Here is a 115,229-nt window from a genome sequence, read left to right as displayed (position 1 = left end):
AAGCTGGAGCCTATGCCAACATTAAAAGGTGAGAGGTAGGGTACACCCTGGACAGGTCACCAGTCCATTGCAGTGCCAAAACATAGGGACAAACAACCACTCACACTCCCTCCAAGGCAGAATTTCTTTGGACGGTGGGAGGAAGCCCGAGTACCTAGAGAAAACCCACACATACACAGGGAGAACATGTAAACTCCACACAGAAAAGCCGCTGCCCTCAAGGTTCTAGCCTCCCCCCAGCTGAGATTCGAACCAGCGCCCTTCTTGCTGTGGTGCTAACCACCACACCACCATGAAGCCCAAGAGTACTGACTTTAAAAAAAATAACTCAAAATGCCACTGGTTTGATATTTATAAGCCTTTTTTAATGAGCTCTACTGACGGTGAGCCCCAATTAAGATGCATTTCAGAACTTTTGCAATTTTCCCAGCGATGTGTCCCCACGGCTAATTTGGCATCCATCTTGCATCCTGCTTGTCCTGTGTGCTCTCTCCAGCCAGCAAAAGAAAAGTCTAATCTTGACTCTTGTTCTGTCCCTGTCTCTCTTTCTTTTTCTTTCTTCCTCTAATGATTTCTTTTTGCATTTGTTTGCTGAATCAGTGACTGTGCACATTCAAAACACCATGTTTAAATCCATTTGCTAGTATGTGAAGTAAAACCTGGCTGCAACGTCACACGGCGTCCCTGATTAAAAAGTTGTATTGTGTGTTTCCTCAACGACAGGACGCTGCTGAGCAGCAACAAGTTCAGAAATGCACATTATAGATGTCACTATGCCATCAAACGAGTCCGGAAAGCAGAGTTTTAAAGTCAGAAAGTTACGTAAAGTGTCTTTAAAGAAGTCATACTTGCACTACAACACTGAAACATTAACAGCTAGACTTGTTCGGCTAAAGCTATATAATCTCAGTAATATAAAATAAAGTAAAGAAATGCAAATAAATTTCGAATTTTACTAAAGCAAAGTAAGTGCAGGTAACGATGACGCTAATGGTTACAATCTTCCAATATAACAATTTACATATATATATTCATTATCTTAACCGCTTAGTCCATTCCAGGTCGCGGGTAAGCTGGAGCCTATCCCAGCATTTTAACAGGTGAGAGGCAGGGTACACCCTGGACAGGTCACCAGTCTGTCGCAGGGCCAACATAGATATGAACAAACAACCATTCACACACACAGGGAGAATTTAGAAATTAACAAATTAACCTAACATGCATGTCTTTGGACGGTGAGAGGAAGCCAGAGAACCCAGAGAGAACCCACGCATACACGGGAAGAACATGCAAACTCCACACAGGAAGGCCACCACCCCCCAGGTTCAAACCTCCCCCCCGGCCAATATATATATATATATATATATAGCGAGCGAGATCAATAGATAGATAGATCAATAGATAGATAGATAGATAGATAGATACTGTAAATAATAATATGGTGTATTTTAATGCCCAAATTCATTTCGTTCTTTCTGTTGCTTGACTACAGTAAGCAGTGTTTTAAAATAAAACTAAGATGTAGATGTGGATCTCATGTTCTAAACAGCTCCTCTGCCTTTACTCAGACCTCCTTATACACATTTTTTAACTCTCACATTAACTCTTTAACTGTCTTGTCTACCATTTAGTGGGGAAAGTTTTCAGTGACTAATGAATTTTATTAGAAATTTGTGACCTGCCAGCATAAAGGTTGTCTAAAGGGGTTGATTACTGGCTAAACATTTGCTTGAACTAGATGAGGAAGAGGCCTCATTAGAGGTAATCCAAGATGCACAAAAATATAAGAAAGAAGAAAGATAAGCAGGAGAATGTTTACAGCTTTGTTCAAATGGGCTGTTTTGAGAGGCAGCTTCTCAAACAAGTTCAGTTTGTACATAATGTTGTGTTTCTACACAGTATCTAATAATAAGTTCACTCCCGCATCAAGCCAAAACCAACAACATAGAAAACAGTATAAAGAGGAGATCTACATTTCAAATTGATTTTGCACTGTATTTTCAACACTGCCGCCATCTGGCAGTGGAATGCAATAACCTCTCATGTCAGTCCAAGCCTTTAAAAGGACCTTTCAAGTTAATTAGTGCAAAGTTGAAACACACCAACATTTTTCATTACGTGAAACTATCATAAATATGATATTTTGCAACTATTATTCTTTATTATACCTTGTTCATAAGCACGTGTAAAGAGGAAGGGTGGCTGGATGCTGTTACGCTACTGACTGTCAAGCACTAGAACTAAGTTAAAGTCTTAATAATTATTCAAATTTCTTTTACTTTGACTTTTTTTATGTTTGCACATTGTGCTCATCAGCACATCAGCCCAGAATATAGCCCAAAAAAATCTCACAATTTTTAGTAATGGATTGCAATACTTTAAATGTGGACAAGCACACAGTTCCTGGTTGAAGTTTGAGCTGCACGTTACAGACCTGGTAAGATGAAGCTGTGGATCAGTTCCCTGTGTGCATGTAAAATTATGCTAAGAAGGCACCCACTGCGTTGCAAACTGACAGCATGGTCTCCTGACAAAGTGACAGAATGTGATGAGTTTAGAGTGACAATCTGTTGTTCACTAAGTGTAGCCCACACAAATGTAACTGCAGCTTTTGAAAGCTGTTTACATTTTGTAATATCTCTAAGCAACATTTAGTTTTCTGGAGCTCCCTGTGGGACAAGTTAACTAAGAAGAAGGTCAGTATACCGTTGCCCATCGTTGCCCAACTCTATTGCAGGAATAATGTTGATAAGCTTATCAGATGCATCCCTCCAGCACAGAGCAGCAAAGCAACAAAAACATGCTATTTCATGCAGAAAAAAATACTTTGATTAAACTTTATCTATAAATATTGCTGAAGCCTCTACTTAGAATTGGCTGAACATCAGATTTTCACAGACTGAGGGCTTCCATTTCCTCTTCCGAAGCTTAACAATAAAGTTGGTCTATGAGGAACCAGGAGTAATTAATACAGTACACAAGTCTTCTCATGCATGCGAGAAAAGTCTGTTACAAATCTAATAAGAGGCCTTTAAGTGGATCTGTAATTTTGCCTGAAGGGGAAAAGAAGACAAGCAGATGCAGAAAATTCTAAAGTTGGTTAACTGGTCTGATCTGCAGTCTGTCCTCTCCAGCTCAAATTGATTAAGCTTTTCTCCCCTCCCTGCTGAGTCTCTCTACTGCTATATAGAAATCATTTTCCAGTGGAAATTCTGGTCACTTGCCATCATTCTCCATTTTAGCCTCTTTTTTTTTCTTTGTTTTTTGTTTTGTTTTTTCAGAGTGACCACTGACAGCTCAAACCACATGAAAGCCATTCATCACTGCTTCTTTAACATCAGTGTAAGGTGGGGAAACAAGGCGGCACACACATGCAGGCACAAATACCACGCAGCCATCCAGCTCTGTATAAGCTATCAATCATGGATATTGTCATTATTCTGTGTCATCGACAAGACCCTTTTCTTCTCTCTCTCTATAGTCTGTCTTTCTCTTTATCCCTTTTTCTTTCTCTCAATTCTCTCACTCTTACGCACACACACAGACAGAGAGAATCATGAATCATAAATCTTATGAATGCCATCTAAAGACTGCTCAGTGCTATGAGATAGAGCGATGATTGATAGATGAGTGTGACTGTGGCGAAAGCAAAGAAGATGGACAGAAGGTTGTAACCAGAAACACTGAGGTCGGAAGCTCCAGTTCAGGGGTCAAATGCATCAGAGCATCAGCGAACAATATGGTGGAGAGAGGAGAAAATCTAAAGGTGGGGGGGGTGGGGTGGGGTGGGGGGGAGTAAATGCTGAAAACGAAGGAAGCAAAAAGGGAGGAGGAGGGGATGGTGGATGCTGCCACAGTGAGGCTAAAGCCATAACTCATCTTTTATTAAAAATAATGAAAAAAACTTAATGAGTTAATAATATCTGGAGAAAGAGATGGGGAGTGAGCAGAGATGGAGGAAGGGACATGAGGATGGAGGAGAGGAAAAGAAGAAAGGCAATGAGTAGGGAAAAACACCACATAGAAAAGAGGGCAGGGTCAGAGTATATCTTCTTCCTCTCTTTGGTCATTTGTTCCACTTTTCAAAGTTCACTCAAGAGTCATTAGCCATGCAGGGACCATCACAGCAAACCCTCTCTTTCTGCCGACCCAAATCCCATAGCCTGCTTGGTAATTAAAGGCACTTAACAACCAATTAACAGTGATGAGCTAAATTAGCAGGATATTGTCTCCTTTGATTCAGCTACTGCATTATCAGTGCATTGAAACAACAATGAACAAACCTCAGTGGTCCATGTTCTCATGTAGGCAAATGACGGATTAATTACTATTAAAACAGCAGCATCTTAATGAGCTTGGAAACAATTAGAGGGGGTCGTTAGCATGTGTAGAACGGCTGAGATCAGAAGTAGGGAGGGTGTAAACGAAACAAGAGAGAAATCTTCATTGGGAAGCAATACTGATTAAATGGACGTACGGTCGCACTCATCGCCCAATATCCACGGACTTATTAAATACATGACATCACCATTTGTCTTTTCTACCATCAAGCTACTTTTCTCCTGCCATTATCTTCCCCCCTTCTTCTAAGGCTTCCCCAACTCTGTCTTCGTTTCATCTCTCATAAAAAGCCTTTTTCTTGCTCTTCCATTCCTTTCTCCACTTTCTGCTTTTTTAACTCGCATTTCTTCCATCCCTCCTTCATGCTTGGGGGGCACAGTCCTGTGAAGGAATTTAATATGCAACTTTTATATGAGAAACCAATCGCATACGTCTGGGTCTATTGGGCTCGCAATCTATCGGCCCGGACGGCTAATGCAATAGAGAGAGCTGGGGCTATTTATCACGCAGGGAGCTATCTTTTCCTCTATCTCTCCCACTCTGCCCTCGCTCTCTCTGTCTTTATTCAAGCCCAGATTCCTGGCTGCCACTAAATCAGGCCAACTATGAGCTATGGCTGCCCAGAGGGCATCTCCTCCTTTATGGGAGGATTTGGATTTTGTATCTACTGGTTCCTCAGTGGTCGTTGAGCCTGTGCTAACGGAAGCTATAAACATTCAACAAACAAAGGCAACAACTTAACTGTCCCTCCATCCCCACAGTAATGATTGTGAATGGGGAGAGAAATATGGAAGTATAAGGATAAATAAAGCTGATGAATAAGATATTAGGGGCATTTACAACGATGCTGCAAGGATTTGTTTACATGCATATCTTCAGACAGAGAGCGAGGAAAGATTATACATGTACAGACATGGAGGTTTACACACAGTCATGAATGTCTCAGCAACAAAGGGCTCCATTTAACATGATCTTTTGCTGGGGCAAAATGATTCTATAACATACAAATTTAATGGTTGATTACCAAAAACTTGATGTTTTTTAATTTATGTTTTCACTGCAAAAACTTCGACACATGGCCGGCATTTCTAGGTTTCCATAGCAGCCTGACTTTTAGCCGTCTCCAGTTATTAGTAATCCACAACGAGAAATCTTCCGGTTCCACTGACAATAAAACTGTCCAAAAGCATGATGCCACCATCACCAAGCTTAACAGTTGGTACAATGTTCTTGGATTGAATGCTTCAGCTTTACATTTAGAACATTTACAACATTTAGGTCTTTCATTGCCTTTATTCATATAGTCAGATACAAATGTTTATCAAACTTGAAGATGTTGACTTTGGAGCTGGAGTTTGATGGCAGCCTGACTTGTTGACTGTAGAAACTGACTCTGGCATTCAAACAGCTCCTATAGGTCATGGCAGACTTAATCATTGAGTTGATCTTGATCAGCTGGAATATTTCTTCACAGCTAAAGTTGCCAATTTGGGTTATCTTCAAGACACTGTCGAGGTAGCTACACTTGAAAGGGGTTGTGCACTTATTCTATGCCATGGGATTGTTTGTTTACAATGTTTAAATCTAACTTGGATCTTCATCAGGTCAGAGTACATAATCATATTTGCACCTCACATTGTGCTAACATTTTTCAGGATAGGATGCAACTAATACAAAGTTAAGAAGTTTTTCTTTTTTAAAGGTGCATGATATAAAATCATCAAGTTAAAAACAAGATTGAAAGCCTATTTTTGTTTTTATGTGTTAGTAGTGAGCAGTACCTATACTATCCATGATGTCCTACACATTTCTACACCAAAGCCCAGCTTTGCTAGGCTAATCACATCTATGATGAGCACATTTTTGTGTGAAAATGTACATACACATGTTTAGATAATATGCTTAAAATGTGCACTTATCAGTAATATTATTTATTCAGCAGCTGCACAACTTCAAAAGTTTCCTCCCTGAAAAATAAAAGTGCCACTATGCGGAAGACGCTGCCCACCTGCAGCAATTAAAATGCCTCAGAAAACCAAATTCATTTCAACAAATTAGCCGCATTACTGGCCACTGTGTAATCGCTGATGGCAATTAATAAGAAATTAGTCACAATCAGCCCTTTATTAACATCTCACCCAGGGGCCGCGGCTGGAAATTAATAACCAGAGATTCATCTCTCTCGCTGTCTTTCTGGCTCTCTCACACACACACATACACCTACACACACACCTTCACCCACCTATATTGTTCATGAATCACCTCTAAGACACTGATTTTTTCTGTGTGGATCGTCTCATATGATCCACAATCTGCTCATGTAAGCTAGCCAGCTTCCTCTTTACAAGGGTGTGAAAACCCCCTGAAAGATGAGAGTGTGCGTGCATATGTGTGTTTTCTCATTAGTACAATCAACACATGTGGTCTAACCAGTGTGTGGACATACATATACTGTATATATTTAGAGATAAATCAGATTACACATCAGTGTGATGTGTGCTTCAGAGTGCATGTGTGTATCTTAGGTGCTACAGAAATGGGGAGGGGGCACTGGTGGAGACTGAACCAGCCTCTAGGGGTCCTCACACCAATCAGCAAAGCGCACCAAGAATCAATTAACACCAGTGGGAGGGGGCAGAGGCTACGGCGGTCCACAAACTTAGACACACACACACATACACACCCTGTCTGCATGCACACTGCCCACACACATGGCACTGTCTGAGGAGATATCCATCAGATCACACACAGCACAGTATGCCAGAGTGTGTATGTGTGTGTCTTTGAGACCTGTCCCAGTGTGGACCGGTCGCTCATGGTGTGAGGTTGGGGAACAGATTGGGGGTCAGCAGGGGGGTCAGGCCAGGGTCACCCCCATCTGAGCTGTGTGTGAGTGTGTTAGTCTGGCTGTGTGTGTCTGTGGAGCCTGACCACCACTTCCAGGGCTCACTGGCAGGCAGAAGTGAATAAGATTGATGGTGTTGATTCATACTACGAATTCATTGTTCTCGTGAAATCCACAGAGGATAAATACATCCACAGAAATTATGAAGGAAGGGAAGCGAAATGAGTATTTCACATTTCATATTCTTCTTGCTCTCCTTCTATTTGTGTGTGTGTGTGTGTCTGGTTTGGGGACAGCTGCTGACTACATGAAAACCATTCATCATTGCATCTTTACTGTAAAATTATTGACAGAAAGGAGAAGGTGTACTGGCAACAATGGACTAAAAGAAAAGTCCCAGATTTGAAAAAGAGGACAAGTTGGGCAAAACTTTCAATTAAAGGCAACCCAAATAATTTTGGAAACCTAACCAAAATAAAAAGCAGAGATAATTCACCTTACAGGACAGTTAAATAAAGTGATCTCAGTATCTCCTCTTTAAGTTAAGACCCCACCTCTTTCCTCTTCCTCTCTACACATTGCCATCTCCATCTGTTAGTCCATTGCGTTCGTCCATCCACTACCCCCTCCCTTACTCGTTTCCTCTCCTCCTCTGCTCCTCTCTGGCCTTCCTACCCTGAGGGAAGTAAGGTGATCTCCTTGTACTGGTGTAAGTGACTGGTATTAGTCTCCTTCTCTGTCTGTCTGTTTGATCCCAGCACTAATGACTCCACAGGGACTAAGGGTCTGATAATGGGAAATCAATATAGAGAATAGTGCTCTGGAGTGGCCTCACTTAGCTCTCGCTCTTTCACGCCTCTCAGCAAAGTGCTCCTGTGTGTGTAAGTGTGTGTGTGGTTACTGAAGAAGGCGTTATTGTAGTATGTGGTTTACAGGTCTGCTGAAAGGTGCACACATTTTGTTGCATGTCTGCACAACTGTAGCTTTTCAAACAGTTTCAAGGCTGATTCACAACAAAGCTGCTGACATATTTAACAGTCAGGTGGTTTTTAAATGCATATGTGGTTGTGTATATCTCTGTGTGTAATCAGTCACACTATGCCTGGGGCAAGACAGGTGGAGCTGGTGGCATGAGGCTGGTGGCCCCCCTCCACCCTGAGGGGCCAGAAGGCCCTGCAAAGCAGGGGGCTGGAGTATTTCTCTCTGCCAGAAACCAGAGCACTGGCTGGTGGCAGCTGGTCCTCCTTCCCTCCCTCCCTTGCTCCCCTGCATGAGCACCCTACGGGCAGGCAACAGGAGGGGTGAGGAGGTCAAGAGGCAGGAGAGAATGGGCGACATGCACCATAATCGGCTTTTATGAAGTGAAGGGAACGCAGACAGAGGGAGATGGGAAACACAGCTCTGACACAATGCAGCTGACTACAAGCAGTAATGAATTAACACATTAGCGCCACAACCAGGGGCATCCAGGAGCACTCAGCTGCTCCTAAACGCAAACCCTCCCTGGCACGCTCACTCAAATATGCACACATAAATCAGTCAAAAGTCATTAAAGCCACAAGAAACTAATTAATTACATCAGTCACTGTGTCAGTGGGATCTCTTTGAAAGCTGCTCATGATCAGTAACTGAAAAGAAGAAACTTTTAAGCACTCAGAACAGATTAAACAGAGGTTAAATCTCACTCACAAAGAAAAGACAATCCAGTTGTCCAAACTCAAGCCATGTGCTCAATTATCATTATCATCCCCAAACGATCCCCATTAATGCTTTAACTCTTTCCCTTACATCTCCGTCTCAGCCATCCATCCATCCTGTTTCTGCTCTCGTCCACCCCTATAATTCATGTCTGTGTGGTTGCTTACTTCCCGTTCTCACTCTCTTCCTCCTCTCCCTCCCTCCCCAACTTTTAACCAGCGTGAAGAAGCAGCCATGCATTCAACCATCAGACAGGCTGACATGGTCTACCCTCACACACTCAGAGCCAAAAGCATACTTCCTCATGTTCACTGAAACAAATGCCTAACAGGGAATCTTTAAATGTTAATATTTGCACAAAAAAAGAAGATTTCAGCTTACTGGTAGACAAGAAGACCACACCAGAAATAAATCTTCCTAGTTTGTTTAACAAAACTGTTGCTTCTACAACATTTGGACAGCCAAACTTCTGCTGTCATCCATCTTGTAGAGAAAAATTAAATATATTTTCTCCAATAAAGAGAATCTTAAGGGATTATAAACTTCATAACTGGTAATTAAAATCCTTTAATATCTACTAGGACATAAAAGTAACATTTACAGTGACATTTTACATGGTTTATCTTCTTTTTAACTATCAGTTGAGCTGTGTCCATACAAAGCTGCAGAGCAGGGATGATGATGGTCCTGTCCGGGTCCCTGATGGGGGATCCCATTGCTCTCTTCTCATCCAACAATCCCACTGAGCATGTCAATATGAAACACTATCCCCCCACACTGGGGCCATCTAGGGCAATCCCTCATATTAAAGACGGGTTTATATTGATAGGAGAGGCCTTGAAACTGCTGCATCCTTGTGAGAAAAGATGCATGGAGAAAAGTGTAAATTAGACCAAATCAAGTCTCCCAACAGTACAAACAAGTTTTCTCTATATTGCGCTGGATGTAAGCATGATTTACTACACGGCTTTTGTTGTATGTGGGTTGAGGGGAGAGCGGGCTGTAAAGCTTTGTTTACCGAACTTTAAAAAAGTGCCTTGTAAATGCTGTCAGATGGCCAATGCAAGTGTCTTTCAGCTTAATACCACCTATATTAAATAGTTTAAATATTTTATAAGAGCAGGGTTTTTAGAGCGAGGGAGGGGAAATCGTTAGCTGCGGTAAAGTTTCATTAACTGGTCCCCATTTCGCTGCGAGGCAAACTCATCTCCTCTTATTGTAATAAAACAATCTCTGTCTTTCTCTGGGTACCGCTCTCCACTCATCTCCCTCTCCCTTCTTCTCTTTTACATCATAATAATACACTACATCCCCTTTAAATGCACTATTACTTACCGCTGCCTTTTCATATTGTAACATCACGGGCACTTTAGCGACAATATAAAAGCGTGTCATTCATTATTCAGAGGCAGCCGGCCTCGTCCCCCCTTTTAAAAAGTCAGGCGCGCTGCTGAAATTGATAACGGCGAAGAGACGCGCAATAAAAACGCAGCCCCCGGGTACCGAGCTGCAGCCCAGAACCCCCCGATTATGCAGATCAAGTGGTAATTTCTCAAACAAATCGCACTCTTTCACTCTTTTGTTGTCGTTTCTTTTTGGACTTTTGAAATCAGAGTGTCAGCTTTTATATTGCCTGTGGAAAAAAACGAGGATTGATGTATCCTCAGTAATTCTTTGGGGGCTGCAGGTTTTTTCCAGAAACTAAATATTTTCCTCTAAACGAGATGACCTCAAGGCTACTTTTTTCTTTTTTGTGCACATACGCTTGGAATCGATATTCTTTTTGGTTTCTACTTTTTTCTTGAGTATCAAAAATATACACAAAAGTGTTTGTGTGTGTGCGTGTTTGTGTGGGTGTGTGTTGGGGTGTGTGTTGGGGGGGGGGGGGGGGGGTCCTTCTCCTTGGATAAACCGGTGTACAGTAGGTCAAAACTAATGTGTCATAATCGCTCATAATCATTGGATTACACCACATTAGTACCACCCTACATCTGCAACGAGTGGGACCCCTCTCTGCTCTCACTCTGTGGTGGAGTCATGCAAAACCCAAAATTAGTGATCCAACTGATATTCTGGTCAAGACGCGTCATACACAGCGGATTAAACTAAGATGAAGATGTTTTTTGTTAGTTAGTTTGTTTGTTTGTTTGTTTGTTTGTTTGTTTGTTTGTTTGTTTGTTTTTTACAGCAAAGTCCATCAAGAGAGTTTTTTTTTTTGTTGTTTTGTTTTGTCTTTTTTGCAAGTGTCATAAGGGAAACATAAAAATGTCCGAAATGATGACAGCTATAACAGACCAATTCTCCCCCATCAAAAGCCACTGGTGAGCTCACATATGGCAGGGTGAGCCAGCCAACACTCCGAGTCTGTCCATATTGCCAAACAAACACCTCGGGCCTTGTCCCATCTCATATTGCTTCATAACACTTTATTGTCAAGGGCAAGATGTTGATCTTTTATAAAATATATATTAACTTCTACCTCAGTATCTTTGCATTTTCATTTGAATTTGTACAGTATCATCTCACACTTTCAAGCTCAACAATTAAGGTGTCTTCGGGCTTCATTTTTTGAATAAAAGTGGCAATCATAATGTGATGATAGACAACAAATAGGATGGCAATAAGCGCAAAAAAAGTAACTTACATACATTAACAAATTAAGAGCAAATATCATCATGTAATGAAATAGCTTGGCCCCCAATTAAAAAATGGAGAAAAAAGCCACCAAACATAAACTTGGTTGTCATTAAGTGAATGTGTCTGCTACTAGTTTGTTAAAGTCCTGTAATGTGATAGCCTAAAAAGCCACCTGCCGCATCCCAGGCCGACGCGCATTTGTCTGTCCATGAGACAAGTTAGTGGAAATAAGATTACATGGTCACTTTGGGCGCCTGTTACATTGAATCTGAGGGGTTAGCAGTTTCCAGAGCCCGGACACTTTATCTGAAGTAGCCCGTGGCTTTCCCTTGTCAGGTCATTTAATGTGGCACTGGCCACCATGAACAAATAAGGCCATAAGACTTTGCCAAGCTCAATAGGTGCTCGTGTTACTGCCAGTGCTCAGTACGGCTACTGTCCTCTTATTTTAAATAGTGAGGATGTGGTGGATGTTAAAGATTATCTGTGCGTAATTACGCACATCTTTGCTGCTATTGCTATCATTGTAATTTTGCATTCAAAAACTCACACATATTTTATCTAGACTAATAAAATAACGGCAATATTAACATTTTTTAAGAAAAACCGTGCCTTTATTTTTTTATATGTCAAGCTGAGACTATATATAAATGTACAATTAAATATATTTTTTTACTTTTCTGATTAATTTTCACAGCTACAGAACTTTAACAGTGCAATCGAAATTAACACAAAAGACAAAAAAGTCTTCACATTTGATCTTGAAGCTCAGGCAGAGTAAGCGCTCTACATTTAAAGGCACATAAACCAAGTGTGACATTTGCATCCACCATAAACAATCATCGTGTTATAGCGCGCTTAATAATATCACTCCACTTTTTTTAAGGTTATTATTCCCGCGTATTCCATATGTCATAATTCAGAGTGAAGAGGTGTCAGAGACAAATGAAACGCACTTTGTGTCTTGCTTGAAAAGTAGGAATGGGAGAGGCATCGATTCAGACTTGAATTTTCACAGGAGATGTAAAGTTTTTCCATCTGATGTCATTTTATGACTAAACTTATAAATCCACAGACAGAGCTGACAAAGCGTCATTAGGTTAAAATATTAGAGAAGGCTTTCTCTCCCTTGTTTCATTTTTATATACCATACAAATGTTCATAATAGAGTTAAAAACTTGCTCTATTAAAATTATAAAACACGATCAACTCACTCACTCAGACGGTCTGGAGATACCAAATCTTACAATATAGCTATATAACACGCTGACACTCGTGGTTATGGGAAATATTGAGCCAAACCAAGGGCCTACCCCCACTGACATTCAATCACTCATTTCGATGCCAGCCAATGAAAGGTGGAGAGCGATGGAGGAGGACGGAGCTGCTAGACTGAGCGTTTTGACGCGCTGAGAGGAGGACAGAGCGTCACATCTCTCCAAACGCCCATCAAACTTTCACCACAGCCTAAGTATACAGTCGTTTAGAAGAGGCCTGTTGGAGACAACGTGGACACGCTGGATTCTGGACATATAGGTGGACAGCGATGGAGACACTTCTGATGATGACTTTTGGTACAGTTTGACCCCCTCCTGTGAATTCCAACTGAAAACATCTCGTTCAGTTTTTCTCATCCTTTTAACGACAAGACGAGGGATGGAGCAAGCACCCAGCGCGCCGAGCCCTCCTCCAAAACCGACCCACCACGAGCCCATCAGCTTCGGCATCGACCAGATTCTGGGTGCTGGTTCAGAGCCAGAGAACGGGCGTACGCCTGGAAGACAAAGTGGATCAGATTTAAGCGGCGGGGACGCATATTACAGCTTAGGAAGCCCGACTGGGACCAACGCGCCCTCGTACACCGCGCTGTCTATCTCGCTCTCCGGTATAATGCCTCCGGTGGAGGCTTCAGGTTCGTACGGAGAGAGCAGAGGTATGGGAAGCCGGGGAGTGATACGAGTCCCGGCTCATAGACCTGTGACAGCCCCGGGACCCCCGACCCCCGTCCAGAGCGCTGTTCCTGGGTTTGGAGGGCTGTGCTTCCCCTGGATAGGAAACAGGTTCGCCAAGGACAGAATATCAGGTAGACCAGCTGGTACAGCAAATGTGTTCCCCTGGGGAATATTTTATCATTTCTAAAACAAAAATGACTATCTAAACATCAATAATACTCACAACTGTTTTATTTTCTCTATTTTTCAACATATATTATTATTTTTCCAAAGCAGAGTAAAATGTTTTTTTAAAATTAAACATGTGAATGTTTAAAACACACATCGGGATACTAATTTGTATTTTAAACAATCTATGCTAATAATACGGGTAACTGATTATGTTTTAACAGTTGATTTTTTTTTCTCATTTGTAGATACGAAAAAAGTTATCAGATTTGTGACATAAAATATATTCTAAAATTAACAGGAATATTAACAGACTAAAATAATTTACTTGTTATTTATTGAGGAAATATGTCGATTTCTCCACAACTTTGTTTTGTAAATGAGATGATTTAAAGTTGAATTAAATTATTCTAGTAAACAAGCCTTTTTTAAAGAAGATTAATTGCTCATTTTATTATAAAATGTCAGTAACATGTAACATACTATGTAAGGGTGCGAGAAATATCCCAAAGATATGCTGTTATCTCCTTAATTAGCTGTGCAGAGATCATCAGTTACAAGTCCAAGCAACTTTTAAGTTTATTTAGTTTGTATAACACTATTGTTTCAAATTTAGTAGGCCTACTTTGTTCAGGCTCTTCTTCTACAATGAATGTAATATATTTCTCACCTATTTGCAATACAGCCAAATTTAACACTTACAGTTTTGGTATCAGTAGGCCTTGGATTTCCGTACAAAGTGAGCAGTGAATCCCATACCAGACTTACCGGAGTCTCCCCTTTCAGCAGCTGCTTTGGTGCCGTTTGCCGTAACGCGGCGGATAGGACACCCGTACCAGAACCGGACTCCTCCCAAAAGGAAAAAGCCCCGGACCTCCTTTTCCAGAGTTCAGATCTGCGAGCTGGAGAAACGCTTCCACCGTCAGAAGTACCTGGCCAGCGCTGAGCGGGCAGCCCTGGCGAAGAGCCTAAAGATGACAGACGCACAGGTCAAAACCTGGTTTCAGAACCGCAGGACCAAATGGAGGTCAGTATCAAAGGTCACGTTCAGATGTGTACCCGTAGTCCAAAACTATTTTTTAACTAAAGAAAAATGAACAGCAAAGCTTTGGTATAATTAAATCTTTTCAAATATTAAACTTAAGCCTACCTCTCTTCTCTTAATTACGTGCTTGCGTATTCCTTGTTAACTGACCCCTCCATCTATACACACACACACACACACACATATATATATATATATATATATATATATATATATATGCACCCTATTATAAATTCTTTTATTTTCATTGAATTCTTAGCCCGGTCTACTTAAAAACTTAATAATAAAAAAAGCTATTGCCTAAACACTACAAACCGTCAAAATGTTATATTTTATTTGTATACTTAAGAAAGACTTATCTTTGTATCATCTGCTGTATGAAATTGTAGTTTTGTGTTGTCTTTAGAAATGTGTAGAAATGTCTGCACTGCCAGTCTCTTTGTGTGTTTGTTTGGTCTTGTTTAAATGCATATTTTATTGATTTTATCCACGTTTAATTTTCCTCTTGTCGCCTTTTAGGAGACAGACAGCCGAGGAGAGGGAGGCGGAGCGTCAGCAGGCCAATCGCCTCATCCTGCAGCTGCAGCAGTCTGCCCTCCAGAAGTCTCTCGGCGAATCAGCGGCGTCGGATCCTCTGTGCGCCCATAACTCCTCCCTGTACGCGCTGCAGAACCTCCAACCGTGGGCCGAGGAAAGGGAATAAGGACGACGACGAACTTATTGAGGAACATGGGACTTACTTTGAAGGGAAACAAATGTGACTGGATGAACTTAAGTTTGATCACACCCATTTAAGCGGGTGATTTTGGAACTGGTCATGACTGGTGAGTGATGCGGGTCTAAGGGGAAAGACTTTGATGGACTAACTTGGAAGCTCCGAAACTGCAATTTAAAGAAAAAAAAAGTCAGACGAAAGAGACTTGACATTAAAAAAATCTTGTAAACATGTAATTGTCCTCTCATGCCTGTTCTTATTCTGTTTGTTAGAATAAGATGGGGAAGATATGTACCTTATACAGTCGATCTGGGGGTGTAATTAATTCTGCAAAGTAAAACACAAGATTTGTGTGTTCTGAAGGTTGTTTTTTTTTTTCTCTCTTTCTCTATTTGCAACCATTTTCTCACTCTGAAATTGGCTGTGTAACACTCAGCTGCAGGCATCATTTTAAAATGAAAGCAAAGCCTATATCCACGCTGCAGAGAACATGCATCAAAATGTGTTTATGAGATTTCAATTAAAACATCTGCTCTGAAAACTACAAAATGTTTTTCAAAAAGCAAAAATATCTGGATTAAAAAAATTCTGATCCTAAGATCAGTTTTTATTTATAAAAACATTTATTCGTTGGTTGCCCACAGTGTTGCAATATCGGGAGGGGGAATGCTATTTTGGCAGTAATAATAATGAAAAAAAATCAGGCATCGTGATCTGTGAGGTGAAAAAAAAATATGAAAGAGGCTGTAAGTTGGGTAATAAAGGGAGTGATGCATGTTCAAAATTGGTGGTGAGGTCTTTTCATATGCACATTGCTTTATTTGTGGGTTTTTCTTTTTTAAAAAAAAGGCAGAACCTCCTTTTGTACTTTAACTGAACATGTATAAATAACAGTATAAAATGTTGTTGTGGCCCTTTGAGCTCATGCTTTCCGATGCGTCATGAAGGGGATATTAAGGTTTTTAACCCTCTGTTATGAGGTACAAAAAGAACAACATATGTGGTGTAAGATGCTAAAAAAAACTGACATTAACTGATTTTATTTCTTGAAAAGTTTATTGATAAATATAATGATTTTATACAATATTTCAATACACACATAATTTTAATTCTGACTGTTTTAGGTGTCTGTCTGTATGCCTGTCTGTATGTCCATCAGTCTATCTGGATGAATGTCTGGGTACATTTAAGAAGATCTGCAAGTCATTTTTTATGACAATATTGATGGCACAATGAGCAAAACAAATCGTTTATATATTTTAGTCCTCTTCAGAACAATGGCTCTTGTTTGAAACATGGCTTCCATTCCTCCAGAGTCAGTGATAAGGTCTCATCTTATGGTTTATTCTCAAATCTTGAACTTCCTCAATCATCTTTCCTCCCCGCTTCAACCCCTCACAGTGAAACATGGGTCAGTCCAAGTCAGTTAAACAGACAAAGATGAGGACTAAATTCTTCTCTCAAGCATCATAAGCATCCACAAGCTGAAATTCTTTGCAGGACCTTAACACCAGGACATACACACACACACATAAACACATGCAAATTCCTGTATTGCTCCCTATCTTTATCTTCATGGCGGTAAATGGGATTTTTATTTAGCAATTAGCATCAGAGCAATTCCAGAGTTATATCCAATCAGACAGAAGGACAGACAGGTATCAGGATCAGAAACACAGACAGACATTTGTGATCTCAGACAGAGAGAAGAAGCCATAAAACCAACAGCTAAATATCTACATCACACTCGAGTTGTTACAACATTTAAACACTGATGGACGCTACATAAGCTCACACACTGGGAGTCATCAGACTTGTGTCTGAGTTTAGTATTAAAACAGCTGAGATCCTGCACACGGGCTGCATTCTCAAACGTAAGTATTTAGTAAGAGCACGTTTCCACCAAGTTCTTATTGGAAAGATACACAAATGCTGTGGTTCTCTGTCCTGCATGCTTCACAATATCTCTTGTTTGCTGCATTGACAAAGAAATTCATGATGAGAAGTGCTTCTGTCTGAGCAGTGTGCAGTCAGTTGATTTGATCTTTTAGCTGCTTTTTATTCATTTTATCCCTTTCTTTAAAAATACTGTAGTTAACACACCTGACAAAATGAGAGAGGGGCAGTATATTTACAGTGGAATGAAAGACACACAATAACCATCACAACAGCAACAAACAAAGGAGATAAAGACAAGATTGACAGTCACAGAAAGATCAAATGACGTCTGAGGGACATTTTCTGAAATCAGTGATTCGTCTCAATAGATTTGTTACACTAAGACGCCATCTGTCTGGTTCTGTGACAAACTGTCACATCCAAAGTGGCAGCTTAAGCTCCTCATTTTCCTTCTCACACCAGTGAAGCTGTTCTCTTGTATTCTTGCACATTGTTCATCTCTTTTCCTCATCTTTCTTCGATCCTCTTCTCTTATTCTGTGCTTTTGTCTGGTGCTCCATCTCCCTCATGTTTGTCATCTAGATGACATTTTCAAAGAGCTGTAGAGACCTCATGATGTTTTCGTCCTGTGTAAAGAGGAAATTTAGAAGCTGACTGTGAAGAGAAAATCCCCCTTTTATTCATTTCAGTATCCACTAGGGGGCAGTAGAAGGCAATAAAATCTTAATAATCTCTCTAAAGACAAAAACACTGATAAAACAATAGATATCATAATTAATAGCCACTACAATTAGATTAGCAAAGATGGGAGGTCTTTAACAGGTGATAAGTAAAACAGTTTTGATTATTGTAATTCTTTTTGTGCAGGCATACTAAACATAAATAATGACTGTCCTGTTGATTCAGTTATTTAAGTTGAGTTATATGGAACATGCTGTTTAAATAAGTAAGACAAAGTTGTACCTCTTGACAAGAAAGGATGAATTCATCAAGAGTGACCACACCATCTCTATTTTTGTCCATTTTCTGTTGATAGATATACATATGTCCAATATTGAAAGATTGTCATGCAGTTTGTGAATAAATATGTAAAATACACATTAATCTATGAGATCACCGTAAAGTTTATCAATACTCGTGCTGACAGAACATTTCTTTCTGCTGCAGCACTTTCCACAGTTTTTTTAAACTCAAGCATTCTTATTTAGTGAGTTATGAAGAGTAAACAAAGAAATGGGTTGATACCTGGAAAAAGGCATCCACGTGCTGTTTGGGTGCATCCGTTTTCAAGACAGGGTAAGTGTATTTCCCCATCATGTCATATATTGCTCTGACAATGTCAGTCATCTCCTGTGAGACAGAACAGACACAAAGAGAAGCTATGACACCTGAATATAAACCCAGCAAGAGGGGAAAAAAATAACAGGATTAAAACATACCTCTTTGTTGATGTATCCGTCTCCATTGATGTCATAGAGGTTAAAGGTCCACTGGAGCTTCTCTGTGACGGAGCCCCTCAGCAGGATGGACAGAGCTGTCACAAAGTCCTGACGGACAGAGATAGAATAACAAACTAAAAAAAAGGGAGGGCCAATGTCTTTATAAGATGAGAATCAGCGGGCAGAGATGTGGAACAGAGTGAGAATAAACCAAACCTCAAACTTTATGGATCCTGTGTTTCCTGTGTCAAATGCATTGAACAGGTAGTGTGCGTAGGTGCTGGCATCTACAGCAGCAGAGAAAAAGATAAAAAAGTTGATACACTCGGTGGATTTCATTCAGAGAAAAGAAAAGAAAGACCAGACACACACTGTCTTCACCTCCATGTGGAAAGAACTGCGAGTATATTTGCTTGAAGGTATCCTCATTTACAACACCACTAGGACACTCCTGGAAATATATAGACAGAAAAACAGAGAGGGAGTGAAAACTAGATGAGCAGTTCAGCCAGGGGATTAGAGTCCAATGGGGGGTTTAACAGGTCGAGTCTATCAGGGAATCATTTATCAGTCAAAGCTAGTACCAGACTGGGTGATGCCTTCATCTATGAAACAATCCCATTTAAGCTTGTAGTTTGATATATTTGCAATCTCCAGAGTGTGATAATGGAGATTTAACCTAAATTATCTACGTGTTCATGATTCAACTTGATGGGTTTTTCTGTTTGTTTTTTACGTGTAATTTGAAAACTAAGCAGCAAAGGTACAGTCTTAAATGAAAAACAATTACAGCTTATAAAAAAGGTAATATGAATCAGTGTATTGTTGTTCTTTAACCACAAGTGGTCCTCCAGTTGAGATATTAATAGATTATTTGTCATGACACATAAAGCCCTCATTTAACCTGTCGAATAGCAACTCAGTGCAACTTGTCTCCAGTGTAAATATACATATAACTCATTTATATGATTCAATTTAAAAAAAAAAAGTAGAATGCAAATAAAATAATACAAAGTCATCAAACTGAGATTTTATTGTTGATTTGTGATTAATATTTACTCGTTTTTAATTTCATGATTGTTCCCTCTAAAAAAGGAAGACTGTAAAAGTTATATCATGCTAAAAATGACAATAACAACAATAATTATAATAAAAATAATTGCAATGACTCAGTATGATGGTGTATAAAACAGCATCCCTTCCTTTTAGAGGCAAAAAAATTGGGTAATTTATGTGAAAGCAACCTAATAATTAACCTGAATATACAGATTGCATACAGATACAAATGCTGCTATTTACATGACATCTTTGTTTATTGATGAATCCTCTGAGGTCTGTACATATTACAAAGAACTGTTTCTAAATATTAACAAAAAGACTCTGTCTCATGCCCAGACTGATTGTTAAATTTATTTGACACAATCACAGAAGACAGTAAAGTCGCAGCTTAGATCACATATTAAGTAAAAATGGGGCAACATTTTCTCATAGTTACAGCAACCAGCCTCCTCAGCTCCCTAACACACTGTGTGGCAGTGTTAGAGGAAACTCTGCCACACAGTGGTAAACCTGCCTCTGGTTAAACTGTTGGAAACATGATTCAAGCATCAGATTCAAACTAAACACATATTACAATATTCTAAAAATTCTCATTAAATATGGTTTCTTTGCATTCACTAAAATTGTAAACTTTCCATTGCGATGGTTACTTAGCTTTAAATCAGGCTGTGAAACCACCACAAAATATAAAAATGCTGCTAAAATGACCAAATGACTAAATGGCCGGAGCCCACAGCCCTCTACATCTGGATGACCTTTAATACTCACACCAGAGTGGCCGTAATGTGGACTGAATCAAGGTTACTACAGATTTCATAGTACTATAGTACTGCAATTCAGATAGTTGTTTACTTCAATAAGTAAAGAAAAAAATTACCTACTATCAGAACTGTTCCCTATTATTAATCTCAACCCAAAACCTAATTAATGTTTCCATAACTGAGTTAAAATAATAATAATAATAATAATAATAAGACATGCTCTCGTTTAATTTATTATAAAGCCCCTGAGACTGTTTCGTTTTGTTCATGATGGAAATGTGGTGATCATGTGACCTACCTGATCATGTAATGACCTGCAGGTGTACTAATTAAAAGGTGACTAATCTAAACTGAATGATTATTCTCATTTTCAGGGTGCGCTTGGATTCCTTACATTCTTGAAGCCTCTGTAGAGCACCTGGAGCTCTCTTTTACTGAAGTTGGTTTGAGCTTCTAGCTGGTCAAGGCCTTCTGGCCGATGGCACACCATGGTCATCTCCAAATCATCATCAGCTTTGTCTGAAGGGACAAATACAAAAAGAGAGGAGAACAAAAACAGTGTGAAAGGAGACACACTAATTTGCAGAGAAGAGGAGGGATGAGGAGGATGAAAGATGGAGGAGCAGAGAAGTAGAGGTCAGATCAGCAGCTCTATGTTCCTCCTCTCTCCAGCCCTATCATTAATAACTCATTACTCTCCTCGCTGCAGGGGAGGGGAGAAAGAACAAATCGTTGACTTTGACTCAACACACACACACACACACACACACAAATACATACCTATAGGTGAACTTACAGTACAAATTCAAACACCCTCCCTTTTTCTTGTCCTCCCAAAGACACTCATCTACATGACTCTGGTCCTCCCTGAAGCAATCTGCAGTGTAATAATTATGCATACTGTTATAACTGTGCATAATTTAACACAAGGACTAATAAAAATTCAGAATATGATAGTGGTCATAATGTGAAGTAGTAAGAGGCTAAAAAAAATGTTGGTGGCATTTAAATAGTAAGACGCTGTGTTAAATGAACATCTCTTCAAACTTCAAACTTCAAATTTCAGTGTGACTGAGCAGCATAATGAGAAAAATCTCTCAATTTATTTAAAAATTAAACAACACCAGCTTATAAATAAATCTGTGTAATCTCTCATCAGTCACGATGTTGAATTAGACTGCATGATGATCGAATACAATTTCCTCTCTATGTTTAACACGAATGTGAAAATGATAGTTACAGTATTTCACTACAGAGCCATAATTGTGGGATTTATGACACCTTGATTTAAAAATCTGGTCCAGAAAACTAATTATTGAAGCGACCAAACAATTTCAGCAAAGCATGGTTTGAATGTGAAATGTGTCACAGTACACAAAGCTTTCTGAATGTGTCCTATTCAGCTGTAATTGATTGTCAAACAGTGTAAGGTTCACTCTGTCCTTTGCTATCAAGACCTTAAAACACTGGCAATTTTTAAACAGACATTTTTATGTGCATGGCAAAACCATTAGCACCCTGTGAAGCCTCATTACACCAGCGCTTTACCAGTTCTGTGTTCTCAATGATTCATGGGTATGAGGTCAGCATTTTACTATGCAACTTTATCTCACGGTTAAATCAAGCTGAAGTCAGGCCAACTTCTTTCAGATTCAGTACACTGTGTCTCTATGTTATATATCACAGACAGTACACTGGGTTTGAATTTTATTGCTAGATTTGATTGTATACTTACTTGAACACCTGGTCTATGATGAAATGTGGAACTACAGATACTCTGAAATGATTAATACAATAACATGACAAAGCCAACCAACAGCAATAATAATAATTTGCATAAAAACTCCTTCTATAGTGCCAATGCATTTCTTTAATTTTAGAAGCATTTTAAGCTGGCCCAGCTGTTAACCCCTCATTCCTCTCTCTCTTTAACACACACACATCCTCACACAACTACTGAGGATCATGTGCTTCATCACAGTCAGACTTTGTCTGAAATGAGGAGCAACTGCAACACACACACACACACACACAAAAGACAGCTAAACTAACAACAGAAAATTCTAACACAGCCCATGATATGCATGTAAAACATGCACCTATAGTAAAAATATAGTAAAACAGCACCTGTCACCAGCATGTGTCTGCACTGAAAGCCACCACAGTATAGAGTAAAACAGAGTTTATTGAAGTAGTTTAAATTGCAGGAGTAGCAGGGATGCATTAGAAAAACCGTTTGATTAATACAGCACGTGAACCTGTATAAAACAGGTGCAGTGAGGATCTGAAGTCTCATATAGATGAGCTGATTCTAAGTGTGTATTATACAGAATGAAAGTTGACATTATTCCCTTTCTGCTCATTTAATTTGGTCATTTTCCTTTGAGATAAAAGCTCATATGAAGTTTCCTTACTGTCTTTATGGAGAGAATTTTGTCTCAATTCAAACCATGTAGAAAATTACACAAGTAATCAGAATTTTAAAATTCCTGTTTAAGAGTGAAAATCTGACCCTGAAACTGAGGCACCAAATCATATTCAGTCTTTAACTCCACAATGCCGTATGTATTTAATACATACAGTTTCTGAGACCTTTTGCATCATTTTACGGTAAAAACTTGGCTTAAAACTTTGTAATCTATAAAATCTGATACTTGTCATCTGCCCCCTGTTGGATACAGTAATACAATTATGCACAACACTAATTTTGACACACTATTTTTACATATTTTTGGTAAATATACAAAATTATTTGTGTTTATTTTTTTTACACTTTGTTAAAGGGCCAAATAAAGACTTCAGATTCAAAATATTACACTTTCCCCCCATTTTTTCTTGGGTTAAGCTTTAAAGGGTTAATATTTCTTTTGTCCTCCAATCTTTTTCCAGGTTGACTGAAAATCTTGTTGGTTGAATTTATGTTGGATGTTGTTGGATGTTAGTATAAGAACTCACCCTCTACAGTGATGACTCCCAGCAGGTGCAGCATTTTGACAGCCCCACAGCACAGCAGGATGATGGCTACGGTATGCAAGCCATTGTCGCTCTGTCCCTCTTTTTCCATTTAACTATTTTCCTAATCTCAATAATGCACAAGTTTGAAGAAGTAAAACATGGTATACTTAAAGCCTTTACTAAGCACAGCTTTCCACTAACTCCCTTCTCACCCATTCAGCTGTTGTTTCTCTGTACAGCTTTCATGATCATGAACTTTTCTCCTTCCTGCTTCCTCTAACAGTGAGATCTGTCTCTCTTTATCTCTGTCTTTTTATCCCCACTGTCTCTCCCCTCCCTGGGGCATCTCCCTCTCATGTTCCAACCTCCTCTCCATCCCACTAACTTTCCATGTCTACGCCTCTTCACCCCTACGACCCCTCACAATCCCCATTGGAACACAGTCACAGTGTCCTTCACTCTGTAAGACTGGGCTTTAACAGGACGGTCTGCTCTGAGCACACTGTAACAGTGATGATCTCACCTTCACTTGTACCACCATATTTGCATGTGTGTGCTCACAAGCAGATCAACACTTGATTAATTATTCCCATTTACAGAGTCATCCCCAATCAACAGAGGGCTTCAATTACAGCAAAGTGACTTTTCTAACTAAACATTCCCGAGTCCTTTCATGTAACTTTTCCCTCAATAAACATAACTTTTGCTTAATTCAGTGTTTATGAAAATAACTAGTGACATTAATTTGACCTTTAGGCTTTATGAGAACAAAATCCTTTTTAATGAGGGGAGAACCAAACAAGCAGTTATAACCAATGAATGCCAGCAGGGGGCAGCAAAACCCAACACACGAAGCACAATCAGGGTCAAGCAGTGAGTATAGGGGAGCTGCTGATTTCATGTTAACCTGATAATTGAGCCAGGATTTATCTAAATATATCATTTTACATATATATATGTATATATATATATATATATATATATATATATACTTTGGATTGTCCTAAAAATCTATAACTTGCCAGGTAGATTCTCTATTAACTAAAATGTTATTGAACCTCAAACGTGAATCAAAAAGTGTTTCTATTTTTTTTTCCAGAATTTACCTAAAGCATTGAGAGAAAACAAGTAAATTTAACAAAAATGTGACAACAAGAAAGTTATAAAATACCATGTTTCCATCTCTTGTTCCATTAAAGAAAACAGAATTGAATTTCTTGCAATAACTTTTCAGAGACTTTGTTTAACAAAGTTTCCTTTCTTTTTTTTATCTTTTATGATAGAATTGAGCTTAAGTTGCTGCAGCCTTGTGCTGTTGAGAAGGCTGTCTCATCTTCTTTCTTCTAATGTTTGAGAAGGATCCACATGATCTGAGCAGGATTTACATGAGGAGAGTAATAGCAGGCAGTCTTCTTAAACAAGCAGTAGATACAAAAACTGATTAAAGATCATGAAATTTAGCTTTGCTCTGGTGCAACCTTTTGCATCATTCAGAATCTGCCAATTAGCTGATTTTGCTAATTCTATCAGCCCCAACTGTAGTTTGTCCTCATAACATCCCATGCAGGCACACCTTCTCCACTCTGCCATGATACAACTTACCCTGGTAACCTTGAAGTGATCCAGCACACATCCATGCACCTGCTTTAAAAACAGTTACTCTGAACTGATAATAAAACTTCTAAAAATTCTATCTTAAGGATTGTGTTGGTCTAATCTTGCTTTAGCTTGTGAATCTTGCTCAGTGTTAAATGGCTGTGTGTATTTTTTCTTTTAGGAACGTTACAATGTTCACTTTTGGAAACTCCAAGTATGTTGTAGCTCTGGAGGATGACTCCCTCATAGCTTTATTTTAAAAAAATTTCAAGTCCTAAGCTGCTTATTTGCACTTTTCAGCCTTCACTCGTTTTTTTTTTTTTTTTTTTTTTTATGTTTTATTTTATTTATTTTTTTTTGGCTCAATCTCGTTTTATGTCCCTTTAGCCCTACAACTTTTCCTATTTAGCCACGTCCCTTCATTTTGCTGATAAGGTTTCCATTTCCTTTGGAATCAAGCAGCCGTAGTCAGTGAACCATTTAAATGGCCACCAGCAAATCAAAGGGGTAGATGACCGCTTCAGATTTAAAAAAGAGAAAAACAGTACAAAACAATGCTTAAGAGGGGAATTGGGATTGGACTTTTATAACTATTTGCAATAGAATTTTTGATTGTCACACATGAATATATTGGGCTAAAAGTCTGTTTCGGTTTTTTTTTTTATCTGTAAGGAAAAAGTGTCATTATACCCACTTTAATATAAGCTTTTAGTCTCTTCAGGATGTACACTCCCTCATTAGACAAATACAAATCAGAAAGTCCAACAAGCATTCATTTTTATAGAGCTTAGAATAGTGATAAAAAAATAATAAAAAAAAGATAATGTTGACCACAGACCTAACAAGTGATCACCCAATGTGATTTTTTTTTTTTTTCTTTTTGCAGTACATCTGTTGCCATTCAGATGTTATGTTGCCATCTAGACCCCTGTGTCAGTGTTGACTTCAAGACTGCAGGGGGCTCTGATGCCTCACAAGGTTTCCTAGAGAGAAGCCACTTGCAGGTCGGCATTATTTGCTGCTCTGGAATTACAGTAGCCAAGCTGAGGACAATTCAGTTTACTAGCAAAAGTAGCATTTAATGTAATTTCCCTAACATTAAACATTTGCTCATCAGTGACAATATCACTTAATGAATCTGATTTAATTTTATTTCACGTCGTATTTTTCTACGCCATCAAAGCTAATTATTCAGCAGCTTTTCTGTTTTTCTTTTGTTTGTTGCACAAACACAGTTAAAGAAAAAATTACTGGAGTTGCTAATCATGACATGGCAGGGGGCACAGCATCAAATAAACTTGTTAAATTTTGCCACTGGCCCGCAACACATTCCTATACCAAAGCACTTATCACCTAATGGTGCAGAACAAATTAATTTTAGTGGGTGATTAATCAAATAACTCATTCCACTGTTATGTAGTTGTACCTATTTGGCAAGAAAAAAAGAGCACAAATCAGGTTAAATACAAACAAGCAGCAGCAGTCATGGCTGCAGATGAGGAGGAGCTGGAACAAAATAACAGAAGCCAATGTGTACATTGTGAGTTAGGACACTTTGGTTTCTGTAAACACAACACAGAGTGGGATTAAACATAAACAGCACAACAGCTCCGACATGCTGGCTGCAGTTAATTGAATGGCTAACCTGGGGACCTTTCAGACAGAGCATCCCATTACTCAGGTGTTTTCTGTCTCATCTGCTGAAGCCGTTTAATTGGATAATCCCATTTCATTTACTGAAACAGAAGCTAAAGAATTTCCAGGCTGGAAAGTCATAGAAAAAGTGAAGTTAGTGGCAACATCTTCTACATGCTGCTGAAGCTACAGTAGTAGTTCATGTCTAGCCAGGTAACCGGGATTTTTCCTAGACCAGTTCATTAAAAAAAAACATTTCTTAGAGACGCCACAGTGAAGATGATCTATTGATAATTACCTTTACTTCAGTTTTATCAAAGGACAAGAGAGGACTCAGCCAGAATGCATCATTTTTTGCAAGAAGCTAATGAATGGATAAAGCCAAGCAAGGGGGCATGGCTTTTAAGCAGTTGCATGAAGAGGTCTTCAAGGAAAATAGGTTGGGAACCACTTTTCTATAGCATTTGAATTAATTATTTTTACCACAAGATTGGAGATGCAAAAAATGCAGCAATTGCTGCTAACTTTGCAGGCAAGACATGGTCAAATATTGATGTAATTATCAGTGATATTCTCTGTGTGAAGGGTGATTGATTCTATAAATTTTCTACTCTCATTGTGTCTACTCCCTTTGTTCTAATTTTGAACACACAGATGCAGTCAGCCGATTTCAGTGATGACTAATTTCAGGCAAATTTCAGGCATATAAAAAATCGCAAATGGTGATTAATCATGATTAATTTGTAATAATTTGATTAAAAAATTTAATCATTTGACAACCCTAATATGTATCAATTGATTGATATGATATATATATATATGGCTGAGCATCCAGAATTGAACAACAGGCTGAGGAACAGCTTCTTTCTTCTTTCTGGAACCCGACGAGGCCCGTTAGCCCTTATCCCTCCCCCGGAACACTCACTCAGTGTTGCATTATGCACAAACAAGTTTTTAGCGGTGCTAAAATGAACCCTTGTCAGTTTTATTGTTGTTGTATATGTTTAGTTCTTAGTCAGATTTTTTATTTTAATATATGAAAAGCTTTTCTTTGTTTTCCTGTTTTGTTTTGTTTTTTTTATCTTTACACATAGGCCTGTATTAATGTGTATAATTTGTCTGTAATTGGGCTAAAAATGGGACCTTGGGTATCAAATTTCATGCCATCTCATGTGTAAAGATGTGCTGGTATGACAGTAAAGTTCCTTCAAACCTATATGCTGATGTAGGTCATGATAATCCTAAATGCTTCAACAGAAAGTAACTGGACTTATCTTTTAGCTTCCCGAGGAATATTTCAGGCTTTTACTAACAAAGGTGCAGTGTTTTGCACAAACATAATATGCTACGAACACAACAAAAACCCTGCATACATGTTACACTTGGCTCTGATAAATGCATGTTTGGGGCGGCATGGCTCAGTAGATAGAGTGGTCGTCCTGTAGCCCAAGGGTTGCCGGTTCAATCTCGGCCCGGTCGAGCTCATGTCGAGGTCTCCCTGAGCAAGACACCAAACCCCTAATTGCTCCTGATGGGTTGTTGTTTAGCCTTGCATGGCAGCTTCTGCCGTGTGGTTGAATTGGCGAAAGTGAAAGTGTACATGTAAAGTGCTATTTAAGTACAGACCATTTCTTTTTCTTTTTTCTTCTTATACAAGTGTTGACAGGCTTTAATCTAATTTTGTTGGTGGGTTTTTGTTGTTGTTGTTGTTGTTGTGGTTAGGTTTATTTTGTGTTTTTTTTGTTTGTTTGTTTTGTTGTTTTTTTTTCGCATTTTCAATGTTTTTTTTCATGGTTCAGGATGATGGACAGCACACCAGAACGGGAAACTAAAAAGTCATTAAAGCTTTATGTGCTGGATTAAAACAATAAGAAAAACATTTTAAGTTTATTCAACTTTACAGTAGCCAGCTCTCACTACATATACCTACAACATCCCCACATTTCTGTAAAAGGCAGCTTGAAAAATGAAGCAATATAAACTCAAAGGCCTTGTTTAATGCTTTTAGAGCCATCCAGAGTTTATCCGTGTGCTCCATCCATTTGTGACCTCAAAACAAGACAACGCAAATGGTAAAATCCATTAAACAAAATGAGAACAAAACATCAAGGGTTGCCAAAACAAAACAAAGAAAAGTTTGCGAGAAGCAGATGTTGTTACAGTCTTGTGGCATCTGTCTCATCTGGTTTGATTTCATTTTTCAAAGCATACTATAACAGTGTTAAGACAAATACCAAATATATTAAATTTATTCTATCATTACTGTTATTGTTATTATTATATAGAGAGAAAAATCCAACCACTACATCTTTCTAATTTCTTTTGTTTTTTTCCCTGATTCACTAATTGATTCAGTAAAAAACTGATTACCACAAACCTTAGTTGCATATTTTGCTCTTGGAACAAAAGTAAAACTCCAACAAATAATTATAAAACATGAATTGCAACATGGTTTATCTATGTGCCTTCACAAAATCCATCATTAGTATTTTTAAATGACAAAAACAGGTTTGCAGCATGTAGAAACCATGAGATTTATGAAAAGCAGTGTCTTCCCTAACGAGCATGTCATAGATATCGTTTCTAAAGAGGATGGATTACATTTGATTGGATCTCATCTATCTGTCTGCTTTCTCTTCACATTTTTTTCTGTACATTTTTAACTTATGGGGCATAAAACACTAGTTCTCTTTTCCAGCAGAAAAGCTGTAAAAGCACCGTGGCCCAAAAGTTAATGTCCTGTAAGACACTGGAAAAGAAGTACTGCTCTTAAGGATAATAAATTTTCATCCTTTAGATTTTGTGTTTCACCCTCCTGGTAATATAATTTGGTATCATTCACAAGTCAATGGTTCAGAATAAAACAGAAAAAAATGTAATAAGACCTATGGTCTTTAGATCACTCGCTCTCATAAAGGCTGGTGAATATGACTGCAGTTTTTTAAAGTAGCATAAAGGCAGCTGCAGCCAGCTAAAGCCAGAAAATTAAAAGTTCTTTAGCTCTCACTTTCTTTTTTTTTCTTTTTCTCTTTTGTGACATACTTAGTTTTGACTGCACAATTAAATATACAGAATTTTGTGATTACTGCCATTTGTTGTGCTTCAGGAAACTTTGTTTAATAAGTGCAGTGTTACTGTGATGAAGTTCTTGTAGGTCATACTTAGTACTGCAAAGTTTTCAAAGAACAGGTGAGATCTAAAAACCTGCATGATTCATACTCTGAAAAAATCTGCTAACTTAGCAGGTGAAGAAAACTTAAATAAACCCAACCTAGAAAGCCAGTTTGAGAGCTTCGCTTCCATGTGACACACTAGTTATTATAAGCTGTGGAGTGTGAGCTAGAGCAAAGCATGAAACCTTCTCTTGTGAAGCCTGTTTGGAGTATTAAAGGGTGGCCTAAAATGTGCTGCCAAGAGAGACTGCCTGTCACTCTCTGCCTCTAGCGTTCTCTGTCTCACATCAATACTCTCACTCACTTCCTAAAGCCCAAGAACAGGATTTAACTCCTTGCTTTCTCCTCACTATACTACTTCCAGTGTTTAACATTAGCTGTTCCTTCTCCATCTCTTTCTTTCTCCTATTTCCCACTGAATTCTCTTTTCTTCTCCATTTCTTATCTCTCCCTCTGCCAAACTCTCCTCTTATCCTGCCACTCTGTGTTCTCCCTTTCCTTCTCATAATGTGTCCTGTAATCCTTGCCAGAGAGTGTGTCATTTGCATAATCTGAATTAGCCTAATCTACCATCCTGGCAGCAATGAAGAGGGCTCACTCTCACTGCACACTATCCAAGAAAGTGACATCTTCACTGGCCATGAGCTACAGGGAGGTAAGGTCAGTTGCAGCAGCCATATTTGTGACAAACCATGAAAAAAAAGCTGTACACATAATCAGGTTTCACACTGCGAAGCTCATAGTCTGAGATGCACTGTTCTCCACCATCTAAAGCCAAGTTAGTGGATGTGAAGTCAATCCCTGAGTGGCCTTTGGGAGGTTCACTGAACGTCCAATGACTTTCTCTCTCTTAGACACACACAAACACATAAAAACCTGACCACAATATTACGAGAGTCATTAAGAAGGAAAATATAAAAGCACCCATGTGCATAAGATAATTTACACCCCCATGTTTGCACCCACCCATCAGCCTGTGAAGGAGAACTCAAGAGCTGGAGAGAAGTTGCAGGACTGGGTTCTTGTATAAGGCAGAGAAACCCCCACATACACATAGAAAAAAATGACTCAATGTCACATATTAGTGTGGCACTGCTGGTTATGTTTGGAAAGAGTGAGTTAAGTGCAGCTTGTTTAGACACACAGAGCAGAGTGCCAATATTGATTTTTTTTGTGTAAATACATGTCTAGACTCTGAATCTGGACAGAATCTGTAGAAATACACACACTCCAAAGGATGAGGATGAGTTAATAAGCACACCAGTTAATGGGAGCTTGTATGATAGATAAAAGGAGTAGATGAGTAGAATAGGGGCATGAAAGAAAAGAGAAGTACAGATTTGAGGGGGGCTCAAGGAACAGCATGTGAGGAGAAACTAAGAAAGCATGAGAAAGGGAAATGAGTATGAAAAAGGGAGAAAATAGGTATGAAAATCAGGAAATTTTAAAAAGCAACAAGGTAGAACAAACCGAGAGAAGCAGGAGAGAGCAAAAGGAAATAAAAGCGAGAAAAAGAGCAGTTAATGGGTACAGTGAGGATTGGGACAACAGTGCTGCAGAGAGTAAGAGATGAAGGTGGAAAAAGAAACAAAAAATTCATCAGGGAGATGAGAGAAAATGCCTGGTGAATTTTTTATAGAGATAAGGCTGCTACAGCAAACCAAAGAAAACATAAAGCAGATAAGCCAACAGGTAGAGGGAAACTACAACCAAAGTGACAGAAACTAAAACGAATATTAAACAACTTGAGAGAGCAGCGTGTAGATGTGGATGCAAACACAATTCGGTGTTTTCTGTCTGAACACGGCAATGAGCACATACTCGGAGGATCAATCATGTGGGAAACTAATCTCCAAATATCACAGCCGTGCACCGTCTCTCTGTCAGTGCTGTAATACGGGGTAAGTTATCTGCAGCACCACGTAAATACTGCTGAAATTTACCAGTGTGCTAATCCTGCATATAGCTTAAAGCTTTGGGAAAGATGCTGAGGTAAGAACACAACACCAAAGTAAATAACCTCTAACTGGCTTCTGTTCTACATCCCATTCTTTCATGTTGTTGCAAGGCAACTGTAGAGAAAAAAACAGCTTGTTTTCATTTGCAGGAAGAGTTGGATTTCACGTTTCCTCTCCATGAGAGCTTCTACAACCAGCTAATTTTTCAAAATAGAAACAAATTCACCCCTTGCCTACTCAACACCCTTGGGGAAGCTGTTTGGTTGTGTGTGAGTGTGTGTGTGAGTGTGTGTGTGTGTGTGTGTGTGTGTGTGTGTGTGTGTGTGTGTGTGTGTGTGTGTGTGTGTGTGTGTGTGTGTGTGTGTGTGTGTGAGAGTGGGGGGGGGGCTTATTCAAAAGATCAAACCAGCCATATGCGCTCACTTGGAAAATATCCTGGGTGAGCTAATTTGGACTGAAAGCTGATAACAGCCTGCCTCAAGACATAAGTTTAAATGAATGCACACTATTAATAGGAGATATTTTCAGATTGCACTGATGTCTTGTTTACTATGCACATGCATTGGAACAGGTACTTTGGATTTGTCCAATTTTTATAAATGAGGCTATCACATTTCCATCAAAATAAGTAACAAGGAGGTGGAAACATGTCTCACAAGCAACAGGTCTTTGTGACAAAATCCCACCGCTCGCCTCGACTTCGGCACACTTCCATCTTTCACTCTGTCTGTCTCTTTCACATGGCCTTGACTTACTTAGGAACACCCCAATCTCATCAAAAAATCCCCGCCAACCCCTCCCATCCCAAAACCAACATCTTTTGTTGCCATGGCTACCATGCTTCCAAGGAAACAGCAAGACAGAAAAGCAGTGTGTGAGTAGAGTGACAAATACCTTCGACGTGTGCGTGTTTACTAGCGTCGACTCTCGCATCTGCACGCACACACACACATGCATACATTCAAACAGATCCTTGTTTCACCGTCTTTCTGCATTCCTTTAACCATTACACCTGAATACCTGGACTCTGATCCTACAACCATCTCAGGCTTCATTTAAATATTTATCTCTTAGGGGTCCGGTACCACGAATATAGTGAAATACAGCCTCACACACAGAAATGTACCTCCCTGACTTTCATCTATTGGTTTGCTGTGTCAAGAAAAACAACACTAACATGGCTGCAGACACATTGTTGTGCTAAAACTTTGTTGTGGGAGAAACAGATGCACTTTTTCCTCTGGACACACCTGTTGCCCTTTTCATCTCAGCACATCTTGACAGGAACACCAGCAGTTATTAATCTTTGCTCTGCAGCTTACGTCTGTGCACTGTATGTTTGCTCTAGTAAGTGTCTGTTGTAGCTCAAATTAAAGTTTCCCTGCACACACATGTATGTCCATGCATGTGTGTTAATTAAAAAAGAGAAGAATCACAAGGTGTTTACCCCTGGATGGCCTCCTCTGCTTGGTCTGCATGGTAAGCGTGCCCACCACAGCCCCCATGTTGGCCGCTGTCGTCGTGGAAACAAGTACGTCTGGATGCTGAAGTCTGTATCTCTTTGTCACGTGTTAGGACGGCTACAACACACACACAAGCTCTCGCGCCCTCCTTCCTCTTTTCATCCTCTTTTCCTCTCTCTCAATGGCTGCTCTCAGTGGACACCCTCTCTCCGTCATCCCTCCTTTCATGCTTTCTCACTCCATCTCACAGCGCTCCTCCTTGCTTGCTTTCTCTCTCTCTTCCCTCTTTTTTGTCCAACACTCCCCCACTCTCAGTCTCCCTCCCTCCCAGATCTTTGTTTTTCGTCAGGGGTTGTACCCTCCCTCGCTCTACATATCTATCACCCTCCCACCTTCACTAAAACCCCAGCGTCTAAGCAGAGCATCACTGATTCAGTGTGAAATTGGCAGCATGTTGATTCACTAAATTATGAATTAATATGAGTGTACCTTAGATTAAAAAAAAACAACAAATGAGCCCAGTTAGACCCTCATGTCTGACAGCACCTGTTTCCTTCTATCGGAGAGAAAATTTTCAGATGTAACCTATAGCTTAAACATTTATTAGAGGATTAAAAATTACTTATGGGGGTGAAAGGAAAACATGAGTGTGACAGAAATTAGGAAGGACCCTGAGCTGTGCCTTCATTCTTTACAAAAAGGCCATTTCAATCCATCAGCTCCTCCACCTCCTCCATCCATCATTTCTGTTCATCCAGCCACAATGCCGGAACATTCTCCTGCACAGCAGTAAGATGCATAACGTGTATGTGTGCAAGTGGTGGCAGTCGAACTCCCAAGGAAGGAGAAAAAGATTAAAGAGAGATGAGCAGCCAAAAAAAGGAGAACAAGCTTAAAGTCAAGGATGTGTGGAGAGGGATTAAAAGAAGGAAGAGGCTGTTGAGATGTTTAATAGGGCAGAAGTATAGGGGTTGAGAAAAGAACCAGATCATTCTTCAGCAGCATGTGTGTTCTTGCTTGTAAGAGAACACACACCAAGATGGAGTCAAATTTTAATTACAGACCAATCCATACAAAGTAAGATCATTTTTTACAATAAGCATCACAGGAAAGAACTGAAGGGCAGAACCAGCCGCAAATGCCGAACATAAACATTTATCACAGATATGTAACTGTGGATAGGCAATGTTCTTCATATATTAATAGTAATACTGTTTAATGAACAGCCCTGCATTACAGATAATCCTCAGATGAATCTGGCCATGAAAATCACCTAAATGCTTTGTTCAGTCCACGGCTGCATTTTTTATATATATTATATCTGCAGAATATGATGTAATCCAGAACTGCTGCTCTGCCATAAAGTATTCTTGTGTTTTGATTGCACGTATGCAGATGTTTTTATAATGGTGGTGTTGTGTGTTAGCATTAATGTATGTAGAGAAAAATTAGCATATCTCTAATTGTAACAAATTTCAACACAAATCAACGTAAAAATTGAAGATTACCTGATACAAATCAGAAATCAACTTATCATTAAAGTATTAATTGCATTGTTATGTGAACTCCATTTTCAATCAGTCAAAAGCTGGATAATGGACCAATTTTATTATTGTCTATGCCAGTAGGTGGGCAGTCACTGAGTGGGTGTGCAGCAATGTCACTAACCCGTTAGAAGCATCACTCAGATTTAGTGGTGAAAGCGGCATAGATACACAAATCATACCTTGTGAAGTAAACTCAAACTATATCTGACAACCAGCCGTCATGCAGTTCACACATGGCTTTGTCTTTGCATGAAAGAGCATTAACCTGGATTTTTGAATGACACGGCAAACTGTAGTCTAACAAAAGTCTGTAAGAACAGGGCCAAATATACTGTTAAAATTTCAATTAATTTTCTTTTTAACTTTTCACAGTAGTTAAACTAGTTTGTTTTTGTTTTGTTTTGTTTGTTTAGCTTTTTTTGTTTATTTGTTTTGGGTTTTTTTTTTTTTTGTTTGTTTTTTGTTTTTTTGAGTATTGCATCTTGGGAACAAAAACTCACATAAACATATCTGGAGTCCTGTGTTCTAGAGTCATCTGAGATTAGTTTTCTACTCTCAAAGTGCAACAGTTAAGTTTAACATAGCTTTATTATCCTAATGACATACACTTTTCTCCAGATTCACAGATCCACATTAGCAAGTGGTGCAAGGACCACATAGATTCATCAGAAATCCATATTCAGTAGGAATTTAACCCATTGTTACCCTCTAAATTTGAGTTATGTGCTTTACTATGTGTTATGTTAACATTTAGACAACATTGTGAGAATGTTCTGGTCTGTTTGATAATTAAAGTTAGCACCATGACTGCAGTGCACAGCACAGGAAGTGACACCCACCATCACCACCACCTCTAATCTAAGTATTTCACTGGGCTTAAAAATTATGTTAAAGAAGAACTTAATAACTGGATGAACTTAATTCAATCACTTGGAATCAATCCAAGCAAATAATTTAACCTAGTTCGATTATTCTCTCTTTGCTTGGTGTGGTGTCAGTCCATGAATGCAACAGGGCATACGTATACTGTGGAAGTATAGAATTTTCCGTGTTTGGATAAATGGACGTGTCTGTACAGTTAACAGTAAAATGTTCTGGTAATTTCCTGCTAGGATGTTCTTTTTTCACTGACATTTTTCTTAGAGTGTGTTTACGATGATTTCTGGGAGTGTTCCCAAACTCATACAATGACTTTCATGACTGGCTCATGTCTGTTTTTAATGCAGAGCACTAGAGTCTAAAGTTCACAGGCATCCAAGATTTATTTTGTCTGTATCCCTTATGCACAGAGATGTCTTCAAATTCTCAGAATGCATTGATCTCATTAGGTAGATGTAGCTGACTATACAAAGCCTGCACTTTTACATTGAGGAACATTATTTCCAAATTGCTCCATAATTTATAAACAATTTTTGTGCCTCTACTTGTGTTTACTTCTGAGAGACTCTGCATCTCTAAGGTGCTCTTTTTTATACTCAGTTATGATACTGACTTGTCAGTTAAACCAGTTAGTGACATGTTTTGCCAGCTGTTTGTTTAGTAATACTCATTTTTGAACCATTAGTTGCCCCATGCAAACTATATCTTTCATTTCAGTATTGTGCCACTAAAATAGCAAAAAATACCATTTACTAGAATCACAATTACTTCCATAAATTAAGCATATGTCTGTTTTCACAGATGAGTTTTCTGTAATCAATATGGAGAGTAGACACATTGTTTCTTTGTATAAAACCATCTGTCTGTAACGCCTTTGCAAACGTGGCAACTACTCCAAAAAAAAAGTAGTGCTTTTCATCAGCTGATGGTGAATAATGAACGAGGTGTAATTGTGGCGACGGATTAACAGAACGTATTTAGTTTCTGCAATCTGCTTCTCTGAAAATGTACTCAGATATGATTTTTTTTTCTCTCACAACAGCAAGAGAGACAGAATGGACAGCAGTGGGGAGTAATCTTTTCACCAGCCTACACACACATGGTTACACTCACAGAGAATATGGATGCACACACATTTTGCACATTCAGACTGTGGGCAGAAAGGATGGTTGGTCATAGAATGAGGTCTCTGCAGACTCCAAACGACACGCAGCACCATAGAGCATGACACACACACACACACCCATATGCTCTTCCTCTTTGCATGCACTGCCATGTAACGCACCGCATGTATTATGCTTACGAGAATCTAAAGGCTATCAAACTTATTTCTTCCCATCTACACTTCATATTTAGCTTCAAAGCATATCCATTTATCTTTCTCCACTCCCCTATCTCTGAATCTGTCTTAAGGCATACAGTCTGTACCTATACACCTTTATCAAACCATCACTACCTATAAATCTCTGAGCCTTTATCGGGGTATGGTTCTTGTCGTTTCAAACACAGTTCCTTGCTTGTTCCAATCTCAAGTCTCTATCTCCCTGCAGTCTCTGAGAGGCTCGTTTCCACACACTGAGAGAAATGTTTTTCCATCTAGTAATCATTTCAAAATCTGTAGAACATAGAGAAAAGGCGAGAGGTTGGAGTAAGTGTATGCACTTGTTTTGGTGCTTGTGAGTAGAATATTTCAAGTGCTTTGCCTTGTGTTTCCCCACAGGGCTATGAGCGAATGACTGCAGGCTGTTTTACAAGACCTCTGTCGCACTTTTCAAAAGAAAGATGAGACAACACAGATGAAAGGAAGTGGAATATAGGATACACATCTGTTTTCTTATATAAGTCACTGTGTATGTGGTGGAAGGAAATGGCTGTAAAAGTGGAGATGGAGAAATATTTGGCAGTGAATGTTGAAGAAGAAGGAGGTGGAGGAAATGCAGCTTCTAGTAGGAGATTAGAGTTTGATGCAGGGAGAAAATTGAAAGGGGAAGAAATGGGTATGAGCCAGGAGTGTGGGCGAGAAAGCAAGAAAGAAAATGCAGAGGACGCGCAAACGCCACATTTCCTGCGAACAGGGTGGAAGAACAAAGAGAATGAGCAAAATGGGGTAGTAAGCATGAGAGAAAATTAAACGGAAGATTCTGATTAAGATTAAACGGCTGGGTTGAAGCTTTAGAGAATCAGCTCAATAAAGTCAAAGCTGCACATTCACACCAAGATCATCACTAACCTGCAGGTTAGCATTTAAAGTCATTCTTTTCCCCGATAAGATTCATCACCACAGCTATAGATTGTCGATCTATCACACTGCTGTATGACAGCGTTCTGCCAACATACAAGGTGGTAGCGATTACTCATCGGGGGCAGCGTGGCTGACAGGTAACATGTCTATTAGAAAAATCAATACCAATATCTATCGCTGTCCAAATGACACAGCTACTTCACTGTATACAGATTTTAGGACACATGCCAAGTTTTTTACCTGCTCCAAGGTAAAGGGCATAATTAAAAATAAAAGTTCAACAACTGATCTTTTGTTCTTTTACTGTGCAAGAAAATGGGGGGGCTGAGAAGGATAACATTAATACATGAAAGAATGCAGAAAAGAATGATGGGCTTGTAAAGAGAGAAAAAGATATAAAGCACAAAGTAAATCAAATGTTTTTTAATAGAGAGCAGAGGATAAAGTTTAAATAACAGCTAAAGAGTAAAGGGAGAATCAATAAAGAGAGAAGCATAGAGTCATTTCCCTGTTAACAGAGTTTCTGTTCTGCTTTGTTATTCAACCAGGACTGTAAAGATATCCAATATGTTAGTGAAGAGAAATAATGTTGTGTTCTTAACTTTAACAAAATAATGTGGGACTACTGTGTGCTGTTAACCAGAGGTTTTACTGAACAGACGGAATCAAAACCACACATAAAACCAGTAGAAACAATGGTTGTGATGCAGTTACATCAGAGCTGTAAATGGTCAGATACATTACTTTAAAAAGGTTTATACTCTTATGCCAGCTTTAAATGGTTTTTCTTTTTTTTTTTTTTTTTTTTTTTGTTCCTTTGTTGCTTTTTGGACAGTATTACTCATGAAATCTCTGTCTCTGTGGTGGTACTTCTCCTATCTAGACACCCATTCAGCCAGTCCTCTTGTCATGTGTTTTTTTATTACTGTTGTAGAAAATAGGCCTGTCGCGATAAGCAATAAGTCAATTAATTGAACGATAAGAAAATAAGAGCACGATAAGTTTGCCGGCCGCGATCATTTTTTTTCGTCCCCCCTTTACCATAGACTGTGTATGACAATAGGTTTCACTATGGAGTATTTCGACTAAACGCTCTGGTTTCTTCCGGAGTGATCTTTCTAGTGTCACACTTGACTGCAGCATGTTGCAGCACGAGCCGGTAAGCCGCATTTGTTTTGCACGGCTGCCAACACGCAATGGCCGTGAGACTTGCGTATTTAAGTGGCTTCTCACGCTCTCGCGCTAAACCTCCGATTCTCATGCTGAAATATGTAAATAATAGATGCAAGCATCTCCTCTTTTATTGTTTCGCTGCTTCCCACATGTAAGCAGAACACACACATTCTAGCTTACGACGTCAGTACAAAGCCCCCACTTCCTGGTCTACCGTAATAACCCCTGTAATCCGCAGGCACATTACGCAAATAGAATCAGCCTATATACTACCGTATATGACAAAATACACATTAAGAGCAATGCCGGCTAATCGAGAGGTTTGGGAGGATTCCCAGTGGGCCGCATAACTTTTGGGCCGGTGTCCCGGCGTATGTGAATGTGGTATCCCAGCTAACTGCTGGGTTGTAGTTACTTATAAGGCCAACAGAGGGCAGAATGACTTTGTTTCACAAGCAGTAGATTTTGAAGAGCAGAAGAAGAACACGGGTTTTTGTTCGATGTAAAGTGCTGAAGTTTGGTTCGTCATTAAAACCGGCATGCTTGTCTACTTGTCTGGAGTTTATTTGAAGATGCAACAGTGAAAAAGGCGCTTTTATTTATTTAGTTTATTGACCTTTGAAAATGTGTACTTGCATTATTACGGCATATGTCACTATATTAGTTGAGAATGGTCTCAAAATGACACATTAGTGCTCTGCGCAATATTATCGTTTATCGCGATAATTTCTGAGAAAATTTATCGTACAGCTAAATTTGTTATCGTGACAGGCCTAGTAGAAAATAACAATAAGTGAGGTGATAAGTTACCATAAAAAAATAAAATGAAATATACTCTTCAATTTTAACAATGCCAGTTCCCCTAGAAGTGTCTATCCTGTGATTTACTCTAATGTTCCACAGCGGGACACAGTGTGTGTGTGTGTGTGTGTGTGTGTGTGTGTGTGTGTGTGTGTGTGTGTGTGTGTGTGTGGTTGAGTGTGTGTGCACGTGCATGTGTGTGTATATAGGGAGGGGGATTGTTGAGTGAGTCAGCTTTCACTCTATGACTTTATCTTCTCTGAAGCTTTCCTGATTGTATAAAAGGCTGAAAATCCAAGAGCTCCTACACCAGTCTACAGCTAGTAGATAACATGAAATACAGCATGGAATTTTTTTTGTTTGTGGCCAAGAGTGAGGGCAATTCAAAAAGAACAAAAAGCCCATCAGAAAAAGATGCTTACAAGCTACAAAAAATGAGACTCTGTAAACACAGTATATCATGTTCCCAGTAGATTAAAAATATTTTTTAAATTTTTTAACAATGATGTAAAAGAGCAACAGACGACTAAAAATACCATTAATAGGGACCTACTTGGGATCCTGTCATTTTAGGTGCTACATAATTGATTAATAATGAAAACAAAAGAAAGTATTGAATATTACAGCTGAAAGCCTCACTTGAGGCTTAATTACATCAAGTGGTGAGATGTTGCATTGCAACTGAGCGTCTCGTGATGACGGTAAAATGTTTCTTGTGTTGATAAAATAGTTACTACATATAACTACTGGCGGATTCTGCCTCTTCATTTTGATGCTTTTTAACAACATCAGTTGGGCGAAGCATGAACTCAACCTGCAGTGTGAACGTAGCCTTGTGTTAACACCTGCTGGTAGATTTAGCTTACAGGTGTGGCCTACCCACCCACCCCCAGCAGATGGCACCCTAGGTGACCACCTCTGTCATCGACAGGACAGACAGACACTGGTGGCAGGAATAAACTTTGCTAAATTTCTCCATGTTGCTAGGTAACCCCTATAACCTCAAACTGATATCCCTTTCAGATAACAGACTTGTGAAAATTGCTACATGCATTAATCAACCTTATGATCCCCATATAAAACCCCAATAAATTTTCTTTAGCTAAAAGAAACACTGCGTATGCCGACATCTGTACTATATTGTATTTCCTTTATCTCTTACACTTCTTTGCACATCCACAATTTTTTAAATAACACATAACTGAAGCTTGTATTTTCTTCATACTAAGGTAAGAAATAAAAAGAAAGAAAAACAAAAGCTGGATATTAACCTGGTGACAGGTGGGCTTAGCAGGAGCATTTAAGTAATTAAGGAAGAATAGATAAAAAGTTAATGTAAAGTTTCATGTTTGTGAATTTATATGTTTCTGCTGCCCCCACTCAAAATTTAAAAGAAAAAATAGATTTTATGAAAAAAAATAAAACAGTTCTTGTATGTCTTAATTCAGGGCCGGACTGGGACACAAAGTCCAGCCGGAGTCAAACACACACATTTAGGCTATCCCAACTTAAATACTGCATGCACTCATGCAAGCATACATTCAGACACATATGGACTAAGTAATCACCAAAGCTCATTATTCTAGATCAACATTCACACAAAACTGAAAGCCACCCAGTGTTTTTCTTTTCTCTACCCTCATCAAAAGGTTCAACACAACATTCAAAACATGATCTGTATACAGACAAAGCAGCCAAAGTATCTTGTCAGCACATAGTATTAATTAATATTTTATCCATGATATCAGGTAATCCCATATAGGATCTCCTCTCTGGAAAAACCAGTATGTTTGACTGAAGGGAGATTTAACAGTGTTGCAACAATACAATGATATTTTGACAGTAAGTAGTATTAGGATTATTATTATAGCTACATAAAAAGGGTAATGAAGAATCTCAACTAAATCGGCAGCTTTTCACCCGCTGTCTCACCAATATCACACATTTATAAACCAGTCAACTCACTTTCTGTCGCAGCTGACTGCATGCTAGTGTCTGTAGGGACTTTGAAAATATCAGAAAGTTGCCTCATCCTAAAGTGTTTTTTTTTTTTGTTTGTTTGTTTCGTTTTTTTTTTTTTTTTTGCTCCCTTCCAAGTTAATTTGCTCCACTGTGTTCCTGTTCTCAGCTGTTTCACCTCCATGCACTTTGCTCATGTTGATTTAGAAAAAAAAATTACCTTGTTTTGGCTTTCTTGACAGTCAGGCCATTAGGGCCCCCAGGCCACTGGAAATTGTCCCACTCCTCCCGTGGGCCAGTCCAGGCCTGTCTTAATTAGTGCACAGTAAATAGAGATGACTAATTTGTGGTGTGTTAATGCAACTTCAAATCCTTGAGTAATATGAGGATATATCTTACTCAGAAACTGTGAAAGCTGGTGTGAGATTGTTCACCAATCCGAAATTAATCACACTTCTTCAATTTGTGTTTGCAGGAAAAGGCTATGAAACTAAAAACAAAATTGAGTTATCATTACTTCTATTGATAACTCATAAAAACAACACTTTGTCATTTTTGCCACAATTGACCGTTAGACCAAACAGATTCTGGTCACTGAATTGTGTTTTTTGTTTTTGCCAGCTGCTAAAAGGAGAGATATTTTGAGCTGAATATAAAACAGTTTTGTTTTTTTGCAGCATAACATATGCATTTCTCTATATGTGTCATTTCAGCTGTCACATTAATTTAGCTCTGGTGATGTGCTGCTGTCATAATTATGCATACAATATGAGCCTTATAGACAGTGCTAAGTAGCTATCTATATTCATCATCTGCATTTCTCTCATTATCTCCAGTGTTACAAAACCCTGAGGGCAGCACAGGCATGAACCGTCTGCATAGATAAATTGCATAGAAAATGTTGTTTAACTTTGAAGCTCTGAGCAAAGCACATATGCAAATCAAGTATTTTTTTATGGATACAGTACATTGATTCTTTTATTTGATAAAAATGCTTAAACGTGGGTTTAATTTGAGAGATCAAACACTGACAGAGGATGTTAAATGCTGATTTTTAAATGAAGATGATGCCTGGTGTGAATGTTTACATGGTGTGAAGAAATATAAGATTTAAGGTCGCAGTATCCAAATCTCATCAATAAGTGCTCATGCACATCACTCACATGCTTTTTGGCTTGAGATTAACCAGAAGCACATTTCATGTCAGCAATTGCCTCATAAAGCTCTTTTGCTGTCCTAATTGGCCCTTTTGGTGCACTTCTTTTGATGTGTTGGGGTGAAAAAGAGGGGTGGAAATTGCAAAGCCTATTAAATATATAGGGATCCTGTCTTCTTAGCTCTTTAGCCCCACAGCAGATAGAAACACTGAACCAAACACACTTATTCTCAAGAAGACCCACAAGTACTCAATAAAGCACAAAGCCACTTATATTTACATCTATTCAGCTGGCCCCAAGCCAAAACTCTACATGATGAGTGAAACTTCAAATAATTGAGTGATGTTAGAGTTGGTCAAGTCTGTGCCAAGACTTACAAGAGAATGAGATGTGAGGGTTTCAGGGACTGAAAGAGACAGAAACATCAAGATAAACCGCAAAGGCAGCCTAAAAGCAACAGATCAAGAAGGCTCAGAGAACAGAAGGGAAAAGCTTGAAGAGAGCAACACATAAAAGACAAAACAAGGAGGTGAAATGAGGTGAAAACCAGCAATGCAACAAGAAAAAAAGGAAAAATCTACTTAACAGGGCAAGAGGGGGCAGAGAAAAAAAGTAGAGGCAGAAACAAATGGAGCAAGCAAGCAGGGAGATGAATGTGTCTGCAAGGGGCTGGTTTTGTAGTTTATGAACGCTGGGAAATATTTCATAGAAGCAGAATAGTTTGTGCAGAGACAGAAAATAAATATCCTTTTCTTGCCGCAGGTGAAGAGAGACATACAGATTAATGCCTTTAGTGCCAACCTGTGGTGATACAAGCTGGTGGGCCACTGACTAAAAACTATGCATCGTAGCTCCAACAAGGCTTCTGCATCAGTTTGCCTTCATTTAGTAACACACACCAGAAACATAAACACTTTTACTTGTAGTTTAGCAACTCTTTCTATCAGCATCAATTCATCATAGCAAACTGGATGATTCCCTAACTGGACTACATTTATCTGATAAACCAAAGCTCTACAAAGGTCACTTTCGCTCACAATGTAAAGTGCAACTGGGTTTCATGTTTGGCTCAAGGGTACATCAAAACAGAGAAGCTGATTTAAAAGGAGGATAAAAGACTGACAGATACTGCACCGTTGCCTAGCTAGTGGCTACCCGCTGGCTTAGCATCAGAGAAGCTTCTTTTCTCCACTAGTAAGACTTCTTACATTGGCTTCCCCTGTAAGCTGTTTTGAAGCAGCAATTTGTTGAAGGAATTTTGTATTTTCTTTTATGACTGTGATTGTGTTAACTTATTAGCCGAATTCAGTTGGACTACAAGGAATGCTAAATTGCCTGCTGTAGTAGACAATAATCTCTGGTCTGTGCTAAGATAAAGATTTTATGATTTTATAAACAACATTACAGAAAATCACCACTGCAGCATTTAAAGCTCTATATTGTTAAAATGTACATATATATATATATATATATATATATATATATATATATATATATATATATATATATATATATAAAAGAGAAGCCGTGAAAATCTGAAGTTGCCTGCTACTGTCCTTCCTCTCATCTTGTTTCTAGATTTCTGGTCTTCAAAGCAAATGTTTTTTACAGCTCAGCTTTGTCTCTGGCTGATTTGTCTGAGGCCATCCACATAGAAAGAAGAATGTTGCCATGCCACCTCTTCTATAAATGTCTTAACAAAATCACTGTTTACTTCAAGTGAAAGCACAATTCAGCATTGTTTTTGTCCAGTGGGTTGTGTGAGGTACTTTTCAGCTGTCAGTGTTTCCCCTACAGAAAGCTTTTTACACACTCCAGTTTGGAGAAGTAAAGAGGAATACAGCACAGAGTATTAGACTGTACTGCTGAGTACTGCATTCTCACCTAGACATTGTTTAGCCCCCTACAATTGTCAGACCTTAAAAATATCAATATCAGCTAAGAGGCATGCTATATTTTAGATATTCCTACCACTGCTCATGCTGTCAGATGGCATTTTCTCACTTGTAACATTGCAATATATTTTGCACATCACTGGTTCAGTGGAGTCCATGTCATCATACTGTCACCAGGGGGTTTGTGCAAGCTTCTTGTGTAGGCCTACTCATAAATTACTGCTACAAATTCTTGTTATTGTCTGTGTGTCTGTTTGCAGCCAAGTGTAACTGGTTCTTTAGCCGTAATATTGATTTTGTTGCAGCCACCAAACTTGATTGTTGAAAACTGTACTTTCTCAGCGACGTTAAGTAGTGGTTCTATAAGGAGAAATTAGCACAAGCAAGGAGGAAAGGTTGCTTGATGTGTTTTGACTGCAGACTTTGAATGTTCGCTTAATGACTGTAATGGAATAGGATCAGTTTCTGTAGGGCTTCATGTCTCAGAAAAGACGTTAAACTACAACAGAAGCAGATTTGGTTCATTGAGAGACATTGTAGTGTGCCAGTGTGGGCAGCTAATTTGCAAAAACAGCTGAGTTTTTCCTCTTAAGTATTTATAAAGTCTAAACTGTTCCAATAATTTATCTGGGAGACACTCCAAGGTTATTTATTTAACATATTTTCTCTCTGTCCCGTCTTAATTGCAATTGCTGTACTCGAGCAGGCAGTAACATGGCCACTGGCCCAACTGACTGTCTGGGTACTCAGTGAACACATCTTCCTAAAAATGAATTGAGTACAAAAAAAAAAATAAAAAATAAAATTGCTGTGTGGTTGTGAGATCAAGGTTTCACTAGCATTAGCATCATGCTACAGGTTTATATAACAGTATTATTCTTTTCTGTAACTCTTCTAAAATTGATTAAAGCAATAGAAAATTAATGTACACCAGTCTTCAGTTTCAGAATTGCTCTGATTCAAATAATGTAAAAGCAAATCATTCAAATATTAGATACAGCCTCAGCATGGGGTGACAGTAGAAGGAAAGAGGGCAGGCAGTTGGACCATTGATCCTCATTCAGTGAATGAGAACAAGGGGTTTGATTTTATCATTTGCTAAAAGACAAATAACTGCTCAACTGTGATATTCCCTGGAATGACTGTTGGCCAAGAAGAAAGAATAACAGACAGGAATTGTCTCATCCACTGCAAGTAAACAATGGAACAACAATAAATTTATACACTTTTGGAGTTTTGTGTTTTTACTTTGGTCTTCAAACTTAATGTGGTTCTCACAAGAATTTGTCCAGTATAAGCAGCAGGAGAGGCTGAGAGATAGCTGTCATGTTGTGGTACGTCGCGTCATGTGCCACTTTCTCTCCTTGGTCCGCTGAATGGTACATTTGTGTTCCTACTGTCAACACATCAGACCAGAATTTACTTGCAAACTGACCGACACCCATGGTTTTCAAGTGGATCATCAGAGTTTGCATCAGAGTACAAATTTCATACTAGTCCAGTGGTTCTGAAACAGGCTGGTGCGGCAACATGACAGAGGGGCACCTGGGATTGGGAAAATGTAGCAGACAAGTTTTGACAACTTGGGCTCTTGGAAACAGTCTGGTCCACACTCCAAACCACTTGGTGGCAGTAATGCACCAATTTCTATTTGCCAACCACCAAAAAAAAAATAAAAAATAAAGAAGAATGAACTGCAGAACAGAGATCAGGATTTACTGGGAGAACAGAAAGACAGAGATATGGAGAAACAGGTAAGTGGGATGAAAAGAGGGCAGATATCTTGCTCTTGGTTTAACAGTAAATGTGTTTGTTATTACATCTTCCTCACGTCTGTGAAGTTATTAGTATATATTAGTGCTGGGCACATTAACGCGTTACGATTAACGATTAATTAACGCCCTTAATTTTTTTTTCCTACTGGCCGCTGGTTTTGACCACAGAAACATGGCTTCCCTGTCCCTGCTGCAGCGGTGCGTCTGACGTAATGAGGAGAGAGCGGGTTTATTTAAAATGAAGAGACGTTTTCTGTTTGCAACTTAAGAAAGAAGAAGAACCGACGTTTTTCTTTGTCTGTCTAAACCCATGCAGATGGGCAGAACATTGGGATTTTGGGGCGGGAAACCGCTCCCAAAAGACAATGAGAAACTTTTTATTATTATTTTTTTTAATAAATGCGTTTTAATTTTGGCAAGACAGCAAAGGTAAGACAGGCTTTCTGACTTTTACAAACGTAAAGCATAAATCGGGCCTTCTTCTGCCTCTGGTTCGGTGAATCTTGGTCATAACGAGATGAAAGTTCCAGCTGTGGGATCTGTGAGATGTGAGCTTTTAGTAGAGGAGTTGTTTGTCCATGTTCATGGGGAAACATCATCTGTGTTTACATATTTTTCAGACTTTGTGTACCCGCTCTTTGAATTGTTTGTTGTCTTATCTGTGTTTGGTGGTCATAGAAATGGTTTTGCTGAGGTGTTAGCTGAAATTCTGGACTTTCTGTGGATACCACACGTTTACAATTACATTTACACATCTGACGCTACACCCGGAAACGAGATGTTAACCCCTTAACTCCCAGTGGCAGAGGCAGCTGGTGCAGTCAAGCTAAGAATGAAAGGTTAGAGAAATTATAGGCTGGAAATCTGGATAATGAAGCACTAAAGGTGCATGGATGGAAGTTATTGTGCATATTATGAATATTTCTTTCTTTTCACCATCTAGAAGATGTTAGATTCTAATCCTGCTTTCTCTCTGTTCACCTGATGCTGATATTCATCACATATTGTTTTTTCTGTGTTTAGAAGGAAGCAACTTCACAGAATAAATTCATCCAGCTGACTTTTTACCTTTTAGTTAGTAAATCCTGAACATTTCATCCTTCTTTGACATAAATATTTGATTTTATAAATGTATATAAAGAAATATGTTTACTGTTGTTTTTTAAAGAAAAAACTGCTGATAAACCTGTTTATGTGTTTAGTGCAGCCTTTCCAATCCGAAGCGCCATTTTTCCCTCAGCCAGCTAAATAAAACTCTTTTAGAGCTGCAAATGTTACGAGACTTTTCAAAAAGGCAAATTAATATATATATATATATATATATATATATATATATATATATATATATATATATATACATATTTTATTTTTTTCTCTAAATGAAGAGCCACCATAGGATATATGTTATTTTTAAAGAACCACATTTTTATTTCCATTTTTAGGTTTTAAAATAAAGGAAAACATAAAACCTTTATAAAAAGAGGATAGACAGACTTTCTTTCAAGAGATGTAGATATCTGTGGGAAATGATGTAAAGAAAAAAAAGAGACATTTTGTACGTAACGTTGTGATTAATCGCGATTATTTGCAGCATGTCATGCGATAAATCGCTATTAAAAATTTTAATTGTTGCCCAGCACTAGTGTGTATATATATATATATATATATATATATATATATATATATATATATATATATGTGTGTATATATATCTATATACCTGGTCCCATCACTCTGCATGTATAAGGGAAGGGGAGAGGGCCTCTGAATGTTTATTCCTTTTAAAGGGGGGCACGGTAGAAAAAGGTTGAGAACCGCTGCACTAGTCCTAAATTACCAAACAGTGCCAGTGTGAATGTCCCCTAATTTTTATCCATTCATTTTATATCTTGTTGCATTTTGTTTATTTTCCCCACTCCAATGATGTCCTCATGAGTTGTTTATTTATTTATTTTTTTTGTTTGTTTGTTTGTTTGTTTGTTTGGTTGGGGTTTTTTTAAACAGCCATCACGCACATTCAAAACCACTAGTGCGTTGATGTCCAGTTGCTAGCTTTTGACCTGATGTTGTAAAGCAAAACAAAGCTACCATATGCCATGTGCAGTTTCTCAGCCCCAAGAAGCTGCATGGCAACGATGGCCCCAGAAATGGGTATAACGAATGTCAGAGTGCCATCAAAACGAGTCAGAAGCACAGAGTTTTAAAGTCAGAAACATATGTAGTGCTGCTTTAAATCTTCAATCATTGAGAATACACTCTTTTTTTAATGTCCTTATTCCTGTTGATAAAACTACTGTTTTAACAAAAAAAAAGATAATCTGTAATAAATGGCCATAACATCTGATTGTATTGTAAGTACAATCAGGTATGGAATAACGGCATGGTTTGGCAATCTTTCCGAACTGTCTAGATCTAGGCTACAGTGCTGGTACAGACCTCCACGGAGGTGATGGGGAGGACTGAAAAATTCTCCCTTCAGTCCATCTATGAGCATTTTGTACTCCGGCAGGCGTGAAGGGTAATGTCGGATTCATCCGACATACTTCACAGGGAATATGAGCTCCTGCCTTCTGGCAGAAGGTACAGAATCCGAAAATGCAAACTGAATTGTTTCAAACCCTCTTTTGTACCTTCCTCTGTCAAAATTCTAAACAGCTCTTGATCTGCGTACACGGTGTAGTGTGCAATAACTGAGTGTTCTGTCTTTGTGACACTTAATCTTTCAATCTTTTACCGGACGTGTAACGTGTGTCACGTATGTAGTGTTGGTTTTTAATGTATATTGATTTATTTATTCTGTGAACAGGAAGTTACTACAGGAAATGAGTCCACTGCAAATGTCCCCTAGGGGACAATAGAGTCTGTTCTATTCTATTTTATTCTATTTTATTCTATTCTATTGTTTTGCCTAAAAGTGAATTCCTTGTTTAAAAACTATTATAATAATTTATAAAAAAATATATATTTTCTTTATCTGTAACATAATTTGAGTCATTCAGCAATGGCAAACTCCATTACAAACCACAAGTTTCTTATTTTGTCGTGTCACATTTCACACCATTAAATTAAACATGTCAAAAATTGATTTTCCCCTAAGCTCTGCCTAAGTCAACCATAGGTTTTCAGCGGGCTGTTAGCTCACTTTGGGCTGGAATCAAGGGTGGGCCGACACTCCATGCAAAAATTAATCCTGCCCTGCTTTCAGTAGGCCACTTTTTTGACACTGCAGCAGATGGTGAAACATACTCACGTTTACTGGCACGCACACTCCAGCCCCCTGAGAAGTAACCTCGCCTCCTCTCTCAACTTTTCTCAATTTTTCTCCCCAACTTTTACTCATCAGTCACTTCCTCTCAACACCCTAACTGTGCAAACTTCAAAGTGATGGCTATTAGGAAGGAGAAGGTTGCTTGAAATTGGCTAAAAATATATTTGGGTTGCTTTGTGAGCATCATTGCATTCCCTGACTAATAAATGTGTGGTTTTTAAATGAAAGAACACAGCATGGCTGTGTGTTTGACTTGTGTGTCGCTTCAATGGAAATATCTACCTTGGAAATGTGCCTCCAGTATCTGTTCAGTACACATCTGAAGTATCTGCTGAAAGCTACTGCCACACAGGTCAGGAAATAAAATTAACAGCCCACACAAGCTGCTATATATGTTGGCATATCAGGAAACCATTTACAGTGTTTTACGGCTATTTGGTCCGACTGCTGTTTGACTGCTATAATATAAAATACAGACAGCCGAAAGACATTTTTCTGAGAGACTTGCACAACATTTGCAGAACATAATGTGCACCACTGACATCACCTCAGAAGCTTTTGTCACAATATATACAGCCAGGTTTATATGATCTCATTGTGGTTAATAACCCAGTAAAACATTTCTGGATTTGATCCTTTTGTTTCTATAAAAGCTGAAAAGGGATCTGCTTGGTAGTTTCAGTCTCTGCACACTGTGTGTGTGATGCATCTCTGTGTCTGTTGGTGATAAGCATCAGGTTTAAGGTCAACAGATGCAGGACAAACCATGGCCAAAGGCTGACGGATTACACCACCCTGATTTACGATGCAAACACACACAACCACAGGAGCTTCACAGCACACACAGAACACAGAGCTCTTGCATGCGGACACATTTTAGTTGTGAATTATGTGTAGCTGTGCAATCTTAAGTATATGTAAGAACGCACAAACACAGGCATGCAAGTGTCAAGTGTTGGCGCCTGTCAAACAGCAGGGCAGATGGGAGGCAGGCTGGTATGAGAGCAGACCGGAGTAAATACCATCACCTATTATAGACATGCCAAATGCCACCGCTACACACATACAAACAAATATTCCTAAATCCACAGTTCAAACAGAGGGTAGGTGGCCTGAAGACTGCATCACAAACCATCAATGTACTTTACTTTTTGTACCAAATTGTTCAGCTAATGCTCATAATGCACTTTTTGTATAAAATGTATTATCATGAGAGCAAATATGCATGGCTTCACAATCAAGGCTCAAACAAAAGACAAGAAAAAAAACAAAAGACAAGAAAAAAACGCACCCGAGCGAGTCTTGAGAAAACTGATCAATTAAAAAAATTAATCCTTACCTTTGTGATATGTCACTTGCTTGGACTGCATAGAAAAGGTTCCCATCACAAGACCCATGTTGACTTCTGTGAGCAGGAAGCTGTGCTGGTGAGTGTGTGAGCAGTAGTTGTGTGTAATTTGTGATCAACTTAGTCCATCAGCCAACCGTGTGTGTAGAAGTAGAGATATCACTTCTCAAGCTGCCTCACACCCACACAGCTTCGCCGCTTCTCCTCGAGGGTGTGTGAGTGCGAGATTGTGTGTGTGTGTGTGTGAATGAAACGGACGGCGCACATGCACTCTAGAGCTACCTTTGTCTACGCTGTCACTGATGCTGCCTATTTTACATGCCTTCTGTCTCTCTCTCCACTCCGTAAACCCTCCCTCTTCCTCTCAGTGTGTGTCTCCAGCCACCAAGCTGTCATCCCATCAATTCCTCTGTGCCTTTTTATGTATTTGCTTCTCTCCTTTTCTGCTCCCTCTTCCTCTCCTGTTTGTCTCAGTCACTCTGGCTTTGTGTCTGTCTGGTGGGGAACGAGGGGTAGCACACTGTTGCACCGGGAAACAGAGACAAAGAGGAGAGGAGAGGAGAGGAGAGGAGAGGAGAGGAGAGGAGAGGAGAGGAGAGGAGAGGAGCACGCAACTCAGTGGAAAATAAGACAGAGGAGAACTGAGAGAATGACAATAGAGAAGAGGAAAGGGTGAGGAGAATAGATGAGCTGGGTGGGAGGAAAGAAGGTGAAGGAAAGAGATGGACTGAGATGAAGAGAGCAAGAGGTGAATGGAGATAAGGGAGAGCAAGACTAGTCTGTCCCATTTTGCTATTCAGCACACATAAAGTCTGACCGTGGAGTGTATTTACTGCTTTATCTCAACCTCCACAAGTCTGGCAGGTGGCGCATGTATGTGGCTGTGTGTGCGCGATTGTTCTGCCAGAGGGCAGGTCACCAACAAAATCCTGTACACCTGACAATTTGCAAATTAACACATGCTAGTGTTTGGATAGATGAGCTTTATCAGAAATGTTATCATGTCCACTATCACTCCTAGTGTGTCACTTGGCTTTGTCACAGCCTCAATGTCGCACCATGATCCACTGGTACTTCTCGGTGGGGGGTTTTTTGGCTAAAAAAATGCAGGTTTAAAGCTGTGAAAGGGTGAGTTTTTGTCCTAATCTTTAGATTTTTCTTTCCTGAACATAACTCTTCCACCTGTTCATAACCAACTGAGAATCATAGTGAGATGAATAAGTAAAAATAGACAAACAAACAAAAACAATTCCATAACAGAATATGAAATAGCCGCACTGGTCCAAAGTGCAAAATGTTGCACAAAACAACCACTGCTTTCTTTGTACCCTGTTCCCCGGACAGATAAAGATTTTGTTTCATCAGTATGTTGATGCCTTACGCCTCCGATGTGATGACAACCACTAGATAGGAGGTGCAAATCCCCAGGCCTTTGTAACACTGAACGCTGACATGCAAAAGACTGATTTTTTAAATAGTCATTCCACTTTTTCCTTCTTACTCACTTGAAATTCCCTAATTTTCTGCTGCTCTCACATCAAGGGGTTACGTTTTAAAGTATATCCTTTTTCTTTTTTTACAGGTGTGTAAAACCCACTGGCTGATCACGTAAGAAGATAACTGGAAGCGCTGCTATGAGGGTGAAAAAGAAAACACATGTAATGTATGGATTAAAAGTACAGAAACTCTCAAGTTAAACTCTTTATGCAGCACTCCTGCTGAAAATTAAACACACAATTTTTTTTTTCCTTTTGTATCAGAATGAATAGAAAATGAGCTGCCTGCGGAGAAAATACAATCGCTTACAACCCCCCTTGGATGAAATAAGTAAATAAAACATCTGAGGATTATGTATCACAAATCATCTGTATCAGTGGAGTCCTCAGCTAATCATGTCAGAGTGGTGTTATCACAGAGTTGTTTCCCAGCTGGGACAGTCTGCAGAAAACATCTGCAGCCCCTGACCTGTCCTGACTGTGGCCATGTTGCTCCCTCGAGGCTTCAAGTCAGCAAAGATTTCTGACTAGTATGAAACACTGTGCTCATCATACGTCATATGAAGCTGGTGCTCCAAAGTCAAATCGATGCACCTCCAGCAAACAGTGGTGGCCAAGCTAACCAAAATGACTAATATTGCCAAGAAAGATCCAAAAAAGTTGTCACGATGTTTTTGTATAGATGTTCACACTAGAGAAGGTTAAGCAATGTGACGGCATAGATCATCCGATTGTAAACATAAAAGAAGTTATGCGTTGAATTTGGGAAATATCCATCAGTTCATTTCCCTTATCGCTCAAACTATCTGGTGCTTCTGATGAACTTCAACACAGCCAAGCAGAAGAAAGCATGGAAAAGCTTAAAAACCTACAAGTTCCTTATGTGTAGATGGAAGAAAGCAGTTGGGCTTTAGACACTTCATGACAAGTCCAGCATTGTTTTTCTTTGTGTAAATATGCATTTAGATGTGTGACAAAGTGTTTGATTTAACAACTTTAGCTTCATCTGTGCTCAGACACCAACTATCCCGGGTTTGTTTGTATTTGCTTTCTCTTTAGTACAGCTAATATACATTAGCATCTGTTTAAAACAAGGCTCAGACCAGTAATAATGCATTTAGTTCTGTTTATTTGTTTAAAACCGTCCTGCCTTCGCCATAACACCCTGCTGTTGTGATTAGCAAGCTGCACTGATGCTGTTGATGGCAGCTCCGATTGAAATTCCTCACACCACTAGAGTTAAGAAAACAATTTACAGCTGAGCCACTGCTCTGGTCGCGTTGAGACCGTATAGGCCAATGATAAAGTCATTAGGTCGTGGCATTCATTAAAAGCCTCTGGCTGCAGTAGCTTGCATGCTGGGTATGAATGCAGAGTAAAAACAAGAAGGAAGAGAGCATAAACAGATGAAGAAGAAGGGAGGAGACAGATTACAAGAAAAATGAGCACAGGGGGGGAGGAGTTTGTGTCAAAAAATGCCATTTTTGAGGTGTGCAAGATCTTACCACAAAGCACACCTCTTCTAGCGCTGCAGGAAGAAAAATCTAATAGTACTTCTTTAATGCAACTCTCGCACAATCACACATGTATGTACATATGAAAATATATGCAAGCACACACTGGTTACAGCAATCAAGAATGTTAACGCATCAATAAAAGAAAACAGGTCTTTGAATACACACAACAGCAGTGACACAAGGACATGCTGATTAAATACAGAGAGCCAGCCTGAATAGGCGAGATAAGGGAGAGTGATTTGCTGTAACAACAATGTTTAACGTCAGTGAAGGGGTTACATGCAAATCCATCAGTGGAGAGAAAGTCTTGGTCCAATCAAGCAGTCAAAAACCAACTGGATGAACAGAAAAAGCTCAAAGTGTAAAACTGAAAACAGGCTGTTTTGATCTGCCTCTGCAGAGTTGGCATTTTATAAATACCAAGCTGTAAGACAAAGCTGGATGAATTTATCTGAAGAATAGAGTCAGATATGACTGTATATAGGATTCCTAAAGCTAACAGGAGAATCACATTTCTGTATGTTCAGATAGATGTTGCTATTTGATTAAATCTCCAGAAGACTGAGACGACCTCGATGTGACATTGTTTTCAGGACTAAATCACAGTCTAAACTTTAAACTCAGCCTGGATTATAAACTCAGAAGACTTGAGTTAAATGTGTGTGAAAGCTCCAGGATAGCCATATAATTAATCTTTGGTGAGATTGGCTTGTTGGCTGGAATAGAAAAGAACAACTAAGAAATAGAGTGAGTATGTTCTCTGGGGAAAAACAAAAGCATCAGTCATTTCAGGAAGCACACAAAGACCCCCTACGTCTATGCTCAGGTGAAAAATTTCACAGGCATAAGAATTATGACTCCAGTCTGTTTGGAACAAAGAAGACGACAAAAAAATCTGTCTTTCTACAGCGGCAAAGTCTGCAAGAAGAAGATGGATGGGATGACAAAACACTGAATTGAAAGAGACAACAGCCATCACTACAGTGTTTTCCTGTAAACCTCACCTTACCTTTACAGTGTGAAGCAAGAAAACATTCTTTCATCTTTAAAAAAAAAAAAAAGTGATGTGAACTTAAAACAGCTGAATGTGTTTGATGTCATGGTTTCCAGAATACAGAAATTACTGATGGTCAATCAACCTTAGATCATTCACAATGTTAAATTCACAGATTATAATCTGTATGTGTTCACTGTAAACAACATCCTGTACCCATTTAGCTTCACATAAGCTTCTGTGTTGAATCTACAGTTAAAAGCTCAGCTGAAGCATTTCTGTGTGGAGTTTGTATGTTCTCCATGAGTGGGTTCTTTCCAGGTACTCTGGGTTCCTCCCATATCCAAAAACATGCATGTTGGGGTAATTTACATTTCTGAAATCCCCCTTGGAGTGAGTGTGAGTGGTTGTTTGTTTTACTATGTTAGCCCTGTGATGGACTCAGGATGTCCAGGGTGTACCTTGACTCTCACCTAGCAGCTGGGACAGGCTCCAGTCTCCCCAGTGACCTTGCACTGCTATAACCAGTCCTTTTCTCTGTAGCCTAACAAGCACCTTGACAAGAATGTAAAGCTGAATTTGATGCACTTCAGACAGAGAAATCTAGAACTTGAGATTTTAAAATGTAATGTCCACAGTTTCAAAGTGTACAGTTTATTGGCCTAAAGAAACATTTGTGTTTACTGTGCAAGTTGCTCCCAAAATGAACGGTTCTTTGCTTGTGTTGTTTTTCAGTGTTCAGAGTCAGAGCGTTGGCAGCTGAAATGTGAAGATCTGGTTCTAAATGCACCAGCTCCAAACCAATTGCTTTGGAAGAAAAATATCCAGAGGACTTAAATCTGGTATTATAGTCTGGAAAAGACAGAAGCAGCCATGGTACATGTAGTTTAACTTGGTTATGATGTTTTATTCTTATTATTATTAATATTATTATGGACTTTTTTGCATGCATTTCCTAAAAGTGATTTATTTTCAGCCTTGGTAATTAATCATTCAGTGATTTACTGACTTCTTTCTGTTTTTTCCCCTTGTACTTTATATAAAAGCTTTACAGCCTTTACACTTTTCTTTGCATTTAAATGAGATCTACCAATCATCATGATTATCTTATCATTTCAAAGAGATCTAGATCATAACACGCTGAGTTATTGAAGAAATACTTCTCCAAGTCTTTAAACAAGAAACCCAAAACAACTCTGTGCAATAACACTGTTGGCAACAGGTCGACAGAGTCCATCCTCACTGCAAGTCATAAAACGGTTACATAAAATGAATCTATTATTCGTGTTGATGCAAACATAATGAACCAAGAAGTTGTTTCATGTTTGTGCAAATGACTTTTTGGCTCATCGTGTTTGAACCAAAAGGAATAATAGATTCATATTACATAACCGCGGCATGAATGAAACGGGTTCGGGTTCGTCACATTAGACCAAGCACCAAACTCTTCCGAAACATTAAGCCTGACATCATTTGTGCTGCTGCTCTGTGCTGTCCAAACTGCTGTGGATCAATCTGAGCGCCAGCAGCCTCCTCATCATCATTTATTAACCATTACACAACAGACCTTTAACAGGATGGAGATGGCAGTCTGGGTGAATAAATAGAGGGGGGAGTGGGGTAGGGGTTTGGCCGTGGAGTTGAAAGATATGAAGTAGTTTACTACAGAAACAGAAGGTGTTGACAGCACAGAAAGCAGTGAGCAGTCACTGAATAATAAATACTCTGGTTAGCTGCTGTCCAGTTTTATTAGATTAAGGCTGGATGGAATCTGTCATAGTGATGACCACACAGAGGAGAGAAGGAGGTGGCTAAGACAGCAGAGAGCGCATGGGGAAAGAAAGATCGAGTCAGAGAATGAAATGAGACAAGATGGGAATAATTGCAGAAACTGAGAAGAGGAGAGTAGGGCAAACAAGCTAATCAAGATGGATAGACTGTGAAGGGGAAGAAAGCAGAAGCTTGGGAGGGAAATGAAGATGTCAGGGTAAAAGGTGAGGAGAGAAAGAAAGATGCAAAAAAAAGAGAGAGGAGTCAAACTACATCAGGCCTCTGACACACTCTCTGACGTCTGAGTTATCAGGAGCAAAGGAGATGAACTCAACCATCCTGCCAGACATGAGATGACGTGTTATAACACAGAGATCTGCAGGCCAGTTTTCTTCTAAAAAGAAAACCAAACACTTCAGTTGCTCCAACACCAGACTGCAAATGAGCTGTGCGACAAGGCCAGACTACAATCAATCTGCAGTAAACCAGTTTGCCTCTAAACACATTGTTGTTGTATGTAAATAATATAATCCTGCCTTAATGTCTCCTTTCACCCATATTACAAAAAACAGATTGGCTGTCAGGCTCACACACAGGACACAGCAGTCAGTCTCGTTTAGTTTTCACAAAGAAAGACGACATATGATAAAAGTTTTGGGGGTTTTTTCTGAGCTTAAGGGAATATATTCAGATATCAGAGGGTACAACCAACTCAAAAACACAAAAAACAGAAAAGAAAAAGAAAAAATACATGTCATGTTTGACTCCTTAAGTGTGAAAATATCTCATTTAGTAAGCGCATCAAGAGTTGGAGAGGAAACATCTCAGAGGGTAAATATCCAGCCTCATCACCTTGATCTACAACAAACATTAAATTCAAAATATGGTGCATTTGTTGTAGCTTACAAGTGGAAAGTCAAAATTCTTTTGATGTTTTTTTTTTGGTTGTTGTTGTTTTGCATTGATGATAACACTTATTAAATTCAGTAAAGTTTGAATACTACTAGTGTCCTTCTAATATACCTCAGCACATGGAAATTTTCCTATTTGTAATTCACTTTAATAGCATTCTGTCATTTCAAAAACAAACTCCGCACAAGTAAGCAGTTTACTACCCCAATTTCAAAAACATTGGGACACTATGTAAAATGAAAATAAAACAAGAAATAGCAAAATTGAATGATTTGCTAATCTCATAAACCAGGGGTGTCCAGTTCTGGTTTTCAAGGGCCACAATCCTGCAGATTTTTTGTTTCCCTGCTTCAACACACCTGACTTAAATTAATAAGGCATTGTACAGAACTTCATATGCTGTTGGATCTATTTAATTTCAGCAAGAAATTAATTGAAAACCTGCAGGACAGCAGCCCTCAGCCAACTTTGGACACCCCTGTTATAAACCTATACTTAATTGCCAATAAAACATAAACATAGCAGATACTGAAACTGAGACATTTCATGAAAAATATTAGCTCATTTTTAATTTGAGTGAAGCAACACAGTTTTTAAAAAGTACAGCTGAAAAAGTAATTGGCACAAATAAAAAAAAAAATCACTGGAAGCATCTGACAACTGATTAGGTTAATTGGCAAAAGGTCAGTAACAAACAGGAGCATATCAGAGAAATAGAGCCTCTCAAATGTAAAGATGAGCAGAGGTTTACCATTCTGTGACAAAGTGTATCTAAAATTGTGGAACAATGTCAGTAAAATGTTCCTCAATGTAAAATTGTAAAGACTTCAAGATACCACCATCTACAGTGTATGATTTCAAAAGATTCAGAGAATCAGGAGCATGTGAGCATGGGACTAGGCCGGAGGTCAAAACTTGATGCTTGTGATCTTTGGGTTCTCAGGCATCACTGCATGATTCTCTTCTGGAAATCACTGCTTGGACTCAGTAACACTTAAAAAACAACTGTCTGAACACAGCTCACCCTGCAACCCAAAATTTCAGTTAAAGCTCCATTATGCCAAAAAAGCTACATTAAAAAAAGATCCAGAAACACCACTATCTTCTCTTATTGAAACTTTAAAATGGTCTGAGGCAATGAGGGAAAGTGTTCTGTGGTCAGATGGGTCAAAATTTGAATTTTGAAAACCACTGAACACTGTGACCTGTGGACTAAAGAGGAGAGCAACAGTCCAGCTTATCATCGACAAAAATCTGCATTTCTGGTCTTATGGAGATCAGTAGCTACATTTACATGGGCAAAAATATTCTATCTATCTGACAGAAATCATTCTGATCACAGATTCCTGCTGACATGTTTACATGGTCACCAGATAAAGTGATTCAATCAGTTGTACTTACAACTGATCGTAACCTTTTTAACATGTATAGTGCCTACTAGCTCAGAAGAAGAGGGTTTTTTTTTATTTTGAACTTTTTAACCATCAAAATGCTCATTAATCCTTAACTTTGAGTTTCAAACAAAAACGTATCCACCACAGTCAAGTTCTATTTTGCTGCCGCCATTTTTCAAGTCTTCCCTGAAACTCATGACATCACATGACCCCCACGTGGTTCCAGCATGCGCAGACACAACATCCACCACAGAAACGATCGGACTGACTGTATACATGGTTATTTTTTCCTGCTGATCCCGATCATGTGGTTTAAAGGTTTAAACCATCCCTCTCAATCGGATTAAAAATCCTATCCAATCGAGGCTGATTGGATTAGCTGGCATGTACACATGACATAATTTTATTATGTCTGGACGTTCGATCGGATCAGACGTGTTCCATGTAAATGCAGCAAGTGACTATGGTGTGGGCAGATAGTGGGATCTTCAAAGTCTTCACAATTTTATTTTGAGGAACATTTCTATGAAACTGATTCACATATAGACAGTTTTAACAGGAAACCCTGAGGACCTGGAAATTCAGCCACAACACAGGACGTTTAAAAGAAATAGGTTTACTGAACAGAGGTCAAGGATATTACTTTGGTCAAGGAACAACACTCGTAGCTCTGCAGTGGGATGAGACAGGCGGGGTCGCCTGGCAGAGAGAGAATGATAATTGGAAGAGGACTCTGGGGTGATAGCCTGATCACATGGAGAAATGTTGAAACCGAGGATACTTTTCAGCACTCCTGCCTGTAGAGTGATACCCCAGACACTAACAATGATGGCTGTCAGTGATGAAAAACAGGAGGAGTAATCCAGGATCACAGTTTGAAATTAGGGCACTAGACAACTCCATAGTTAAAGCACCAATCCAAAATCCAGATACGTGGTCAAACACAGGAAGGCAGATGTCAAGATACTTAACAAGAGGATCTGTGATCAAGAATCAGTGCATAGGTTGATGTCCAGGTAACTGGAAAGTAGAAGAGGTCCATCGTGGGCAAGGTGAGAACAATCCAGGGACATGAACCTGATCAGCAACTTGAAACAAACAAGAGCAAGGAAAGAATGCTACTGCTACTGGCATAATGCCGTCAATAATCTGGCAAATAGGCAGAGAATGGAGAGAGTTTATGTAGTGCTGCGCACAGGTCAGACAGAGAAACAATTAGGCAAAGCCCAGGTGGGCTTGGCATAAATAATATGGTGAGATAATACGAAGTGCAAACACATATTAAACACAGATATGGCATGGTGGAACTGTGAACCATGACAGCTTGTTGCATAATGGTGAACCTCTGCCCATCATTACATCTGAGAAGCTCTGCCTTCCTGAAATGCTGCTTTTATACCCAGACATGTTATTGACCTGTTGCCAGTTAACCTAATCATTGCATTCTGCTTTTCTTTACAGTTTACATAGCGTCCCAATGTTTTTGGAATTGAGGTTATACTTACATTACAGTCACCTACAAATTGAAACAGCATGTAGAAATGGTAAAGTCCAGTGTTTAATTAATACTGAGTTATTAAACACCCAGCAGTCCATTACCTCTCAGAAAACACTGACCCAGATCAGTGCATGATTCACCTAAAAGAGGGATCAGTAGAGTCCAGTGAATAAAACTCAAAACAAGATCACAGCTGACTTATCTGTCTAGCAGACTGATAGTGGTTACAATGAGTTATTATAAGGACAGGGATGTATTTTGGTGAATCTGTGTAGTTTGTAGTCTGTGGAGCTTTTCTCCATGACAACAGGTTTCCTTCTTCAAGGCCACAGCAGTTCAATTTTTTGTCTATATAAAAAGATTCACTACTACCTGCCTCTCACAAACTTTATGCTGCCTGTCAAGATGTGAAAAAAACAGCTCTTTGCAGCCACCATGTGATCCACACTCTCAAGCTAATACACAGATGACACATTTCACAGAATTCACTAGGCTCTGGTCACCTTGAAGTTAAAACAGAATGTAAAACACTAAGGAAATGCTGTTCATCCAGCTACTCTTCTGCTTGAGTGAAGTATTTACTGCTTCATCTGCTATAACTGCTTTACAGACAGCATCACCTTGCCTGTGGGTGCTACTGAACTCCAGCCCTGTTATCCTCCTCCGGCTACTATTCCTAGGCACAGAGAGTTGGCATATGACACACCAGGGTTTGCTTAGTCACAAGAGGGGGTGAGGGTTCACTTTGCATTTTTGTTAACTGCAGCTACAGTCACGTGAAAAGAAAATACACCCACCTCTTTAAAAGGTCTTAAAGTTTGGTAAAACCACAGATGAACAACAGCACAAGACATATTAGAACATGTTATTTAGAGAGAAAATTAGCACAGAAGTCAATACGGAAGCAGTGTGTGCAAAAACAAAGTATACTCAATGATTCAGTAGCATGTAGAACCTCCTTCATTACCAATAACTTGAAGTGATTGTTTTTTTTTTGTGTGAAGTAATCAGTCTGTCAAATCATTGTGGACATTTAGCCCATTCTACTTTACAATACTGCTTCAGTTCATTAAGATTTCCATTAATTTATATAAAGTAATTCCGAATTTACATGGAAAACACATTTAATCTGGGGTTTGGGAAGGGTTTTGATTGGACAGGGGGCGGACATGATGTATTTACGTTTACCGGAAGAAAACAAAATCCAGTTCCTGCTTCTTTTTGTTTGTAATCTACAACATGGAAGACCACATAATAAGAACCATTTTTGCTTTGATATGGATTATAGTTTTGAAGCAGCAGCTCAACACCAGCATGCTACTTCACTTTGATCAGCTGAGGAGGAGGAAGACAGAGTACAGTACCATGGTCTCAACAGGACATGGGAATGAGCAGAACGACCAGAATTAATTTAAAGCGGAATGAACATATACATGACTGAGGAATTATTCAATTTGGATTTAAAATCAGAATAAATCAGTCACTTAATTTGGATTTATATTTCATTCGGAATGGCCATTTTCATTCAGAATTAGGTGTTTGCAAGGACATTTAAAAGTGGATTTAAGTTTTATTTGGAATTACAGGGGAATCAGAACTATCCCGTAAAAGTGGCCATTGCAGCTGAGTTTCATCTTATGTATCTTGTCACATGCTAGCAAGAGGATATAATCACACCAGCTGTTTTTGAACGTGCACCATGGCTGATTCACCAAAGAAATGCAAGAAGACATTATCAGAGGAAGAGAGAAAAAGAAAGAGAGAAAGAAACGGATCAAGAGATAAGAAAAGAGTCAGGTTGAAGGCCTATTTATGCTCAATGCAAAAAGACGGTTATGCAGATGAGCGGAGAGTTTCATCCATCTCGTGCGTTGGTTACGCGCCTCATTTGGTCTTTTTTCATGGAGCTTAACCATTCATCGCTTAATCCAGAAAATGGAGCAATACCATCAGAAATCACGTGGGCAGTGCTGAGCAGAATAGCTGACATGTGACCAGTGAAAGAAACAAACCAGAGAAGAAGAACAGGATCGGGAAGAGAGGGATAAAGCAGAAGAAAAAAGACAATCACAACTGTTGAAATTGTGCAAGCTTTTGTAGAAATGCAATTCTTTTCTGAACCAGTCTATTGCAGATTTGATGCAGCTGTTGGAATTTTCCTCTAGTAATGGCCTGAGAATCTTGAACTCAAGTACAAAACTTGGTTGAGGGCAGTGGTTCCCAAGCATTTTCTGCAGGGCCCCTTTTCATTTTCAAAAATAATGTCAAGCCCCACTGATCCCACTATCACATGTACCCTGATGCTTACAAAGAAACACACAAAGAAATGTGCCATGAAATAGTCTGCTACTTATAATAACTAAAGGTAAAACCATGACAGTGGCAGAGGGAGTTATCAATTCTTCTGCTATAGTGTGAGGTGTTTAAACCAGGAAACTACAAACTACTTCAGGTGAGTTGAGCATTTGATGAAACAGAAGCTGCTTTAGTAAAACAACTCTGCTATTTATGACAGTTGAGTAAATTATTTCTAAAGTAATCAATAGGCTTTTTTCTGTGTTCAGGATGAGAAGTCCCAAAGTGGTGTTGTAACTTGTTTGGCTTCATACTGTCATATGCTGATATTTTGAGAAACACAACTAACTGGGGTCTCTCTTTATTACCCACCATTTACCATTACCATCACTCGATCATTACCTGGTCAAGACTAGAGCAAGACATGCCTCATCACATTTGCTTCTTTGTTTTTTATTTATTTGTCTGTCTGTTATTAATTCATCATTGTTTGCTCATTGGTACTTGCAAAAATCCGTCTGTTTTGCTAGCAGTGCAAAGACTATAAGTTTTATTTAGCCTAGCTGCTGTGGTTAGCTTAGTTTGGTCATGTGACCACTGACATTTGAAACAACTGAGTGACTTTTGAAGCAGCTGAGTCAACCTTATTGGTTCGGTTTGTAAAGTGAATCATATAGCTGAAATGAACTATTATGTTTTTTTTTTTTTTTTACTTTATAGGAATGAACGAGTGTGTCAAGGGAAGGATGTTTCTGTTTAGCCACATTCGCGTTGCAGGTTTTGTTTTCACAACAGGCTGGATTTAGAAAATAGTCAAGTGAAAGCCTTTATTGTCATTGTATGTAAGCCATACAATGTCATTGGAGTGCTTAAATTGGAGTATAAAATCTAAGAAATCTAATGGAAGTATATTGAAAAAATATTTACAGTAATTATAGTGATAACCAGTCTTTGCACAGATTTAGTTTGTTATTGCACAGATTGAGTTGTTTACATATTTTATTTAGTAAGGGATTGTGTTTAGATCCCTGATGGCTCTAGGGAAAAAACTGCCTCTGAATCTGTTTGTCTGGGTTTTGTGAGATCTGTAGCTCTGGCCAGAAGACAACAGGTTGAAATGGTGGTGACTGGGATGAAATGAGTGCACTGTCCTTAAGAAAGGGCAGAGAGATCTTCTGAGCAGTGTTTATCCCTCTTTGCAGATCTCTCCTGTCTGCTGCTGTGCAACCCGCATACCACACTGTGTTACAGTACACCAGTACGCTCTCAGCGGTGGCTTTATAGGAGAACCCCAGCAGCTTTTCCTTCTTCTCCTGAGTCAGGAAATGGTCACATCTGAGCCTTCTTCACACCGCTGCAGTGTTAACAAACCAGGAGAGGTTTTAGGTGATGTGGATGACCAGGAATTTGAAGGCATGGCCCCTCTAAAAGCAGTCCCCTTTAATGTTTAGAGGTGCTGGGTCCATGCTGTGTTTGCAGAAGTCCAGGAGGAGATCAAACTCTTTGTTTACTCCTTTTAAACTCCAAACATATCTGGCCCATTTTCACCTTCATTACTGCCACAGAAATGGATGAAACGTTCTGTTCTGTGCACCAAAACTATTTTGTGGGCAGCTGTTCAGTGTCATCTCTCTGGTCCTGTGACTTTATTACCAAAATCAGACCCACTAGTGGAAAGAGTTGATTTTTCTTTCTCTGGATCTGTTTGGTCTCTTTCTTCATACATCTGCTTTACCTTCTCTGTCTCTTCATTCCTTCTCTTTATGAACTCTCTAAGTCAGGTTAACATCCTTTTATCGATTTACATTCCTGTAATAAAGCCCCACATTTTTTTAGGTCAGACTTGCTGTTAAATACTTCAGATTCATCTCCTCAGTTGATGTCCCTGTCCTCTCTGTGCTGTCTCAGTCTGTATACAGGTGACTGACATCATGGAATGATAATTACTGAGTTGATTTCTTTTGTATTGATGATTTATTGATATTGAACAGCTAGATAACAAGCTGAGCTCTCTATTTTCAAAGCTAACCAAAGAATAACATAAGTGAACATCATGCTAAGATTTTAACTAAACAGGGGCCAGCAAGTGTTTTATTTATAAAACAAGGAGCACCTACTTTATCAATAAAATCCAAGTTTTTGCTGTTAACTAGTTAGTGACAAAAACTTACTTACAGTATATGTTAAAAAAAACAACTCCCCATTTATCAATTTCATTAACAGACTCACGGTGTTGCATGCAGCTGCAGATGCAGTGAAAGGTGGGGACAAAAATGTGGAGTGGCAATAAACGGACCAGATGCTGAGACTTCAAATGGGAAACTTCACTGCACTGTGTTCTTGACCAGTGGTTCCCAACCTGGGGTCAGGGACCGCCCCAAGGGGGACCCCCAAAGAGCAGGGTGTCCCCAAGGCTTCAACATTTAGATCCATTGTAATTAATGTCCACACATTGTCCCTTTTTAAAGAACAAGAAATAAGACTATTTGTTGTTAATTTAACTTTGGCTTTATCAAAGGACAGAACTCAGCCAAAATACATTAGTTATCATGAGAATCTCGCTTTTGAGCATAAAACCAAGCATGGTTTCAGCGTGGAGTGGGGCAGGGGGTCCATGGCTTTTTAGAATCTGCATGAAGGGGGTCCCCAAGGAAAATAGGTTGTTCTAGACCATAGGTTTTTCCAGTGGGGACCGTGGTAAAGTAAAGGGAGCTACCCTGAAGCTAGCTGAAGCTTTATCCAGGAGGAATCACCTTGTCGCTGCCTCCAGACCTCTGTTCCATTAACACAGTCAGACCAGGGGCCTGTTCCAGAAAACGGGTTATGTTGAAACTCCGAGTGTTTGTAAAGTGCAGATTGATACAGAAATATCGATATTTCCAATACCAGCTTTCCATATTTTAGAATCGATTTCATGTTAGAATAACAGTATGTTAGTAATTTGGGGTAAATATGTAGTAGCAGTCATGTGTGGAGCTGAACAGTAATGGCACATAGAAGCGTTGTAGCAACAACACAAACCTTAAATATCTGAGAGTCAACCATAACACAGAATATAATTAATTTATGATGAGGAAGAGGAGGAGAGGAGAAAGACAGGTGCTGCTAGGGCAAGACAGGCGTCGCTCGTGGAATCCTTTGATGCTGCAGGCAGATACTATCAGGTACTATCAGGTATTATCAGGTACTAATAGGTACTAACCACTATTTAGGTATAGAGGGAGAAAATGTGGAGCTGTGGATCACTGATGCTGAATTTTGGGAAAGTAGTTTTTATCTGTCTGCAAGAATCAGGTTGATGTGTTGATGTTCAAACAACAGGAGTCTCTGTCATTCCTAAGACTAAGGCACCCCGTTTTGTTGTTTTGAGTCACAAAGTATTCTATAAAAACTGAAGTTTCACTTCTTTTCCCTTTTAGGGTAGCCTGATTTGGACGTGATCTTCAAAACATGTTAATCTTTGTACAAAGTGTTGGTATTGAATTGGTATCACTGATACTGGCCTGAATTTTACTTGGTATCAGATAGGAAAGAAACGCAAATGCATTTGAATAGCACCTAGCGGCTACTTCCCTTCTTAATTCATTCAGAATAAGTAAGAGTATGCATATACTTTCACACACTGTTTCTGCATTTTGGATTAGGTTTTTTTTTGTTTGTTTGGTTTTTTTTATCTCACCAGGTATTAGGTGTGTTATGTAGTTCATCTGAGGTTGTGTCTACCTAACTTTCAAACTTAATAAGGACCAGATGATTTTATATTATGTCCCAATACATAAGACATTAGAACTGAAAGAGGATGAAAGAGGATGCACTTTCTTTTTATTATGATACTAAATCTTTAAACAGCACCTTAGTGCTTATTATCAACTGCATATAGGCTCCTCCAGTAGCCCGCCCCCCTCCCTAATATTTTCCTTCTTCCATCCTCTTTAGTACATGGAAGTGATAGAAGCATTAACTGTGTTCAGATTGATGACTGATTGCTTTGCTGGGTGGAGGATGGCATCTCATCCGCAGTGAGTCTTTTCTATATGAATTTTTTTGTGCTATATTATGCATTAAACATCTGCTGTGCCGCTTAAGGAGCATTAAAAGTGACTTGACTTCATTTTGGAGCTGAGCAGCACACATACATACACACACACACACAGATAGACAATAGGAAAAGCAGACACACATAATATACATGCACCTCAACAATATTGTAAGTCTGCTCAGTCACATGATACAAGACAACAATCATGTACACAAACTTTTCAATCACTGTTCATGCTCTGTGTTCACACTTCTCCTCCTTCTTTTCTCTGAATACAAACCATCAAAATCCCCCGACTCAAAGCAGGGAAGAGGAGACCCGAAACGCATATCTGATGTAAAAATGAAGCTACTGAATATTTAATCAAGTGCGTACAGGGACTTCCACAGAAATGAGTCCCTGCGCCTGATGACAATGAACCCTAAAAATCTGCCTCGATGTCTATCATTTATCAACTGTCAGAGAATAAACTGCCTTCTCAACAAGCGCTCCGGCAATGAATATTTAAAGCTTCATTTGGTTAAAACTCCACTTTTGCTGTGATTTGTTCTGGGAATACCTTCTTACCCTGGGAGAAGAAGAAAAGGAATCTGATGCCCTCTGCTGTGCAGTGACAGAAACACAATTTAAAATAAGAAGCTAACATCTGAACGCAGTTCCCAGAGAGATAAAAATGCATCCTATATTAAATAAATTGGTGTTAAAGTCCTTGTATGTTGAGTTTTTAAGAGTTCATGTATTTTGTTTTTTCTTTTCTGTCGGGGTTGTAAACAGTCCAGAAGAAGGTGATGAAATATAAAGATTGCATGTTGTTACTCCTAACACAGAAGCATTTTGATGCCTTTAAGTTTCTTGTTTGGTGTAAAAGTTTTCTTCTAAGGTGGTTTGTTTCTTCTTTTAACTGAGAAAAGAAGCACATTTGAATAGATCAGAGGTGTGACATTTTGCTTTTGTAGTTACTCTGAGGGCAGAAAGAAAAGTTCAAACTAAGAGAAAAAGGGCAGAGCAGATGTCATGAGTAGTGAGAATCTTCCCTGGCAAGGAGAACGAGGGCTGCTGTGGATTACCAGCAGGCTGCCACCAGGTGCCTTTAAATGTGCCCAAATAACTGCAGGTTGGCAGTGGGGAAGCACCAGAGGGCAGGCTGCATGGAGAGGATAAGTTAAGTCATGCAGGCAGTGTACAGCCTGGTGCTGCTTGACAGGATGTTTACAGATTTTTTTCAGAAATGACAGGATGCTGAGGAGAAGTTTAGGCCTTAAATCTGCAAAGAGTGGCAGACAGGCAGAGATGAAGTGAACATAAAACCAGAGCGATGAAAAGGATTTGGTGTAATCAGCCTGTAGCTAAAGGAAGAAAGCAGAGCTAAAGGGAGGTCTAAGATCTCTGTGGAGTAGCTGATTGCTTAAAAAAAAGGTATTTATTGGAATTGTGGGTGTTAATAATACATAGTTGTTAGTGACTGACAGGTAACATGGCGGATTACTGGCTGTGGCTGCAATGAAAAAGAGTAGATAATGAGGCAGGAACCATTAAAGATGTACAGGATTGTAATGGGTCTGTTGCCTGTGCTGCAACCCAAAGCAAACATATCAACATCTGGAGACTAATTTATTTATCTTGGTCTGGAAATAATGAAGTAAAACAGAAATGCACACATACAAACACAACAAAGTTGGGTCCGGCCCTTTTCACTGCATTGACCTACAGGGATTCCCTTAACCTATTATCTAATGATCTATATAATTCAGATCAGTAGTGATTTCAAGCAATGTCCCCATAACATATGTAGTACAAATATACAAACAAGCAGCACCCAGGGCCATATGATCAACATCTCATGTATGTAAGCTTTTTTCCCTTTTTATTGTACACAACCCATCAGATGGTCACATCTCATGCTTTATTATACTGTCATATTGGCTTTGATATAGACTCTTACCATTTAAATGTAAACCTTTATTTATTTTTTCACATATTATATACATCTTTTTCACATTTATTTATTTGATAGGAACAGTGCATATTAATGAAGACCTATAAAAATAGATGTAAAGTTTTAATTTCACATTACACTACACTGTTTTTCTAAACAGCCACTTACTCCAAAACAGAGTCACGTGGGGCTGGAGCCTATCCCAGCAACTGTAAATCGAGAGGCAGGGTACATCCCGGACAGGTTCCCAGTCTAATACAGGGCCAACACAGAGAGACACACAGCCATTCACACATTTAGAGATTAATCTGATATGCATGATGTTTTTGGACTGTGGGGGGAAGCTGGAGCAACCAGAAAGAGCCTTTTCATGCTTGGAGAGAACAGGCAAACTCTATACAGAAAGGCCCCAGCCAGGAACTTTTTGCTGTGATGTGATGGAGCTAAATACCACACCACCACACTGCCTTTTTTTAAACAATCCTTTAATATAGCTTTAAAAATATTAGCATAGTTTGAGGTATTTATAGATATTCTTATATGGTAAGTAAAAAAAGACATGCAAGGTAAGACCAGGATGACAAATCTTTCCACTTTATTTCTTTTCAGTGAACTTGTCTTTGGCCATAGCTACCAGCAGAGGACAGTGTTGCTCTGACAGATGGTACAAAGTAAAACCCCTGGAGGAGATCCATTTAGTTTCTGTACCCTATCTTTCTTTTTAGTACATTGAATACAGCAACCTTCCATATTTTCTGCTTCATCAGCCAGGCTGCTACTAATGTGAGCATCCTCACAAGGACTCTTGGCAACAGGTAGAAATGACCCTGTGTAGCCTCTACTTCAGCATCTTACCCATGGAAATTATTTAGTGACTGTGTGAATGGACCGACAGATATAATGAATGAAATGAGATTGTTAAAGCACCCTGACTTTTATATTTTACTTACTTGTTGATCAAGCATAAACTCTGAAGAGAAGGGTTAAACAAATGGTGTTTTGCACAAGGTGGATACCTTTGCTGCCATTATATAGGTATTCACATTACCTCACACATTCATACCCCGATAAATACATCAGGAGACAATGTGGCATTCAGTGACTTGCCAAAGGACACTTCGGCATGTAGTCTGGAGAAGTGAGGGGAAGCCTGGAATAAATCCTTTCAGGTTGGCAGACGACTGCTCTTCCTTCTGAGCTAAGTTGAGTAATTTAAAGATTTTAAAAAGCTGCTGCAGACACTCAAGTTATGCAGCAGTTTTACCATCTGATCTTCTTCAACTGTCTGGCAAAATAATCTTAAAACAAAATTATATTACTATATTAGACACCATTAAGCTCCATCAAAGAAAACCTAAAACCCAATTAGACCACTTTAGATTAGCCTCGTTTTTCATTTAATCCAAAAGACTTCGTAAACAGCTTGCAGCTATCCGGTTTCTGATGCAGACATAATTTGAAAGTGACAAAAATCCACCCTAGTTCTCATTAAAACTCGCCCAAAGAAAGAAACCACCGAGAACATGCTTGATAATTCATTTTACATATATTAAAAAAAGAAGAAGAAAAAACATGGCCTTCATTCACACTATTTGCTGATTGGAAAAATGGGGCACACAGCAGGAAAAGTTTAACCCAACATCCTACAGTGAGCAGCTGTAAACACAATCCACAAGACTACAAGCTGGAATGACTCTTTAAGGAGCTTCTGTATGTGTGTATGTGTGAGACTTTGGCTTTGTATAATTGGATGCAGCTCCCAACAGAGCTTTGAAAAAGTGCAGATGTGGACTCTGTGTGTGTGTGTGCTAGTCTTATATTTGCAGAACCAGATCTCTTGGTCCTGTAGCTCATTTGCTTATTGTCTGCATGGGCATTTTAATAGTTGTGTGTTCACCTCGTGTGTATTTTTTACATACATGTGCATGCATATATGCATGTGCAGCATTTTCTTGAAAGCTTCTCGACTGTTCATGTTTCATTCTTGATCCTCTAAAGAGTTGTTTGTTATATAACCCAAACCTCAACATCAGTTCCTTCATGACGTTTCGAGAGTGTGAGACCTGGAGGGCAGTTCTACCCACTGTGGCTGCACGCTTGAGCCATCCAGAAACATGTGTGAGCATCCGAGTATGTCTTTGTGTATCTACTGTATGTGTGTGACTGACAGATTTCTTTGATGTTTCCCATGCCTCCGGACAAAATGTCAATTGGTTCAAAGAGCATTATACTGTACATGTGTGTAAGTGTGTGTGTGCCTTCAGGGGAATGCTGTACAGTTTCCAATGCTTCAAAACTTAAATCACCAAAATAGGATTTAAAATGTACCACATTGCACAACAACCACATTTGCTTGCAAAAAAAAATATTAAATAAATAAAAATAAAAAACAGTGGCACACACATACGGGTCGTAACAACCAATGCCTCACAATATTAAAGCCCTCTTCTTCCTCTCAGCATCATGTGTCCCCACTGCCACAGCGACACGTTTTATTACTGACATTCATCACGGGAAAGCAGTCACACACACACACACACACACACAACACTCTACTCTGTATCAATCATGTCTTTCTTCTCTATTAGCTGCTTACTCCCTTCATCTCTGTCTCCTTCACTCCAACCCTCTGGAGAACACAATGAACAGAACGAGGTCGACTGCAGACAAAAGTGAAGATGGAGGGAAGTAAAGAAAAGAGCTGTAGCAGCTGAAGATGAAAGATTTACTTGACTCAACTTTAACTTCTGTTTTTCTTACATATCTGTATTCATTTGTAAGCTTGTCTGTGACACTTTTCTTGTTCACAATACACCTACTTGTTTTTGTAACTTGACACATCAACCTTCCATGAACTCTAAGAAAGAAAGAAAGAAAGAAAGAAAGAAAAAATCCATTGAGTTCATATTTAAGCCCTAACATACCTTTTATAAGTGTCCCAGTGACCAGTTTGTGAAGAGTTGAGGCAAACTTTACAAGTCCCTGTTTGCAGCGTTTGGCACAACCCGTCATCCTGACAGCGACCCAGGACACAGCAGGCTGGGCAGGGTCGGGGCAGGTCAGATGTTTCCCGATCCGATTCAGCAGCAGTTTTAGATCAAACTCTCAGTTGCAGCAACTTCTTCTGATGCAGCGTGTGAATCCAGCACTGATGAGGAAAACAGAGGCTGCTCCGGTCTGCTCACTGTGCTGCCTTTTCGTCCCGCTAAGCTGGAGGGAAGGAAAAGAAACAGTGATCTCCTGCTGCTTTCCCTGCATTCGCTTCCCCCACTCCTCCCTCCCATTCTTCATCCCACCTCTGAATGTGTCCAAATTAGTGACTGCTAGTAACTGAGAGAGAGAGAGAGAGATGTGTATGAAGAGAAAGTGAGGATGAGAGAGGTAGAGAGAGGTGTTAAAGATTTCTGTGTCAGAGGTGCTCTTACTCTCCAAGTTTCCAAGAAACTTCCTCTCAGTCTGCAGCCAGCCTGTGGGAATGAAGTAATGAAGAAATCTTGTAAACTCCTCCTAGTTTTCTTTCTTTTTTTTTTCCTCCTCCTTTTCTTTTCTTCCCTACTGCTTATCAAATTCACCCCCTCGTCGGAGGGAAAGCAGTAATCCACTTTCAGCACCAGTGACAATGGACAGCTCCCACAATGCAGAGAAAGCACACAGAGCGTGCTCCCTGTCTCTGCGCACACACATACTGTACACACTTCTTGTAACCCCCCACAACCCCTTACAGCAGAAAAAGACACTTTGTGTTTATCATTTAATGAAACTAAGCTGTGTGTATACGGACAATCTTTTATAAATTCATTAGGAATACGACACTCTTGTCTGTACAGACCATCTTAAAATAGAAAAATCTTAAGATAAATATCTTTACTGGTAGCCAAGTTATGCAAAAAATGTCAAAGACTAACGTAACAAGTATAGTGATGTTTGCTTCTGTTTCTCTTTATTAATGACATTAAAGAAAAGTAATATAAAGTAACATATAATAAAAGAAGTAGAAAAGTAGACTACAGATACATTAGAAAACACGAGGTCTGTCAGCTCCTCTTGAAAGAAATAAACACAGTCCATGAAACATAAAAACACAGGAAGTTCATCTCCACAGTCGAGGTGTGACTGCTTGAAAGGAACGACCCCCCCCCCTGGTTTTACCTCTGGTGTGAGGAACCACTAATAATCTCTGGTTTGAGGGCCTAATAGTGTGACCTGAAGCTTTCATAAAAGTTATAACAAGAGAAAAGACAATAAAAAAAGAACTGTGTGTGTTCTTCTGTTCCAGATTCACAGCAATGTTTTATACAATCTGAAGACAATCAAGGGCATTTTTGTTAAAACAAGTAAAAGGCAGTAATTTTTCCATTGTTTTTAAACTTTTCCTAATTATTTTCTAGCTGAAAAGCTCTGTAGCAGGGTTAATTTTATTACTAATAGAGTAACTGAAAGACTTAGATGTAGATGAGTTCCTGTGGAAAGTTGCTCATCACCCGCTGGACCCCAAAGGCATGTTTAAATATGCTGAGCCCTCTGCTTCAAATGAGCTAAACCCGATGGAGCTGGTTTTCTCAAATAAACTTGCAGATAAATTAGAGGTAGGTGGCATTTTTTTAAACATAGCAAAATACAGAAAATAAACCAGTCTGGTGAATTACAAACCTGATTATTTCATTAATGGCTGTTAATAACCAGAGATGGTTGTGAATCATTCATATTTAGGTTACAAGCAGTGATGCCAAAAAATTTAAAAACGTCCCGTTGGATAAGAAAATTGTTGTCAAAATGTCCTGAATCATAAAACAATAGGGTTTATTAGTTTTATGCAATGACTTTTAACATTAAATGTTAAAAGTCAAAGGTGTGGACCCACCTACTAATTTAAGTTGTCAGTGTAACACAAACATAAAAGCAGGAAGGCAGGGTTTTCCAACACAACACTGCATTAAAACAAGGTAATCATTGCTATTTATTCCACATATCTGAGGTTTTAATTTTATCTCTGATTCAAGTATTGATCCCCAGCAAGGCAACGTGTTTTAATCAAGCTGTGTGTATAAAAGTCAACTTACAGCTCACAGGCAAATCATAGTCAACTAAACTTTACAGTATTGCCTTCGGAACTGCTTTGATTCCTGATGTGCTTTAATAAATTTTGTTGAAATGTAATATTTAAGTAAATGGGCTTAGTTTTTTTGGCAATTTACTGTGTTCATCGGTTATTTCCACTCTTTGATTCATGTATTGAAACTCATCAAAACCTCAAGACTGACAGGGACACTGCCAGTTGATGCTTTTGACCTTTATCGGGTTTTAGTTCATGTTATCATCATCTTCTGAAACTGGCACATAGCTACAGAGAGAAGGCGAGTTAAACAGAGAAAACATGACAGAGAACAGAGGAGCCCACAGGAGAAAAAAGAAGAGAAAGAGGATGCAAGGAGATAATCTTGTAATGTTTTTTCAGGCTATATTTAGTACTGGATCATATCTGGCTACTGGACAAAAAGCTACAATGAAAAATATTGGCCAAAAAAAAAACAAAATTGCACAATAATGGTGACTTTAAGAAAAGGAGAATTAAATAAACAGATGAAAATAGACAATATGGGAGGGAAGAGAGATGGGCAAGCAGTGAAATAATAAACATGCAAATGGAACGCATAAAAACCGAAGAAATAAAGAGAATTGATGGAGGAGAAGGAAAATGAGATGGGGAATTTGCCAGGAGGAGAAGGAAGAGGAGGAGGAGGAGGTAGGGGTAGATGCATGGAGGTGGGATGTAAAACTTAATGTTCCATGCTATCCCGGGGTTATTAGCCACCAAAACAAAAGTTTCTGCATGGACAGGGATCAATACTTTTCCAGGGGGGCTCCGAGTGTTCTGGTTCACACAGTCTGAAAGCAGCAGAAGGTGAGATGAAGAAAGCAAAAAATTATAGAAGGAGGAACTAAAAGCAAGTGAAATGAAAAGAAGGGTGAGAATTGTCTCCTCACATACCACCACTGCTTTGGCTATTAAGCATGAAGGAGATTACTGTGTGGGGAAATTTACAAAAACATGCTTCTCGATTACCACCCCCATTGTTTATGATTAATGAGATTAGGGTTGCCTTTGCACACGGATTCAAGGATGTAATAGCAGCTAATTGCTTGTCTCTCCCCAAATTAGAAGTTGCTCTGTTTGATGTTTGTTTCATGCTTGATGTGATGAAACCCTCCTTTCTCTGCCTGAGAGGGAGGAGATGGTACCTGATATGCAATATAAAAGTTAAAGATGTAGAGAAAATGGAAAGGTGGAGGAGAGAGAAAACAAAACTGGCTGGGAGAGACATAAATTCATGACACACCACAGCAATAACACAATGAAAAGGAAAGAGAAAAAAATAATAATAATAATTGGGAGAAATGTAGTAATATGCAGCTTGTGTTGGAAAATGAAAAATTACTTGAAAGAGGCGAAGAACAAGAAGAGAAATTAAAGTGTTTAAAGAAACACCATGAATTTTAAAAAAAGGGGAGAAAACAAGGCTGAAAGTGGCCACAATTATGCAAACAAAAACTAAAAGAAGAAGAAGAAAAACGAAGAGCTAGAAGGCATGAAGTATAACAAAAAGGGATGATGGGGAGGAAGATGAGAGAGAAACGGCAACAAAGGGAGGTAAGCAGAAAAATAAGCAGGACAAAAAGAGAGGAGATTGCTTTGAATGCTGTCAGAATTGAATCAGAGGCGGCCAGCTGTGAGCTCTGATAGTGCTTTGCCTCTAAATATAACAAGCACTGAGATGAACTGATAGGACCACAACAACAGGCACACCACACTGAGAATGAGAAGAGATTCACAACCATGACTAAAGGAAGATGAGATGTAAAATGACACATTTACACTCAGACAAAGCAGAATTATCAGTGGGTAATTTTCATGTGATGACAGTTTTAGCATACATGAATGTGTTAGCATAATTTGACAATATCTATGCACGTTTTAGTGCTAAACATGCCTGCAGTGACACACACGCTCAGCACGGATAATATCACAGTCATCGTCCTGCTGCACGACAACTCAACGAAACACCTCAACCTTCCAACATGAAGACCCATCTGCCCAGACAGAGCAGATGGAGAAGGCCACTTATAAAGATCGTCACTCGGTGTGAGCAGGTCTGGAACCAAACTGCAACTACCGCTCAAGGTTTCGAAAGCTCAAGGTGTCAGTGGCAGTGATGGAGTGACAACATCCCCTCTGGGTGAAATTACAACCTCAGCATACTATCCCTCCTCTCTTCTTTCTCATCTGCTGCTCCTTTTCCAGAAGCCCCCCACCTGCGGATGGCAACTGTCTGTCTGCATAACAGTTTATAGACACACTCTCTCCTGCAAGACAGAGATATCCCCTGCAGAGCTGATACTCACATACACACTCCTAGAGTTAGCTGGAAGGCTTTAGGCATCATGACAGAATATTCTTACAACAAACTTGATTTATCGACACACCTGTGACAAGTCATACACACACTTTTATCTCCTCTCCTCCTTCTCCATCTATCTCTAACTCCCAAGTTAACCTACATGGCAACTGAGCTTGGCATTATTATCATCCAGCATGGAAAATTAATTAGCAAAGAGGCCATTCATTCATGTAAACAAGACTTTAAGCACAGAGTGCTGAACTGAGTCTGCACATCATGTGTGGTGTGTGTGTGTTAATAATGAAGGTAAGTCTCCCTGGAAGGGGTAAGGGGAGTAATGTGGATGCAGCTGAGTTTCAGGTACAAAAGCATCTGCTCTGCAGTTTTTAACAAAGCTTCTTCAGGTGCTGCACAGCAGAAATTTGGTTGATTATTCTTTGTTGGAATGAATCTTGTAAATATGATTCAGTTTTTGATGCACAAAAACTAAATACATCAATAATCAAAGTCATAATAATCCTTAAAAGCTACAGTAAAAAGCAACAGGGTTTCTCTTTAGGTCTTGAAAGTATTTCACCAGTAACCCAACAGGCTAGCTCTCTTCTGACGTGAGCTTTACCCACCACTCAGTCAGCTCCTTGGATGGAAACTCTGCATACATACAGTTTGCTGCACATGTGGCCCATTTCTGTGAGAACGTTTTTAAAGGCTTCAAGTATTAATGAAGCTGGTTTGAGTTTCAGTGACTTTGCTAATATACAATTAGCATATCATTGTGGAGCTAAGGGTGTTAAATGGGAAAACTGATTAACAGCACAGTAAAGAGAGCAATAACGTGTGAGTGGTGACACAAGTGCATTTATCTCTGTATCAGTGTAGTTTGTATTAATACTACTTTATAACTCTCCTCCACAACTTTTCAGCTTTGCAACTTTTAACCAAGCTAAAGTTTTCATCCTTCATACAGAGGGCATTATATTAATCCCTTTTTACACAGTACAACACAATAATGTTTTTTAAACAATAGCCGGAGGATTCATGTCATTGATTCAAACTTCCACATTCAGGTTTTTTCACCTGTGAGTTATTCCTCTTCTAGGCCATCACGTGTGATGCTTTGGTGATATGATTCTAGGTGCGAGTAGCTTTGAAGTCTGTGGAGGGAAGTTATGACAGGTGATGCTGAAGGCCTCCAACTCTGTTAACAAGGAGATAAGGTGGTGCATTCCTGTTTCTTTCAGTATGTTCATTAAAGCACAAGTGGAGTCATGTCAAGCTGTGCTTTCTGTTCATCCTCAGACTCATCCAATTCAGAGTTTTTTGTTGATGCCATTAGGATAAACCTTTGACAGGTCACCAGTTCACCATCAGGCCAACACAGAGACAGATAAATATATTTACTACAACCAATAAGCTCAGTCTGTACTGTTGGTGAATTAATAAATGATGCTAATGATTGTAAATACAGGACTTCTAGAGTATTACTACATTATTAAACAACTCTTTCCACTGCTGGTGAAATTGTCAAGAACACTAACAAACGATTTCTTTTTCAAAATAACTCCATGTGTAGTTGATGTACTTAGCAGCTACCTCCTGAATTCATAAGACGCACCCCCTCCTTCCCTCCCTCTGCCCGTGGGCCGACTCTTTCTGCTGAGCATGAGCAACGATGTTCTCAGAGGAGCTCTCAAAGCTGCTGAGCACAGCAAGTGAGTAATAAGCCTCTTTTTGCTGCTTATGCTTCTTGTTCTCTCACCTCAGTTTTTGGTGGTTTATCCAGAGTAGATAAGCAGTCGCCAAGATGTTTCAGGCAACTTTAGCATGCATTTTTATGCACATTAACATCAGCCAATTAAATAAATCTCTGTTAAAAGTCCCTGTCTGGTGTTTTTACTCAGATTACAACACTGCCAATGATGTGTTTTTTTTTTTTTGTTTGTTTTGTCCTTTTTTGCCCTACTGGCTGCCATCTAGCGTTCATTAGTGGAAGGTTTTCATTTTCTAATAAATAAAATTTAAGGAAGCAATTCATTCATAAGTATTTTTGAAGTAGCAATCGAGTAGATTTATGATATCTGAATGTTAAAACAGATGCACAAACACTGGATTCATATTTATTATTATATAAACATTTATTCTCTGTACAGTTAAACAGTGGGAAATCAATAATTTCAATTACTGATAAAAAAATACCTTTTCTGCACCATGATCACGCCACACCTGTACATAGAGTGAAAACATAGGATGTGTTCTGAATATTTAGAAAATAAAAAAAATAAAAAGAATGCGTGCAAACCAGATATCAATTAGGTATGAAAATCAAAGTGTCACTTACAGACTAACAGTGTGTGGTAAACTGGCATCTTTCATAATATTCTCTACAAAAAATATCTGATAATCTCATTTTAAATCTTTTTTCTGTATTAATACTATTAATGATTGTGTGCAAGTTTTACAACTTAACATCTGGCTTCTGTGTTTATGAGAAGAGGGAAAAACAAGTCTTTGGAGTGAATCATCTTTTCACATATTTGGCTTCACGTGTAAAAATCAAGTATAATGACCTTCAGCATGTGTTGCTATCAGAAAGGATTTCATGTTTTGCACATCGTAGACTCCAGAGAGGCGGCGGTGTGCTCTTTGATGAAGTATTATGACACACGATCTCCCAGGTGTTTAACACAGCGTAGAAAGTTGCAGTAGATGCAGACATCACTCCAACATTTTCATGTCTTGCTTGAATATTGTCAGGAAATGTTGGGTTTTAAATGTGACTCATCTTGAAATCATCAAGAAATCCTCTTCAAACCTTTCAGGATTTGTTTGATTGGCAGTCTCGCAAGTCCTTCACCTGGAGTTTAAAACTTCTTCCTCATTCAGTAAAGTGAGATAGGAAGTTCTTCCATCATGGAAAAGGCTGTTTGTACATAAAGACCTACTTTGAGTGCAGAGGCAGAAATCTTAACAAGTAATTTGTTTGACATCTTCAGTTAATTGTTTGGAGGCTGAGTGGCTATCGCAGGTCGTTGCATGTTCATAGGCAGGTGATATCCATGTGAAATGAGTTTTCCTGATTGGCTGACCTGAGCCTCACATGGTGTGGTTCTTCCAGCAGTGTGACTGCGTGTCTCAGCTGAGGTGGAGGTTAGGACGCTTCCACAGGGGGTGGCAGATATAGATGGCTGTGCACAGAAGGGCGAACACACACACACACACACACACACACACACACACACACACACAGGAGACACAGGAGACACAGGACAGAGGAAAAATAGACTGTCACTGTATGGCCTCAAACTTTGAAGTGTTGGATTTCTGTAACAAAAGAAACTAAATCTAATTTAATTTAGCAAAACTAAATACAATTTAATTAATTCAATCTAATTAGATTTAAACAGATTACACTTAAATGTCTGAATTATGTTTCATGCCACAATTTGAAAACTGCATGAACACAACAACCACACAACAAAACAATGGCACAAATTAGGCATAAACATTTATTTGAATGTAAAGAAGTACACAAACAAAAACTAAGTTAAAAACGTATATAGTGTTTGTGACCTATATAGTAACGAACACTGACTTACTATTTAAAGCTTAGCCCTTGGAAGGCTTTCACTGAGACGTCGCTGTATTTCTGCAAACACAAAAGCATAAATTTAAGACCCATTTGATTCATGTTAGACAAAAAAAACAGAAAGTGGTGTCTAATAATACTGAGCCCACCTGCTGATGTAACCTAACTGTGGGTTGTTGTAATCAGAGACTGTCAGTGTCTGTTTTCCTGTACACGGTGTGGACACTGTTTGAGCGGAGACCATTGGAGCCTAGAGTTTGGACACTGATGTGGACTGGGACACTCAGATCAAGGTTCTCTAGAATACACTGTACACAGATAAACATATAAAGCATGTTCAAATTTGTTAGTGGTAATAAAATGCAGTAATATACAGGTGTAAGGTATAAAGGACATCTGGTACCTTGGTGCATGCTGAGCTCATGACAGATTTGTGGAAATCCCCATCTACCAACACCTGAAGGAAATAGGCACAAGAAAAACATTTCAGCACGTAAATAAATACTTAACTTGGACTGCTGCTGTCTTGGCCAGGGGACCCTTGAAAAAGAGATTTCGTAATCTCAGTGGGATTCCCTGGTAAAATAAAGGTTAAATAATATGAAAAATAAGTAAACTTTCCAGAGTTAAAGTCCATGTTAGCGTTGCCTACCCTGTATCCATACACAAAAGTGCCATTACTGCAGCCCAGCTCATCAAGCAGTGGCCTCTCCCAGCCAATCAGCAGGCTGCTCTGGCCAACTGTTTTGATGACATCAACAGAGCGAACCTCAGCTGGAGCTTCTGTAATGAATTAGACAAAGAAATGTGCTCAGCAACAGCAAAATCGTGTATGTCTTTCGTTGTGGAATTACATGTTACTTTCATCATTCATTGTTTCTAAAACACTGCCAACAATAACAAATGATAACATAAAGATCATCAGGGAGTTATCTGGGCAATAAACAGGAAATAACCAAACAGACCAAATCTGCACTGGTATTAAAAAAAGACACAAAGAGCAGCTCATCTACAGATGCAGTGTAATCACATCACAGCAGTACACAACAAAAGATAATATTCTGCAGATTTGACCTGCTACATCATGCACAGAGTGGTGCACAAAACCATGTTTTCTCTCCTCGTGTACAAGGTTGTGCATGTCTTTTTTTCTTTTCTATTTTTACCATTTCCATTCATCTTTTCTCATCCACATCTATGTGCAAACCAAAAATTGGCAATGAAAACTGACACCAGCAATGTTTTTATTAGTGTAGAAATGCATGCCATGTTTTTATTTTCTTCCTGATATGATGCAGGTCCTCCTCCATGTTTTTATATGAATTGCTTTTCTCCATACATCACATTAATGTGAGCATTTATGTGATTTAATTGAAAGCAATAAAAAAAAAAGCTGATGATTCATTTTGTAGTCAGAGGCATAAATATTAATTTTGCATGAAATTAAATGTTTTTTCAAAATTTTATGTCTATCGCTCTTAACTCAACTAACAAATACACCAGAAAAGCTGATTTGAAGCAGCAGAAAGGGTCTATTGACACCTGCAAAGGTGTCCGATCAGAGGAAGCTAACCTTCCTTAGGATGGATCAGTGGAGAGACACATAAATATGCAGAGGCAAATATCATTGTTACCTTTGAATATTATAATGAAACTATGTGAACACTACCTGTTTGGGGTCTTGGACTCTTTTCAAAAGATGCAGTCAACTCTTTGATTGACATGTTGGATCTTCTTGTTGGAGAGGATTGAGCAGACTGACAGGAAGTAATGAATGTAAAGGTATCACTTGTGGGGTCAGCACCATGTGTTTTAGAGGCCATGTTACAAATATTAAACTTGGGGGCAGTTGGTATATTAGAGACAGTCAAAGCCAAGGGAGTGCTGTTTGGACTGGAGACCTTGGAGTTCAAAATTACAGGAGCTGTAGCTGTAGCCTCAGCTATATCAGTTACAGTACTGATTTTCTTTGTCTGGTTTGACGGTATTAAAGTATTAGTGCCACAACTTGAGATGGATTTGTCTTTTCTGTGTTCCACAGTTGCAGAAGGGGGAAAGATAAATGAGCTGGACAGAGCAGATGTTTTAAATACATCTGCTTTAGGGCTCTGGTTTGTAAACATGCTACGGCTCAATGCTGCATTCGCAGATCTACATGCAACTGCATTAAAAAGTGTTGCTGACTTATTAGAGGTGGCAGGCTTGGTTGTTACAACTGGAATATCTTTAGTTGGGCTTGAAGCAGCTGGGAGAGGATGGGTGTGTGTAAAACTGAGACCGAGATTCTGCTTCTTTGCTTTGGGTGACTTCAGGTCTGCAGGAACAGAAAGTGACAGACATCTTCTAGGCTGTTGTCCTCTTCCTCTGCTATCTGCTGCCTTAGAATTAATAAATAAATGAATAAAAAAGGTATATTTAACAAAGTAGCAGAAACTATATAGCAGGAAAGTAGTCCATTCATTGTTTTTAAATAACACTAATACTAATCCTTTGCCAAGAGTAGCTACCTCAAGTTCACAGACAGTGAATGTACCTGAAAGCTGCTCATCAAGGTCTTCTGCAGTTGCTCATGTAGGTTGAGAACCTTTTCGGGACTACTCAGCCTCCTGTTCAGACTGACTCTGGTGCTGGAGGAGGAAGAAATAGAACTCTCTAAGGATTCACTCACACCGGTTGGGTCTAAGGAGGACTTCTCTTTCATTTCCAAATGATGACTTCCAAATTTCTCTGGTCGACCAGTTGATTGGGCTGGTCCACTGGGAGTAGACAACTGCGGTGTGGGTTAGGATAAGACTTTATTAATGATTTCAAATTTGAAATAAAAATGATCAAAGACAATATTATTTGGCAGCTATAAACACTGGCATACCTTTATTAAATCAAGTCTCATACTTTGTTGGTGTTATATAGAAAGGAGTAATGATTTAATTTCACAGACACAGGGGCAAACAGGACATTTGCTTGTTTATTTATAGATTTTTGCTCTATGAAAACTATCCCTCAGTGTCAAAACACATATCACATTTTTTAAAATCAGTCCAGTTAACAAAGGAATGGAAGAACAGAAATAAAATCATATAAGCTAAGGCCCTCATTTATCAGACATACCTAATTTTAGAGAGCTCAGGCAGTTTAAAAATATTCCATAGGATGAAAATTTATAAAAAAAAAAAAAAGTTTTGTAAGTAAAATTGTTTCTTGGTTGTTTTATACAGTATTGTAAGTTCTTTCCAGCTATTTAGCAGTCAGGTTGACTCTGAATACATCACAGATAGACCAATTCTACTCAACATTCAAGAGTCTACCCAGTAGCTTTTCCAGCTTTGAGCTTTTATTTTGATATTTCTTACTTGAACGACTCATCTTCGTTGTTCATTGAACTAATTTCAGCGGTCCCATCAACCAGTTTGGTTAATGTTCGACACCTCTTGCCATGAGAAATGAAAAACTCATTTCACTCTGTTAGAGTAACTAAGTAGTATAGCTGCAAATTATGCATAACCACACGTATTTTTAGGTGTTTGTTTATATCTCACCTGTGAAGTATTGGTGATCATGCTCACTTTCGTTGGAACCACAGGTGACACCAGGACGCTTGCATGATCTTGCACAGGTGAGGTTTTCTTTAGTGTTCCTGCATCTACAAGTGGGAATCCATTGGAGTCTTTCAGATTTGTTGAACTTTTACCAGGGAATATTGAAGGGTTTTTTTCACTTTGACCATGCTGATCTCCAGATTCGGGTGAGATTCCATTTTGATTCTTGCTCACCGAGGTTGCGTAAACTGGACAGGTTTGATCAGGTATGGATCGGCTGGTGTAGTCTTGAAGTCTTGAAATAAATTCTTGTGTAAACTGATGAAAGCAATCTTGGGTCTGTATGTTGCTGCCTGGTGTGAATGCTGCAGCGTAGTCCTGCAGAGCTGCATCACCAAGCAGATGTTCAACCTGCTGTGTGAGCTTGAGATCCATACAGCCTTGTCTGTGCATGGACTTCAACATCTGAGCTAACAAGATGTTCCTCTCCTGACACTTCACCACCAGACAAGACAGCTTGGCCTGTCGTTGGACAAAATGTCTGTCAGTCAAGATCACCCAATAAGAACTGTTCAACAGCACAAACACTCCTCCACAGCAGTGACACAACTGCTTCCTCACCTTTAAAGGAGCAACATCTAGATCTGCCTGGCTTTTCCTTTTAAGGAGTGCATCATACTACAAACAAAAATAAAATACTTAAAGAAGTAAGATAAAAATAAAAGCATACTCAAAACAAACAGCAAACCATAACTGACTATAACAGGCACCCACCTTAGCTCTGATGTCATTGTAGCGTGCTCTGAGTGAGACAAGAACAGTACCGAGATCATCCCTGCAGCCCTGTCCTCGTTTCAGAGCTATATACTCTGAGTTCAGCTCCTCTAGAGCGACAGTCTGTGGGGTTTCACACAAACACACCTTATATAAAATGGCTTCAAGCAGCTGAAGAACAATTATTCTGATTTAAGAGTTACAATGAACAAAGCTTTCTGCTATTTCTGTAAGGCATCATTTCATCAGCTTTATAATAGTTCACTGCTAAAGATTGTTAGATTGAAATATATTGAAACTTAGAATTTTAGAAAAAAAAGGTTGTTATTCTTACTTTTGCTTTGAGCTGAGCATTGAGGATGTTGTATTGCTCCTCTATTTGTGCCTTCAGAGACAGAGCATCAGACTTCTCCCTGAGCAGACCAGTCAGTTTATTCTGCAGCTCCTTCACCTGCAGCAGACACAGATACTCTTTAGGTCTGACAAACAAACTTTACTTGACTTTGAACCTGAAGAGATTCAATCACAAAAGACCTAGACTTAAGAAACACACTTGCATTACCTGATTGACAAACTTAAAAAACTAAAAATGTTTCATGCATTCCTCCATATGGGTATAATCTGGATGGTGAGTCATTCCACCATGATCAGCAGGATCTTGGAAAACCCAAACCACTCAGCACATTCTGCTGCTATATCCAGAAATGTAACCCAAAACTGTATCACACAAGGACAAAGCCATACTTTAACTCTGCACAGATACACTGAGTTCTCAGGGAATGAGCTCATCTCAGATGGACAGGCAGATGGTGGACATGTGTTCTGTGATTAGACAAGTCCAAATTTCAGCTGCTTTTGGTAAAATTGGACATCATATTGCAAATTTTTGAGTGCAGAGGTGTCTGTTGGAATTTTGAACTGTTACATGCTACAATCAAGAAGACATTTTTCCTGAAGGTCTGTGGTTATCTCAGCAGGACAATCTCATTCCACATGACTTAGAGCCGTGTTGTTTATAGATACGGACTAAGTGTACTTCACAGGTCTGCCTGCAGTCTACATCTGTCTCCTATTGAAATCATACAGAGCATCGTGAAGAGGAAATTTTAGTGTGATATTCATGGAGGACTGTTTAGGTGGTAGGTAAGAAGGTTATGATGTTCACCATGGGGTGTCAGTCAGAACACAAAGGTGATGAGGTTAACCTTCTTTATCATCACCCGTAAACACAACACAGTAACGCAACCACAGGCTTACAGGTGTGGAGTTTAATGAATGTGTGTGGAAGTTCAGAAAGTTCAGAAATGCACACAACTCAACATTCGGTTGCCTAGAAGTCCACCTTAGAGTCTGCTCTCCATGTGCTTACTGCTGCTCATAACTTTCATTTTCAGCATCCACATGTCCATGTCGTCAATAGTGCAGTTGCACACTCTTGCCCAAAGGGGGCACTCACACCTCATCGAACTGCCTTTCCATCAGGAAACGTGAACATTAACATCATCAACTGTTGAGCAGCTGAAATCTTGCATTTAACAAGAATGGACAAATATCTCTCTTAAAAACTTCCAACAGAATTTTCCCAGTTTCCAATAAGTGTAATAAAAAGGAAGGATGCTGTAACTCAGTGGTAAACCCAATAGCATCTTTTTCCAATTTTCTAAGTCTATGCATGTCATCAAATTGTAGATTTATGGATATATTTTCTAAAATAGTATAAAGGTGGTCAGTGAAATCAAACACAAATCATTTAATTTGTTTTTGTGCCTATTTAGTAAGGGTTCAAATCAAATAAATAAACATTTAAGTTTGTGTTGCTTTTTAGAAAACTGCTCAAGATGAAAGAACTTTAACACTAAATCAGAAACTTTATGGAGGGTCATTAAGGTTCCTTATTAAATAATAAATAGTGATCTGGGGGGTCTGGGGGTTTTATATAGTCAACAGTATGTGAAAAATCATTCACATCACTAGAATATTTGGAACATTTGGATTGTAACTGTATATATATGGTTTAATACCCAAGTTGTGAGGCTCTCATTTTCCTTCTTGACATCTTCCATCTGATTGGCTGTATCTGTCAGTCTCATCACCTGCTCAGCTGCTTTTTTTTCAGCTTCCTCTCGTCTTGCTTCAGACTGAGACAGTTCACTCTGCAACCTCTTGCTCTGAACACGCACACACAATGAAGTGAGGTTATTGAGGCTTTTAAGTTTATATCGTGGCCCTGTGTATTTAAAATGATGAGAAAATAAAAATGCAGCTTCACATTCCCTAGTGAAAACAAACTTTTTTTTAAAACTTAAGATAAAAGCTGATGAAAACATAAAAACACTTATAAAGAGGAAGTTTTTTTTTTACCCTCACCTCTACATGACTCTTGTCCAGTTCCTCTTGTGACTTCTTTAATTCTGCTGCCAAAGCTTCAATCTTCCTCATTGGTTCACTTTGCTGTTGTTATCCAGTAAAACCAGGAGATGTAAACAGTTATCAGTAGCCATGATAAACCAACATCTAGAACACTGACAGGAAACAAACTGACAACATGCAATGATGTGAAGAACAGGAGTGTAAATCAGATCACTTCATACCTGAAAGAACGTTTCTCTGTGGTTGTCGGTCTCACATCTGGGTGCAGCATCTCCTGTCTCAGCAAGAATCTTCTTCGTCTTACCACCAATGACTTTATTTAACAGCTGGTGCTGTTGATTCCGGTCTTCTGTGTTTGTTTGGATGGGCACAACTTGAAGACTATTTCTTTCCTCTCTCAAACCCAGAACTATCTGCATTATCTGTTTTTCCTCCTGATTCAGGCTTCTAATTGAATGCTCGAGTTTCCCTTTTTCTTCCTTCAAACTGTAAATTGTCTTTATCAAACGGTCATGTTCTTCTTTTGACGTAGAAGCTAATTGCTCCTGGTCTATCTGTTCTGTCAGACACTTCAGGGAATTGGTTAGTTTGTCTCTCTGTTGTTTCATATGAAGCACTGTCTGGCTTAACTGGTCGCTCTCTGTCTGTAAACCTTGCAGCGACTGTATGATCAGATCTCTCTCGTCTTTACCACTTGAGAGAGATTCTATTATAGCCTTTTCATCTCTTTGAAGAGCAGATAAAGACTTAGTTAGCTGCTCATTTTCTTCTTTTAGGCCACTCATGGACTTTATAAACTGATCTCTCTCATCCTTTAGCCTGCAGACAACCCTGCTTAACTGCTCTTTCTCTTGTTTAAGGTCAATCAGAGCCTGAGAGATGCAATCTTTCTGCTCCTTTAGTGTCCAAACTGTGCGAGTTAGCTGCTGCTTCTCTTCAGTCTGTGTTTGGACTGACAGGGTAACTTCTCTTTGTTGCTCTCTGAGTGAATGTATGTTGCCAGTTAGTTCATCCTGCTCTGTTTTGAGGCTATGGATTGAGTTGGTCAGCTGTTGAACTTGGTTTGCCTGTGAAGTGACATGCAGACTGTTCTGTGAGATGTTTTGTGAAGAGTCATTCTGGTTATTATGTTGACAACCAGATGATGAAACTGTGGTCAAACTGCCAGTTTCTTGACTGACCTGTGTTTTGTCATCTTGTACCACATTAGCAACTAAACTGTCCACACATTCCTCTAGGTTGTTGTTTAGAAAGCGTTCTGATTTCCCAGCGGTGTGTTCAATTTGCCACTGAGCCCTATACTGTAGTGTACAACCCTTTGATTCCTCTGTAACTTCTCCAATTGCTATTAACTTTTGCTGAAGGTCCATAATGGTATTTAGATCATCCTCAGTCTTCCTGGTGAGTTCTGAGATTAAACACCCTTGTTCTTGGTTCTCCTGCTCCAGCCTGACTCCCTCCTTCTCCAGCCTGGAAATTCGTTCCCTAAGATGCTTTTCCTCTTTCTTGATTTCTTCCTCTCTGTGCTCAATGTGAGCCAGTAGCTCTTGGATCCGATCTGCCAAGGCACGGTTTTCATGATTCAGGGCTTGGACAAGATCATCCTGAGCAGTGCCAAGAATCATGTCATCTTGGATCGGCGATGATGAGAGATGGTCATCTCCATCATAGATGGATGGGATTGTAATCTGTACAGAGAAGAAGAATTTGTTGATTTACTGGATGCAGAGCAAACTTTCCTCAGGTTTAAAAATATTTGAGATCATACCTGCTCTCCTGATGACTGCTGCTCTGCTTTTGTCTGCTGTTCCTCTACCCGTTTCCTGAGCTGTGATTTCAGTCGAGCATTCTCCTGAGCCATCACCTTCAGCTGTTCCTGTGTGTGTTGCAGGGTGACTTCTAGGTGCTCACGTTGCGCTTTAAGAGCCTCAAGATCTTCCCCTAATCCCAAACTTCTGAAGGCTTCCCTTAAAGCATCAGATTCCTCACTGGGAGTTTCTTCAAGGTTCCCCAGTTTAAACTCACTAAAGGACTCCGTAGTGAAGGAAAGTGACTGGAAATTTGTTTTGGATTTAGAGCCAAAGTGATAAAACTGGTTCACAGAATCATGTGGATGTGTTGGTGGAGTTCTTGTTTTGGCAGATGAGTAGCAATCATCTGTACTGTTTTGTAGGTGTTCTGTTGCGCCCTGGTGGTCCACCGGTGAAACTGCCACTAAAGGAGCCTGAACTCGGCCCTCATCAACAGCTGGCTGGACCTACAGAAAACAATTTGTAACATATAGAGTATTTTTCCCAATTCCATTTCAAATATTTCCCTGTCATTCATGCACATAATAGTACTGTAGTTTCACATGAAAAATTAGCTTAATTAGATGCAACTTATGCATTTCTGAAATCTACTGGTTTAAGTTTTTCTCATGAACAGAGTAAATCAGCTGTGAACTTATTTTGAACTCTTATGTGGCTCATTCTACCTTATATATATTGATAGGATTTCATTTTAAAGTCCATTTTCATTCCAGAACGTAAATATTTAATTCACTATGTACAATATACGAAAATAAGTTGGACCTGTTTGCCCATATGGCAGATGTAAACAACATAGAGTGAATGACTGAACTGTTCTTATTCTCACAATATATTTGGATGTGAACAAAACAACCCGATCAAATACTGATTATGATATTGTTAACCGTGTCTTACCCACCTGTCCTGATTTATTTGGCAAGGAATGTTCTATGGCAGTGGTAGACAGAGAGTTTGAGGATGCAGGACAAACAGCTGGACTCCATCGAGGTGAGCTTGTCCCAGGACTAGTGCATGTGGACTCAGGGTTTGTTGATGGCTGAGGTGGTGTTTGGTTAGCTGCATAACTGAGGATCTGCTGGAGTTTCTCATTCTCCTCTTTAAGCTCTTCAACCTCCTCCAAAAGGGAGCTCTCAGACAGTTTCATCTGATGCAGTTCAGTCTTCATCTCTTCCAATTCACAGCCCAGGAGGTGGCTGTTCTCTTGGGCCTCCTGGATTTGCTCCATCAGTGCCCTCCGCTCAGTCATCCCATCCTCCTCCCGCTCCAGCAACACCCTAAGATCCTCCTGCAGGCTGATAATGAAGCCTTGCAGCCTGACCTCGTTTGAGGCTTGTTTTGTGTCTGTGTTTCTTAGTCCATCTATATCTGTCTTTCCTTCATCACCCTCTCGCCTTTCCTCTCTGTCAGTTTCCATTTTTAGCTGCCATTGCTTCCTCCTCTCTTCCTTTCTCTCCTCTTCTCCTTCACCTTCTCCTCTCATGGAAGGCAGCCTGTTTTGTTCTTCTAAGTGCGCCCCAGTCCCAGCAGTGATTCTGACTGTGCTGATCATTGCCACCCCAGTGGCAGCACTCACAGTAAAGTCAAGTAGCTGCTTTTCTAAAGTGTAGATGCGATTCTGTAGGCTTTGCTCTCTGTCTCGACCCAGGCTGAGCTTGTGTTGTAGTTGGCTTTTAAAGTTCTCAAAGTACTGGGACTGGCGACTCATCTCCTCCTCTTTGTCCTTCAGCTGCCTCTGACAGCGCTGCAGTCGCTCCCTCCAAACTCGTTCCCCTCGCTCCTTCTCCCGAGTCTGAGTAGAACAGAAAAGAGACCGGAATAAAAATTTGTATAGTTTGGAATAAATTGCTCCAAAGATACGCATCATTGAATATTAATGGCAGCTTTTGAAGTGTGTTTTGGTGATTTGGTCTTAATCTTTATTAATAAGAAACAAAACATTTTAATGAAAGTTAGTCTACAGATCTACTGTAATTGAATAACACTGTGTGTGTGTATGTGTGTGAAATTGCTGATAAACCACAAAGTGGATGTGTGGGGACTGTTGCTGGTGAATTTTTTTCTTTGGGCTGGTATGATTAAAAACATCTCTTATAATCAAACAGGCAACAAGCATGCAAACAAACAGAAGCAACAAACTTAACAAAAATATTGTCAGCATCCCAGTGCCCATCAGTAGCTGCAACTGAACCACATACTGGGCCAATGCAAAAACAAACATGTACAGATTCAAAATATTAACATTACTCAAAACACAAGGCGTAATTCACCTTACTTTGTGTGTTTTTCATTTAGATTGGCCAGGCACAATTGACAATATTCCGAGTCATAATTCAGCATAGTTTTAATCAATGTGGTTCTGTTAATGATTTTAAAAACACAATGCAGTCCATTTGCAATCCAGCTTTAGTAGCTCTGCTTTTTTATGTAAATAATTTGTTTGAGGGTTATAATTTTCTATGACTTTCTCCAACCATGTAAAATGCACTTTTTTTTTGTCTATAACTGCAGACAGAGGGATCTTCCATGACTGTTAATATGTTTTACAGTTTTTTTGTAGAGAGCACTCACCATGGTCCTGACCTCCTCCCTGAGCATGTGGAGTCTGTGGTCCAGCCTCTGGGAGTGCTGCATGCTGGGGAGCTGGGATGCAGGGGCTAGCAGATAAAGCTGTCTCGACAGACTCCTCTCGGACTTCTCTAACTCTTTAATCCTAGCACAACAGTGCAACAAAACTAACTCAGTTTACACCATATTACCAACTTTAACAAAATTAGCAAAAAATATTAAGTTTAATAACTTTCTCTGGTCTGAAAACCTATTCAAGATGTTTATATTTTCTCTTGTAAATACTGAGCTCACTTGCTAGTGCGCAGTGCAGTTAGTTGCGCGTGTGATACATGATATCACCTTGGCCAAAAGTGAGTATATAGTAGCAGGTGTGTGTCACTGGATCCCCTCTCCCCAGGTTCTCACCTGTTTCTCAGCTGTCTGAATGGATGGTTGAAACTGCTTCTGGACCTCCACTCTGTCATACAGAATCAAAATGTCCATTTCATTTCCTATGGAGTCTGTTACCATGGTAATTGATCTGCTTCTGGAACTTGCTGTCTGGTGAAGTCATGTGATCCTGCACTGATCAGTCTGTGCCCACTGAGTTAATTCCACCTGTTGCAAAGAAACTGATGAAATTATAGAGTGAATATAGAAAAACTGTTAAATGGTTCCCATTCTCTTGTCCTGACTACAGGTTTCATCAAAATTCTCACGTCTGTCATAATACACAGACAAAAATCAACGCAAAAAGAAAAAGACACATATATTTAAAATACAGTCATCTATTATTCATCATGTCAACAGCTTGGTAGCAAGTTGTTGGGCATAGGTATCTCTCAGGTTACCCACCTCCTAATCATCCAACTCCCTCCTGAACCTACTACCATGTTAATCTGGATGAAACATCCCATCCCAAAATCTCAAAGGACGGTTTTACATGTTTCAGGTCTGCCTTCAAAGTCTTGTCACATGCATATAAGGGAAAGCTATCATTACCCCTGTGCAAAGAGGGCTGCAGACGTGATTGTTTGTTTGGCAAAAATATGGAAGCAACTTTGGATAATACATTGTGAAGAAGTCAGTATGAACACAAAAGTAAAAAAAAAAAAAAAAAAAGTTTACAGTTGAATAATACAAAAAGTGTTCTTTCATAGTTTATCTCATCCTGAAGCTGAGAAGTCAAAAGGCCTTAGCTTTTATGAGTAACAGATGTTTAAAGGTGAAAATTCTTTAAAAGGAAATTTCAACACTAACCTGGTTTTTCGTTTCCTCTGTAGTTTCACCACCTCAGTGCAATGACAAGCCTCCTTTAGGTTAAATGTCTGATCTGTGGACTTAGTTGCACTTTTGTTTCCTTAGAAACACAGACACAGACTTTGCCAGAATCCTCCATGTCCAGCTGGCACGCAGCTTGTTCACCCCCTCACTCAGCCTTTAACTTTCTCTTTTATCCAACATCCATCTCTGCTTTTCCACTGGACATTCTTTCAGCTGCATCTGTGGCTTTCCTCCAAGTAATCCTCTCATTTAGAGTTTTCTCACAATAAATCAATGTGTTTGCTTCTCACAAAGGAGTATTAATGTCCCAGGTTAAAAAACCACTATAGTACATGTTAATTGCAAATAAATCTGACTTTAATCCTAGGTATATATTAAAATTTTTAAATATTCTTGCATTCCAGGTAAGGATCTTCTGCAAAAGTGCTTGTTAATCAAAAAGGCCATAAGGTTTTCATGAACTGTCAAAAAATGCATAAAAAACAAGTTTGTGTCATCCTTGCTTGCATCCACAGCATCTGAACACCTGAGAAAGTAAAAAAGTTTCTACATTATTTTTCTACTCTTGACTATGATGTTATAATCACTTTAACCATCTTAAATAATTGAATAATTCACTATTTACAAGTTCTACCTGATGTGGATCAATCCCATTAAGGCCAAAGAATAAATGCTAAAGAAAAAAATAAAAAGAGGAACAAAAACTGAAGGAGCACACAGGGTTTGAGACAGATGACAAAAAAGAGAGAAGAAAAAAGGGTGTCAAAAAGATTGTAAAACAAAATAAACATCAGCACAGTAGATGTAAATTACTTCAAATCTTAAAACAATTGTTTTAAGAACAGCCACAAGAGAAAGAAACAAATCAAATTTTACTCTGTACCTTTTCCTCTATTTCCTTTATTTGTCTCTTTTGCAAGTCAATCCTGTCCTCCAGCTCTCTAATCCTCTGCAATACAAAGACAGAGGTGGTTAGCTTGTCAAGGTACGTTCAAATACAAAAGTAAAACCATGTTAAATTACACATAATTATCCTATTTATAAATAAATAAATAACTTTGACCAAAGACCCCATTAATCTTGTATTATAAATAAATTGATGCCCTCCTTTCATGCCTTCTGTCTCTATGGAAGCTATTTTGAATAAGAATGAGGTGCTATGGTAACCAAAGAGTAAACTTAACTGTGAACAGTGAAACTGACTCCTTCTTTGATACTTTAAAGCTGGACATTTTACTGACTCTATTACTTGTTGCTGGCACATCAGCTTAGACAGCTCACCACTCTGATCTGTGACCTGCAGTATCTGCACACTAGTGAAGGTCACAATAATCCGTGGATATCTCTGATATTCTGCTCATATTCTCCAGATATGTCTGAGATATGTCTGAGATATGTCAGTTGTAGTGATTGCAGCATTTAGCCACTTAGCTGGGTGAGGGGAGAGATGTGTTTTCAATTATCTTTTATGGTATTGCACAGATGACAGTTCACATTTCTGATCAAAATAAAGTTGCACAAAACAAAAAAGTGACAGCGTTAAAAACCGTGTCATCCACCGACACCCAAGCTAATTAAAATGCCTCACATCATCTGTGGCTGCCAGTTAATACACCTGGTGTGACTCTTTACCGCCACCCGCTGTGATAATACCACAAAAAATGCAAGTGATAAAAAAGCAAACAGCTCTAGCTCTGTAATATCCTAAAATATGGATTTCTAGTCTCATCTGCAGCTTAGCATCCATCAGTAGTTTTTGTTGACAAATTCCATTAGTTAATGTTATGCTTTATGCTGAGGTTAGATGCCACTGTGTTAGTAAGTCAATTGATTTAAATGAAATTTAAATGTGTTGTGATTGTTGATGTAGTCAATGAGTAACAAGTGCACAAACCATGAGTGTAAAACTACTGAGAGGACAGCTTGAGTGGAGAGGAAGGAGGGGAGGGGTTCGGATCACAGTGAAACACACAATCACACATGCACAGAGTCATTCTGTCTCATTTTTCACTCGTCCATTTCAACATTTGCACTTACAGATATAGTTACAGGGAGCAAGCACAGGGATACTGCATCTTTTTCATTCACCAGAGGTCTGGTGGGGTCAGAAGTTTTAGACAGGTACTAGGGGTCAGACCGAGGACGGGCAGGACGCAACAACCTGACTGGGATTGCTTTGAGCCTTACCTGCTGGGCCTGCTGAAGGAGCTCCATGCGCTCCTGTAAGATTTGACTGTCATACTGCCGGCTCTGCCGGAGAATCTGACGCCGCAGCTTGTCCACAGCTAGCCTCAGCTCCTCCCTCTGCCTGTCTGTCAGCGATTCAGCCACCGCCTGGCATGCCGGCTGCTCCTGTTGCAGAGCGCTATACAGCGTGGCCTCCAGCTCCTCGATCCTCTGCACAGCCAGCCACATATACACGCATACAGGTACACAAATAAACACACGGGCGTGCACATGCGCATGCAGAAACACGCAGACATGCACAAGCACGCACATGGGGTCACACAGAGACACAAATGCGCACCCACACACATACACACCACTGTGACCATGGCAGTTATGAGGAACATTGTTCCACTTGATATTAGTGGCTATTTAGGTTTGACACTTACATGGCAGCCTCTTTTATAAACAATACAAACTCCATCAGGAAAATTAACGGTTTCATCATGATAGAGCAAATGCCATGCAAAAACCAATTTATGAGCAACATAATACCAAGTGAAACTTTAAAACACAAACCAACAGCAAAACTGACCAAATAAAATGGTTAGAATTACACGAAGAGTGCTCTACGTTTTAACTTCTGCTCTCTGGGTTCAGTCTAACTAATGAGTAAATGGCAGAGGAGAATGCACTTTATAGTGCTAAAAAGTTAATTATTTAAATATCATTAAACCAATTTTGCCTAGAATTTTCTTCAATTTCCACTTGATTAAAAATTGAGCCATTTAAAAAAGAATAATCAGGTCTTTGAGTCTTCCACTTTTAAAAGAGAGGAAATCAGAGTTGTCCTTTCTAAGATGAAAGAGCATTAGCTCATACACAAGCAGCCGATCATCCCAGCCAATTCAGCAGCTTAGCTCATTAACACAATTTAGACTTCAGTTGTAAAAGATGCAGTATCCCAACACAATGTGACAAGTTTTACCTTCATGGAGCATATTGCATATATGATGTTTAATGGGGTTTCAAATGTTTGTGTCATGCTGAAATGAGAGAGATGCACCCTTACATTCCCTAATCATTTATTATAAGCTAATTCTTTGCATAGGCCTGGCTAAATTAGTGAGTTTGCAGATAATGAGCTTGATTTTCTGTATTATAAAATACACAGGTATTGCAATTATAACCACGCTGCATTATGTTGTAAAGGCTTCATACCATGTAGGCCTGGTCCAAGGCCTGTTTCCTGTAGTCCAACTCCTCCTCAAGGAATCCCTTCTGCTTACTGAATAGCTCCTACAAAAAGACACAATATCATAGAAGTAAATAGTAATTAGCCGCCTGGGTTGGCAATTTGATGATTTGAAGGCTTTTTCAAATCAATTTTTTTTCAAATCAATTTCTCACCTTGTCATTTTCCAGGTCGATCATCTTTTGTGTGAGGGCAGCTTCTGTGCTATCAATCTGCTTCAACCACTACACAGACAGACAGAGAAAGAAGAAGATGTAAACTTTCTGAAATTCCTCAATTTATGTCTGGTAAAAATAAATGAACTGCAGTGGATTATATAGAATAAAAGGTCAGACAGTTGCAATGTTTGTCCTCAGTGTGGCAGCAGAAATAATGTGCTGGAGACTTTCTGTTCACCTTTTCACAGAGCGAGATCACTGTCCCTGCCTGGATCACCGCCACCTGCTCCTCATTTCTGAGATTCTAAGAAGTAGGCGGATAATGTTATCAGAAATTATTTGACTGACTTGATTTAAAAAGATATGTTTTATTAATCAAAGTAATAAAACTAACCCCATTATCCCCCAAAATATCCAGCTTCTTCATCAGCTCAGGAATGATCACGTCCTGCAAAGAAATAAAAACCAAAGAGGACATCATATTCACATCCTGTTAGTGAGCTTTTAAGTAAACAGCTTGTTTTTTTAAGGAGGATTTCACCTTGACTCCCTCCTGGTGGCAGTAGATCTGCAGGGCACTACTACTGTTTTCAGGAAACGCAGACATGTGGAGGTTGAGGGCAGGAGATCTGCGCTCCCTCTCCTACAAGAACATGCACCATGTTAAACCTAACATGTCTACAGTAGCCCTGCAATTGTGTAATAATTCATCTTAAACAGTAATAGTAGCGAGCAGTGATAGGATTTAAATGACTGATACTGACAGTAAATAATACAAAGTGAAATGGGAGGGAATGAGGATTTACTTACATGACACTGAAAATATTGGTCAGGATCTGCCAAAAACGAGGGAGGTAAAAACCCAAAGGATTCGTAGGGACAAACAAATCGACAGGGAAACATGCTACAACTCAAAACTAAGAATGGGATTGGTCATTATGATACATGGAGACAGAACTGCAACACAAATAAACTGAGAAATAACATGTGTGTTGGCACCCTTATATTTACCCCAATCAGCTAATGTAAGTAAACCACAGTATAAATTACAAACCTCAAAACACTTGAATGAAATGATCATCTATCCCTCTTTAGTTTTTACTTGATACCAACTTTTATCTAATGAGAAATGTAGACAAATAGGGGCATGCAAAAAATGACAAAATGAGCAGAGTTTGAAATGGATAGTAAACTTAAATATATTTTTATTTAGTCAAAAACTATATTCATCTTCACACATTTGTTTAAAAAAAAAAAAAAAAAAAAAAGAATCCAGTTCAGTGAAGGGTCATGCACACAGCTGCCATGCAAAACCAGGAAACACGAACACACAGCGAGGAACGATGAGGAACTTTCTGTGTGTCTGAGAATATGCGTGTCTGTCTGGTGGGTCACTGTATGTAGGTTTTGCGTCTGGAGCTGAGACTGTTGTTGTCGCCTCCTGGTGACAGTTTGATGCTGGTACAGTCTCTTACTTCCAGTTCCAGTACTCGGAATTCCAGCAGCTCATTCTGGTCCCGAGCGTCCTGAACCTCAGCCTGCAGCCGCGACTCCGCCTGCTGCAACACACACATCTACAGACACACACCCCAGAATTGCTATGGAATAAAAATAGTTTTTATATCATTTAACAATCATAGGAGGCACATCATAGGCTGGCTCTTAAACCACCAATTGTGTATATTAACTGTCATTTATTTCACCCTTATTTTATCCAGTAAGGCTTTAAGGCTGTTTATACTTTAAAGTGTGTTCAAGCAAAAATATATTAAAAATTTGTTATGTACCACTAAATGATTTGACATTACTCAGCATATATAACACAAGACCACAGATATGTTCATGAAAGAGGGTGAGTCGTTCCTTTTTTTAAAAGAAGCCTGAACTACAACAGTCTGCCACATTTGCCACAACAACATACAAAACATTAACAAAACTGTATTTTGCATTACATCTGAAGAACACAGCCAACCCTGGAACTAAACTAGTCTTAATATAAAACAGCTAATGTCGAAAAAAAATTGTATAAGCAGTAAAATTTACCTTCTCATGCAGTTCCTGGTTTGTCCTGATCAAGTATTGTTTCTCCTCCACCCACTTTGAATCCTGCCATAACAACCAAACACACCATCAGCAAGAAATGACACTGGAAGCAAAGGAAAGGAAAAGATCCCCAGTGACAGTGTACTGAAAAAAGTCAGTAAAATAAGCAGCAAAAACAAAACTTACAGTCAAACAACCTCCTCAAATAATTCATAGTGACGCATGCAAATGTGTGACAGACACAAAAAGTGGACAGGAGGACAGTGTCAGTAGCACAAGTTTATTGATCCAGGCAAATACAGCCTGTGATAACAGAGGCAACTGAGTTGCAGTCACAATCCACAACAGTTCCCAGTAACAGCAGGAGCAGAAGGCAATATGAGATGAAAAATAGCAGAGAAGGAAATCAGAATAACAGACATGGATTGAGCCACAACAGCAGCGTGCAGTGAGACAAACAACATTTTAACAACAAATTTAATTCTATGTCGTTGGGATTTTTTTCCCGGTTTGTAATATTTAAATATGAATAAATAAAGGGGCTTAATCTATTGTACCATTCTTAGCATGATCAAAATAACGTTTGATCTTCTTTTCCTTCATTGTGACTTTTGCATAAAACAAAATTAAAAGTGTAATTTATCATATTCAAAAAGATACTTTGAAATATAGATTTTCTACACTCATCTATTTCAAACATGGTTCAAACCTTCTCTCTGTTGGCAGCAACACAGAGACGCTTGATATGGAAAACCACCACCAACAGTAAAGACAGACGCTGTAACAGAGCATGCATCAACAGAGCAGTGAGGTCACACATGCAGGAAGTGACATCACAGGATTCTGCGGTAGACCTGGTCAGCATAACGCCATCCCAGGAGCAGAGCAGCCAGACAGACATGCAGGAGGGCCAATAAGAGCAGGACCAGTGAGCTCCTGTCCCCATCCCCTGTCTTTATTACCTGCCCCCTCTCAGCCAGAGCTTTCTCCAGGTCAACAATCTTGGCCTGGCAGCTGCTCAGTTCCATCTGCAGCTGCTCACGAGTCTGCAGGAAAGAAAAAAAACAAAAATAAAACAAAATCCCAGACAAAACAAATTTACTTCAACATCTTAAGAACTAAATATTTTGATGGCATCAGAATGATATTTATACCGTGCATCAAAGTAAGCAGTGGTTTTGGGAAAACGGATACAAACCCTGGCCTCCCTCTCAGCATCCAAAGAGCCCCCAGTCTGCTCCTGCAGGAGGGCGTAGGCCCGCTGAAGGGCCTGATATTCTCTAGTGAGTTGACGGAAACGAAGCTCTGACTCCTCACGGGAAATGCTCTGTTTTCAAAGAGGATAACAATAACACACTTCACCTTTACTCATTTTCATTATACCATCACCACATCTGCAGACGACTTTCAACTTTATAGCTTGTTTATTGTCCAGTCATTTCGAAATTATTCCGTATGTTTCTGCCGTTATAACACTGGAATATAGTTTTTCCTACCTCTTCCAAATCTTCCTCAGGGGTGGCAGGTGTGCGGTCAGTGAGGTCAGTGTTATAGGAGGTCAACGATGAAGTTTCAGAGTCTATGGACTCCTCATCAAATCCAAAATATGTCTCCACAACATGCCTCTGTAAAGACCGGTAGTGGTAAAAAAGTCATACGATATATAAAACATTACAATGTTACATACATAAGGCCAAACCATACAGTAATGGTAAAACATTTTGTCAAAACCAGAAACACGATTCTGTCATTTATCCTATTTACAAATCAGATAAAGTCACTGCATATTTTTCTCCCTACTTCTTTCTTGCTGTTAACATTTCCACAGAGTCCTTACCGTCATGTTTATAAGTCATCTCCTGGCAACCAGAGAAATAAAGGCAGACTAGGGCACACAGACAAATGAAGGCGGAGAAATAAAGAATAAGGAGGATGTACTCTGTCATGTTTGAAAAGAAAAAACACCAACGTTAAGCTAAATAAAAAGTCTTCAAAATCTATCTTTAATTTCTTGGACTGTGGCAGCTATTCTACAGAGTGCGCTGCAGGCCTTCAGTAATGCACAAAAGGTAAGTTTGCTTTCTCTTGCACTCCCACACCAAATGGAAAAGCAGACAATAAAGCTTCTGGTTACAAAAAGATTACTCTGATGAAAAAGCAGAAGGCCAGCTGCTGGGTTTTGTCTCCCTCTTTATGCTCCTGCTTTATATTTCCAAGAAGACAGACAAGTTTCCAGATGCAGGTCCAAAAGTCAAGCTGTTGTACCAAACTCTGTTTCAGTGATCTGGGCGGTGAGCTGACAGACAATATATGTTATGCACCTACAAACTCCTCCTCTTAGCAACATCACAAACTCTAAAATGTCCCCCGATACTTTAGCCCAAACATGCCCACTCAAATTAACACACACACACGTCACTGCAATTATTTTTTTCCAAACATTGTCACCTCATCCAGTTAGATTTGCACTCTTTATTATTTACACACAAGACAGACAAACAAATAAAAAAAAATGAAGCAACAACATGTCTCACACCAGCTGCAGTTGGTATTAACTGTCCAACAGTAACACTGAAAACACAGAAAATATAAATAGTGGAAAAAAATCTTTTTCAACTAGCTGAGGAAATTGTTCAGGCAGGAGTTGAGCGTATCCTCCTACTGTCACCATTACCCCCTGAGTCCAATTAAAAACAAGCCCACACAATCAGCTGAAGACAATACTTAAGGACCCATCAACCACAGACAGGGAAGGTGCTTGGTTACACACCGCTGGATCGACAGATGTGTTAAATAACTCGTCCGCACTTACTTTTGGCAGCTTAGCAGGTTTCCTTCGGTTTTTCTTGCTGATCACCAATCGATCACGTTCCTGAAGACAAACACATTATCTCAAATTTTGACCTGTCTGAGGTTTTGACATGTCTCATGTCTCAGTGTCTTCAAGGTTCACACAAATCAACTGAGAGAAAAACCTTTATGATCAAAATATAAGACCTCATGCAGTCATGTTTAAGTCTATTCTGTCATTTAGTCTTTGACTATGAACATATTGTCACTATTGTAATAGATATAAAAAAAGTTATCTACATTTGTAGTGATATACTGTCAAAACCTATTTAAATTTCATTTTACAGACAGTGTTACAAGAAAAGCTGACTAATTTCTTCACGTATAACTTTGGTGTTTTGAATAAAACTCTGACCTGCGTGAGCTCATCAATGAGGCCGCGTTGCTCAGCAACCTGCAGCTTGAGAAATTCCACTTCCTGTTCCTCATGGGCATGGCTAAGGTCAGTCAGAGAACTTGGCCGCTTTAACTGGGACTGAGTGGATTGCGGCTGTGAAGGCGGCCGAGAGGAAGAAGCCTTTTCCTTCTGAGGGAGGGAAACACACCAAATTATGTTTCATGCTTTTCTTCAAACAGCCAGCAGAGGTCCTGTTTCCCATTTTGATTAAAGCCCCAAAATGCTACAACAAAACCACTACTGAACAAAACTGAAATGTTTATTATGACCTACTTTAAGCTGAACTTTGGTTTATAATTAATTACCAAAATGAATGAATGAGACACAACAGTGGAGGGGGGACTGGTATCTCACCATCTCTGCATTCTCACGGCTTAGGTTCTTGAGTTTTTCCTCCATGCGCTGTAATGTTTGCAAAAGGTCATCATTTTTCTTGGACAGTCGCTTATTTTTCTCAAACATGGGCTTCATCTGGCTTTCTGCTTCTCGCACCCGCTTCAACTGAACAGAGGAAGGAAACAGGGAGGGGAAGGATGTAATCTTAAGTCTTGACCTCTGGTAACAGAATTGCCAAATAGTGCAGAAGATGTAAGATCATGGTTTAATTTTTATTATGCATTTTAAAAACATGTGTCTCTATGTTTATTTACAGATTTGTGCTATTTAGTGCAACAGTGTGTGTACTGTAAGCTATGACCAATGTGCATGAATATATATGTGTGTGCTCCTTACTAGTTCATTCCTCTCATCTGCCAGCAGTGCATTTCTGTCCTCCAGTTTCCTTATGACCGAGTGGAGTTCTGCGATCTTCAGCTGAAACCTTCTCATGTCACGCTCCTCTACATCCTGTTGAGCAGGGGGGAGAGGAGAGGAGGAGGAAGACATAAACTGAAAAGGAGAACATGCAGGCAGGTAAAGATGGATGGGAAAGAGGAGGTGATAGGATGGAAGATAAGTTGATGTTTCAAAGAGTGGATGTGGATGTGCAAGATATACAGAACTCATGTTCTAAACTCGAAGGATGCTCATTAGGTAAAGAAAGTACACTTGATAGACTGAGGTAACCCTTCAACATTAGCTCTGTGTGGTTGGGTTGAATCGATAACAAAATAATCCATCTTCACACATTTACATCTACAATTTGATTTGGTACCTGAAATGTGTGTGTTTCAGAGCCCATGTGCTTCAGGATGTACAGATCTATTTACACACATATACAGATATTGGTGTATGTATACGTCTGTGTGTACCTGGTTGTTGAGCAGGTCTTGGTTTTCTCCCAGTCCAGGCACTGCTTCCCTCTTGGGGCTGCCGTGGTTGTATCTCTCAGCTTCTCGCACCTGACCCAGCTGCTCATCCAAGGCTTCCTTCTGAAGCTGAAGTTTCTGGGCATAGCCAGCCTGCACCCCCAGCTCCCTCTCCAGGGCACATACCACCCGGTCCTTGGCCTTCAACTCATCCATCTACAGGAGGGGTGGACAGGAACATGCACAGGGTGTGCTGAGTGAGTGAATCAAGGTTTGATGAACTCCAAACCACACTGATACTCCACAACAATTACTCTAAGTGATAAAGCAGAGTGCAGATTTCTAAAACCAGTTTGCTCACCAATATACTGTACGAATAGGTACAATGTCCATTTAAAAACTTCCGTTTTGAAATGGTTTACATCTTCAATTTCACAAGCTGTTTCCTTTGATGGCCAAGAAAATAACATTTAGATTTAAAACATCGAGCTTCAGCTGTGTAATTTAAGAAGCTTTGTTCCTACTCTGAATTCATGAAACTCCCTCTGGCATTGTTGCCACTTCTACTTCCGTCCGTATTTTGTTCTTTAACACCGGCATTTCCTGCATCTCCTGCTCTTTATCTGTTACTAAGCGTCATTATTTTAGTTTCCTCGCTCAAGCATTCCTTAACAATAATGCCTGTTATTGTTGCACTGCTGTTTGTAATGAGGTTAATGAGTAACTCAAGAAGACATACAGACTTGTATTTTTGCTGATAAGCACCACATGGTAAAGATCAGCTCACAACATACAGTGCAGCAATTAGCCTCTAACCTCCATAAAACCTCAGTGAGATAGGATCTGTGCTGCAGCTGAACTTCAGAAACTGGAAAACAGATGTTGGCATACGAGGACTCTTAATGATATTCAAATGTAGCCAGGACAGACATGGACAATAAATTGTCCTGCTGGGTTTGACAAACTAAGCCTCAACATGAATCATTATATGGATCGTGGAACACTAAGATTTATAATTTCATTTAAAAGTATCTTTCCTTTTTAAATACCAAAAGTAGTTTTATCTTACTATGATGAACATTGCAGGACATGTTATGAATGGCATTCTCATTAAGCATCTTAGTAATGTGAACACCTTCACATCTGTTGCCATCTGCCACAGTTTGCTCAGGGGCATCCTTCTGAGGTGGTTTTTTAAGCTTTTCATATTTGATAGTAAATATTCAACTTCTTGATTGTTAAGTTAAAAATATGTGAAGCTATTCAGAAACAGATTTTTGCATGTTCATGAATGAAAAATTTTAACTGGCATATTAAGTTAAATACCTTTTAGAAAAGATTGTGTTGTGCTGTTGGGGCTTCTGTGGGTTTAGTTTGCAATTTCCCCCTGTGTGGGTTTCTGTCAGGTGCTCCAAGTTCCTCCTGCAGTCCAAAGCCATGTCTCTGAGTTTGATGGTGATTCTAGACAGGGCATGTGTGTATACATGTTTGCATGTCTGTTGTCTGTTTTTTGTTTTGTTTTGTTTTGTTTTGTTTTATTCGCTCTGTGACAGACTGGTAACCCGTAAGATGGGATAAGTTCCAGCCCTCACAACCCTCCAAGGATAAAAGATGTATAGCCAGTACATTAAATGGAACTTCTAAGACATACTGTGTCATGGAGTCACAAGTAAACATAGTGTCAGCAGTTTTCCAACTATCTCCGTTTAGCAAAAGCTATGTAAATATATAGAAAGACACACATATAGTCAAAAGTGTATGCCATCCTGACTTCACAAAGTCTTACCAGTCGGCGGATGTCTTTCTCACAGTCTCGTTTAATGCGATGCACCTCATCCTGGTGCTGTTGGTAGGCCGTGCGAAGATCAGCTGCTTTGGCTTTATCAGCTTGAAGAGCATTTGCCAGTGCTTCCTCAGCCTGCTTTCTGCCCATTTTCTGCTCCTGAATCTGAAATGAACCCACATACACACACAATTATATTAAGACAACAAAATAACTAATTAAATAAAAAATTAAAAATAAAAAAATATGTATAACAGAAAATCGTGTTTTGCAAGCACACATCATCCCATTAAACAACATTAATGGTAGATGCCCTGTTTGTCTGGGGTAGCTGAGTGAAACAATAGCCTGGCAACAGACCTTTCCACCCTGCTTCCTGTTTTTCAGCAGTAAATTTACAAAGGTGTACCGTTCAGCATGAATCTAGCAACACACACACAATGCTTTTTTTTTTCTGTTTTTTTTTTTTGAAGGTGTCTTTATAATAATGACCCAGAGTTCTCCTAAAAAAAAAAAATCTGGTTCTGAACCATCAGTTCATGTTAATTTATATATCTATGACAAATGTCATAAAATGAGAGTTTGAGTAATAAATACATAAGAATCCCTGTCATCACCCATACCCATAAATTAAACTTACCTCCTGCTGTAACTTTAGTCTCTCCCCATCAAAAGCTCTCCTAGCCTCCTCCCGAGCCTCACCAAGAAGAGCATTTTTAAGCTTGTCAGCTGCTCCATCTCTTAGTGCATTTACAAGACCCTGAAGCCTCTGCACCTCTGTATCCCGGATCTTGATGGCACGGGCCAACTCAGCTTCATGTTGCCGTGCCAGGGTCTCACGGGCAGCTGTGATCTCACGCAGCTTTTCTTCATGGAGCTTAGCACGCAGGTCAGTAATGGCTACGGCATGTTTGTGTTGTTCAAGCTCGCGAGCCTGCCGCTGCTCCTGGAGACGCTCACGGAGTTTACAGACCTGTACCAAGATCATGAAAGTAAAGAACATTGGTGTCAAGTGAGCATCAATACACTGTATGCATCAACACTAGCAGTGTAGCAGTGCATGAACAGCTTTGGTATTAAAAAAAAAAAAATGCTGACTGTCCATGTGGTTTGCAATAACAAAAATATGTGCATCATTGAGTTTTAAAATGCTTTGTAAGTTAGAAATAATAATAAGTTATGTAAATTACAATCCAGCTTGCCAAACTTGCATACTGTATTTGCATATTAGTAAGCTAATAATGTGAACAGCCACAGTTTTACCAGCTTCTATGATAGATCTGAACACTTTAAAAGTGTATTGAATGTATTATTTGTAAATAACTTACACATAATTATATAATTGTTTTAGTTGTGCATTCTGTATAGATGACTGCGTCTCTTCATATAAGGTGATTAGTTTTGTACACAAGTCCTCCACTTCTTACGCTCCCCCCCTCACCTTGCCACGCTCCTGCTGCAGCTCAATCTGAATGTCCATGAGTCTGCTCCGAAGTTCCTCATTGGTGGCCTGCGCCGAATCAGCCATCACCTCTGTTTTCTCTGGCTTCCTTCCCTTCTTAGGGGGTTGGGCCGATGGAGGTGTGGTTGATGACATAGCACTGTAGCCGTCCTGCTAGAACGGACATGGAGGGCACGATGTGGCAAAACAGAGGAGAAAGTCAATCGCTACTCCTCCTCCCTGTAAGTACCTGCAACATCATCATGGCTACATCACCATCTACATCATGGCTAAAGGTTGCTGGGATCTTCTGTTTGAGAGAGAAAGAGAAGCAGAGACAGAAGACAGAAAAAGGGTGAGTCAGTGTTTAAAAACTGGGTTATACAAATCTACTCTGTATATCACCCAGGGGGGGCAAGTCACATGACACACCACAGCCTGGGAAAACCGACTATTTTAGGAATAAAAATTTACACTCTGCTCTGTCACCCTTTTCTCTTTATATTCACATAAGCCATCTATCATCATTCTGTTTCACACCCCGTGGGCTGTATTTAGAGGGTCCATAGTGCATGAAAATGTATCTGTATTTTTCATCGTTTCTCAGTAGAATATCTCTTTTTAATGAAAAAAATAGAAAAATAAAATCTTCAATTTCACAAGTTTTTACATTTCTCTGTCAAGCAATCATATAATGTGATTTAGTATTTTCTTTCCTATATGGCTTAGTTAGAAATTAACCTCAATTCTATAGTGAAGCTATTTCTTCAGTCGGGTAACAATTCGGATCAGACCAGTACCGTTATCCCGATCATGTCATGCATGCATCACGCCTTTGACTGCAATAAATAATTTTGGCATGTGCAGAACTGTACCGCTATCTGACTTTCTAGAAACAGTAGTAGAAGAAGAAACAGGGATTTCAGGTGGAAACAAACACCAGTGTATGGACACAATTATTGCAGTCTTACTAATTTCAGTTCATCCCCTCCCAATAATTTTAAATTTATTTAAAAACTCAAACAATATATCACATACTGATCAGTTCTGTTTTGGTCTTGCCCTGTCTTCCACTAGACGCAACATTTTTTTTTTTTTTTTTTTTTTAAGAAAACTTTACTGAGTAAACAATGCAATATAAGTCATATGGCTAAATATGGCGCAGCAAGGATAATTTCTACCTGACATTTGGAATGTGTGCTTTCATGCACAATGATCGGAACAACAATCGGCATAACCCACCCATCTCAATCAAAATGAAATTTTGATCCAAATGAGTGTGACTGGATCAGAATCTTATGATTGGCATGTTTAAATTAGGCATTTTGATTGTAATCAGGCTTTTAATCTGAATACTTATATCCATGTAAACATACAATACATACCATATTTATTCATATAGCACTTTAAAAATACAAAACACAGTTGACCAAATTGTTGGACAACAAGTAAAACCCTGGACAGAAATAGTTAATATAAACATTAAAAAATAAAGAGGAAACAATACAATCTGAAGACAGTAAAAACCATTTCAAACTTACACTGGGTTAAAAGCCAAAGAATAAAAGTGTGTTTTCAAAGAAAAATTAAAAATATCAACTGAGGGAGCTCACCTTAGGTGTAAAGGAAGCTTATTCCAGAGCTTTGGGGCCACAACAGAAAACACTTGATCACCAAGATCCATCTATTGCAGTGTTTCTCAATCCTGGTCCTCGGGGACCCCTTCAGTGCATGTTTTAGAGGTGTCCATCTTTAACACACCTGACTCAAATGAATGACTCGTTAGCAGGCTTGCAAAGAACTTGACAAGCAGTTTGGTTAATCTGAATCAGGTGTACTGGAGTTGGAAAGAACTAAACCATGCAGGGCAGTGGTCCCTGAGGACCAGGATTGAGAAACACTGGTCTATTGCGTAAAATAGTTCCCTGTGGCAAAAGGTACAGTGAAAAAGAGGAGCCCCAAGAATATGGACTTGTGGCATCCACCATGGCAAGTCTGCACTGGAGGAGGTACAGACACCAATCCTCACACAAAAGCTCCTGTCAGAGAGGTAAGACTTCATCCAGTGGAGAACTGCGCCTGTAATTCCCACCCATTGCTCCAGCCAAGAAATCAAAAATCATGGTTTTCTGTGTCAAAAGCAGCAGTAAGATCTAAAAGTACAAGCAGCACATAGTTTCCACAGTCAGTTGCTAAGTAAATGTCATTAAAAGTATTCAAAAGAGCTGATTCTGTGCTGTGAAAAGCTTTAAAACCAGACTGAAATACTTCTGGAATTTTATATTCATCCAGGAAGTCCTTTAGTTGAGTGTAAACAATCTTTTCCAGTGTTTTACTCAGAAAAGGTAACTTGGAGATAGGTCTAAAGTTGGCTAAATTAGATGACTATAGACCAGATTTCTTCAAAAAAGCATGAACAACCACATTCTTAAAGTCCTATGATCTTTTGTTAAACATGGCTGCTGACAATCTGCTATGATGGAGCCCCAGCTGGGCCAGATTTTTATTATTTTTTACCCCCTTTTGGATATACCCTTGTAATATTTTCTTTTTATTTTTGTGCACAAGTTCTGCACAATTAACGGTCTGACAGGTACTGACATTGCAATGTGGACATTTCTATTTATTGCATCACAAACATATGCATTTTTTTGTTGTCAGATTTATAAGGAAATCAGTTTTTATTTTTCATGATATATCTAATTTAAGTATGTCTGAGCTGGGAAAATTTCAGCTACTGAAGGGATAATATTAACTAAATCTAGGAATTTTGCCAAAAGGTGTCTCGCATTTGTTACCACAATACAGGACAACACGATTAATCTGCTTGATAATTTTAATCACCAACATGAGTTCTAACATAAATGCATTAAGCCTGGACTGATACTGGATTAACCAGTCTATTACACTGCTTTCATGTGTGCTCACAGAAACTGCACTGTGTTAAAATTCAAGTACTAGCTTGCATTAAAAAATCTTCAGAGAAAGACGTTTCTCAGTTTTTCCTTGCTTGTTTAGTTTTGTTTTCTATTCTTTCCATTAGTACTCACTGAATACATTAACCGGTCATTCTGGGATCACTAAGACTTGTTAAACAAAACAAAACAAAACATTTTTCTTTAACTTTTTAAAAATTTACAATGTATTGTATTTTGCAGAAAAAAATATTGAAAATTCAGTTTTTCAGTCAGTGCATTGCCTCAGGCTCCCATCAAATGTATTACTCTTTCAAGTAGAACTATCAGGAGTCAACTGACTAGCTGACTTCATGCAGAAGCAGTCTGCATTTTTGTCATTTGATCCTTCAACTTCATCTATTAGCACAATACAACCACAAGATTTTCCCCACTTCTCCCTTTCTAATCATACTGAGATTACTAGAGAGGTTACATAGACATTAGAGATTACATTTGCATTATGTCACTGGTTATAGGAACTATGACATCAGTTCAGTTTGGTAAATCATACAAGATTTTGTTTGGTATTCTTGGTGGGAAGAAAAGAAAAAAAATCCGTAATCTATATTTGGGTTACTAAATCACACAAACCAATATAAATACAGAGGCATTTAAATGATTGACTAGTTATCCACTCCTTTTGTCCAGCTTAGAGCAGATGTTTCTATTGCACATTTTGTTGTAGATGTGTTACTACAATGAAACCCATTCATTGAACTGAAAATGGACTCCTCTAATCTCTTCTTGGATAGAACTGTAACCCAGTAACCTTCCAGTCTTTCTGCTGACTATTAAATAAATAATGCACCGATTAGGGAGCTGAAGCATTACAACCACAGTCTCCTCCGTCTACACATTGCCAAACATTTGTATAACATACACAGATGGCAGAAATTGTTACCAAGGCAACCATGCTCTCAAAAACTCTCATCTTCTCATAGCAAAGGATGATGGGAAAGAAAAAAAATCTCAGTGAAGATAAAGCACACATTTTTAATAGACGGTATGGAGGCTGTACATCTGAAAACACCCATGCTTGCTAAGCTAAGGTTGTCTGAGAGATATGAATTGATGCTGATGACTAAGGAAGCTTCAAATACATTTTTTCACAGCGCATACAGCGTGGGAAACGGTGAAGATACGAGAGAAACAGAATGAGAGAAAGTATTTGAAACAAGTAGGCAAGAGAAAAAAGGTTGGAGCAAAGTGAGGAAAATAAACTGCAGACCTCAACCGGTCTCAACCATCTCCCCTTCTCTCCACTTACATTTCCTCAGCTCTTCTCATCTCTCCACCCCCACTTGCTGGCATGGTAATGTTACTGATCTCACTCTCATTCACAGAGACAGAAAGACAGAGGCAGAGAGAGAAATCATTCACACACAGAGCAGTGAGACAAGCACTCGTTCTCTGAGCCTTAAACTGAACAACTAGGGAAAGACACAGCTGGCACTGATTTTCACAGAAGTGTTCATCGGTTATTCCCATAGAAAACAAACATGCCTTTATACGTCAGGTCAGGGTTCGCATACAGACATATAATGGATTTTCCAAGTACATTTGAATGTATTGTGTACGTTTTCAGCATGTTTATGCCTGTCTGCGTCATTAAGGGAACCCTGGTATACCCAGACTGAAGCGCATGAGAGGCACGATAAGAGAGTTTCATGGGTTTTTTTTCTTCTTAAGGTCATGAAGGCCAAAAGATGATTTACCTGCCAAGCCTTTCCTCAATGCTCTGATGTATGTCAATCATTTGCACAATCATTTTAACCGCTTCACTTTCTGCCACCTAAATCACTGCAGGTTTACTTTGGAAGGTGTAAATTGTGGTGCTCTTATATATTTCATATTTCTGGTCATTTTTCTATCAATGCTAACTAACAGCAGTACACATGGGGTTAAAAAAAATAAAATGTTACGTTTCGCTGTACTATGATCAAAAGGTGTGCAGAGGCAAAAAACCAAACAGCACCCACAGTCCCAACAATTCTCATGGCACCACATGTTCCCAAGATGGAAACCAGGCACAAAATCTCAAAGGTAATAGTTCACTGAAAACCAGGAATGTTATATGGGAGACTGGAACATTTTATAGGGGTACTGTAAAGTTAACAAGCACCTTTTATTCACAGAAGCAAACAAAAACCAGCGCAGGTCATAGACCTTAAATTACATTGTCAAGCTCAAGTATAGACCATTAGTCAAAGTTTAATTCTGCTGGAAAGCTTTAGAGTACCAGTAAACCTTTCACCAGACATAACTGATAACCCAATCAAACTCCAATCACCCAAGAATAGCTCATATCCCTAAATAAATAAACATCTCCATGACTAACAAAAACAGTTAAATCAAATTTTGCAACAACAAAAATCCACCTTCAAGTATTAGTGAAAAGTGGTGAAAGGAGCAAAATAACTTGACTGTGACTGCAAGAACGAAGTGATGATGAAATACTGAATGATGCAACACTGCTGGAGAAATATACTCTGACTGCGACCATGAAAAAATCAGCAACATAAAATGAATTCAGTGGCATCAATGCACATTAGATAAGTTGATGCATGGCGATAATCAAAGCTTAAACTTGTAACATAACCTGATGTTGTAACTTTGATGTAAATCAGGCTGAATAAGGAGTGACAAACATAGAGGCAGTTTTATAACTGCCTGTTGAAACCTGTCCTCCCTCTGTGTTTGAAAAGCAGTGGATTTTGGGGGGTTTAAAGAACTGAATTTCATATGTTAAAATGTTGATTTTTTTTTATTAGAAACTATTTTTGGTCTTTAACTGTCCAGACAGAAAGCAGATATTCTTAAAACTAGAGAGTTAAGCTGGATAAAAAAATCTGTCTGGTAATTTTTCTGTCTTTCTGTGACTTTGTGGCACAGTATCTGTAATCTCATCCTAAAGAACCTAACAAGTGTAATATCTGTCTTCGTGAATGGATTAACTGTTTTATAAATCTCAATATAGTGAGGAAATTCTGGTCATTTTTCTTCATCTATTTCTTTTTTTATTTTCTTTGAACCACAAAACAAAATTCAAAGAAACATTTCTTGTAATAAACTATAAGACAAGAATGAGTCTCAAATGGATTTTACTAATAATATTCCTATGTCTTCTGTTATAACTGCCTCGTGATTTTAGTTCCAGATGTGTTTTCGTCAAGTTAAGTTTCCCTCCACTCATCCCTGTTTCTAAAAACCAAATTTAGCATACCTCACAATAATTGATAAATATAATCTAACAGTGCCATCTGTAAAAACAACCTGCATTTTCTTTTTCTTTTTTTTTTTTACATTAAGTGCTGGCATTAAAAATTCTACTAATTCAAAATACTGATGATAAAAAATTAAACTTCTTGAAAAGCATGATATAATAAAAATTAAATTAAAAATATCCACCGTTATTATATTTACTAAGGAACTTTTTTGTGAAAATAATATACAATAATATAAATGTAATCATGTATTCTAAAGGCTAATTTTTCATTTATGACAGGAATAATAGTTCAACATGTTCAGCAGACAGATGTGTGTGCAATAGTCACAAACTTATTACACTCTTTAGAATTGGATCTCACACACTCACAGTGTCAAGCATTAACTAAACATCAGAGTGACGTAAAAGATGCAATAAATACAGATGCAAACATGAGCTCAAATAAAGACTCTTCACTTCTTCAACAGTGTGGCTATGGACAGTCTCACACACAGAGACATACCTTTACATTTCAGCCTGAAGTTTGACCACAAGTAACCGACCCTGATGACTAGTCAACTCAAACAGATAAACACAAAGTCTTTCTTCCACTTGCATAGTATCGCCAGTTTTATTGGCCTGGTTCTGAACATCTTGAAATGTGTCATTGTGATCATTTGTTCCATTCACTGCTGGAGGCATTGTGTGTTTTGAGTCTGAACAAGTTGATCTGTAGTATGTGTTTAAGCTTTTGCATGCATGAATGCATCGGAGTATATGTTAGCAATAATCACTATCCCTTCAGAAAAACATAGCACTGCAGCAATAATACACTTGTAAATTTTGATGCAAGGTTATGAAGAAGGTGCAGCAGTGAAGCTAAAAAGAGAGCTGTATACACAGGGGTAATAGCCCAATGGATTATTCTAGTAGCAGCTTGTCAGTCTGAGCATTACACTGAGGAAGGCAGGGATATGGAGGGAGAGTTAGGATTATGAATGAAGAATAAGTTGTACAAATTCTGTTCGTGAGAGTAGGGTGCAGAAAGGCTGGTGAGATGAAAAGAGGGGATATTGTGAGTCCAAGTGAGTTTCAGCAATCCTGAATGCTAACATTGAAGGTTGTCAAGCTGATGTCAGCTTTATATAAAATGTTAAATAGTAATGAATAGCCACACTATTATGTTACAATGATTATAGCCATTTTTCAGCCCTATTTGACTTTGTCTCAATTAAAAGCATATAGTAAATTGCCACAGTGTGCGTCACAGCCTTTGATCAGACAGAAGTCAGTGTGCAACACATGTTACCTGTCCACTGGGGCACATTTAAAAGCCTCCAGAGCTGCCAGATACAACAGCAGAACTGTTATGGCAGTGTTTCTGACAGTAAATAGTGGGTAGACAGGCCACGAGATGAACGAGATGAGGCTAGTAAAGGAATATGCTGGGAGAGGTTGGCTTAATGTGATGTGACCAACCCTCTAATGGGTTGTCAAATAGGAGATTAAAGGGTAGGGTGCTGCTAGAGGGTGCACGTTTACACTGCTGACAGTCTGTTTGTCCGGCTTGCCAACCACACCCCGTGGCGATATGAGAGGGGCTGCTGCTGCTGCAGCATCCTCCAGCCACAGAGGACTGGTGTCCTCGCCCTCACTCTCATGGTTGATGTTTCAGTATAAGTCACGGCCATGCACATTTACATCGAACGGTAGATATTTTACCAGTTGTCTCCCTTGCAGCGTATAGGACAAGCGAAGAAGCCTCTCTGATTAGATAAGAAAGCAGACATAAAAAAATAGTTCATCAGTCGCGTTGGGGAACATTATCATTAAGCCTCATGCTTCCACTTAGCTAGCTGGCATGGTCGGCCAAAGATGTCACACGGCTCACTAGCCACATTATTCAAACCCTTCTGTTGGGTCCATTCCTCGCAGTTGCAGTAAAACAAAACAAAAAAAAAAACTCCACTCTGAAAGCCTGAGATGATAAAACCCGGTGGGTGTTCCTTACTTCAAAGCCAGCTCAAATAAAAATAAAAAATAATTAAATATAAAAAAAACAGATACCGGATATGTGTCACAGCAGCTGTCAGCCCCCCTTTATTCTACAAATAAGTTTTCTAGTTTCACAAATCGAGCAAACTTACCTGAAATGGAGGTCCGCACCGGTGGTCACAAGTGGCTTGATGATGTTTTAACGTCGCTGTTACATCCAGGAGCGGAGGCTGGGCTTCGGTATGGAGCACTCGAGCCACTCACTCCGTGCACTTTCCAGATGCGAAGCTCCGCTCACTGCAAACCAACATCTACAACTTCATTCCTTAACAACTGCATGCGTTTCCTGACAGTTAACACCAAGACTGAAACCGTATTTCCGCCACTGACAACACTATCCTGTAACTGCACACAACCAGCTCCAGCCCTCTCCTCCCCTCGCGCGCTGCACGTTATTTTCCTCCACGCCTACACACACACGCTTGAGTGTTCACGCTACGTCATTCGTTTCTATACATTTTACCCACAGGAGTAAAATAAAAAAATTAAAAGAAAATTGTGACCATATCGGCGTTAACGTGGGGGGAGGGCGTCGCCTGTAGCGTGATAGAAGTGCGACACCTGACTGCGTGTTCAAGGATGACACCGCGCGCGGTAAATGCGTGAACACGCAGCCGGTGCGGTAGCAGAGACGTAACGTAAGAGTGAACGGCGCAGCACACAGACATATAATAAACCAGGGGTCTCCGGTATGTTGATTACACTCTCTGGTTTACACATATTTGTAAATATTGTGTAATAGTTCATATAGAACAAATTAAAAAACAATATCTTGACTAAAAAGGTCCCTTTAATAAAAGAAAAAAGTCACTAAATGTAGTTTTATTACTACTTCCACCAGTTTTTATGTTACACTCTCATGTCAGCCTTTACCCTTCCTATGCTGCACCCTGCTATGGAAAACATGAAAGGAAAAACAAGTTTCTGTTTGCTCCAGAAAAGTAATGTTACTCTTATTCATGAACTCTTTTAAATTGATTTTTAGAATTTTTATTAGATTAGGGCGTGTTTAGTAGAAAATGCAGCAGATCATGCATTTAAATGTTTCATTAGATGGCCTGTCTATTTGAATAGTCAACATACTTCTACTCTTTACTAGCTGTACTCAGATACAAAAGTTGCTTTAAAGTATA

The 115,229-nt window shown here is 39.1% G+C and overlaps 4 protein-coding genes across 14 annotated transcripts; 1 reads left to right on the top strand and 3 right to left on the bottom strand.

Annotated features, from left to right (window-relative positions):
• Window positions 1-6,543: 6,543 nt before the first annotated feature.
• LOC121642832 (Kv channel-interacting protein 1) lies at window positions 6,544-72,440 on the bottom strand. 5 transcript variants are annotated; one of them, XR_006010974.1, is made up of 9 exons: window positions 72,159-72,440; window positions 20,954-21,078; window positions 19,121-19,190; window positions 18,956-19,026; window positions 18,740-18,847; window positions 18,546-18,650; window positions 18,264-18,326; window positions 16,923-17,926; window positions 6,544-6,573 (listed from the first exon to the last, which is right to left on the bottom strand). XR_006010974.1 is itself a non-coding variant. In XM_041989810.1 (8 exons), the coding sequence occupies exons 1-8, from the start codon at window positions 72,244-72,246 to the stop codon at window positions 17,879-17,881; spliced, it is 678 nt and encodes a 225-aa protein (XP_041845744.1). In that variant the 5' UTR covers window positions 72,247-72,440; the 3' UTR covers window positions 16,245-17,878. The 5 variants fall into 5 exon arrangements, 3 of the variants coding, with proteins under 3 accessions (XP_041845744.1, XP_041845746.1, XP_041845745.1); XR_006010975.1 differs by having other exon boundaries at window positions 6,557-6,573; window positions 16,919-17,926; XM_041989810.1 differs by lacking the exon at window positions 6,544-6,573 and having other exon boundaries at window positions 16,245-17,926.
• LOC121642831 (T-cell leukemia homeobox protein 3-like) lies at window positions 12,956-15,913 on the top strand. Of its 2 annotated transcripts, none has more exons than XM_041989809.1 (3): window positions 12,956-13,604; window positions 14,431-14,668; window positions 15,206-15,913. In XM_041989809.1, the coding sequence occupies exons 1-3, from the start codon at window positions 13,178-13,180 to the stop codon at window positions 15,387-15,389; spliced, it is 849 nt and encodes a 282-aa protein (XP_041845743.1). In that variant the 5' UTR covers window positions 12,956-13,177; the 3' UTR covers window positions 15,390-15,913. The 2 variants fall into 2 exon arrangements, with proteins under 2 accessions (XP_041845743.1, XP_041845741.1); XM_041989807.1 differs by having other exon boundaries at window positions 14,428-14,668.
• Window positions 72,441-78,741: 6,301 nt separating the features above from the next.
• Window positions 78,742-91,828, bottom strand: LOC121642829 (protein MLP1 homolog). Its single transcript, XM_041989800.1, has 18 exons — window positions 91,682-91,828; window positions 91,277-91,418; window positions 89,607-90,497; window positions 88,666-89,154; window positions 87,119-88,585; window positions 86,895-86,978; window positions 86,549-86,695; window positions 84,862-84,978; window positions 84,528-84,650; window positions 84,375-84,431; window positions 83,754-84,275; window positions 82,751-82,987; window positions 81,887-82,595; window positions 80,870-81,000; window positions 80,621-80,674; window positions 80,367-80,525; window positions 80,228-80,277; window positions 78,742-79,816 (listed from the first exon to the last, which is right to left on the bottom strand). Exons 1-16 carry the CDS (start codon window positions 91,738-91,740, stop codon window positions 80,400-80,402), a joined length of 5,355 nt encoding a protein of 1,784 aa, XP_041845734.1. The 5' UTR covers window positions 91,741-91,828; the 3' UTR covers window positions 78,742-79,816; window positions 80,228-80,277; window positions 80,367-80,399.
• Window positions 91,796-114,656, bottom strand: jakmip1 (janus kinase and microtubule interacting protein 1). Of its 6 annotated transcripts, XM_041989806.1 has the most exons (25): window positions 114,189-114,656; window positions 106,130-106,189; window positions 105,880-106,053; window positions 105,079-105,411; window positions 104,442-104,603; window positions 102,659-102,871; window positions 102,141-102,254; window positions 101,763-101,909; window positions 101,367-101,537; window positions 100,974-101,033; window positions 99,658-99,786; window positions 99,360-99,488; window positions 99,124-99,207; window positions 98,162-98,224; window positions 97,594-97,692; window positions 96,660-96,761; window positions 96,513-96,566; window positions 96,357-96,422; window positions 96,116-96,184; window positions 95,927-96,004; window positions 94,727-94,936; window positions 93,423-93,488; window positions 93,174-93,243; window positions 92,516-93,065; window positions 91,796-91,887 (listed from the first exon to the last, which is right to left on the bottom strand). In XM_041989806.1, the coding sequence occupies exons 2-23, from the start codon at window positions 106,142-106,144 to the stop codon at window positions 93,193-93,195; spliced, it is 2,589 nt and encodes an 862-aa protein (XP_041845740.1). In that variant the 5' UTR covers window positions 106,145-106,189; window positions 114,189-114,656; the 3' UTR covers window positions 91,796-91,887; window positions 92,516-93,065; window positions 93,174-93,192. The 6 variants fall into 6 exon arrangements, with proteins under 6 accessions (XP_041845740.1, XP_041845735.1, XP_041845736.1 ...); XM_041989801.1 differs by lacking the exons at window positions 91,796-91,887; window positions 92,516-93,065; window positions 93,174-93,243; ... (5 more) ...; window positions 96,513-96,566; window positions 96,660-96,761 and having other exon boundaries at window positions 97,354-97,692; window positions 105,880-106,050; window positions 114,189-114,651; XM_041989802.1 differs by lacking the exons at window positions 91,796-91,887; window positions 92,516-93,065; window positions 93,174-93,243; ... (5 more) ...; window positions 96,513-96,566; window positions 96,660-96,761 and having other exon boundaries at window positions 97,354-97,692; window positions 106,156-106,189; window positions 114,189-114,651.
• Window positions 114,657-115,229: the final 573 nt, after the last annotated feature.

Source organism: Melanotaenia boesemani, chromosome 7, assembly GCF_017639745.1.
Source record: "Melanotaenia boesemani isolate fMelBoe1 chromosome 7, fMelBoe1.pri, whole genome shotgun sequence".
NCBI lineage: Eukaryota > Metazoa > Chordata > Actinopteri > Atheriniformes > Melanotaeniidae > Melanotaenia > Melanotaenia boesemani.
This window is presented reverse-complemented; position numbering and strand designations above follow the sequence as displayed.

Coding starts and splice junctions, on each gene's coding strand:
- LOC121642831 (XM_041989807.1), top strand. CDS start 13,178: ATGGAGCAAGCACCCAGCGCGCCGAGCCCTCCTCCAAAACCGACCCAC. Junction 13,605..14,427: donor CGCCAAGGACAGAATATCAG/GTAGACCAGCTG, acceptor CTCCCCTTTCAG/CAGCTGCTTTGGTGCCGTTT. Junction 14,669..15,205: donor AACCGCAGGACCAAATGGAG/GTCAGTATCAAA, acceptor GTCGCCTTTTAG/GAGACAGACAGCCGAGGAGA.
- LOC121642832 (XM_041989810.1), bottom strand. CDS start 72,246: ATGACGGGTTGTGCCAAACGCTGCAAACAGGGACTTGTAAAGTTTGCC. Junction 21,079..72,158: donor CACTGGGACACTTATAAAAG/GTATGTTAGGGC, acceptor TTGTCCCTTCAG/ACAAAGCTGATGATGATTTG. Junction 19,191..20,953: donor TCTACAGAGGCTTCAAGAAT/GTAAGGAATCCA, acceptor ATATATTTCCAG/GAGTGTCCTAGTGGTGTTGT.
- LOC121642829 (XM_041989800.1), bottom strand. CDS start 91,740: ATGACAGAGTGGAGGTCCAGAAGCAGTTTCAACCATCCATTCAGACAG. Junction 91,419..91,681: donor TTCAGACAGCTGAGAAACAG/GTGAGAACCTGG, acceptor CTGTTGTGCTAG/GATTAAAGAGTTAGAGAAGT. Junction 89,155..89,606: donor TGCCAAATAAATCAGGACAG/GTGGGTAAGACA, acceptor TGTTTTCTGTAG/GTCCAGCCAGCTGTTGATGA.
- jakmip1 (XM_041989806.1), bottom strand. Junction 102,872..104,441: donor AGAAAGACATCCGCCGACTG/GTAAGACTTTGT, acceptor CCCCTCCTGTAG/ATGGATGAGTTGAAGGCCAA. Junction 99,787..100,973: donor AACCTGCTAAGCTGCCAAAA/GTAAGTGCGGAC, acceptor CGGTCTTTACAG/AGGCATGTTGTGGAGACATA.